The following is a 144,179-nucleotide window of genomic DNA, read 5'->3' as shown; positions in this document are numbered from 1 at the left end:
TCATTACCACACATCACATACAGGACCAGTCAAATGTTTGGACACACCTGCTCATTCCAGGGGTTTTATTTATTTCTTACTATTTTCTACATTGTAGAATAATAGTGAAGACATCAAAACTATGAAATAACACATATGGAATCATGTAGTAACCAAAAAAAGTGTTAAACAAATCAAAATATATTTTATATTTTATATTCTTCAAAGTAGCCACCCTTTGCCTTGATGACAACTTTGCACACTCTTGGCATTCTCTCAACCAGCTTCACTTGGAATGCTTCTCCAACAGTTTTGAAGGAGTTCCCACATATGCTGAACACTTACTTACTACCCATTACTCACCGTCACTCAGAAGAGTACACACACACACTGAAGTGGGTTGTACACCTAGTGTACTCACTGTGGTGTGGACCTAGTGTACTCACTGTGGTGTAGACCTAGTGTACTCACTGTGGTGTAGACCTAGTGTACTCACTGTGGTGTGGATCTAGTGTACTCACTGTGGTGTGGACCTAGTGTACTCACTGTGGTGTAGACCTAGTGTACTCACTGTGGTGTGGACCTAGTGTACTCACTGTGGTGTGGACCTAGTGTACTCACTGTGGTGTGGACCTAGTGTACTCACTGTGGTGTGGACCTAGTGTACTCACTGTGGTGTGGACCTAGTGTACTCACTGTGGTGTGGACCTAGTGTACTCACTGTGGTGTGAACCTAGTGTACTCACTGTGGTGTGGACCTAGTGTACTCACTGTGGTGTGGACCTAGTGTACTCACTGTGGTGTGGACCTAGTGTACTCACTGTGGTGTGGACCTAGTGTACTCACTGTGGTGTGGACCTAGTGTACTCACTGTGGTGTGGACCTAGTGTACTCACTGTGGTGTGGACCTAGTGTACTCACTGTGGTGTGGACCTAGTGTACTCACTGTGGTGTGGACCTAGTGTACTCACTGTGGTGTAGACCTAGTGTACTCACTGTGGTGTAGACCTAGTGTACTCACTGTGGTGTAGACCTAGTGTACTCACTGTGGTGTGGACCTAGTGTACTCACTGTGGTGTGGACCTAGTGTACTCACTGTGGTGTGGACCTAGTGTACTCACTGTGGTGTGGACCTAGTGTACTCACTGTGGTGTGGACCTAGTGTACTCACTGTGGTGTGGACCTAGTGTACTCACTGTGGTGTGGACCTAGTGTACTCACTGTGGTGTGGACCTAGTGTACTCACTGTGGTGTGGACCTAGTGTACTCACTGTGGTGTGGACCTAGTGTACTCACTGTGGTGTGGACCTAGTGTACTCACTGTGGTGTGGACCTAGTGTACTCACTGTGGTGTGGACCTAGTGTACTCACTGTGGTGTGGACCTAGTGTACTCACTGTGGTGTGGACCTAGTGTACTCACTGTGGTGTGGACCTAGTGTACTCACTGTGGTGTAGACCTAGTGTACTCACTGTGGTGTAGACCTAGTGTACTCACTGTGGTGTAGACCTAGTGTACTCACTGTGGTGTAGACCTAGTGTACTCACTGTGGTGTAGACCTAGTGTACTGACTGTGGTGTAGACCTAGTGTACTCACTGTGGTGTGGACCTAGTGTACTCACTGTGGTGTAGACCTAGTGTACTGACTGTGGTGTAGACCTAGTGTACTGACTGTGGTGTAGACCTAGTGTACTCACTGTGGTGTAGACCTAGTGTACTCACTGTGGTGTAGACCTAGTGTACTCACTGTGGTGTAGACCTAGTGTACTCTACTCACCCACTCTCTGAGGCGCTGACGATGTACTGCTTGTCACTGCAGGGGCTGGCTTTAGACAGGCAGGTGATGGAGGCTGTGTGGCCGAACAACATGGCCCTGGGACTGATCTGAAGACAGCACATGAGACAGTACAGTCAGTCAGGTGAACCACTCAACCCAAAAGGCCACCCGCAGGACAGGACAGGACAGGACAGGACAGGACAGTCACCCTGAGGAACACCACTGTATCCCTTACCCATTAAAGTTCCTCTTATACACTACAGTAACAACATTACACAGTCCACTCAGGAAGTTTGCTCGGCCTACATAAGAGGTAGGCAACTAGATTCAGCCACGGGACGATTTTTTGTTGGAACGAATGGTCGGGTGGCGGGAAAAAAATAAATTTGTACACTGCAAATTGACCAAAACTAAGCTCAAAAATAGGTTTGATTTGTTTTGTAATTAGTTGTTGATAGCAGACGCTCTTATCCAGAGCGACTTACAGTTTTAGTGAGTGCATACATTTTTCATACTGGCCCCCCGTGGGAATCGAACCCACAACCCTGGCGTTGCAAGCGCCATGCTCTACCAACTGAGCTACAGGAGGCCCTACATTATACATTTAAAATGTTTAAGTTCATAAAACATGTACCCGTATCATTACTTAAAACATACAGAGTTTAAGTAATAATAACCATGTTTTTAAAACCACCAACCCCGCTGAGATTAGCTGAGATTATACTTTACAGAGTCAAGTATATTTATCCAGGCCTCAGTTGTCCTTCTCTGATCTATTGAGAGATTCAAGGAACTACCATCGTTAATTACATTCATGCACTTCAAAATGAATTCTGTAACTTTGCCCCAGAAGCATTGAACTGCAGGGCACCCCAACATCATATGAAGGAATGTGCCTACCTGATTTAGGGGACACAGTGAACAGTTGGGAGTTGGGGCCAATTTCATCATAAAATGTTTCCTTGTTGTTCAAATACAGTCTGTGAACAAACTTAACATGTATAAATTGACGGTTCAGATCACAGGATGACGAGGTCATATTTTTTTCCATATTCTGTTCCAGTTAAAAAGGGTTGTTCAGATTCAATTAGATCTGTGGATCATACTTTTTTAATGGCTAGCTCAGAATATGAGCTTTCCAAAAGTTGTTTATATATTATAGAGATCAGTCCTTTTGGGAGGCCAGATAATTTATTTATAAATCCCATCATTGGATGGTTCGGTAGTTGGGTTTCCCAAGGGACTCCATGTTCCAGCATATTGTAGCTGACCTAAGTTGTAAATATAGAAATAATGAGTTGATATCAGTAAGGGTATGGATTCTACCTTTGGACCACTTCGGGGGCTGCAAAAGGCTGACCTCCGGATCGCAAGGCGTTACTGTGAAGTATTGGAGTATGGGCACGCCATTTTGATTCCCAGTTACATTTGTTTTTCAATTTTTAAAGGTCATGACGCCCTCCGTCCTTGACTTTTCCTAAATAAGTCTATATAACACACTGTCGGTGTTAGAATCTTAACATCACAAACAGAACTGGAGTTATAACCAGTTTAAGGAGGGCATGTCATTTTTTAAATGGTTTTCCCCCGTTGCCCCTCCTTCTCCCAACAGTAGGGCCTGCTCCCCTCCTTCTCCCAACAGTAGGGCCTGCTCCCCTCCTTCTCCCAACAGTAGGGCCTGCTCCCCTCCTTCTCCCAACAGTAGGGCCTGCTCCCCTCCTTCTCCCAACAGTAGGGCCTGCTCCCCTCCTTCTCCCAACAGTAGGGCCTGCTCCCCTCCTTCTCCCAACAGTAGGGCCTGCTCCCCTCCTTCTCCCAACAGTAGGGCCTGCTCCCCCTCCTTCTCCCAACAGTAGGGCCTGCTCCCCTCCTTCTCCCAACAGTAGGGCCTGCTCCCCTCCTTCTCCCAACAGTAGGGCCTGCTCCCCTCCTTCTCCCAACAGTAGGGCCTGCTCCCCTCCTTCTCCCAACAGTAGGGCCTGCTCCCTCCTTCTCCCAACAGTAGGGCCTGCTCCCCTCCTTCTCCCAACAGTAGGGCCTGCTCCCCTCCTTCTCCCAACAGTAGGGCCTGCTCCCCTCCTTCTCCCAACAGTAGGGCCTGCTCCCCTCCTTCTCCCAACAGTAGGGCCTGCTCCCCTCCTTCTCCCAACAGTAGGGCCTGCTCCCCTCCTTCTCCCAACAGTAGGGCCTGCTCCCTCCTTCTCCCAACAGTAGGGCCTGCTCCCCCTCCTTCTCCCAACAGTAGGGCCTGCTCCCCTCCTTCTCCCCAACAGTAGGGCCTGCTCCCCCCTTCTCCCAACAGTAGGGCCTGCTCCCCTCCTTCTCCCAACAGTAGGGCCTGCTCCCCTCCTTCTCCCAACAGTAGGGCCTGCTCCTCCTTCTCCCAACAGTAGGGCCTGCTCCTCCTTCTCCCAACAGTAGGGCCTGCTCCCTCCTTCTCCCAACAGTAGGGCCTGCTCCCCTCCTTCTCCCAACAGTAGGGCCTGCTCCCCTCCTTCTCCCAACAGTAGGGCCTGCTCCCCTCCTTCTCCCAACAGTAGGGCCTGCTCCCCTCCTTCTCCCAACAGTAGGGCCTGCTCCCCTCCTTCTCCCAACAGTAGGGCCTGCTCCCCTCCTTCTCCCAACAGTAGGGCCTGCTCCCCTCCTTCTCCCAACAGTAGGGCCTGCTCCCCTCCTTCTCCCAACAGTAGGGCCTGCTCCCCTCCTTCTCCCAACAGTAGGGCCTGCTCCCCTCCTTCTCCCAACAGTAGGGCCTGCTCCCCTCCTTCTCCCAACAGTAGGGCCTGCTCCCCTCCTTCTCCCAACAGTAGGGCCTGCTCCTCTCCTTCTCCCAACAGTAGGGCCTGCTCCCCTCCTTCTCCCAACAGTAGGGCCTGCTCCCCTCCTTCTCCCAACAGTAGGGCCTGCTCCCCTCCTTCTCCCAACAGTAGGGCCTGCTCCCCTCCTTCTCCCAACAGTAGGGCCTGCTCCCCTCCTTCTCCCAACAGTAGGGCCTGCTCCCTCCTTCTCCCAACAGTAGGGCCTGCTCCCCTCCTTCTCCCAACAGTAGGGCCTGCTCCCCTCCTTCTCCCAACAGTAGGGCCTGCTCCCCTCCTTCTCCCAACAGTAGGGCCTGCTCCCCTCCTTCTCCCAACAGTAGGGCCTGCTCCGCTCCTTCTCCCAACAGTAGGGCACGCTCCCCTCCTTCTCCCAACAGTAGGGCCTGCTCCCCCTCCTTCTCCCAACAGTAGGGCCTGCTCCCCTCCTTCTCCCAACAGTAAGGCCTGCTCCCCTCCTTCTCCCAACAGTAGGGCCTGCTCCCCTCCTTCTCCCAACAGTAGGGCCTGCTCCTCTCCTTCTCCCAACAGTAGGGCCTGCTCCCCTCCTTCTCCCAACAGTAGGGCCTGCTCCGCTCCTTCTCCCAACAGTAGGGCACGCTCCCCTCCTTCTCCCAACAGTAGGGCATGCTCCCCTCCTTCTCCCAACAGTAGGGCACGCTCCCCTCCTTCTCCCAACAGTTCAAAGTGCAGTGCCCAGCTGATAATCACCCTGATAATTGCCTCGAAACTGAACCTAAACTATACCGAAACTAACTTCACACATATAACAGATTAAATAAATGAAGTATGATGGGGGAGAATGGGTGAGTTGATGAGCGAGAGGCTGCGAACGATGCATAATTATGTAATCACCAGTTGTGAATGAAGAAGGCCATTCTATTGTATTGAGCTATTCTAATAATAATAATAATAATAATAATAATAATCTCAAAATGGTACGTACCCTATATATCAGTCTGCTCTGGCCTACTTGGAGTACACAGTGAGAGTGTGAATAAATTACAATGGCAAGAAGACCAAGAGCGCTGCTACAAGATCTGGATGGAAACCACTCAGACGGTGGGGAAGAAATGAATCATGACATCACTGACGATTATTCTTCTGATTCCGAGCCTCAGCCTGAACCTACACCTCCGAGGCCTGAGCACAAAAAAGCCAGAACGGTGCCCGCGCCACCACCAAATGAAAAACGGTGAGACGGGAGAGAGGAAGGGACGGCCCCCGTTTGGAATAGAACTAGCCGGTGACAATGCTATGGCCGATTATCAGCACAAAATTACCATCACTGAGAGAGAGTAGGCCTTAAAATCTCAAGCAAAAAAAAAAACACATTAGCAAAGCACACACCAGCTTTTTTTGTTACAAGACATGGACATGCTACAGCACATCAGGGACTGCACTGTGGCTGAGGCGCACCGGGAGCAAGGAGACACCGCCTGGGATCAGGGACTGCCCTGTGGCTGAGGCGCACCGGGAGCAAGGAAACACCGCCTGGGATCAGGGACTGCCCTGTGGCTGAGGTGCACCGGGAGCAAGGAGACACCGCCTGGGATCAGGGACTGCACTGTGGCTGAGGCGCACCGGGAGCAAGGAGACACCGCCTGGGATCAGGGACTGCCCTGTGGCTGAGGCGTACCGGGAGCAAGGAGACACCGCCTGGGATCAGGGACTGCCCTGTGGCTGAGGTGCACCGGGAGCAAGGAGACACCGCCTGGGATCAGGGACTGCCCTGTGGCTGAGGCGTACCGGGAGCAAGGAGACACCGCCTGGGATCAGGGACTGCCCTGTGGCTGAGGCGTACCGGGAGCAAGGAGACACCGCCTGGGATCAGGGACTGCCCTGTGGCTGAGGCGCACCGGGAGCAAGGAGACACCGCCTGGGATCAGGGACTGCACTGTGGCTGAGGCGTACCGGGAGCAAGGAGACACCGCCTGGGATCAGGGACAGCCCTGTGGCTGAGGTGTACCGGGAGCAAGGAGACACTGCCTGGGCTCTGTCTGTTGATGAGCTGGAAGCGTTCATTTCAATCCTGTATGTCCGTGGAGCATTCGGTGGAAAGAGCGTGTATATGGAGAGCTTCTGGTCAGACATGTATGGGATACTATTCTTTGGAGAGATCACGTCACGGGATCGCCTCAGAGAGATCATACGTTACCTCAGTTTTTATTACAAAGAAACGAGAACGTGAAGCCTGGAAACCGACAAATTCGCCATGGGTATCCAACTTATAAATAATTGACAATTTTTCCTGCCGTCATATCTAAACTTATATTCATCATAAGGCCATTATTGCTTTTGTGCTGATTATCACTATTTATCCAGCACACTTGGTGCTTATAATGATGTTTAGGCTACCAGTCTATAATCTAAATGCAGTCTATAATCTAAATCTTCACAGTAATTCATCATGGCCTGTAGGCCGTCCTCCCTGGGAGATAATTGCTATAGCAATCAACAGAAGAAGAAAAATAAAGAAATACTATTGTGTAGTAAGAAGCCCCCTGTTGGACTGGCCATCTCTCTTTAGCAGTAGCATTAATAAACTAATTGTAGGGGAATAGCTTCCAATTTCTATTGCCATATTTAGCCCATGTAGGGATTCAATGCGCTGTAGCCCCACAAGGAAGCAGCGCTAGTACGTTTGTCACCTCAACATTGTCCATTAATTGGCGTGGTGTTATCACTGTGTTAATGTCCTCCCGTTCCATAGGAAATATTATAATAACAACAACAAAGTCCAATGCTCAGCAATAAATGTTCCTTGTAGCCACTCGATGGGGTGTCCTAGTCATTGTCTTATGCTGAGGGCAGCATCATAGCCGCCATATGCTCGGCTGCGTGATGTGCACGGATAGCATTCCGGAATGTTGAGCCAGTCACATTGGGATTCCATCTGTCGCCTCATCCCCTTGTGCGTTGGGTTTGATGTGATTCTCGAAGAAGTCTCGAGCCTCCTTGGCAGTGGAAAATGTGTGTTGTGTTCCGAAAGGTCAAGATGAGTTTTGCCGGGTGGATGAAGCCGCATCTCAGGTTTAGCTGGCGCAGCTGGGATCTCAACTCGCTGTAGGTCGCCCTCCGTTTCAGCAGATCCTCTTCTTAGCATAGGTCAGAGCCCCCGATTCCATTGCAAGACGAACAATTCGCTGTTTGACTTAAAAACTGTGGATTCGCACAATTATACAGCGAGACCACAGGAGGCTGCTGAGGGGAGGACGGCCCATTATAATAATGGCTGGAATGGAGTGGATGGAATGGTATCAAACATGGTTTCCGTGTGTTTGATGAGCTCGATACCGTTCCATTTAATCCGTTCCAGCCATTACTATGAGCCCGTCCTCCCCAATTAAAGGTGCTACCAACCTCCTGTGAGCAAGACCCATTCTGAAGAGGACCTGTGCGGTGCACAACGTTAATTAGAGGCATGGGACCCAGCTTCTCCCCGAGCCGACTAGGTGAAAAATCTGTCGATGTGCCCTTGAGCAAGGCACTTAACCCTAATTGCTCCTGTAAGTCGCTCTGGATAAGAGCGTCTGCTAAATGACAAAAAAAAAAAAAAAAATGAATTTGGGTTGCCCGCTTCCATGCCAGTTTCAAGTCCTACGACCCGCACATTGAATTTACGGGAAATATTTTCAAGTGATTCCATTTTCTAATTTTGGGAGATTGATTGCACCTTCTGGTTTAGCTCGCGCTGTTTCCAGGTCATGGAGTTGCACCTCTGTCGCATTGGCTGCCTTCTCCAAACTTTCCACTTTAGTTGAATAGGCATCCACTTCAGAAGTGAGCAACGTGAGTGATTAATTTACCTGTTTTAATTGCATGTCGAGGGCAGAGATAATCTCCTCACAAACAATCTCTCGGATAGCTCTTTCTGCTGTCTGGTGTTGAGAGCCGCCAAGTTCCCACAGGTGAATTGTGGACGGACAGATTATGCTATCTGCTGGAGCGAAATACACCTGCTAGTATTTCTTTTTTCATACAATGAATGTCCCACACCTTAACATGGTGTTGACAACTGACCATTTTGTTAATTCATAGTAATTTTGCAAAAGAAAGCCCCGATAAGGCCACACGTTTGATTTCATCCCTTGATTACATTGAGACTGGATCACATGTTTTTTTATTTGTCTGAATAATTGGGAACAGATTTCCTAAATGAAACCCTGGTGATTTTACAATCTTTTATGACCAAAACTAAAATCCTCCCAAAAACTTTGCGCCCCTCCCCACTCTTGTTGGACGTTTTTTGCCCGCGGGCCGCCTGTTGCCGATCTCTGGCCTCTCGTATGCAGTTTCAAAACATTTTGCTACATTACACCACACTGAAGACAACCCTGATGATGCACAGAGTCCATGTTTGACCAGAATGAGTGCCATGTTTTCCTTCTGGCCAAAACGCAAGTTTGGAGGTCAAAGGTCATGTCAGGCTTACCTCGAGGTCGGAGGTCATGTCCCAGATGCAGATCTGTCCGTCATGGCAGCCGGTGATGATGGTGGTGAGGTCATCCATGACCAGCAGGCTGGAGATGCAGTGAGTGGGCGCCGTACGGCCCCACAGCACTATGGGTAAAACCAGGCTGTTTCCTGACATTTTCTCTGTTGACCTGTAGAGGAGAGAGACGGGAGAGGGGGAGAGAGGAAGAGAGTTAAGGAGCTTACAAATGGAGTTGCACACATGAGACAGTTCATGATACTATATACCATTGGTGATAACATTGGTGGGATGACACTAGACAAGGTGGCATTGAGGGCAAGTGATCATTATTGAAGGGCAGACCATAGACTTTTCATTAGTGGGTGACGTACCATTAGGTTCAGAGTTACTATCGGCACGTCAGAGTAGTTTCAGATCAATTCCCCACTTTCCAGTAACCTCTTCACAAATCTATGGTCAATAGTTGGGGGTCATCAAATAAACATTGAGTGTCACAATAGCCTTTACACAATAGTAATATAGTGACAGGGATCCAAATGGAGTAGGGTTAGTTTCAGGAAGCAACGCAAAACAGGAATTTTCTCCAATGACAAAGACTGAGAGACCATTACCAAGACATAACACAGAAAAGCAGAACCGACTCCCAACTTTAGGTCAGACTGCTATCATGACCGATAACTGAAAACCCATAAATCACATTCAAAATCCAGATACAAAAAGAGAGTTACAATAGTTAAAATAGCCTCTTGAAAACTAATTAATTGGCATCCGTTTGATGTGCGTTATACAAATCGTTCACCTATTGAACACTACTGCTCAGTAGTGACACAGCTCTCACACATTTGTCATATCGAGCTGTCTCCAGCTGTGGACATACCCATGACATTTTATATGGTCCTGAACAAAGGAATAGTCTCCCCTATTTATTGCTAAATTATTTTGTTCCACACATTTTTATTGCAAGATTTCTACTGGTCAACATCCTTCCAAAGAAGCTGACATAAATGTCCAGACAATGTGAAAATAATTCCTAATAGTCTAGCCACAACTTTTAATAGCCATAGAGAGTAGGGGCATATCTGCATTCTTATAGAAAGCTGAAAATACACAGGCTAGGCCTAAGTCAAGTGTCATTCAGTGTCAAAGTTTAAATCAGCAGTACAATACCTTGTGATACACTCATGAGTTGTCTCAGTCAGAGCAAACCTCAGCCTGCGAAACATCACTTTCATCTTCACCAGTTGTATGAGCTTCATTTTGGATAATATTCCCCGTTTCGCAGTGATAATGCTTCTGTAGCGCCACAACTCCTCTGCTCTCAGCCCAAAGGACTAGCACTGGTCAGCGCCACAAACTCCTCTGCTCTCAGCCCAAAGGACTAGCACTGGTCAGCGCCACAAACTCCTCTGCTCTCAGCCCAAAGGACTAGCACTGGTCAGCGACACACACTGCTTCGCTTTCAAAGTCTACCACAAATCTCTCCACAGGCTTTCAGAGTTAAATCAATATGTCACAAGCAGCAGCGTGCCACAACGGTAGAACAGTGAGTCAGTGAAGTGAGGGTGATCCATAGCACCACATAGGGCTCTGGGTCAAAAGTAGTGCACTATGTAGGGAATAGGGTGTGATTCAGGACACAAGGTGCGATTCAGGACATAGCCTATGTGATGTACAGAACAGCTAGTGCCGTCTGTGACATGCTGAAATGTCAGGGCATGGGGTATTTGTAGCCTATGTGTTTATTGTTTTTGTGTTAGCACACTGTTTCATGATCACTTTTTGTTTCTTTCAATGTGGATAGGTTAGATTACACAACAACATGCAGCTGCATCTATAACAGACGAGGAGGACAGAGCATTGGGAGAACTGAGGTGGCAGGCTGCAACAGACAACAACGTCCGGCCTAGGCACAGGATGAGCCCCTCAAGACGCCTAGGACAACCAAGAAGGTGATCATTTTGTGTGCAATGCATTGGTATTAAAAAGGTACCTTACTGTGTCATGTAAGCTTGTATCTCTTTGAAAGAACAGCATGACAAGTCCAGTATCAGGTAGCTTGCTTTGTAGAATGACATTTGATACCATAACCACTCTATTCTTTGGTGATGTGGCCCTATAAAATCAGTTGTTTTCTTTTCTACCTGATTCCATTTCGTTTTTTTCCCGGTTTCCATGTTCCTGTTTTTTTTTTTCAGGGTTTCGCTCTCAAAATCACACCTTTTAATAGAAAACAACTACATTGGATGTCCACAACAATGCTTAAACCGCTTATGGAGACCACTTGATTTTTGGTTGTTGTTAGGCCAACCCTTTAAATCCAGTGTGCAGCACGTATGATGGTAGAGTTTGCTAAACAAATAACCACTGGATTTATGCAAATAATCATGATATCATTCTACAATATAACCAGTCTACTTAGTAGTTAACATTTAATTGATTAAAAGCTTTTCCATATACCAGAATAATTTTCATTAGCATCACCGCTAACTGCTAAACAAACTAGCCAAGGCAGACGGGAAATTATCGTTTTCTCTTCAGAAAGTTGCAGGAAATACGAATCACTGATGCATTCTGTTCTTGTCTTATGATACATTTATTAATTTGACAGAGTTCAATACATGTAGTTGATGTCCTACTAAGTTCAATACCTTTTTGAATATTGTTGAATTCCGTTGTATTGTATGGATTCCATAAAGCGGATTTTTTAGGGTCCTAGAATACCAACCGGCAGCCTGGGAAACAGTGCGGTAGCTAGTTAACGTTAGCTACAAAGGCTGAATGATGACACCATGCCAAGTAGCTTACCCGAAACGTCCACTCACTAGCCTATCTTTCCAAGCACAGAGAACAAGTGAATCCACAATACTGTTTTGAAACACCCTGACAGATGTTAGTGCCTTTAAAAATCAGCAAGACAGGGTACTTCAAGTGTAGGTTAATGTAATGAATGCAGTCAGTCTACCATGAACTGTGTGCAGATGACAGAACAGAAGATCTTGCGCAAAATCATTCAATGAATGACAAACAACCACACCAGCCTGCCTGTTCAGACAGAGGTTTGGGTCCATGAAATAACGAGATCACGGAGTTGTTTATCATGTAACTAGGTTATTACACACCTTGGTTGCAAATCGTTGACAGCTAACAACAGTCGCGTGATAATCTTATTAGCCAGCTAACGATGGGTTGACACAGATGAGCTAGCTAGCACATGAGACTTTGAGAGACACTATCATAGCTAGCTATGATATCTAAGTATGCCAGTGTGTGAGTAACACTTCGTGTAGCAGTATTATTCACTGTATTGCATACCTTAGCGAAACTGTTGGCTTCGCTAGCAGATGATAGCTAGCTAGCTGACAACATTAAAGCACCTGTATGTCGTAACTTCCTGGTTAGCAAGATAGCTAAAATTGACAAACACAGCTAAACGCTTACCTGTGACAGGTTCTACTGGAACATTTACTTTTATTGGGAACAGTATTGATGAAATCCTCGGTCAGTGTAGGTCATCAGTATTGTAATTCGTCTTGTTTTTTACACTCTGGCTCTGCAGATCCTCTCTAGTCAGCTGATTACGCGACAGCTTTTGGCGTTGCCGTCAATCGATATTACTGCAGTAAACACTAACGTCTCGCGCTGGCAGCCATCTTGGTTGTGGCAAGTGGATATTCATAAAGGTAATCAATCCAGTTCTAGGGCTGCAGGTGGAGCACATGTCCCAGTGCTGGGGTTAGTGATGTATAAAACTTTATTTTTTATTTTTTTAAACGGGTATATGTGTGTGTGGGTGGAGTAGCCTTCTCCACCCACCACTGAACAATAATGTCATTGTCATATGAAAAAAACCAAAAAACATGGAGAACAGCAAAACAGTGACCGCAGTACCCCCAAGCCATAAGACACCTGAACAGCTAATCATGGCTACCCGGACTATTTGCACTGCCACCCCACCCCCTTCTTTTACGCTGCTGCTACTCTGTTAATTATTTATGCATAGTCACTTTAACTCTACCCACATGTACATATTACCTCAATTACCTCGACTAACCGGTGCCCCCGCACATTGACTCTGTACCGGTACCCCCTGTATATAGCCTCCCTACTGTTATTTTATTTTACTGCTGCGCTTTAATTATTTGCTTTTATTTTTTACTTAACACTTTATTTTCACTTTTTTAAAACTGCATTGCTGGTTAAGGGCTTGTAAGTAAGCATTTCACTGTAATGTCTACACCTGTTGTATTCGGTGCATGTGGCAAATAACATTTTATTTTATTTTATTTGATAGGCAGAAACCTTTTATTTTCCGTCTACAACTTGAGACCGAAAGCAGCTTCTCTGTATCGGTAGTCTTTATTCAAAGTCATTTTACAAAAGGGTTTTACATAATATGCTAAAAACAAGTTTTAAAAACAGTAGTGTTAAGAGTTTCCCAATGGATCTGTTGCTGTACACCAAATTGACTTTCTAACTATTTTAAAGATTTGTGTAGATATGTTACTTTGTACACAGAGAAACACAAGTATGCAACAGAATAAACAGAGGTTGTGTTTTTACCAGAGCCCTGGTCCAACGTAGAACACTACATAGGGATTAAAGTGTCATGTGGGACACAACAAGAGTATTGTTTCAGTTGACGGGTCATATTGATACGAGGCTGATCAAGGAAATCATGCATTTGGCCAATAACCATGGCTGAGTCTCAATCCAAATGGCTGCATCCTTGCAGACTGAGACGGCCCCTGTCAGAATCACAGAACTAGAATGGAGTTCTATTTTAGAATAGTTCCTTCTATTTCTATGGTCCGAATATGAAATGGTTTGGAATGTCAGAGAAAGAGACAGCATTAATGGAAAATATTGCAAATCACCAATTCCATTCATACTTCATTGATAAATTAGAGAGAGTTATGGCTGACTACTGACATTTGAGAATACTAGATGCTACTTGCATCCGGTTATGATATGAAAAGGGGGAATTTGGCTCAGGTAAAACAGGTCAAATGACAACAAGCAGTCCAGAGGTGCAGCAGGGTTCTATGGGAATCGATGTAAACAACTGGTTCAGCTTTAAAAGCATGTATACAATAAATTCATGTCCATATGAAGTGTGTCAAATGACTTACAGCAGTAAAGACACCATAAAATAAAAATAAAAGCTGTTGAAAACATATATAATCTAGTTAGAATCCAGCACTTATGAGCTTCCTTACAAGCCAACAAAAAAAATTAAGCTGAAATTCTTCTGCATAAAAAAAGAAAAAAACATGATTATGACACCCTTCTGACTGCAAGTATGCATTTAACAACTGATCCAGTAAAGTAAAATATAAACCAGCAATAATATTCACAATATATTAAATTAAGACAGTTTATAAGGCCAACTCCCAAGATCCAGAGGCAGTGCAATCCTTGTAATAGATAGCATTACTTTACACCGCGATAGGCTACATAGCCAAACCGAATACTCCAGGGCCCGTATTCACAAAGTGCTGCTCTAACATACATTTTCCCTTTTTGATCATATGAATAAGATTACATGTACGGGGGGGTGGGGGGGGGGACCTGGTCCTAGATCAGCACTCCCACTCTGAGGCTTCATGAATACAGGCCAAGGTATGTCAGGAGTACCCAGTGATGACGAGCTATGCTGCAACCATCCAGGAGAGGGAAACTAAAATAAGGCTTTTAAAAATCCTGAGATAAACATTGTTTGTTACACAATAAACCGTTATAACATTAACCCCAATAGTAGGGCTTCGGTGAGCTTTTGGATGGAAGATTCTTTGCATAGAGAGTCAGACCATGCCAGGTCGGTGAGATGAGGCCCAGTGATATGTTTCTCAGTTCCAGATGCATAGGGACAGGACAGGCTAGCCTGGTCCCAGATCTGTTTGTGCTGCCAGGCCAACTCTTACGGTCATTGTCACCATAGAGATAAGGTCATTCTACATCTATTCGTTTTATACCTATTGATTCTATATGTAATTCTATGATTGTCATGCGTGACAATGACCATAGGAGTAGGCAAGACCGCACAAACAGATCTGGGACCAGGCTAGTGCCAGGCCGGTGAGCCCCCCCCCCCTCACATGTTCTCAGCCTGAGGGACCTCTCTGACGCTGTCCCTGGGGTCGGGGCGAGCTATGGCAGGCCGTCGTCGGATGCTGCGGCCTGACGCGATGAGGTCGGCGTAACCCCGGGAGTGAGAAAAGGCGTAGGCCGAGCGGCGGGACTGTCTGCCGCGCTGGAAAGGTTCAGGTTTCTTCTCCTCTTCCTGTTCCTGTTCCTCGTACGTCTTCCTGTTCCTCTGGACCTGCGGCGGGAAACAATTATTCATAAAATCGTTCATAAATCGTTCATAAACAAGTTTAAAATATGGACGTGTGGTGGGTTTCATTCAAGAGCACTTCAGACAGGATGTGGTTCGCCAGATTTGGTGCCCCGTTTAAATCGCCGCAAAATCCACTGATCTCTGATACAAAAAAAATCTCTCCAAATATTGCAGTGGCAATGAGCTTTACCACGGCCTTACCACGGCCATGTCATGCCGAAATGTTACAGATATCAACACATTACGAGTAAAGTCCTTTTCGGGTTAGGGTTAGGGTTAGCCAGGCCTTACTTTGTCTCCAACAGATGGCCATATGGTTTTGTAGAGGAACTGGATGAAGATGACGGGTAGCAAGCTGATCCCCACAGTCAGGATGATGGTCAGCCACAGATAGGTCTGTCTGAGTGCGTTAGGGGCTACTCCTGACACACGCGGGAAAAACACAACATACGCTGGGTTATAAATGCTCAGTGATTACTCATCATCGTCACCCTCTGTGACAAGAGCCATATGGCCAGGGTCATGTTCATAAGGTGCAAACTGGAAGAAAACTGACAGAATTAGGGAGGTAATACCTAAACTTGTCCAATAAGAAACATTTGTTCTCCATTGTGAAACGTTTTGCTATAGTCTGTGTGCCCTAATGAACACGACCCAGGGTAGTATTCATTAGGGCATACAACGGAAAACTTTTTTACAAGTTACAAAGCAAAACGAATATGAGCTGCTCTTATTGGACAAGTCCAGGTAGTCTCTCACTGTTTTAGTCCGTTTTCATCCGTTTGATTCCTTATGAACAGGACCCAGATCTGAGGAGGCAGAACTCACCGGTGAAGGTGAAGGTTGAGGGGAAGATGACGTGAATTCCTGCACTGTGGATATCGAACATAATCCCGAAGTATATGGCTATACTGCAGAGGACAGCGAAGCAGTTCACAAAGGTCCAGTACGACGTCTCCAGAGATATCTGGGAGAGAAAGTAGAAGAGACCGAAAATTACATCATCCATTCGAACACTGTAGGAGGAAACAGCACTTGCTGTATAAATGGCCTCATAGCTTTTTTATTTGAGCTCAACATATTTCTGAAAACACACAAGAGTTTGTTTCTTGTAGTGATTATATGTGTATTGTGTCTACATGTAACTTGTGAGCTGTGGAAAGAATCTCCCTTTTTGACGGACAATAAACGTAAATCAATCAATCCATCCACCAATCAATGAATCAGTAAATCTAAGTCGGCTACCTGCAGGTTGACGGTGAAGATGAGAGAGGAGGCCATGACCACAGCGAGGGACTGGTAGTCTGAGGGTGCCTCTCCGTCCTGCCCCATGGTCTGGAGGAACGCCCCGAACGGGATGAAGAAGATCACCAGAGAGGTGAAGATGCCGTGGAACAGACTGATGAAGAAGTTCTTATAGTTGAACAGCGCCCCCTGCTGACCAGGGAGGTATAACTTGGGGAACTTTAGACTCAGCTTGTCGTTCACGTCCTTCAAGGAAACAGGAAATAGAAATTACATATTAGCTCAGGGCTTCCCAAACTTTTACTGCACATGATCCCAAATTGACACAAACGCAGGGGACCCCACTTGGACAAATGATATTCGCTAGTTAAGGCTGTGTGTTCATATTCACTACATTTTATGACCTGCAGGCTGTCCCAAAACATAATAATGACATGAAAGCACATTTTATTAGTGTAAGAGATCCTTTGTTGGCAATAAGTGGTTTTATTCTATACCCATTTGAAGATAAATAAGTTCTGAATTTGTTTGCTAATAAGATCAAATATTTTCTCAAGGGGCCCACGGGGATCCCATACAGTATCCCGACCACAAGTTTGGGAACCACTGTATGATCTTAATATTGATGTGCCATATGATCTCAACGAGACAGTGATAAAACAAATGAGGGGTTTTCATTTAAAATGTTCATAATTCAAAACATAAGCTCCTTTGTGACAACTTTGATTTGCTGTGGAAGCAACCAGCACTTATTTTTTTTTAAAGAGACGGGATTGACCCTAACCACAAGGGTTCCAGGATTATTTCCAGCAACATCGTAAACTGTTTCAGAGACTGACTGTCCAGGTCGGTTAGTGCTCCAGTTCTCCCTGTCATAATTAGCAACAGAGGACATGGAAAGCATGTTATGTCCCGTAGAAGTGCGGCCAATGTAAGTCCCCTCATTTATGTTCCTCTGTCAACCCAATCAAAGTCCTCCCGAGTGGCGCAGTGGTGTAAGGCACTGCATCGCAGTGCTAGCTGTGCCACTAGAGATCCTGGTTCGAATCCAGGCTCTGTCGTAGCCGGCCGCGACCGGGAGACCCATGGGGCGGCGCACAATTGGCCCAGTTTCGTCCAGGGTAGGGGAGGGAATGGCCGGCAGGGATGTAGCTCAGTTGGTAGAGCATGGCATTTGCAACGCCAGGGTTGTGGGTTCGATTCCAGTATAAAACATAAAAATGTATGCACTCACTAACTGTAAGTCGCTCTGGATAAGAGCGTCTGCTAAATGACTAAAATGTAAAACCCAGAAATCCCTTCCGTCAACCCGGCAATCCCTCAGTCAACCCAGCAGCTAGTGGTTAACTCAAGTGCAATTAGTTCTATTGTGAATTCCACATACATGGAGACCACTCGGTATTCAAATCACGTAGAGGGCTTGGGCTGTTGCACGTAAACGTGCGAAGCGTGATGTCAAAGATGGACCTTCTTCATGTCTGGCTGCATTTACATTTACGTCATTTAGCAGACGCTCTTATCCAGAGCGACTTACATGATACGAGCCCTGATATTCTGGTTCTCATAGAGAAGGACATTGACATTGCTGATTACAACATCTTCAGGTGTGATAGGCTGAAAAAGGGGGGAGGAGTATATGTGAAATCGACTGGTCTATGAGTGTCGCTATCCCCAAACAGTTTGAGTGTTTGTTTATAGGTGTGTCCTAATGCCAAAATATGTTATTTGTTTGTAGCAGAGATTTACCGCTCCCCCCTGATGCTGTTGATACTATTTCTGAATATTTAAAACATTTTCTGTCATCGGAATTATTCTAAACAAAAATAAACACAACATGCAACAATTTTAGTAAGTTACAGTTCATATAAGGAAATCAGTCAATTGAAATAAATTCATTAGGCCCTAATCTATGGATTTCACATGACTGGGAATCTGTTGGTCACAGATACCTTAAAAAAAGGTAGGGGCGTGTATAAAAAAAAGAAACCAGTCAGTATCTGGCGTGACCACCATTTGCCTCATGCAGCACGATACTTCTCCTTCGCATAGAGTTGATCAGGCTGTTGATTGTGGCCTGTGGAATGTTGTCCCACTCCTCTTCAATGGCTGTGTTAAGTTGGTGGATATTGGTGGGAACTGGAACACGCTGTCGTACAGGTCGATCCAGAACATCCCAAACATGCTCAACGGGTAACATGTCTGGTGAGTACGCAGGCCATGGAAGAACTGGGACATTTTCATGCTTCCAGGAATTGTGTACAGATCCTTGCGACATGGGGCCATGCATTATCATGCTGAAACATGAGGTGATGGCGGAGGATGAATGGCACGACAATGGGCCTCAGGATCTCGTCATGGTATCTCTGTGCATTCAAATTGCCATCGATAAAATGCAACTGAGTTCGTTGTCCGTAGCTTATGCCTGCCCATACCATAACCCCACCGCCACCATGGGGCACTCCGTTCACAACGTTGACATCAGCAAACCGCTCACCCACACAACACCATACACGTGACGTGGTCTGCAGTTCTGAGGCCGGTTGAACATACTGCCAAATTCTCTAAAACAACGTTTGTAGAGAAAATAATATTAAAATCTCTGGCAACAGCTCTGGTGGACATTCCTGCAGTCAGCATGTGACAAAACGGCACATTTTAGAGTGGCCTTTTATTGTCCCCAGCACAAGGTGCACCTGTGTAAGTATCGTGCTGTTTAATCAGCTTCTTGATATGCCACACCTGTCAGGTGGATGGATTATCTTGGCAAAGGAGAAATGCTCACTAACAGGGAAATAAACACATTTACGCACAACATTTTAGAGAAATAAGCTTTTTGTGCATAAGGAAAATGTCAGGGATATTTTATTTCAGCTCATGAAACATGGGACCAACACCTTGCGTTTATATTTTGGTTCAGTGTGGTTACTTTAGTAGATTCTAACCTGGATTGGCTCACCCCAGCCTCTAATCATTTAAAAAATATTTTGTCTTGACTAACCTGACTCAACTAAAATCGCCAAACCTACACTGATTACTGTTTTTTCCCACTGGCTATAGTATGCACCTATTTTAATGCTCTGGATAAGAGCATCTGCTTGAAAGAAAGACAGCAAAACCCTTATCGATTGAACTAAATAGCCCCCCACAAGTACTTATGGAGTGGTGTCTTTGCTAACGACATCACTGTCCTATTGCATGTATTAAGAGATTCCAAACAGAAAAACCTCGACCCTCGTATAATCATACAATTTACAAACACTCCAGGTGTTTATCTATTTATTTATTAATGATTTGTATTGCTCGGAACTTTCCTCTATTTTTACATTTAAGTCATTTTCTTGTGAATAGCTAGTGAAGAGAGCTGATAAGAAGAGGAATATGAAATCAACAAGATACTTGAGGACCCCACTGAACAACAATGGTCCAGTCAGACAGGGTCTTCATCCCAAATGGCACCCTATACCCCGTAAGGCTCTGGCCAAAAGTAGTGCACTATGTAGGGAATAGGGTGCCATTTGGGATGCATAAAGTGTGATTAATTTACATTTAAGTCATTTAGCAGACGCTCTTATCCAGAGACGACTTACAAAATTGGTGCGTTCAACTTAGGATAGCCAGTGGGACAACCACATCTTGAGCACAGTAAGTACACTTCTTCAAACAAGCAGCTGTGAGCAAAGTCAGTGCAATCAGGGACAACTACATCTCGATCACAATAACTACATTTCTTTAAATCTCTATCAGCTTCATGCCAGAACCTGAATTGGCTCTAGCTAGACCTTTTCTCATCTATTTTATATCCTCTGGCAGATGAACACGCACCCTTTAAAACGCCTTAGAGTTAAAGATTGAACAAATGATGTGAAATCAGGCCTGGACCAAGGCTAGAAAAAAACTGACTGTAGCTGATTGGCAGCTTTTCAGGCAATTGCGAAATAGATGTACTTCCTCAAGAAAGCTAAATAAAGCTAATTTCTAAGTTCCACCTCGGACTCTGCTGGTGAGCTGTCTAATTTTGGAAAACAGTTAATGCACTGAAACGTGGAAATTCCTCTCCTTCCCTGACTAAGCAAGTTGTGTCTAAATGAGATAAAATGCTGATTAACAGAATCTCTGCAGAATGTTTTTATTTGAAAGATAGAGGTTTAATTGACCCTGGTCAGTTAGTCTCCCAGCCTCTAGTTGGCTCGATGGAAGATCAGTCAACTTCTAGTGAATATTTGTTTTCATTTCAACAACTTTCTACTTGTGATCTGCTAGATGCCTTGCGTAAGATTGATGTAAAAAAAAAAATCCACTGGGGCTGATTTCCTTTCTTGCTGCATCTTTATGCTTCCCTGATTGCATAGTCATTAGCTAGGTTTCCATCCAATTGGTGACAGAATTTCCTGCGAATATTCAAAAATCTGCATAAAGAAAATATGCGCATGTTCCCATCAGTGGTGTTTCCACCAAACGGACTTGTTGCGGATTAAAAAAGGGTATTGCCCCCACGGCAGAGCCGGCACTACGCTACGGGGTGGCAAAGCCGGGTATGGACCGCCCCCAGATAGAATTTGTGCCCCCTCCCCACAGTTTTGTTCCCCCATAAACATAACAAAATGGTATATGAATTACCCTGCCCGGTTTTGCCAATGTAGCGCTGCCGGGACTGCCAGTAGCACAGACCGGGACAGAGGCTATATGCCGGGTGTTAACTCTTGATCAGAGGAGGGGTGAGGGATATAATAATGTAATATCTAAAATCCAAAGATGCATTCTGATTGGGCACCGAAGTCATAAGGTACCACCTTCATTACCTTGTTTAGGAAACTCATTGGATCCCAGCGTGGGTTTTTTTCCACTTTTGCAGACAGATACAGCTAATAGTAGGCTAGGTAGTAGCTGCGCACTGAATAACGTTGGGGCATCTACAGCAAATGTGCGAAAATTCATTCTCCACCCTGAAGAACGTATTATTCAGTGAACACAGACTGAACACAGAGCATGTTACGTCAAACGAAAAAAAGCCCAGCTCGTCCAGCTGGCATTTGAGAGGGACCTGACAACTGGCGCCCCCGTATATATATATAGCCAAGTCATCATTACTCATTGTGTATTTATTATTGCTTGTTATTATTTCTCTATTTTCTTTCTCTCTGCATTGTTGGTGATGCTAGAGGTCAAAGTTCAGAGGTCACTGTAAGTAAGCATTTCACTGTTGTTTACGAAGCATGTGACGAATACAAATTAGATTTTGATATATTATGGATATTTTCCAAAAAGGACAACGCAAACATTCTCCATGTAGCTGCTATAATAACTTACCTGATCTAACAATCCAACCAGCAGGACAGGAAGAGAGCTGTACATCACATTGTACAAGGTGATGAACCAATCTTCATAGGCAATCTGGAGTGGGTATGATAAAGTTATAAAATCACACAATCATGTATTCCTCTATCATCAAATACATGTCCACATTTAGGATCAAATCATCTTTACCATAGTATACGGTACAAAAAAAGTAAAAAAAAAAAAATTTGGGGGGGGGGTTTTGAAGTTAATCTAGATAAGTGGTGTGACTACTGCTGGGTTTCTAAAATGGTACCCTAGTTCACGTAGGGCTCCAGTCAAAAGTAGTGCACTATTTAGAGAATGGGGTGCCAGTTTGGGACGCGCCCTACCTCTAGAACATTCCCTCACCTGAGCTGAGAACCCGCTGAAGAAGGAGTACCAGAAGTGGACCAGGGTGAAGGCAAAGTTCTTGAAGAAGAAGAAGCGGAGGAACTTGCACATGCGGATGTAGGACCAGCGGCCGTGCACCAGCAGGAGACGCTCCAGGTAGCGGAACTGAGCCAAGGCATAGTCACTGGACATCACCGCCTGCATGCCCTCCTGACCGGATATACCCACACCGATGTCTGCAGCTGGAGCAAGAGAAGGTGAGGGGGGGGGGGAAGAGAAACAGAAACAGAGAATTAGTCTCCAACAGCTGAAGAGGTGAGGAGCTAGCAAAGTGTTAGTAGATACTACATAACACTGCTATAAAACTACATGGAATCAGAGAGTAATGGCTATCAATAATAGTATTCGTTTCAAGGCTTTGTGGTGAAAACAAACAAAAATTCTGCTATAACAACTGCTAACAAATAATGAATAATTTAAAACAGTAAATCAATATCCTCCCGTACTCTTGATCATGTTGACGTCGTTGGCTCCGTCTCCGATGGACAGCGTCACGGCCTTCTTATATCTCTTCACTAGGCTGACCACGTTGGCCTTCTGCTTGGGCGTGACCCGGCAGCAGATGACCGCCTCGCACTCGCACGCCATGTTCACAAAGTCCACCTGACGAGTCTCCTTCTCCCAGTCGTCGATTGGCTGGGTGGTGTCCTGGGGCGTGGCAGAGGCGGGTCTCCTTCCAAGCCGCTTCAAGCGAAGGCGGCGGCGCTTCTTCTTTTTCTCGTATAAGATCTCGTTCTGTGAAGAGAAAGACAGACGTGCCTATTTAGTCTTTAGAAGAATAATATACTTTATATTGTTCACAAAAGAAAAACTTGACACAACATTTTTTTTTTTTTAAGTATTAGGCTGAGTCAACTGTACGCTTTTTAAGGATCATTTAAAAGTTGAACAGCAACAGTAACTAGCAGTAGTCTCCACTCACCAGCCAGCCTCCAGTAATGATGAGTGCGTTCCTGCCAGACTCGGGGAAGAACGGGTCCGGCACCTTCTTCCTGGTTCGACCCAACGCAGGCAGTTGGTCCCTCCGGTTTGTCTGTCTGATTCGCAGCTTCTCACTATCACACACACACACAAGGCCGTCAAAAACATCAGAACTACATCTTACACTCAACTACAATCTCTATAACCGTTTTTTTATCGTAACGTAACTCTGTAAATACAGCAGTAGCCATTACAGCTACACACCGATGAGTCCCATCAAGCACTGGGACCCATAGACCCAAACTTCTCTAATATCTTAAAACCTACTTGATATCCTCCCCATAATGGATCTGCATGTTGTCGTCAAGCAGCTTACAGGAATAGCCAATGTTCTCAGCCGTTTCTGCAGGGAGGAAATGTTAAAGAAAATGTTAAATGTTTCTTTCCATCCCAGCCATCAATACACACTTAAATCGATCAAGCTGCAAACTCTGTGAAGTAGCAACTCAAGATGTTATCTCAGTCGTTAAATCAACAGTAACACATTGTTAGGGAGGTAGGTAAACATGGTTTTAATCAACAGTAACACATTGTTAGGGAGGTAGGTAAACATGGTTTTAATCAACAGTAACACATTGTTGGGAGGTAAACATGGGCTATGCAGCCCAAGTGGCACCCTATTCCCTATACTGTATACTGTACAGTAGTACACTACTATGGGCCCTGGTTAAAAGCAGTGCCTTATATAGGGAATAAGGACTGAACCCTACTGTAGCCCAGTCATTGGTTAGATCGGAGGCTGGCCGCTCTGGGAACCTTTCTTGACATCCTTTTCTCTCACCTTTCTTATCTCCAGTGAGAACCCAGATCTTGATGTCAGCCTTTGCCAGCTTGGCGATGGTCTCAGGAACCCCGTCCTGTAGCTTGTCCTCGATGGCAGTCGCTCCGATCATCTGCGAAAGGACGTAAACAACGCAAAACCGGGTTACTTTTCCAAGCAGAAAGAAGTGGCTTTAATAAAATCAAGAGTCAGATTTCATTGATAACTTTGGTAACACAGGAGTAGGGGTGTTAACCCCGGTGTCCTGACTATCCATGGTCACTATAAATCCCATGGCTCTTATTGTAAGAGTAGGGGTGTTTAAAACCATGTTTACCTACCTCCCTAACAATGTGTTACTGTTGATTAAAACCATGTTTACCTACCTCCTAACAATGTGTTACTGTTGATTAAAACCATGTTTACCTACCTCCTAACAATGTGTTACTGTTGATTAAAACCATGTTTACCTACCTCCTAACAATGTGTTACTGTTGATTTAAAACCATGTTTACCTACCTCCCTAACAATGTGTTACTGTTGATTTAAAACCATGTTTACCTACCTCCCTAACAATGTGTTACTGTTGATTTAAAACCATGTTTACCTACCTCCTAACAATGTGTTACTGTTGATTAAAACCATGTTTACCTACCTCCCAACAATGTGTTACTGTTGATTAAAACCATGTTTACCTACCTCCCTAACAATGTGTTACTGTTGATTAAAACCATGTTTACCTACCTCCCTAACAATGTGTTACTGTTGATTAAAACCATGTTTACCTACCTCCTAACAATGTGTTACTGTTGATTAAAACCATGTTTACCTACCTCCCTAACAATGTGTTACTGTTGATTTAAAACCATGTTTACCTACCTCCCTAACAATGTGTTACTGTTGATTTAAAACCATGTTTACCTACCTCCCTAACAATGTGTTACTGTTGATTAAAACCATGTTTACCTACCTCCCTAACAATGTGTTACTGTTGATTTAAAACCATGTTTACCTACCTCCTAACAATGTGTTACTGTTGATTAAAACCATGTTTACCTACCTCCCTAACAATGTGTTACTGTTGATTTAAAACCATGTTTACCTACCTCCTAACAATGTGTTACTGTTGATTAAAACCATGTTTACCTACCTCCCTAACAATGTGTTACTGTTGATTTAAAACCATGTTTACCTACCTCCCAACAATGTGTTACTGTTGATTAAAACCATGTTTACCTACCTCCTAACAATGTGTTACTGTTGATTAAAACCATGTTTACCTACCTCCTAACAATGTGTTACTGTTGATTTAAAACCATGTTTACCTACCTCCCAACAATGTGTTACTGTTGATTAAAACCATGTTTACCCACCTCCTAACAATGTGTTACTGTTGATTAAAACCATGTTTACCTACCTCCCAACAATGTGTTACTGTTGATTAAAACCATGTTTACCTACCTCCCAACAATGTGTTACTGTTGATTAAAACCATGTTTACCTACCTCCCTAACAATGTGTTACTGTTGATTAAAACCATGTTTACCTACCTCCTAACAATGTGTTACTGTTGATTAAAACCATGTTTACCTACCTCCCAACAAAAATGTATGCACTCACTAACTGTAAGTGGCTCTGGATAAGAGCGTCTGCTAAATGACTAAAATGTAAATGTTAATCCCGGGGGTCCTGGTTACATTTCCAATCTGGCCCTCATACCATCATGGCCACCTAATCATCCCCAGCTTCCAATTGGCTCATTCATCCCCCACCTCCTCTCCCCTGTAACTACTCCCCATGTCGTTACTGTAAATGAGAACGTGTTCTCAGTTAATTTACCTGGTAAAATACGGATTAAAAAACACTTTCCTTAAAACCTGCAGGTACAATGCATTGTAAGAGCATGTATAACCCACTTATGGCATCTTATTAATATATCTTAATGATCCTGACCAAATGCCAGCCTTCTACATTGAAGAAGTGATTCAATTGACAATTGATTGATTTAAGTATTTTGGCGTGTGTCTTACCATGAGGTTGCTCTCAATCTGTTCATACACTCGATCCAGAGCGGCCTCCCTGTTGCCCATAGCAACACTGGCAGCCTTGTGCTTCTTAGCCCAGGCATCAAACTCCTGCTTACTGATGTCCTTATAGCACAGACACAGGGTCCGGAGAGTCTCGTTGGCGAAGATCTACAACGGAAGAGAAATACTTCAAATGGAGCACCAATGAAAACATGCATATTTTTTTCAGAAACTATTTGAGCTCAAGCTTCATTTTTTTACGTGACCAACCAAAAAGCAAAAAAAGTCCAGAATGCTCAGAGTTCAACCACAACATCAAACTAAGGCCACTGCTACTACACATTAGGTTCAAAGCCATACAGCAGGGGTCTCAAACTATGATGTCAGAATGTGGCCCCTGGGCAAAAGGAGTTTGGGGACACCTGCCATATTAAAAAAGATACCCCAGAACAGATATTGTTGACTCACGTCCAGAGCAGTCTGGGTCACCTCCTTGTGTCTGGAGTTAGGAGAGAGGCGTTCGTAAATGACCGTGTCTGCTCCTTTGCAGTACAAACGGATCCGGCTGTCGGGGAGCCTCACTGTGTGTGAGAGTGAGAGTGAGCGAGAGAGAGACAGAGAGACAAGACAGCGCGTTAGTGAGGTGGTCACAGTGAAAGGGATAGTATTGCAAAATTCCAGAAGCTTTCCCAAAAGTTCCCAAAAAATCCAGGAATAAGCAGGGAGGGAATTCTACAACTAGGAATTCCAATAAACTTGGGAACATTGAGGAAAATATCCAGAGCTTTACAACCCTAGAAAAGGCCCAGGGGTGGCAGTCTTAAAACAGTCACTCACGGATGATGGACATGCGTTTGCGGTCGCTGTTAAAGTCGAGCAGGGCCAACACCTCGTAGGTCATCTCCTGGTCCATCTCGCTGATGGTGATGGTGTCCTGGGTACGGGACAGGAACACAAAACCAAAGTTCCTGGCAGCCGTCACCAGAGCCCCCTCGTCAGGAGAGGCTGCCTGGTACACCAACTCATCTGAAGACAACAGACGCACATCAACTCTGGGGCCAGAGAGCTTATGTTTCACCTTCATTATAGACTATTCATCGGTGTCTGTGGTACGCTAAACTAAGACTACCTGTTTGTGTATGTTCCTATTAAAATAAATATTGGTCTGGTTCCCCAAGACAAAGATAAAGCTCGATCCTGGACAAAGAAGGATTTTCAATGAAAATTCTCCATTGCTTTTTTAGTTCAGGACCAGGCTTTACAGGTGTCCAGGAAACCAGCCCATTATGTATGAACAGTGACCTCTGAACTTTGACCTCTAGCATCACTAGAATGCAGGTTGCCTAGCGCTCACCTTCTTTCTGCTCCACCATGACAGTGTGACACAGAGACAGCAGCTTGAAGAACTCCAGGGCGTCTTTGTCCTTCTTGGACCGGATGCAGGCCACCAGGGAATGATCCAGGTACTCAAACTTGCTGTCTGCATACTTGTTCCAGCTGAAGTCCACCGGCTGTGAAGGACCAAGGGGAAGAAATGACCATCAACGCAATGCTATAGATAGACTTGGAGGGCCCGTTTCCTGGACCCAGATTAAGCCTAGTCCTGGACTAAGAACACTTTCAAAATTGGGGAATCTCCATTGAACATGCTTTTTAGTCTGAGACTACGCTTCATCTGTGTTCGGGAAACTGACCCTGATAGTTCTATTTTAATGTGATCTGAACAGAATAGTAATCCTCACCCTTCCACGATTCAGAGTCACTCCCTCGGCAGTGGAGGGGTCGCCTGTCAAAATGAAAATGATTTGTTATTTGTTATACTTAGTCATGTAACATGTCACGATACAGGCGTCTTCACAACATTTTTTTCATGTCTAACACAATGCAGTGGACCAGAATGTCCATCCAAGTCAGGATGTAAAGTGTAGCATGGTGTACTGCAGTAACCATAATGCTCAGTAGAACCTATCCATTTTTATCTGCGTGAAGATGTTCCTGAAGATAACATATAGATGTTCCTCCCTTCTCCTTATCAATACATGGCGTCAGAAGCGAAAGGACATTTCTCTAACCGAAGGTGCGTCCAGCGATGGTGCACTTCTTGAAGGCCATGATGTTCTGCGTGAGGGTGCCGGTCTTGTCTGAGAAGATGTACTCGATCTGACCCAGTTGTTCGTTGAGGGTGGTGGTGCGGGCCTTGGCTGGGGTGTCTTTCTCCTGGTAGTACATCTGAAGGTCCCAGTTGATGAACTTAGACTGGCCCAAACGAATCACCTCCACACTGGATATTAAGCAGAGGAAATAAAAACACATTCATCATGACAGTCAGGTTAGGAGAAATTCTATGTTCCAGGTTAGTCTCTCCTAACAGACGAAAACATAGCTGGCCAGAGGAGAGATTCTGGGTTGCTGATATTAGCCTCAGGTAAATTGAGGTCTGTGTGTTTAGGATATTTGGAACTTGGATATATGACCATTCTGATCCTTTGACACAACCACCTCTTCTGAGATAGTGGATAGTAGAGGGTACTAGCCTGGGTTAGAGACGACTCACCTGACGTAGAGGGAGATGGGAACCATGGTGTTGAGCACGATGATGTATCCCCAGAAGCTGAGGAAACCTCTGTAAGAAGCAGTCTGGTCCTTGCCGTCATTCAGATACCAGGCTTTGCTGCCTACCTCCTCGTACCAGAAGGAGTTTCCGATGGCCAGGCCAGCACACAACAGGATCAGGATTACAAAGATCTGTTGGAGGGAAGAGGGAAGAGGGATGAGCTTTTGGAGCTCTGTGTCTCTGTTACGTTCCCCAGTTTCTGTGTTGTGGTTTGTGTATTTTCATGTATGCATTTCAGGAAATGGGTTCCTGAAATTCCCCAACAAGCAGCTGATTGATTGGATGAACATTGATTATTGGAGAGCTGACCCCGCGCCCTCGTCAGGACGCAGCGGTCTCCAATTACCAACTCCTTCTGAAGCTATATAAGCCCCAGTTGCTCAGAAGGGGGGGGGGGGGACCAGAATGGCTGAGAGTTATAGCATGTTGGTTGTTGCTAAGACATTTGGTATGTACTGTGTAGTTGTTGCTGTGAGAACCAATTGTAATGTTTTGTGTTAGTTTGTTGCTTAGAGAGTTTCTTTAATGTCCTGAGTTAGTTTTTTTTCTCAGGTTTTGTTGTGAACCAGTTTGTGCTATTTTTGTTTCATTTGTTCCCAAGGGGGGAAGGGGAAGGCACCTAGGGAGTGCTTAGGCAAGAGGCCCGCGGGCATACATTACCCGTAGAAGTTAACCGTCTATGCACACTAGGAAAGACCTGGGCGGACCATCCCCTGTATTTTGGTTAGTGCACCAGGTGGTGCTAGTTAAGTAGTAGTGGGTAGGCAGGTAAGGAAGGAGAGGGGGCTTTGATATTTACTTTCTTTGCTTTGGTTCCGTCCAGCCCCTTTTTTCCCCAAACTTACCGTGCGAAGGAATAAATTCCCTGTTAACGGTTTTCTCTGCCTTTTGTCATCCTTACTCACACCTAGAGTCCCATACCTCTTTCACACCACGGAGAGTTGAGTTGTAGCAGGGTGTTGCGTTCCCTCTTCCTGAGAGGAGTGCGTAACAGTCTCTATGCCCTCATCTCAAGCATTATACAGCGCCTTCAGAAAGTATTCACACCCCATTGACTTATTCCACATTTTTGTTGTGTTACAGCCTGAATTCAAAATGAATTCTATTGAGATTGTGTCACTGGCCTACACACTATACCCCACATAATGTCGTGGAATTATGCTTTTAGAAATGTTTACAAATTAATAAAAAAATGAAAAGCTGAAATGTCTTGAGTCAATAAGTATTCAACCCCTTTGTTATGGCAAGCCTAAACTTAGCTTTACAAGTCACATAATAAGTTGCATGGACTTACTCTGTGTGCAGTAGTGTTTAACATGATCTATGAATGACTACCTCATCTCTGTACCCCACACATACATACAATTATCTGTAAGGTCCCTCAGTCCAGCAGTGAATTTCAAAACACAGATTCAACCACCAAGACCAGGGAGGTTTTCCAAAGCCTTGCAAAGGGCACCTATTGGTAGATGGGTAAAAATAAATATCCCTTTGAGCATGGTGAAGTTATTAATTAGACTTTGGTGGGTGTATCAATTGAACCAGTCACTAAAAAGATACAGGCGTCCTTCCTAACTCAGTTGCCGGAGAGGAAGGAAACCGCTCAGGGATTTCACCATGAGGCCAATGGTGACTTTAAAACAGTTACAGAGTTTAATGGCTGTGATAGGAGAGAACTGAGGATGGATCAACAACATTGTAGTTCCTCCACAATACTAACCTAATTGACAGAGTGAAAAGAAGGAAGCCTGTACAGAATAAAAAATATTCCAGAACATGCATCCTGTTTGCAACAAGGCACTAAAGTAAAACTGCAAAAAATGTGGCTAAGAAATTAACTTTATGTCCTGAATATAAAGTGTTATGTTTGGGGCAAATCCTACACGTCACTGAGTACCAGTCTTCATATTTTCAAGCATTGTGGTGGCTGCATCATGTTATGGGTATGCTTGCAATCGGCAATGACAAGGGAGTTTTTTTTAGAAACGGAATTGAGCTAAGCACAGTTAAAATCCTAGAGGTTAAACCTGGTTCAGTCTGCTTTCCATCAGACACTGGGAGACTAGAGGAAAACCTGGTTCAGTCTGCTTTCCACCAGACACTGGGAGACTAGAGGTTAAACCTGGTTCAGTCTGCTTTCCATCAGACACTGGGAGACTAGAGGAAAACCTGGTTCAGTCTGCTTTCCACCAGACACTGGGAGACTAGAGGAAAACCTGGTTCAGTCTGCTTTCCACCAGACACTGGGAGACTAGAGGAAAACCTGGTTCAGTCTGCTTTCCACCAGACACTGGGAGACTAGAGGAAAACCTGGTTCAGTCTGCTTTCCACCAGACACTGGGAGACTAGAGGAAAACCTGGTTCAGTCTGCTTTCCACCAGACACTGGGAGACTAGAGGAAAACCTGGTTCAGTCTGCTTTCCACCAGACACTGGGAGACTAGAGGAAAACCTGGTTCAGTCTGCTTTCCACCAGACACTGGGAGACTAGAGGAAAACCTGGTTCAGTCCGCTTTCCACCAGACACTGGGAGACTAGAGGAAAACCTGGTTCAGTCCGCTTTCCACCAGACACTGGGAGACTAGAGGAAAACCTGGTTCAGTCCGCTTTCCACCAGACACTGGGAGACTAGAGGAAAACCTGGTTCAGTCTGCTTTCCACCAGACACTGGGAGACTAGAGGAAAACCTGGTTCAGTCTGCTTTCCACCAGACACTGGGAGACTAGAGGAAAACCTGGTTCAGTCCGCTTTCCACCAGACACTGGGAGACTAGAGGAAAACCTGGTTCAGTCCGCTTTCCACCAGACACTGGGAGACTAGAGGAAAACCTGGTTCAGTCTGCTTTCCACCAGACACTGGGAGACTAGAGGAAAACCTGGTTCAGTCTGCTTTCCACTAGACACTGGGAGACAAGATCACCTTTCAGCAGGACAATAACCTAAAACACAAGGCCAAATCTACACTGGAGTTGCTTACCAAGAAGACAGTGAATTTTCCTGAGTGGCCGAGTTACAGTTTGGACTTAAATCTACTTGAAATTTTATGGCAAGACTGAAAAATGGCTGTCTAGCACTGATCAACAACCAACTTGACAGAGCTTGAAGAATTTAAAAAAGAATAAAATGGGTAAATATTGCGCAATCCAGGTGTGTGAAGCTCTTAGAGACTTATCCAGAACGAATCACAGCTGTAATCACTGTCAAAGGTGAATCTAACATGTATTGACTCAGGGGTGTGAATACTAAGTAAAATGAGATATTTCTGTATTTCATTTTCAATACATAAAAAAAAATATATATATATATTCACTGTCATTATGGGCTATTGTGTGTAGACTGGTAATAAATTAAATGAATCCATTTTGAATTCAGGATGTAACAACAACATGTGGAATAAGTCAAGGGGTATGAATGCTTTCTGAAGGCAACTGTAAATGGCAGTTAAGAGACTCCCTTATCTTCATTAAGGCTGAAATATTTGCAAGGGGATGATTGAGTGTACCACTTACACTGTACACCATGTAGTTCATCAGTTCATCGATTTTAGTCCTCTTGAACCTGGTCTTTCCACCATTCCTCATGATTTTAGTGTCAGCGCCTACATCAAAACAGTCAACAAACAGAAGGGCAAGGGTCGCATGAGATTATGTCCAAGGCAGCATATTTACAATATTTGCATGACCATCGTCGTCGGTGTATGTCCATTGGTTCCGAAAAGTGTGTGTGTGTGTGTGTGTGTGTTTACCTGCGAAGATGACCAGTCCGTGACACTCATCAGTGTTTCTGATCCTGCATCCTCTCAGCATCATGTTGTCCAGATCCAGAGGGAACCGGTCCTTCCTCCAGCGCATGGTCCCAGTGAACTTATCCAGACGGTTGTTCGGCTCCTCACACACTATCATGGCTGTATGGAGACCAAGGGAACAGTGACCTCACTATCATGGCTGTATGGAGACCAAGGGAACAGTGACCACACTATCATGGCTGTATGGAGACCAAGGGAACAGTGACCACACTATCATGGCTGTATGGAGACCAAGGGAACAGTGACCTCACTATCATGGCTGTATGGAGACCAAGGGAACAGTGACCTCACTATCATGGCTGTATGGAGACCAAGGGAACAGTGACCTCACTATCATGGCTGTATGGGGACCAAGGGAACAGTGACCTCACTATCATGGCTGTATGGAGACCAAGGGAACAGTGACCTCACTATCATGGCTGTATGGGGAAACAAGGGAACAGTGACCACACTATCATGGCTGTAGGGAACAGTGACCACACTATCATGGCTGTATGGAGACCAAGGGAACAGTGACCTCACTATCATGGCTGTATGGAGACCAAGGGAACAGTGACCTCACTATCATGGCTGTATGGAGACCAAGGGAACAGTGACCACACTATCATGGCTGTATGGGGAAACAAGGGAACAGTGACCACACTATCATGGCTGTATGGAGACCAAGGGAACAGTGACCACACTATCATGGCTGTATGGGGAAACAAGGGAACAGTGACCTCACTATCATGGCTGTATGGGGAAACAAGGGAACAGTGACCACACTATCATGTCTGTATGGAGACCAAGGGAACAGTGACCTCACTATCATGGCTGTATGGAGACCAAGGGAACAGTGACCTCACTATCATGGCTGTATGGAGACCAAGGGAACAGTGACCTCACTATCATGGCTGTATGGAGACCAAGGGAACAGTGACCACACTATCATGGCTGTATGGAGACCAAGGGAACAGTGACCACACTATCATGGCTGTATGGAGACCAAGGGAACAGTGACCACACTATCATGGCTGTATGGAGACCAAGGGAACAGTGACCTCACTATCATGGCTGTAGGGAACAGTGACCACACTATCATGGCTGTATGGAGACCAAGGAAACAGTGACCACACTATCATGACCGTATGGAGACCAAGGGAACAGTGACCTCACTATCATGGCTGTATGGAGACCAAGGGAACAGTGACCACACTATCATGGCTGTATGGAGACCAAGGGAACAGTGACCACACTATCATGGCTGTATGGAGACCAAGGGAACAGTGACCACACTATCATGGCTGTATGGAGACCAAGGGAACAGTGACCACACTATCATGGCTGTATGGAGACCAAGGGAACAGTGACCTCACTATCATGGCTGTAGGGAACAGTGACCACACTATCATGGCTGTATGGAGACCAAGGGAACAGTGACCACACTATCATGACCGTATGGAGACCAAGGGAACAGTGACCTCACTATCATGGCTGTATGGAGACCAAGGGAACAGTGACCACACTATCATGGCTGTATGGAGACCAAGGGAACAGTGACCACACTATCATGACTGTATGGAGACCAAGGGAACAGTGACCTCACTATCATGGCTGTAGGGAACAGTGACCACACTATCATGGCTGTATGGAGACCAAGGGAACAGTGACCACACTATCATGGCTGTATGGAGACCAAGGGAACAGTGACCACACTATCATGGCTGTAGGGAACAGTGACCACACTATCATGGCTGTATGGAGACCAAGGGAACAGTGACCACACTATCATGACTGTATGGACACCAAGGGAACAGTGACCACACTATCATGGCTGTATGGAGACCAAGGGAACAGTGACCACAGTATCGTGGCTGTATGGAGACCAAGGGAACGGTGACCACACTATCATGGCTGTATGGAGACCAAGGGAACAGTGACCTCACTATCATGACTGTATGGAGACCAAGGGAACAGTGACCACACTATCATGGCTGTTTGGAGACCAAGGGAACAGTGACCACACTATCATGGCTGTATGGAGACCAAGGGAACAGTGACCACACTATCATGGCTGTATGGAGACCAAGGGAACAGTGACCACACTATCATGGCTGTATGGAGACCAAGGGAACAGTGACCACACTATCATGGCTGTATGGAGACCAAGGGAACAGTGACCTCACTATCATGGCTGTATGGAGACCAAGGGAACAGTGACCACACTATCATGGCTGTATGGAGACCAAGGGAACAGTGACCACACTATCATGGCTGTATGGAGACCAAGGGAACAGTGACCACACTATCATGGCTGTATGGAGACCAAGGGAACAGTGACCACACTATCATGACTGTATGGAGACCAAGGGAACAGTGACCACACTATCATGACTGTAGGGAACAGTGAGCACACTATCATGGCTGTATGGAGACCAAGGGAACAGTGACCACACTATCATGACTGTATGGAGACCAAGGGAACAGTGACCACACTATCATGACTGTAGGGAACAGTGACCACACTATCATGGCTGTATGGAGACCAAGGGAACAGTGACCTCACTATCATGGCTGTATGGAGACCAAGGGAACAGTGACCACACTATCATGGCTGTATGGAGACCAAGGGAACAGTGACCACACTATCATGGCTGTATGGAGACCAAGGGAACAGTGACCTCACTATCATAGAATTAGAATGAGTTTCAACTTGCCATGATCAGGTGTTCCAAGTCCGTTCTAGCCATTCTATTTCTATGCACACACCATCATAGCTGGGGGGTGGTGAAGGAAACCGTGACCAGGCATAGTCTAGCTAGCTGCACAGCCAGACAGGATATCTTTGACATACAATAACTGCCATCCTGGGTGCCCCATAGTTTACGACTGCAACTACATCTGGAAGACACTACAGAGAAAAGTGGACCCACTCTGTCCCTCTCCCACTCTGCCGCTCTCCCACTCTGCCGCTCTCCCACTCTGCCGCTCTCCCACTCTGCCGCTCTCCCACTCTGCCGCTCTCCCACTCGGTCTCTCTCCCACTCGGTCTCTCTCCCACTCGGTCTCTCTCCCACTCGGTCTCTCTCCCACTCGGTCTCTCTCCCACTCGGTCTCTCTCCCACTCGGTCTCTCTCCCACTCGGTCCCTCTCCCACTCGGTCCCTCTCCCACTCGGTCCCTCTCCCACTCGGTCCCTCTCCCACTCGGTCCCTCTCCCACTCGGTCCCTCTCCCACTCGGTCCCTCTCCCACTCGGTCCCTCTCCCCACTCGGTCCCTCTCCCACTCGGTCCCTCTCCCACTCGGTCCCTCTCCCACTCGGTCCCTCTCCCACTCGGTCTCTCTCCCACTCGGTCTCTCTCCCACTCGGTCTCTCTCCCACTCGGTCTCTCTCCCACTCGGTCTCTCTCCCACTCGGTCTCTCTCCCACTCGGTCTCTCTCCCACTCGGTCTCTCTCCCACTCTGTCGCTCTCAGGATTCCACTCTCACCCGTACACGCCCTCTAAAAATCGACTAAGATAATATTGCGATCCTCTACATGTATTTTCCCTAGTCCCAGTACAGCAGTATGTTACCATCATACTGTGCCAGCTGACGCTCCTCCTGCAGTCTCTCGTCTGTCACTTTCAGACCCATCTTGAACTTCAGGTTGGTTTCCCTGCAAAACAATAACGGACATTCATTTTCCAGTGGACTTTTCCAGTATGCAGGGAACATCTATCTTAGTCCCAGATCTGTTCTCTCCTAGTTGGCATGATAGCACATACAGACTGGCACTCAGGCTAGGGAGCATCTGCTAGCCTTTTGATAGTATCGTTTGATTAACAAGGGTTATCAATGTAATCAACAGGGTTAAAACAGACTGACTACAACAAGTCTCAGCAAACCTTTTTTTTTATTTTATTTTTTTTATCTCACTTCAGCTCTCAATTTTTATGTTTACACAAAGGCACCTTCCGTCAATGTAACTTCTCATGTTATCAAGGGGCAGTTATTGACAAACCCATTATGAAATGACAGATTACAAAAAAAGGTTTTAAGACCTGGTCTACGTCCCAAATGGCACCCTATTCCCTATATAGTGCACTACTTTTGACCAGGGCCCATAGGGCTCTATACAGGGCTCTGTTCAAAAGTAGTGCACTATATAGGGAATAGGGTGCCATTTGGGACAGGCAAGCCAATAAATAGACTTTTATTAGAGAACATCTTACCCGTCGAGCTCGGCAGTTTCAACATAGCAAAGACTGTTGGGGTTTGAACTGGACAACAACAGAATGTCGGCCTGAATAAAAAAAAAAAGCAAATGATCAAATTAAAAATGTTGAACTAAATTACAATGGCTGGTTGGTTTCAATTAATCAAATGAATAATACATTAAGAAATGTTAATGCAGAAACTTCAGAATTGTATGAAAGTAGCTTTTTTTTTTTTTTTTTAAATGGAACAGAGTCGAAGAACAAATATATGACATTACCGGGATGTGATCATTTTTCTTCAAACGAACCACATCACCGACATGGATATTCATCCACTTTGACTCTTGAAACCTGGTTTGGAAAAAGTTTGTCATATTTAAATTATTTACGTCATGTTCAAAACATGAAGTTTGTCTTCTTGATGCATAGCAGACAATACAATATACAATGTAAGACATAAAAAAGGTATAATGTTGCACTATGGAGCTGTGGAGATCCAGACCCACAGATATAGAACACAATCCTGTTATAGTTTCTATGTTTATACCATAGACTTAGACAGACAACTCTTCTTTGCATCTGTCCCCTTATGGTGTCAAAAGGTCGGCAGAGCCATTGAGGCCATCTCCATTTTGAAGTAGTCAATTTTTCTTCTTCTTCTACTACTTCTAAGAGTTGGTAAACAAACTGAAAGGGTGCATACTGCCCCCTGGAGTGTGTTGTTTGAACAGGTATACAGCCAAGGATGGCGATTTATTGCCACCTGCAGTTATGGAATGTTTGCACACAAGTGGCGCAGTGGTCTAAGGCGATTTAGTGGCTGGGCCACTAGAGATCCTGGTTCGAATCCAGGCTCTGTCGTAGCCGGCCGCGACCGGGAGACCCATGGGGCAGCGCACAATTGGCCCAGCGTTGTCTGGGGTAGGGGAGGGAATGGCCGGCAGGGATGTAGCTCAGTTGGTAGAGCATGGCATTTGCAACGCCAGGGTTGTGGGTTCGATTCCCACGGGGGGCCAGTATAAAACTGTTTTTTTATAATGTATGCACTAACTGTAAGTCGCTCTGGATAAGAGCGTCTGCTAAATGACTAAAATGTAAAGTATAATTCATTCACTGATCCCTCCTGATGACCTGGATGGAATTATGTGATTCTTCCTTACCCCATAGGAAGTCACACCTAGTTGACTACTTCAAAATGGTGTAAGCCCTCAATGGCGCTGCCGGGTCATTTCCAAGTACATCTCTATCCATCTCTATGGGTCATTGTCCTCATTACCTGCCATCCAAGAGGACTTCACACTTCCTGTTATTGATCTCCTTGTCCATCCTGTGGCGGGCCTGTTGGAGAGGAAGGGAAAACATCAGCCAGGGTTCAGCGCTAGATTAAAGGACCACAATGATCTCTTCACAACAAATAGAGTGTACTGCATATGATATCAATGAAGAAACAGGCCTTTTTCTTAGATGCAGGTGGTGCGTAAATAATAATAATAATTATTATTATTATTTTTGCTAATATATTATTTTTCAAAAAATAATAACAGGTGGGAAAATAATGATGTTAAACATTTGTAAATTACTTTTCACAATGCAAATTGTTTAATAAACATCCATCTGTAATAATAGGTATTTAATCTGTTACATTCACTGAGAACATTAATTCAAAATAAACCGCTAAGTTATTTTATGTTAAAAGAATTCCGCGACTCTGTGAAAGGTGGTCCTCGAGATCTTTTGATGTTGATTTGGTGGTCCCCGGAAAGGAAAAGGTTGGGAACTAAAGATCTAGGAGGACACCGTGGTTGATTGGTTGGGAACTAAAGATCTAGGAGGACACCGTGGTTGATTGGTTGGGAACTAAAGATCTAGGAGGACACCGTGGTTGATTGGTTGGGAACTAAAGATCTAGAGGACACCATGGTTGATTGGTTGGGAACTAAAGATCTAGAGGACACCATGGTTGATTGGTTGGGAACTAAAGATCTAGAGGACACCGTGGTTGACTGAGAAAAACAGAGACAGGGCGGCGGCCATGTTCAGATTCTCCACTCTTTTCTTAAAGTGATGCTTACACAAATCCATGCTTTTAAATCCCTGACTGGGGAAGGTTTACAAATGCACACTTTGGGAGAAAGGTGGAGAATTGATTTGGCCAGCGAGAAGAGGATGAGTCACGCACCAGATCGTCCACCAGGTCTTTGATGGCTGTGATTCCCAACACCAGGACTAAAGGCACTAATGTGGTGTACCAAGGCAACGTGGTGATCTCAGGAATAATCTGGTGAGAGGGAAATAACAACAAGAGTGCATTATTAATATCAGTGTATGTTACTTTAATCATTCAATCTAACGTCTAATCCAATCTGGTGATCTCAGGAATAATCTGATATACATATTAAAAGGAAATAAAAACATTGTTAGAAATTACGATCACAGAAACTATTACTTCATCATTCAATCAAACATGTTCAGAGGTTTCAAGGCAGCAGTGACCAGATGATGGGGGAAGAAAGGAAAGGGGAACCATTTATATTCTATTGTTACATCTGGACCTGTGGACCAGGCGCCAGGATAAAGTGACTGAGGGGGCAGTTGAAATCGGTGAGGGGGCTACATTTTGTGAGGAGGGGGGGGGTTCTTGCATTGGAATTATATTGAATTCTGCTTATATAAATCACGCTATGCCACAATAAACAGAGTTTGAATGCAGAGACGCCGAGATCATCGAGTGCTTTTGAAATCTGTAGCCTGTCTCTGCTGCGCTGTATCAGCACAATGGACAACGCCCTACAGCTAGGCCGTTTTGGTAATGAATATAGGCTACAAGATACATACATACATACATACATACATACATACATACATACATACATACATACATACATACATACATACATACATACATACATACATACATACATACATACATACATACATACATACATACATACATACATACATACATACATACATACATACATACATACATACATACATACATACATACATACATACATACATACATACATACATACATACATACATACATACATACATACATACATACATACATACATACATACATACATACATACATACATACATACATACATACATACATACATACATACATACATACATACATACATACATACATACATACATACATACATACATACATACATACATACATACATACATACATACATACATACATACATACATACATACATACATACATACATACATACATACATACATACATACATACATACATACATACATACATACATACATACATACATACATACATACATACATACATACATACATACATACATACATACATACATACATACATACATACATACATACAGTGCATTCGGAAAGTATTCAGACCCCTTGACTTTTTCCCACATTTTGTTACGTTACAGCCTTATTCTAATATGGATTAAATAAATAAAAATCATCAATCTACACACAATACCCCATAATGACAAAGCAAAAAACGTGTTGGGGAATTTTATTGACATTTATTAAAACAAAAAAACAGAAACACCTCATTTACATAAGTATTCAGACCCTTTGCTATGAGACTCGAAATTGAGCTCAGGTGCATCCTGTTTCCATTGATCATCCTGACCTCATCGCTTGGTTTTTGCTCTGACATGCACTGTCAGCTGTGGGACCTTATATAGACTGGTGTGTGCCTTTCCAAATCATGTCCAATCAATTGAATTTACTACAGGTGGACTCCAATCAAGTTGTACAAACATCTCAAGGATGAGTGGCGCAGTGATCTAAGGCACTGCATCGCAGTGCTAGCTGTGCCACTAGAGATCCTGGTTCGAATCCAGGCTCTGTCGTAGCCGGCCGCGACCGGGAGACCCATGGGGCGGCGCACAATTGGCCCAGCGTCGTCCAGGGTAGGGGAGAGAATGGCCGGCAGGGATGTAGCTCAGTTGGTAGAGCATGGCGTTTGCAACGCCAGGATTGTGGGTTCGATTCCCACGGGGGGGGGCCAGTATGAAAAAAAAGAAATGTATGCACTCACTAACTTTAAGTCGCCCTGGATAAGAGCGTCTGCTAAATGACGTAAATGTAATGATCAATGGAAACAGGATGCACCTGAGCTCAGTTTCGAGTCTCATAGCAAAAGGGTCTGAATACTTACATAAATAAGGTATTTCTGTTTTTATTTCTAATAAATGTATTGTGTGTAGATTTATGTATTTAATTCATTTTAGAAACAAGCTGTAACGTAACAGAATGAGCAAAAAAAGGGAAGGAGTCCGAATAAATTCCGAATGCGCCGTATTTTGAATTATTTTATTTAGACAGGAGTAGTTACATAATTAAGTTTACTTTAGGGGGAGCCAGCATCCCAACACTGTGCTCCTGCCAACTTTCCTTTCTAATTTGCAAGAGGCTGAAACCAGAGATCTGTATATAATGACAAGATGCTCCACCCTAACAACGCAAGTCGTTGTCCCAAAGGCGGGAACAAAGGCGACAAGCTCAGGTCTGCATATTATTGCCCACAGAAACACATTGGGCTTATTCAGGACAGATTTTGGCGAGAGTGAACCCGCTCGCTTCGCCTCTTCCTCTCTGCTGAAACTAGCGAGCGAAACAGCGCCCCTCTGTCTTTACTATGTGTAGGCCATGTATCTGATGCCGTCTGGCCAGAAATAGTATGACATGCCATACTCCTTTTTTGTCCAGACAGCATCAGATACATGGTCTACACATACAAAGACAGAGGGGCGCTGTTCCGCTCGCTCGGATGAGTCTTTCTGTCGGCGCACGTCTCGGTCAAATAAAATTATAAATATTTAAATATTTGATTTGGATGGTGAAGGAGGTACGGCGGGGTGGGCCCCGCCCGGGTGGGCCCCGCCCCCGCCCATAACGACGGCCCTGCCAATATGTAGCTATAACCAGGGGGCATCATTTGGGTTCTTGCATTGGAATTATATTGAATTCTGATAATATCACGCTATACCATAATAAACATAGAAGTTCAAAAAATGCTTTTCACCAAGAATTGACAGGTTCAATGGCACGAAATTTCGCTGCGCTCTACCAGCACAATGGACAGCCCAACACACTAAAGCAAGATTTTGATAAAAAACCAACCAGCTACATTGTTTCAATCTTTACAGTTTCAAAAGAGTTGCAGCTTCCTTGATGCTCTGTGGAACTTCCCTGAGTAATCGATCATTCCATTCTCCCCGAAATCATATTGTAAGATTCCCCTAAAATGCCAGTTGGATTAGTTGAGCTTTCCTCAGGCGTAGCATGCTTCTTCTGTGCTGACTGAACACGTTTGTCAAAGTGGAAAATGAGTTCTCACATGTAGCTGTCGACGCCCCCAAAAGTCAGTCCATGTTTCAGTGCAGTAAGCACGATCGGCACAGCGGAGAGAGGACCAGAGAATTGTTGCAGGATATCAAGTGGGTTCCATTTCTCCTCATTGGAGCCAGATTTCAGCCTGCAAAAACTGCCGAATGACACTAAACTCAGCTTCCACCCAAAATCTGTTTTGCTTAGATGTTTCCCCCTTTTCACATGTAGAAGAAAGTCATGTCTCTCTGGGTCAAGGCCACACAGGTCATCCACCAGATGTTTGCTGCGTTTGCTGAATCGTTCAGACATTTCACCAATGACAGCATCCAACAGTCTTTTACACTCAGTAGCTTCTCCTCTGTCCTACTGTACTGTCCACCACGTATAGCTGAAGATGTGTACTTACATAACGTTGTTGTTTGCTTGGGGCCAATGCACTGTGCCCAAATGACTTCGAACTCGCACCTGTTTTTTCCCCACTTTTTATGGGAACCCAAAAGGAGTCATGCCTAACCGCCCTAGTGGCTTTCCATAGCCCCACGACACACACACACACACACACACACACACACACACACACACACACACACAGCGGCTCTGTCCATTGTGCTGACACAGAGCAGCGGAGATACAGATTATTTTTGCGCCAACCTGTCACTCAATTTGTACTTTTTTTGCTCTTTTTTTTTTAAATATACGGACATAAAACTAAAACAGTAGGAGTTTAGGTTTGAACTGAGGCCCTTTAAGCCCCTTCATTGAGCCGGGCCCAGGTTTGAACTGAGGCCCTTTAAGCCCCTTCATTGAGCCGGGCCCAGGTTTGAACTGAGGCCCTTTAAGCCCCTTCATTGAGCCGGGCCCAGGTTTGAACTGAGGCCCTTTAAGCCCCTTCATTGAGCCGGGCCCAGGTTTGAACTGAGGCCCTTTAAGCCCCTTCATTGAGCCGGGCCCAGGTTTGAACTGAGGCCCTTTAAGCCCCTTCATTGAGCCGGGCCCAGATTTGAACTGAGGCCCTTTAAGCCCCTTCATTGAGCCGGGCCCAGGTTTCTGCTGTCCAATAGGGCTTCATCACTCACTGCTCAGGCCAGGGTCCTGTATGTTGTATAACAACAAGTCAGTATTTACATCACATTTTAAAAATCTATGTACATTTATTTCAACTGCTCGGGTCACAATAAAACCAGCCACTCTCTCTCTCCTTCCTTCCATAGTGTAGCATAAAAACTGGGATTTCTGACAAAAAGACTCTTTGCTAAAAGTGGAACCAGACGTTCTACCACTGAAGACTGTTGTAATCGGTGAGTAAGCGGCGTTGGACGTAACACAGCGGTCTTTAGCAGACTTACCTGTAAGATGAGCAGGACCAGAAAGTAAAGGTTGGCAGCTCGTTTGAACTGCTCGAACAGATTCAGTGGGATGAATGTCAAGGCGTTGTATTTGTACGTCTTGATTCCATTCCCCTGCAAACAATACAAGAAGGACAGGTACACAAACATGGTTAAACAAGGCAACAGTAAACATGAATGATGCAGCGCCCACCCCTCCCCAACTGGGCCAGTTGAGATATCGCATGTGACTAACACATTTCAGTTATCATGTATGACCACAGATTATACATTATATTGACCAGACAATCTAGTGGCCGCTCTGACAATTAAAAAAAAAAAGTCTTCAAAAATGGAAGGCAGTTAGCCTGGGTACCGGTTTCTTAAGCTAATCCACTCCATGCAATGTGCCAAATGGCATGGCATGACATTTAGCAATGACAAGGAATGGCAAAGAGTGAAACCACACCCTCAGAGTTTCTGTATCTCTCTCTCTCTCTCTCTTCCTCCCTATTTCTCACGACACCCTACGAGTCTCTCTCAGTCAAACTAAATGGAACTTCCAGTGCTGCTGGTAGGCGGAGGGTAATTTGCATAAACAAACTGCAGCCACAGCACTGAGAAAAAGGAGGCAAATTACTCAACAAAACAAATGTGTTCACTCCAGTCCCAAATGGCACCCTATTCCCTATTTAGTGCACTACTTTTGACCAGGGCACATAGGGCTCTATATATGGGGAATAGGGTGCCATCTGGGACTTACCCTGCGTCTAGAACACTGAAGTTATAGGTTAGGAGTGGGACTAAGTGTAAGACTTTCAACTAGACTATTCTATTGGAGTTAACGTGATGCTAAAGTACTGGTCAATGACTTTAAGAGTATTGTCTTTACCCAGGGGTAAGTAAGTGAAAACAGCAGCAAGGCTAAGTACCATTAAGGATAAGAGTGGTCTTAGAAGTGGTGCTTAAAAAGAGACAGTGTGAGATTCTGGCAATTATGTATTTTTTCTACTTACCCAGAGTCAGATGAACTCGTGGATACAATCTACCATGTCTCTGTGTGCGTCAGACTAAACTCTCTGACGATCGACGCTTGGGAACCCAATACTATTTTAAAATGGTGACTAATAGTGATTAAAAGAATATTAAATAATAAATTAAATCGATAGTTACATATCAGGATATTATTTGACGATATCACACAACATTATTTTCGCACTTAGTCGGCTGTACTTGCGCCAAAACTCCAGTATTTTTCCTTCATAGCTTGTTCTACATCTTTTTTTTTCTTCTTTTTAATAGTGAGCCAACATGTTGTTTTCAGCCTTTTATTTCCATGACTAATCAAAACTCATTCTCTCGTGGCCCTCTCGTCCCTCTGCAGCAGACACATGATGAGCAATATGTTTGGAACATCGAATCGCAATATCGAATCACAATACACATAGAATCGTGAGAATCGCAATACATAAATGGTATCGGCACCGAAGTATGGTGATAACATCGTAACGTCCCAGCCCGTTAAAAAGTAGCCTCACTAAAAAGTAAATGAACTGAAAAGAAAAAAAAGAGTTAGTTGGATCACCACAGAAAGAGGACCAACCACAGACTAACCACGAGTCCTGTCCTGGCACAGTCTGCCAGTCACTGATAAATACCTTGTTACTGTATTTTAAGGAGCTGTACTAAAAGAACCTTCACTTTGAACAAGGTCCAGGCAGTACAGGCGTTGGCCAACCTATGACAGACGTATCAGCACAGTGAAGAGGAAGTAAAAAATAAAATAAAATAAAAAAAAGAGAAAAAAAGTGTCCTCACGGTGTGTGATGCACTCTATCCGATACGGCATCAACAATGACGACAACGGAATGGTATAGTGTATGACGAAATCCAAAAGGATGAAAGCTTGACGTTAAAACAACGCCTTGTGTTGAGCCATTGCATATATACACATTTTATTTAGCCTGTCCACACTGTAAAACAACCAAAGCACATGACAGGGCTGGGTTTCTGCCTCAGTCTCTTACCTTTAAAGCGACGTTGCCCTGCCTACCAGCACCTGTCATTACTCCTGCACAACCTGCGGTTGTCAGTAAATATTTAGCAAAAAATAAAAAGCTGAGAGGAAGGTTGTGTTCATTAGGCAATAAGAAACAATTGTTTTCCGTTGGCCTAATGTCTGACACGATCCATGTCTGAACCAGCAGTTACGGGTGGAATAATGATATTTCTATGGGTGGAATAATGATATTTCTATGGGTGGAACAATTATATTTCTATGGGTGGAACTGAGAGAGAGGATACTTACTGAGTACTTGCTCTTCTTGAGACACAAAAGGTATTTTTGTTGAAACTCTGGCAGGTTACAGAAGGCTCTGTCATTTGCTTTGACTTCCCAACCAGACTCTGGAAACAGACGAACAGACAGTCAGTGGGAATATGCTTGAATGGTGAAACTGGTACATTTCCAAATGAATCAAAGAGGTGGCGTCACAAGTATTAAGGGTGTTTTCTCAGATTGTCTAATGGAAGAGGTGTGTGTGTGTGTGTGTGTGTGTGTGTGTGCAGCTCTTCTCTAGTGTCTGCTCCCAGTCTCTCACCGGCGCTCTTGGGCTCTTCAGCCTGTGGCCCCCCTGGGGGCCTCTCTTCGTCTGAGCCGGGGTCCAACTCATCATCCGTCTCGTCGTCACTGTACGGCATGACCTCATCGTCAGGGCCCAGTGACCCCTGGGAGTCTGATCGCTCCCGACTCATGATAACGCGACGTCTGGAGGTCGCTCACTGGGGGGGAGATAATTTCACTTTAACAGTCTTTGCAAAAACAGAAACTCATGTGTTGTGGAATTGTGGTGGTCTCTCAAAAGAGAGAATCTCATGTCATATGGATTTGGTCAACGAAGGAGTAGGACTAACCATCAATGTTATCTAGAAGCATCAGCTGTCAGCCATATAGCCAATAACAGTCATTGTCAGTTAATTTGTGAACTCAAAGTAGCCGGCTATCTCAGAAAATGCAGGCCTCCTGGGCTTTTCACGCACAACAGTGTCTAGGGTTTTACCAAGAATGGTCGAACAAAAAAGAGCGGAGCGCACAACTCGTCGGTCCTTGTCACAGATGGGCTTTTGCAGCAGACGACCACACCGGGTTTCACTCCTATCAGCTAAAAACAAGACGAAGCGGCTCCAGTGGGCACGCCATCACCAACACTGGACAACTGAGTGGAAGAACATGGACCCATCCTGCCTGGTGTCAACGGTACAGGCTGGTGGCATAAATTTGTGGGGAATGTTTTTTTCGTGGCACACGTTAGGTCCCTTGATACCAATTGAGCAACGTTACCATGCTCCGAAAAATGCGGGCTGTTCTGGAGGCTAGGGGCGGTCCAACCCGGTTAGCCTTTCGGCACCAAGGTCTTTTAGTCTCTTGGCTCTAGATGAGGAGGAGGCAGGTAGCTTAGTTGTTAAGAGCGTTGTGCCAGTAACCGAAAGGTCGCTGGTTCTAATCCCCGAACCGACTAGGTGAAAAATCTGTCGATGTGCCCTTGAGCAAGGCACTTAACCCTAATTGCTCCTGTAAGTCGCTCTGGATAAGAGCGTCTGCTAAATGACTAATTATTATTATTATTATTATTATAGGAGTTATTTCGTGTTGCCCGGCCCAGGGCTTAAACCAGCAACCTTCCAGCTGCTGGTCTGCCTCTACAACCTATGTTTCTCAATCCTGGTCCTGGGGACCCAAAGGGGTACACATTATTTTTTTGGGTCCTAACACTACACAGCTGATTCAAATGATCAATGTATCAAGCTTTGATGATTTAAATCAGATGTGCAGTGCTAAGGATCATGAAACACTGCTCTATGGCTCGACTACTACAGAACCAATGAAGGAGTGCGGTGCCATGACTACAAAAGGTTCAAGCCCAGGACGACACAAAAATGGATATGGAACTGAACTGGCAGCTGGAAGGCTCCCATTTACCATCTCCTGCCATTGTGCCCTTGAGCAAGGCACTTAACCCCCCCACAATTGCTCTCCACCCAGGGGTGCGGCACTGCATGGTGTTGGGAGAAGCAGAACACACATTTCAGAACTAACAAATGGACAATAAAGTATCTATTCTCGCCATTTTCTTGTCACAAGGTGACTCGGCACATCTCTACAGCCACACCACTGTTGCCTCTATTGCACAAGTATTCTTTGTATTGTCCTACACTGCCATTACTGTCTGTATGGCTACTATTTCATTGTGCCATGTAAACTATCCTGTATCTTCAGAACAAAATCAACTGAGTTGATTAATTACTATGCCTACTTAAATACTCGACACTGTGAAATACTACTGTCTCTATTATATTGCCTACTTTGAGTATTAATTGAGAAGGACTTGTTTATTTTGAAAGATTGTGATATTCAGCCCGTGGCCAGCCCCTGTGTCTATCACAGTGCCATCCGTTTTGTCACCAAAGCCCCATATACTACCCACCACTGTGACCTGTACGCTCTCGTTGGCTGGCCCTCACTACATATTCGTCGCCAAACCCACTGGCTCCAGGTCATCTATAAATCACTGCTAGGCAAATCCCCGCCTTATCTTAGCTCATTGGTCCCCATAGCAACACCCACCCGTAGTATGCGCTCCAGCAGGTATATCTCACTGGTCATCCCCAAAGCCAACACCTCCTTTGGCCGCCATTCCTTCCAGTTCTCTGCTGCCAATGACTGGAACGAACTGCAAACATCTCTGAAGCTGGAGACTCTTATCTCCCTCACTAACTTTAAGCATCAGTTGTCAGAGCAGCTTACCGATCACTGCACCTGTACACAGCCCATCTGTAATTAGCCCATCCAACTACCTCATCCCCATATTGTTATTTATTTTGCTCATTTGCACCCCAGTATCTCTATTTGCACATCTTTCATTCCAGTGTTAATATTAAATTGTAATTATTTTGCACTATAGCCTATGTATTGCCTTACCTCCATAACTTGCTACATTTGCACACACTGTATATATATTTTCTGTTGTATTTTTTTACTTTGTTTTGTTTACCCCATATGTAACTCTGTGTTGTTGTTTTTATCGCACTGCTTTGCTTTATCTTGGCCAGGTCGCAGTTGGAAATGAGAACTTGTTCTCAACTGGCTTACCTGGTTAAATAAAGGTGAAATAAAAGAATAAAATAATACAAAATATTGTGAGACTAATATATCGTATTCCAACGTTTACTTTGCCAACAAATGAGAGAGCTGAAATGAGAGAGCTGAAATGAGAGAGCTGAAATGAGAGCGCTGAAATGAGAACGCTGAAATAATACCTTTGAATTTGAGAGGGATTAAATGGAACGCTAAACTGAAATCTGGACACTGACAGGCCTATAACATCAAGGATGAAGATAATTATTATCAGAAACATGGATTTTAGTTTGGCAACTGAACATGTTGGCAAGGGGAGAAAATGTAGGCTACAGCGTTTAGAGCTATTGTGTTCCCTCTCTGGTCCCGTCCAGAGGAGCAACACTGACAGAAAAAGCTTTACAGATCATTTAAGATGTTAATTTTTGTACCTATTTATTTATAATGTATTAGCTACCATGTATTAGTCTTCTAGGGCAACAATTTATGACTGAAGAGAAGCTGCAAGCCTAGGCCTCTTTGACTAGACAAATTGACTGCATCAAATTTCTAACATTATAAGCTGATAAATATACAAATTTGGCTTAAACATTTATTTTTTCCTACAATGCTGTTTAAAAAAAAAAAAAGTAATACAAGAAGGCTTCTATGGAGGCTTCAGTGTCCGCTGCACACCTCCCCCCGTATGGCCTGTTGCTTCTCGCCACAATTCAAGCCAAGTAGCCCACTTCCTCTGAAGTGTCTGGCTGGCTAGCTCCGCCTCCATACACCGACTGGGCCACGTGTCACCCTGCTTTTCCGTCTTTATAAGCACACTTCAGTTTACTTTTCTGCCTTTGACATGTTGAGTTCTCTGGGGCAGCTAGCTATCCGGATGTAGAATGGTGCCGCATTCTAAATGAATTTGTAATTGTTTACGTTCCAAAAAAAGGGTCTATAGGTGTGTCTGTGACGGCCAATACAGCACAGCTTGGACCGCTGCTCGTCCAATCAGCATCCAGGACCCAAACAACCAGTTTTATAGTTAGTTCTTAAAAGTCCTGTGAGATTATAGTTTATAATTTAACACTGTATGGGGCAATTATTTGCAGCTCTTGAATTAAAAAATAAATTAAGAATAAACCCAACATTTTACACGAGCCCATTAGAAAAACATTCACAACACAGATCTGCTCAAAAGCCACTAACTTGATGACCAGAATCATCATCAAACTGGTCCGTTTTAACTGGGGTTTTAGACTACGAGGTTAACTCACCTTACGAGATAAATGACCGTCCTGTGTGTCTGATAGGCTTCTACACCAGATAATGACCATCTAGGACCATCCTGTGATTTGAGAGAGAACAAGTTCCTGAATACAAAAAAGACAACCCAGAATGCTCTTGTGGAGAGGAGACATTGAGCAACGTATCCTAGGCCTTGAAACGTGGCTGATGTAGTGTAGGTCAACAACTGTGTTAAGGGGCTGTGTCCACAACACTATGTTATGCTCTAATGCATGACACATCTAAGGTGACATTCAAGTGTTTGAGTTTGTGACTTTGTGTACAGTAGTGTGATAACATTATGAGTGTTGTGATCCAGTTTGTTTACCAAACGCCTGCCTAAGACTTTAAAGTCTATATGTAAACATTTGACAAGCAAATATGTGCAGTGGCGGACTTAACATTAGGCAGGAGAGGCAATCGCCTCAGGCCTCACATCAAAAGGGGCCTCATGAGCTGGGCATAAAAAATAAAAAAATACTAGTAAGCTTTTTTTTTTTTTTATATAATTTCTCATCTTGAATATGGGGTGGTTTCCTGGACACAGATTAAACCTAGTCTTGGATTAAAAAGGCATGCTCAATGGAGATCCTCCACTGAAATAGTTTTTTTTAGTTCAGGACTTAAATCTGTATCAGGGAAACCGTCCTCAAATGTAAAACATGAAGTTTGGATGGCATTACATTTACATTTTAGTCATTTAGCAGACGCTCTTATCCAGAGCGACTTACAGGAGCAATTAGGGTTAAGTGCCTTGCTCAAGGGCACATGGACAGATTTTTCACCTAGTCGGCTCGGGGATTAGAACCAGCGACCTTTTCGTTTACTGGCACAACGCTCTTAACCACTAAGCTACCTGCCGCCTGGTATCCATTCCAGCACGTCCAACAGAGTGCAGTCACTGTCCTCCTCCTCCGCTCTACACATGGGGTGTCTCCAGTCTCATTCAACACCTGATTTACTTAACAAAAACGCACATCTCAATAGATGGTCCAGGTATGTCATGACATCGCACAAGTGGGGGGGGGGCGGAGCTTTCCTCTTTTGTTCTCTATTGCTCCTCAAGCAAGGGGGAAGCCGATGACATCACAAATTCCCATTAGACCAATTCATTAAAAAACGCCCTACTCCTGAAAGCTTGCAGTTGTGTCAAAAAAAAAAAATTACTATTTTGCCAAAAATATATTTTGTTTAGCCTTTAGTGGGTGTACTTTACTGTATTTATATTTGGGATATCACCTTTCAACAGAAAAATCACTGGAGGATGTCTTTAGGTGTTGCGGGGTCTGGCAAACAGGTTTTAGCATCTTGCCAGAGGCACTGCCATAGATGGGTCAGCTGACAACATCACGCTTCAATGGGGCCGAAGTCTGTGTTGTTGTGATTCTGGATGGCTACCAACAATGACAAGAAACTGCCATGTGGAGAATCTTAAGTGACTCGTTTCAGCTAGTTTCATCTTTCTTCTTGATACCATGTCTTGTTTTGAGGTGTTTTGACTGGTTTCATGTCCATTCTATTATGGCTAAACCTTTCTAATGATGTATTTTAGAGACGAGTGGTCATTGTGCAACTGTTTTGATGTTTTCAATAAACATCGGAGAAGAAATATAGTTGACATGTTGTCAACAATCTAAGCCAACCCCGGTCTGTTTCGGCCCATAGTTGCGCATGAGTCGGTTTTGTTGCTTAACAACCAACCTGTCTATAGCAACAACACGGAAGAGGGGGAAGAGGGACAACAGGCATTCAGAACACCTTTCAAAAAGGTGCCACACATACCTGCCTGCCTCACTGCCTGGCTTGTAACCTGAGACCAGGGATTCACAAAGGCTTTCCACCCCATCTCAATATTTATTATAGCCTGACTGTCCTTCTCCCAATGCTCCCCTGAGGTGAATAGGGGTGTGGCGAGGCCGGCGGGAGAAATAGACTGCAGAGTTTTTAGCCACCGACTGAACCCAAAAATCAGCTGTTAACTAGGCTGACCCTAATAAGAAACACACTGCTCTCTACCTACCAACTGACCCCAAATCAGCTGTTAACTAGGCTGACCCTAATAACAAAAACACACTGCTCTCTACCTACCAACTGACCCCAAATCAGCTGTTAACTAGGCTGACCCTAATAAGAAACACACTGCTCCCTACCTACCAACTGACATCAAATCAGCTCATCCACTGCTGGGAGACTCACAGCAGGCTCCCCATCAGGATCAGTGTATTAACTACTGTAACAGTCAATGACTGTCTGGCTCAATGGGGGGGGGGGAATCAGATCATATATTTCTGAAGCATCCAGAAGAGTGACTTGAACTAGCGTGTGCCACTTTGGATATTGTAATGAAATATCCAAAACAAAACGATGCAAATGATAGATGAGCCATGTGAACAGTTTGATGCAAAGTCATATTAGGTCCATCCAGCATATGATCATAACTGCAATACTGTGGATGGCTTTCTGCTATGGAGAAAAACAACAACAACCTGACATCCATCTGACTTGGCAGCAGCTAGTTGGGGATCCCAATAAAATACTACCCGCACTATGACAATAGAAAGTAGCCTGGTATCAGTCTGACACCAGGCTATAAAAGCAGCTATAAAAGGGAAATAGAGGGATAAAGAAAGGATCAGTGAGACAAAAAGTATCTTCAAGCAACAACAACAAAAACTTGAGTTCACAACATTTGCCTTTACAAGTCAGGGATTCAAATCTTGCCTTTTTTGGCACCCTTTCAAGGGACATTTATTTCCATAAGGAACAAATCCTACACGTCACTGCCTGAGGACAAGCGAGGCATCTACAATGCTAGTTGAGGACACTCAATTACATAGTGTAGCATACTTTATATACACCAAATGGCACCATATTCCCTATATAGTGCACTACTTTCGACCAGAGCTCTATACAAATCAATTACATTGACAGTATAGAAGAGTCAGTACACAGACATCAGAAGACAAGAGTGACACGGTGAAAGAAGAGGGAAGGTCATAAGGTCGCAGGTAACACTTAAGAGTTACACCTAAATACACGTCTGTCACCTTGTCTTCATCAGGGTTTCAACCAGTGTGTGTGTGTGTGTGTGTTTTAACCAGGTGTGCTCCTATTCCTGTCAACCATGTAAACCCAACATCCTGCTTGGGAAAGCCACCACCGGGGCGGCATTCACAAAGTCAACCAACCCATGTGGAACACATTCATGGAAGTGCATCGACTCTCAGGCAGCCGATTATATTGTCAGTGTTCCAAAAACGGCCAGTCCATCACATGTAATATCATCCCCGTTTATCAGAGGTAGACTAATCCGTGTTGAACATAGACCAATGAGGTGGAGATGCCTGAAACTGGACCGTGAGTCACGGGGGAACAAGGTGGAGACTGACACATTGCAGACAGACAGATTGTATTTATATATTAAGTGCTGAGAAAAAAATAATAGATTTTAATTTAGGATATCTGTTCCCAAATATTCCCACGCATAATTAGAGAGGCATATGTGATCGTATCCCAATGTAATAATCAAGGTTTTAACTGATTCCGTCAAAAACGATATCTTTTTGGGATTCTTGCGGTCAATTTGCATTGTACAAATTATTTATAACTATGTTCCGGCCCCCCGACCAGCCGCTCAAGGTAAATAAATAAAGATAAAGAAAAATGGTCCCACGGCTGAATGTAATTGGGGACCCTTGGGCTACACAGTGATCACTGTGTCACTCTGTCTTAAGCCTTGTTCACATTGGCAGTTTGATGTGACTCATATCCTATTTTTTTGCATTTCAGATTCAAATCTGTTCTTTTTCCTGCAGTCTGAACAGCCAAAAAGCACATGGAATCTGACATTTCAAGCCACATTTCAAACCACCTTCATAGGTGGTTTGAAAGCAGATTCAAATCTGATTCCTGGCCATGCAGCTTGTCTGAACGGTCAAATCTGATTTAATTACCCTTGAGTAGATATTTGGCATATATTTTTGCTTGCTAGCTACTCTGTTGACAGTTTGACAATAACATGTGGTAGCTAACTAGCTTGGTAATTGTTTACAAATAAATTAGTGAATGTTCTAGGTAAACAGCTACCTAGCTAGCTAGTTGACTGCCGTGGCTAGCCAAAAAGGACTCGTTTTTAAAGTAGGATCATCTTATCCTTTGAGGCATTAAAAGTGTTCTTACACTATGTAGTCCCGTGTAGCTCAGTTGGTAGAGCATGGCGTTTGCAGCGCCAGGGCTGTGGGTTCGTTTCCCACGGGGGACCAGTATGAAAAAAAAAATATGTATGCACTCACTCTGGATAAGAGCGTCTGCTAAATGACGTAAATGTAAATGTAATGATTTTGAACATTCAAATCAACTGGGAAACATCCAGGGGCCCCTCAGGGGTGCGTGCTCAGTCCCCTCCTGTACTCCCTGTTCACCCATGACTGCATGGCCAGGCACGACTCCAACACCATCATTAAGTTTGCCGACGACACAACAGTGATAGGCCTGATCACCGACAACGATGAGACAGCCTATAGGGAGGAGGTCAGAGACCTGGCCGTGTGGTGCCAGGATAACAACCTCTCCCTCAACGTGACCAAGACAAAGGAGATGATTGTGGACTACAGGAAAAAAAAGAGGACTGAGCACGCCCCCATTCTCATCGACGGGGCTGTAGTGGAACAGGTTGAGAGCTTCAAGTTCCTTGGTGTCCACATCACCAACGAACTATCATGGTCCAAACACACCAAGACAGTCATGAAGAGGGAACGACAAAGCCTATTCCCCCTCAGGAGACTGAAAAGATTTGGCATGGGTCCTCAGATCCTCAAATAATTCTACAGCTGCACCATCGAGAGCACCCTGACTGGTTGCATCACCGCCTGGTATGGCAACTGCTTGGCCTCCGACCGCAAGGCACTACAGAGGGTAGTGCGTACGGCCCAGTACATCACTGGGGCCAAGCTTCCTGCCATCCAGGACCTCTATACCAGGCGGAGTCAGAGGAAGGCCCTCAAAATTGTCAAAGACTCCAGCCACCCTAGTCATAGACTGTTCTCTCTGCTACCGCACGGCAAGCGGTACCGGAGTGCCAAGTCTAGGTCCAAAAGACTTCTCAACAGCTTCTACCCCCAAGCCATAAGACTCCTAAACAGCTAATCATGGCTACCCGGACTATTTGCACTGCCCCCCCACCCCATCTTTTTACGCTGCTGCTACTCTGTTAATTATTTATGCATAGTCACTTTAACTCTACCCACATGTACATATTACTTCAACTACCCCAACTAGCCAGTGCCCCTGCACATTGACTCTGCACCGGTACCCCCCTGTATATATAGCCTCCCTACTGTTATTTTATTTTACTTCTGCTCTTTTTTTCCTCAACACTTTTTTGTTTTTATTTTTGCACTGTTGGTTAAGGGCTGTAAGTAAGCATTTCACTAATGTCTGCACCTGTTGTATTCGGCGCATGTGGCCAATAAAATTTGATTTGATTTGTTGTCACCTTAGCTTGCGACATAACTTCTGAGTGACAGGAAGCACAAGCAACACCAACCAGCCTACATCACAGTGGTGTGTCAATGTTGTATTATGTGTTTGGACCCCAGGAAGAGTAGCTTCTGCCTTGGCAGCAGCTAATAGGGATCCCTAATAAAATACAAACCCGTCATAACTATGACAACTAGCGTAGCCATGTCAGCAAATGACTGCTGTCTGGTCACACACACAAATCTGATTGTCACTTGCTGTTTGGACAGTCAGTGTTCTAAAACTGATTAGAAACACATTTGAGCATTAAAGCTGCAATGTGTAACTTTTTGTGCAACCTGACCAAATTCACATAGAAATGTGAGTTATAGAGCTGTCATTCTCATTGAAAGCAGGTCTAAGAAGCGGTAGATCTGTTCTATGTCCACTATTTCTATGCTTCCCATTCTTAAGTTAAGTTTTTGGAGTCTTTAATATTATTGAACAGTTATGTAAAGATATTTCACAGCGGTTTAGATGGTACAATTTTTTTATTTTTTATTTTTTTTATTTCACCTTTATTTAACCAGGTAAGCCAGTTGAGAACAAGTTCTCATTTACAACTGCGACCTGGCCAAGATAAAGCAAAGCAGTGCGATAAAAACAACAACACAGAGTTACATATGGGGTAAAAAAACAAAGTCAAAAAATACAACAGAAAATATATATACAGTGTGTGCAAATGTAGCAAGTTATGGAGGCAAGGCAATAAATAGGCTATAGTGCAAAATAATTACAATTGATTCTCTACATTATCTTTGCTTGTTTCTTCACAAACTAAAATTAGGCATATTATTAGAATTTTAGCAACCAGGAAATGGCGGACCGATTTCTGCATAGTGCACCTTTAACGCCTGCAGTGTGAACAAGGCTTAAGACTGCCTAAACTCAAGCATATTGGTCAAGCCCACTCGGTCCTCCTGTGGAGAGTGTGTTTTGTGCTATCTCAGACAAAACGAGTGAGACTCTTCCCCACCCGAAAGCAATCTAGATTGTGTTGGAAACACTACTTCAGTCTCCAGGAAGAGACTATCAAGACTGCTACTACTTAGTTTCAGTATCCCATTGAGGGAATTATAATGACTTGTTTTCAAACAATCAAAGTGTAAAATAAAGAAAGTTGGAAAAGAAGTAAAAGTTCTACACAACTAAGTAACACAGATAAATATCTGTAAACCTCTGGAATTCTCATACTGGACTGGTATTATCATATTGGACTGTTTGTCCAATTTGTAATAAACATGATTGTTTTAGATTTGATACATAAGATAGGTTTAATTAGGGCTGAATTCAATCCCTATTGTCGTTATACTGCGCTTGAAATGTAAAAAGGTAGACTAATTCCCGATTGAGCCGTCATATGCAGCGTTTAACATGAACGCATTCTCCGCGTACATTGCTTTGAATTTTAACTCACGCTGTAACGATTAAATTAAAACGATAGATTGAGTTAGATTGTCGGATCTTTGCACAAAATCGACATATGACTCGATTCAATTTTAGATTGAGATCATGACAGTAGGGAGGAAAGGACAACGTGTGAACATTACTACGGTCTACTCTGTGTGCAAAATCCTTGAGAAATTAATACATTTTGCGGCAAAATCCTTGAAAAATTAATACATTTTGCGGCAGATAAAACTACTCACCAGTAGGCTATTCCTTGTATGTCTATAATGTCTCCCCGAACGGTCGTCTAGTTTCTGGTTACTGTACCATGTTTGCTCTGTCCTTGCGACAAACCGTGTAGGCTAGTTTCTGTTCACTCCCCTCACCTGCGTAATGGCTACCTACCTACCTACCTTACCTGAAACTTGACAAACTGGTTTGACAGGATGAGTTTTGAAAACAAGTCAAAAAACGCCTGCGGTTTCTTTAAAACAAACGACCATAAAAGCTTTTTTTTATGTCATCTCGCAACACGTTTAGGAGCTGAAATTAAATATATCCTACCCCACTACCCACCCTGTTGACTGATACGCACGTGACCAAAAAGGTAAAGGTGTAATCCCATTCATAATCAAACGTAATGAATCAGTTGCATAAACTGCTTTATATTCATAAATAAAAGCCTACGTAAAGACAACTCAGAATGAAATTAGCTATATTACTGTATAAACAGTTTTATTGTAAAGTTTTCCTATTATATATATATATTTTTTAATGTAAATGTCATGCTCTTATACAGTGGGGGAAAAAAGTATTTAGTCAGCCACCAATTGTGCAAGTTCTCCCACTTAAAAAGATGAGAGAGGCCTGTAATTTTCATCATAGGTACACGTCAACTATTTTTTTCCAGAAAATCACATTGTAGGATTTTTAACGAATTTATTTGCAAATTATGGTGGAAAATAAGTATTTGGTCACCTACAAACAAGCAAGATTTCTGGCTCTCACAGACCTGTAACTTCTTCTTTAAGAGGCTCCTCTGTCCTCCACTCGTTACCTGTATTAATGGCACCTGTTTGAACTTGTTATCAGTATAAAAGACACCTGTCCACAACCTCAAACAGTCACACTCCAAACTCCACTATGGCCAAGACCAAAGAGCTGTCAAAGGACACCAGAAACAAAATTGTAGACCTGCACCAGGCTGGGAAGACTGAATCTGCAATAGGTAAGCAGCTTGGTTTGAAGAAATCAACTGTGGGAGCAATTATTAGGAAATGGAAGACATACAAGACCACTGATAATCTCCCTCGATCTGGGGCTCCACGCAAGATCTCACCCCGTGGGGTCAAAATGATCACAAGAACGGTGAGCAAAAATCCCAGAACCACACGAGGGACCTAGTGAATGACCTGCAGAGAGCTGGGACCAAAGTAACAAAGCCTACCATCAGTAACACACTACGCCGCCAGGGACTCAAATCCTGCAGTGCGAGACGTGTCCCCCTGCTTAAGCCAGTACATGTCCAGGCCCGTCTGAAGTTTGCTAGAGTGCATTTGGATGATCCAGAAGAGTATTGGGAGAATGTCAGATGAAACCAAAATAGAACTTTTTGGTAAAAACTCAACTCGTCGTGTTTGGAGGACAAAGAATGCTGAGTTGCATCCAAAGAACACCATACCTACTGTGAAGCATGGGGGTGGAAACATCATGCTTTGGGGCTGTTTTTCTGCAAAGGGACCAGGACGACTGATCCGTGTAAAGGAAAGAATGAATGGGGCCATGTATCGTGAGATTTTGAGTGAACCTCCTTCCATCAGCAAGGGCATTGAAGATGAAACGTTGCTGGGTCTTTCAGCATGACAATGATCCCAAACACACCGCCCGGGCAATGAAGGAGTGGCTTCGTAAGAAGCATTTCAAGGTCCTGGAGTGGCCTAGCCAGTCTCCAGATCTCAACCCCATAGAAAATCTTTGGAGGGAGTTGAAAGTCCGTGTTGCCCAGCGACAGCCCCAAAACATCACTGCTCTAGAGGAGATCTGCATGGAGGAATGGGCCAAAATACCAGCAAGTGTGTGAAAACCTTGTGAAGACTTACAGAAAACGTTTGACCTGTGTTATTGCCAACAAAGGGTATATAACAAAGTATTGAGAAACTTTTGTTATTGACCAAATACTTATTTTCCACCATAATTTGCAAATAAATTCATTAAAAATCCTACAATGTGATTTTCTGGAGAAAAAAAATTCTCATTTTGTCTGTCATAGTTGACGTGTACCTATGATGAAAATTACAGGCCTCTCTCATCTTTTTAAGTGGGAGAACTTGCACAATTGGTGGCTGACTAAATACTTTTTTTCCCCACTGTAGTTAATTTGCTATTAGGCAAAAGTATCGGTATGTTTTTAAGAATACAGACAATCATCAAATTATCCTCAAAGTATTTATTTTTGCCTATATATAACCTTCTTTCCAACCTTATGTAGTAGTAACTTTACATTTTAGTCATATAGCAAAACTAATAGGGAGACCCATGGGGCGGTGCACAATTGGCCCAGGGTAGGGGAGGGAATGGCCGGCAGGGATGTAGCTCAGTTGGTAGAGCATGGCATTTCCAACGCCAGGGTTGTGGGTTCGATTCCCACGGGGGGCCAGTATGAAAAATAAAATAATGTATGCACTCACTATAACTGTAAGTCGCTCTGGATAAGAGCGTCTGCTAAAATTTTAAAATGTAGCAGACGCTCTCATCCAGAGCGATTTACAGGAGCAATTAGGGTTAAGTGCCTTGCTCAAGGGCACATCGACAGATTTTTCACCTAGTCGGCTCGGAACCAGCGACCTTTCAGGTTACTGGCACAACGCTCTTAACCACTAAGCTACCTGCCGCCCGGTTAGCCGAACAGGGTTTCCCAAACTTGTTTCTTTCGCTAGCGCTACACTGCTGATTTAAATAACCAACTCCTGCGGGCCCCAGGACCGAGTTTTATGGGAAACCATCCATGTAGTTCAACTGTACTGCTAGGGATACTTATACGGATTAAGTTAGGATTTTAGGGCAAGTGGCATTTCCTAATTTTTGCCTGGCGGCTATCTGACATAATTGGCGGATTCAATTATGTTGAGCAGCGGGGCACCGGTCTATGGCCCGCGAGGTGAACGGGCAAAAGCCGTGAGAGTGCCCTTCTCAAATCAAAGATTAATCTGCGCGGCATGGTCATGTTGTCAACAAGGCACCATGGTGCATTGTCCAAAGACATACATCTCTTTTCCATAAAATATGTTTGAATTTTCAAATTGGTTTTCATTGGTAAGGCAGATAAAGTTAAATAAAGGTTAAATATAAATACATAAAAATAAAGCATTTCTATCAAAATCATTCACTTTTGCATGTGAAAACACAGAATCCTACTCATTATGTCTGTAGCCATGAAGTGCTTTGAAAGGCTGGTCATGGCTCACATCAACACCATCATCCCAGAAACCCTAGACCCACTCCAATTTGCATTCCGCCCCAACAGATCCACAGAAGATGCAATCTCTATTGCGCTCCACACTGCCCTTTCCCACCTGGACAAAAGGAACACCTATGTGAGAATGCTATTCATTGACAACAGCTCAGCGTTCAACACCATAGTGCCCTCAAAGCTCATCACTAAGCTAAGGACCCTGGGACTAAACACCTCCCTCTGCAACTGGATCCTGGACTTCCTGACGGGCCGCCCCCAGGTGGTAAGGGTAGGTAACAACACATCCGCCACGCTGATGGGGGCCCCTCAGGGGTGCGTGCTCAGTCCCCTCCTGTACTCCCTGTTCCGTCATGACTGCATGGCCAGGCACGACTCCAACACCATCATTAAGTTTGCCGATGACACAACAGTGGTAGGCCTGATCACCGACAACGACGAGACAGCCTATAGGGAGGAGGTCAGAGACCTGGCCGTGTGGTGCCAGGATAACAACCTCTCCCTCAACGTGATCAAGACAAAGGAGATGATTGTGGACTACAGGAAAAATAATAGGACCGAGCACGCCCCCATTCTCATCGACGGGGCTGTAGTGGAGCAGGTTGAGAGTGATGTATATTCTTTAATAAATTAGAAGATAGAACTGGGTAAATCACGAACATGGAGTTAGAATTGTTTGTTACTAGGCTAGGAATTTTATTGGGGCATTTCACTGTGTGTGTGGGGGAGTAGAGGAAAACTGCCCTTTATAATAAAGTCATTCTTGATCCCACAAGCATTCTGTAAGATTTTATTTGTAATAAAGTATAGTGGTTATTTTCCACAACAAGAGTGCCAACCTGTTCCCCCTAAGGAGACTGAAAATATTTGGCATGGGTCTTCAGATCCTCAAAAGGTTGAGGATGACGTACTGGGCCCTACGCCCTACCAGTGACGTACTGGGCCCTACGCCCTACCCTCTGTAGTGCCTTGCGGTCAGAGGCCGAGCAGTTGCCATACCAGGCAGTGATGCAACCAGTCAGGATGCTCTCGAGGGTGCAGCTGTAGAACCTTTTGAGGATCTGAGGACCCATGCCAAATCTTTTCAGTCTCCTTAGGGGGAATAGGTTTTGTCGTGCCCTCTTCACGACTGTCTTGGTGTGTTTGGACCATGTTAGTGTGTTGGTGATGTGGACACCAAGGAACCTGAAGCGCTCAACCTGCTCCACTACAGCCCTGTCGATGAGAATGGGGGCGTGCTCGGTCCTCTTCTTTTTCCTTAGTTCAGAGGAAGGCCCTAAAAATGGTCAAAAACTCCAGCCACCCTAGTCATAGACTGTTCTCTCTGCTACCGCACGGCAAGCGATACCGGAGCGCCAAGTCTTGGTCCAAGAGGCTTCTAAACAGCTTCTACCCCCAAGCCATAAGACTCCTGAACATCTAATGAAATGGTTACCCAGACTATTTGCATTTCCCCCCCTGTATATAGCCTTGCTATTGTTATTTTTACTGCTGCTCTTTAATTATCTTTTTTTTGTGATTTATTTTTATTTTTGGTATTCTTTCTTAAAACTGCATTGTGGGTTAAGGGCTTGTAAGTAAGCATTTCACTGTAAGGTCTACACCTGTTGTATTCGGTGCATGTGACAAATATAATTTGATTTCATTACTCCACATGCTTAATTACGTCACTTTTGTTTTGAGCCAACTTCGCGGTGAGTTTGAACGGGGCACCTGGTTTACGCTCGGGAGGCAGCCCGGCTCCAAAACGAATGGAATACAGTTTCACCCGGTGCAAAACACGCCTCCCGGGCGCCCGTGCTAGATCAATAGAATCACCTCAATGTAAAATAGTTAGTTGCGTTAACATTTTTTGTTACGCAGGTACGCAGATCTCATTGGCCAAAATGCCCGTCACTCCAATGACGTTGAATATTTTCGACCAATGGTGTGGTCGACCGCACCTGAGTTGGGTATCCGTGCTGAGAAGATGTCGAAAACTGAGGTTTTGTTTAAAACGCCTAGTGAATCTGGTGAAGCTAATAATACAGAAAGTAAGGATTAATGCGTTACCATGGGGAAGAAAAAGGGAAACAAAAGAAGTAAAGCTGTGGTGGAAAATAGGAAACTACTAGACTTGTTTTTAGTCGGAGTGAGGGTTTTATTTTTTTATTTTTTTATTTCACCTTTATTTAACCAGGTAAGCCAGTTGAGAACAGGTTCTCATTTACAACTGCGACCTGGCCAAGATAAAGCAAAGCAGTGCAATAAAAACAACACAGAGTTACATATGGGGTAAAAAACATAAAGTCAAAAATACAACAGAAAATATATATACAGTGTGTGCAAATGTAGCAAGTTATGGAGGTAAGGCAATAAATAGGCTATAGTGCAAAATAATTACAATTAGTATTAACACTGGAATGCTAGATGTGCAAGAGATTATGTGCAAATAGAGATACTGGGGTGCAAAATAGCAAAATAAATAACAATATAGGGATGAGGTAGTTGGGTGGGCTAATTTCAGATGGGCTGTGTACAGGTGCAGTGATCGGTAAGGTGCTCTGACAACTGATGCTTAAAGTTATTGAGGGAGATAAGAGTCTCCAGCTTCAGAGATTTTTGCAATTCGTTCCAGTCATTGGCAGCAGAGAACTGGAAGGAATGGCGGCCAAAGGAGGTGTTGGCTATGGGGATGACCAGTGATATATACCTGCTGGAGCGCAGACTACGGGTGGGTGCTGCTATGGTGACCAATGAGCTAAGATAAGGCGGGGATTTGCCTAGCAGTGATTTATAGATGGCCTGGAGCCAGTGGGTTTGACGACGAACATGTAGTGAGGACCAGCCAACAAGAGCGTACAGGTCACAGTGGTGGGTAGTGTATGGGGCTTTGGAGACAAAACGGATGGCACTGTGATAGACTACATCCAATTTGCTGAGTAGAGTGTTGGAGGCTATTTTGTAAATGACATCGCCGAAGTCAAGGATCGGTAGGATAGTCAGTTTTACGAGGGCATGTTTGGCAGCATGAGTGAAGGAGGCTTTGTTGCGAAATAGGAAGCCGATTCTAGATTTAACTTTGGATTGGAGATTCTTTATGTGAGTCTGGAAGTTGAGTTTACAGTCTAACCAGACACCTAGATATTTGTAGTTGTCCACATACTCTAGGTCAGACCCGTCGAGAGTGGTGATTCTAGTCGGGTGAGCGGGTGCCAGCAGCGTTCGATTGAAAAGCATGCATTTAGTTTTACTAGTGTTTAAGAGCAGTTGGAGGCTACTGAAGGAGTGTTGTATGGCATTGAAGCTCGTTTGGAGGTTTGTTAACACAGTGTCCAATGAAGGGCCAGATGTATACAAAATGGTGTCGTCTGCGTAGAGGTGGATCTGAGAGTCACCAGCAGCAAGAGCGACATCATTGATATACACGGAGAAAAGTGTCGGCCCAAGAATTGAACCCTGTGGCACCCCCATAGAGACTGCCATAGGTCCAGACAACAGGCCCTCCGATTTGACACACTGAACTCTATCTGAGAAGTAGTTGGTGAACCAGGCGAGGCAGTCATTTGAGAAACCAAGGCTATTTAGTCTGCCAATAAGAATGCGGTGGTTGACAGAGTCGAAAGCCTTGGCCAGGTCGATGAAGACGGCTGCACAGTACTGTCTATTATCAATCGCGGTTATAATATCGTTTAGGACCTTGAGCGTGGCTGAAGTGCACCCGTGACCAGCTCGGAAACCGGATTGCATAGCGGAGAAGGTACGGTGGTATTTGAAATGGTCGGTGATCTGTTTGTTAACTTGGCTTTCAAATACTTTCGAAAGGCAGGGCAGGATGGATATAGGTCTGTAGCAGTTTGGATCTAGAGTGTCACCCCCTTTGAAGAGGGGGATGACCGCGGCAGCTTTCCAATCTCTGGGGATCTCAGACGTTATGAAAGAGAGGTTGAACAGACTAGTAATAGGGGTTGCGACAATTTCGGCGGCTAGTTTTAGAAAGAAAGGGTCCAGATTGTCTAGCCCAGCTGATTTGTAGGGGTCCAGATTTTGCAGCGCTTTCAAAACATCAGCTGTCTGAATTTGTGTGAAGGAGAAGCGGGGGGGGGCATGGGCAAGTTGCAGCAGAGGGTGCAGAGTTGGTGGCCGGGGTAGTGGTAGCCAGATGGAAAGCATGGCCAGCTGTAGCAAAATGCTTGTTGAAATTCTCGATTATTTTAGATTTATCGGTGGTGATAGTGTTTCCTAGCCTCAGTGCAGTGGGCAGCTGGGAGGAAGTGCTCTTATTCTCCATGGACTTTACAGTGTCCCAAAACTTTTTGGAGTTAGTGCTACAGGATGCAAATTTCTGTTTGAAAAAGTTAGCCTTTGCTTTCCTGACTGCTTGTGTATATTGGTTCCTAACTTGTGTATATTGGTTCCTAAGCATATCCCAATTTAGGTCACCAAGCAGTACGAACTCTGAGGATAAATGGGGGGCAATCAATTCACATATGGTGTCCAGGGCACAGCTGGGGGCTGAGGGGGGTCTGTAGCAAGCGGCAACAGTGAGAGACTTATTTCTGGAAAGGTGGATTTTTAGAAGTAGAAGCTCAAACTGTTTGGGCACAGACCTGGATAGTATGATAGAGCTCTGCAGGCTATCTCTACAGTAGATTGCAACTCCACCCCCTTTGGCAGTTCTATCTAGACGGAAAATGTTATAGTTGGGGATGGAAATTTCAGAATTTTTGGTGGCCTTCCTGAGCCAGGATTCAGACACTGCTAAAACATCAGGTTTGGCGGAGTGTGCTAACGCAGTGAATAACTCAAACTTAGGAAGTAGACTTCTGATATTTATGTGCAAGAAACCAAGACTTATGCGATTACAGAAGTCAGCAAATGATAGCGCCTGGGGAGTAGGAGTGATACTGGGGGCTGCAGGGCCTGGGTTAGCCTCTACATCACCAGAGGAACTGAGGAGGACTAGAATAAGGATACGGCTAAAGGCTTTAAGAACTGGTCTTCTAGTGCGTTGGGTACATAGAATAAAGGGGGCAGATTTCCGGGTGTTATAGAAAAGATTCAGGGCATTATGTAAAGACAAGGATATGGAAGGATATGAGTAAAGTGGAGGTAAACCTAAGCGTTGGGTAACAATGAAAGAGATAGCATCGCTGGAGGCATCAATTGAGTCGGTCTCCGCGTGTATAGGGGGTGGGACAAAGGAGCTATCTAAGGCAGGTTTAGCTGGGCTGGGGGGTCTACAGTGAAATAGTACAATTAGAAATAACCGAAACAACAATAAGCTAACCATGTTTGGGCTGAGGCTAAACATAAACAGGATATAGTACCGTAAAAAGGAACAGTCCAGCAGACATCAGCTGTATAGCTGAGTTATCATAAGGTCCGGTGAACAGCAATAGGATAGTTCGAGTAAGAGGCCATGGCTAGCGTGTGCTAGCGGGCCGGGGCTAGCAGATGGAATCTTCGTGGTTAACGTCGTAACCACATCAGACGATTTTGTCGGCAGACCAGTCGTGTAGGAACGGCGGGGCTCCGTGTCAACACTAGGTGGTCCCGTCCGGTTGACAGAGAGGTAGATAGCCGGGAGATGGGCCTAGCTCAGGATGATTAGCCAGACCACAGCGTCCATTCCGTTGCAGCTAGCTGGTAGCGATGAATCCGGAGTTAAAGGTCCAGTGATTCAGTGATTCCGGTGGAAAAACCGATATGTTCTGGGTCGACAATGCGCTGTGCAGACTGGCCCTAATATCCATTGATTAATGTCCAGTGACCAAATCAATCCCGCAGAAAAAAATCCAATGCTCTGGGTGAAATACCGCCAGCTGTGGCTAATAGCAAGTAGCCAGTCAGCTGGCTAGCTAGTTTCAACTGGAGACTCCAGATAAAGGTAAGTCAATAATAGAATCCGTTCCACATTGAGTGAGGCGGGTTGCAGGAAAGTATATTTTGTAGAAGGATGAAAAGTCTGATAGGGAAATATGTACGAAAAATACAAAAAAACAGGGTATTTACAGGCTATTTACAGACACACGACAAAAACAGAACTGCACTACTACGCCGTTTTGGATCAATGTTACTTGGGAAATCTGTTTAACGTCTCCAGGAAAATCTGGAATGTGTTGGAGGAAAGTGTGGAGTCGGTGAGAGTCACAAGAAGTGGTCTTATTTATATTGTTTTGTGTGTCTGTGGAGCAGAAGAAGCGTGTTTTTAAGACTCAAAAAGATATCGGAGTGGAATGTTTCCGGTATTGATTTTCGTAGCAGGACGCCTATCAAGGGGGTTATTTCTGGGGTGGCGCAAGAAAGAAAGGCAGTGGATATTACTGAAGACCTCGATGGAGTGGTTGGTCCACGTGGACTGACCTGTATGGTGGATGGAGAAAATAATTTCACTTAATCCATGCTAATGTTCTTTGATGAAGAGTCTCCCTTCTCATGTAAAGTTAGGATTCATGAGATACCCTGTAAGGCCTTTTGAGCACAAGCCCCTTCAGTGTCATACCTGTAAAAGTGTGTGCCGAGGCCCGAGGGGAAGAGTATCGTCTGCCAGATGAAGTGAAATGCTGCGACTGTGGAGGTGAACATGCGCCTGAATTCCTGGAGTGTCCTGTCAGGGTGATTGAGAATGGGGTGGCAAGAGTAAGGAGTGTCTAGCACAGGGGTGTCAAACGTCCGGCCCGCGGGCCGGATCAGGCCCGCAAACGGGTTTAATCCGGCCCGCGAGATGATTAAAAAAATATATATAATAATAAAAAAAATGTGGTTTTGTAAAGTATAAAAATGCGCTGCAATTTTTCAATAAAATAAACTGCTGTTCCAATTGCGTCCACTGGATGGCGCAATAGCAATTGTGTTAAGCAAGCAAACTGTTTATACCGGGGCAGAGCAAGTAGGTCAAGCACGTGCAGCCAATGAGCTACTTTGTTTTGCCCGCGATATTTATTACGGCTTCTACTTTTAACATTATGTGCTTTGGCACCCTCATTGCCCCAATATGTCTCTGTCAAAAAGAGAAAAGTGGACGCAGAGTGCAGAGTGTTCCAAGAAAAATGGTCATCCCTATTTATTCACGGAATTGAATGGGAAAGCTGTATGTTTGGTGTGTTCAGAGCATGTTGCAGTGCTGAAAGAATATAACCTTCGTCGCCACTATGTGAGTCTTCATGCCGACAAATATGACAACTTTCAAGGACAGCGGAGATGAGAGAAGGTGAATGAACTGTTGGCGGGTCTGAAGAAACAGCAGTCTGTGTTTACTCACAGCCGAGACATCAGTGACGCTGCAGTGAAAGCTAGCTACCTCATTGCTAATGAAATCGCAGTGGCTTCAAAACCATTTAGTGAGGGTGAATTTGTAAAAACATGCATGATGAAGGCAGCGGAGATTGTGTGCCCTGAAAAGCGGCAGGCTTTTTGCAAATATCAGCCTGACAAGAAACACAGTTGCAGACAGGATTTCCGATCTTTCAGTGGATTTGGACAGCCAGTTGAAGCAAAAAGTAAAGTCATTTATTGCGTTTTCGGTTGCAATTGATGAAAGCACGGACATTACAGATGTTGCACAACTGGCCATTTTCATCCGCGGAGTTGATGACACATTGACCGTCACCGAGGAGTTCGTGGAGTTGGTGCCGATGACAGATACAACGACAGCAGCTGATATTTTTACCGCACTCGTCGGGCGCGCTGGACAGGGTCGGAGTGGACTGGTCCCGCGCTGTCAGCCTGGCTACAGATGGTGCGCCCTCAATGATCGGGAAAAAAGCAGGCGTTGTGACAAAGTCCAGAGAGAAAGTGCAATCTGCAAATGGAGGACGTGATTTTTGACTTTTCACTGTATTTTGCACCAGGAGGCTTTGTGTTGCAAGTCATTAAAGATGGATAACGTCATGAAGGTGGTCATCCAAACTGTTAATTTCATCCGATCCAGAAGCCTGAATCACCGTCAGTTTGACAGCCTTCTCAGAGAGAAAGACCACATCTATGGCCTGCCATACCACACTGAGGTAAGATGGTTAAGCCGAGGTGCTGTGCTGAGGCGTTTCTTTGATTTATGAGAAGAAATTGAACAGTTCATGGAAGAAAAGGGCAAACCAATGTTAGAATTTCATTCCGCAGAATGGATGCAGGACCTTGCATTTATGGTGGATGTTACAGAGCACCTGAATAACTTGAACAAACAGCGCAAGGGCGCAACAAAGTTGTCACGCAGTATTATGACAGCATACGTTCTTTCAAGTTGAAGCTGTCATTGTGGGAGATGCAACTTGCCGGTGGTGATGCAGCTCACTTCCCCTGTCTGAAAAATGTGTGCGCGACCCAACATGTGGCAGACATGAAGCGGTTCAAAGATAAAATAACGGGACTGTTACGGGAGTTTGAGCAACGCTTTCAGATTTATGTTTATATGTTTTTATGTTGATGTGCTATTGTTTTTAATTGATTTTATTTTATTTGTATATTTAACCTATTCTTGACTCTGTGGTTCTTGCACTTGTTTGGGGAACAGGATTTCATTATTTTTATCTACATTTCTGCCTGAGAAATGACACCCTGATATAGTTCTGTGATCTGTGAAACAGTTCTGTTAATCACTGAGGCATTGTGTGTTCTTTTTCTTTAGAATTTTCAAATAAACTTGACGTGTTTTATGATTAAAAGTGATGTTGTGCTTGTACTATTTTGGACACACTGTCCTCAGGCTCCAGTTTTATGTTGTATGTTGATCATATTAAAACAAAGAAAACAATCTGAAGTTGTTGTTTTTAAGTTATATATACCATGATTTTACCGGTCCGGCCCACTTGGGAATAGATTTTCCTCCATGTGGCCCCTGAGCTAAAATGAGTTTGACACCCCTGGTCTAGACAGTACACAGCCTTGTCCTAGAGTCTAGACAGTACACAGCCTTGTCCTAGAGTCTAGACAGTACACAGCCTTGTCCTAGAGTCTAGACAGTACACAGAGCTGGAGTGTCCTGTCAGGGTGATTGAGAATGTGGCGGCAAGGGTAAGGAGTGTCTAGCATGTCTCCTCTCTGGAGGCGGTGAGAAGAGTGGAAGGAACAATGGTAGTAGACTCACCACGACCAGTGACGGTTTCTCATCAACCGAGGGATAGTGAAATGCTACATGTTAAAAAGGTGGACTTTCTATTATTTATTGCAATGGTAATAAACTGTACAGCACAAGCGGAGAAGAAGTATTAAGAAAATTGGAATAGTTGTGAATGCAGCTGAACGTTTTTTTGGGGGTCTTCGTGATTTCATAGCCGAATGTTCCGCCATCAGAGGCGCCTGTGTATGGGATGTATTTTGGAGTGGACTGTGATTGAATAAGTGGGATGGGGTTTGTCAGTTGACGTGTTTAATTTTGTATGATGTCGTTTTCCCCCCTTTCCTGCAATGGTTTTGTAGTTTCTTATTCAATCCAGCTGGTGGCGGTAATGCACCATTAACATTGGATGCCAACCGCCGTTAAACCCCATCGAAGAAGAAGAAAGACCGCACCTGATCCTTATTTCCCTAATGCATTTCTCCCTGCTGGAGCGGCGCCTAGTTGTGCACTACGTGTCCCATCAATATCGCTCGATTTATACAGCTATATCTTCTAAAACTGCGCATTTTAGGATTTACTGGACTTTTCAGATATAGTTTTGGAAATGGCACATTTTTAAAGAGGGTTAATGAGAGCAGAGACGTAGTTATCTTAACTAGGTGGTTAGTTAGCTAACTAGTGGCAGCTAGCCTAGCCACATGGTGTACATGTCCAGAACTGTCATGCGACGGGGTTGTTGGGTGGATAGGTTGCGATTCTTACGGGCATGGATTACACATTTCCACTAGGTTTTTCCCGGTTTATTTAAACTCTGGGCCTCCCAGTTCACGGTTCAGACATAACGTCGCAGGCTGGGGTTCGTTTGGTCAAGTGTTGGAAGAAAACCTAGCTCTACATGAGGTGAGGTGTGACGTCGATGGCAATTAATTTTCTAGCACAGCTGGCCTCGTGTCATAGCTGGTTGGATAATGCATGGACAATCTTGATTGAAGTGTTATTTTAAACTTGTAAATTCGTTGCTATTTTACTGGAGTTGAAGTTTATCATTTTAGGAAGATGGTTGTCTACCAAAAGCAGTGGAAGTTCGAATCTCAACACATAAGTGAAGGGAGAGTCATGGGTGTCAGTGGAATCAATAGCAATACCCCTTTGACACAAAAAATAGGTGATGTGGCCTGTCAGTGCCTTCTCTAAACCCTATTGTTTGAAAAGGTTGCTAGACAATGAGTACGGTTACATGCACACAATAATACTATTTATTGTGAATAGTCAGAACAATATAATAGTTCGATTTAAATATATAAGTTACACGCTTTGCGAGAACGATTTCCCTAATAATCCTGTTTACATGGACACATCTGAAATCAGGCTAACTGATGGGACTTTGATACATGCAGAAAATCGCCACTCAAAAATAAACGTTATACCACAGCGACCACGTTATTTTTGTGATGGCTATTTGATTGAGTTTGTATTTCTAAGATGCATATTTTTAGTTTTTTCGAACTCACTAAATTCGCGCAGAGAAGGAAGCTCGCGCTGCCAGTGTTACTACACGCGCAGATCTAAATCTTAGTCTACATGGCCTAATACATATTCTAAAGGAAAGCAGGTGTTTTATTTGGCGTATGCTTACTTAGATTATGACCTAACCCCATTAAGATAAGCAGAGTAAGGGGTTTACATGACTAATTCCATACTCGGCCTACTGCCATAATCAGTTAAATATCGAAATGTTAGTGTGCATGTAAACGTACTCCATTATCAAATCAAATCAAATCAAATCAAATCAAATTTTATTGGTCACATGCGCCGAATACAACAAGTGCAGACATTACAGTGAAATGCTTACTTACAGCCCTTAACCAACAGTGCGTTTATTTTAAACAAAAAAGTAAGAATAAAACAACAACAAAAAAAGTGTTGAGAAATACAAAGAGCAGAAGTAAAATAAAGTGACAGTAGGGAGGATATATACAGGGGGGTAACGGTGCAGAGTCAATGTGCGGGGGGCACCGCTAGTTGAGGTAGTTGAGGTAATATGTACATGTGGGTAGAGTTAAAGTGACTATGCATAAATACTTAACAGAGTAGCAGCAGCGTAAAAAGGATGGGGTGGGGGGGCAGTGCAAATAGTCCGGGTAGCCATGATTAGCTGTTCAGAGTCTTATGGCTTGTGGGTAGAAGCTGTTGAGAAGTCTTTTTGGACCTAGACTTGGCACTCCGGCTGCTTGCCGTGCGGTAGCAGAGAGAACAGTCTATGACTAGGGTGGCTGGAGTCTTTGACAATTTTGAGGGCCTTCCTCTGACACCGCCTGGTATAGAGGTCTTGGATGGCAGGGAGCTTTGCCCCAGTGATGTACTGGGCCGATCGCACTACCCTCTGTAGTGCCTTGCGGTCAGAGGCCAAGCAGTTGCCATACCAGGCGGTGATGCAACCAGTCAGGATGCTCTCGATGGTGCAGCTGTAGAATTTTTGAGGATCTGAGGACCCATGCCAAATCTTTTTAGTCTCCTGAGGGGGAATAGGCTTTGTCGTGCCCTCTTCACTACTGTCTTGGTGTGCTTGGACCATGATAGTTCGTTGGTGATGTGGACACCAAGGAACTTGAAGCTCTCAACCTGTTCCACTACAGCCCCTTCGATGAGAATGGGGCGTGCTCAGTCCTCTTTTTTTTCCTGTAGTCCACAATCATCTCCTTTGTCTTGGTCACGTTGAGGGAGAGGTTGTTGTCCTGGCACCACACGGCCAGATCTCTGACCTCCTCCCTATAGGCTGTCTCATCGTTGTCGGTGATCAGGCCTACCACTGTTGTGTCGCTGCAAACTTAATGATGGTGTTGGAGTGCGTGCCTGGCCATGCAGTCATGGGTGAACAGAGAGTACAGGAGGGGACTGAGCACGCACCCCTGAGGCCCCCCGTGTTGAGGATCATTATGATTTAACTCTTGTGCATGTTACTCATCATTTGAATTTCCAGATTTTGCTTGTTTGTTTTTTTCACCCAGTAAATGGTCAACAGCTCTATCAGATCCTTTTGGACTTTTCAGAGCATGTAAGAATTTTTACTTCCTGATTTTTAACAACACACAGGTCTTTGGCTCTCATGTCAAGTTATTTATATTTCAATTACTTGTCCTTTTTATAGATGCAGAACTTCGACCAGTATAATACAAGGATGCTTCTTGCACAACGAGTCATACCCTTGGTGAAAACGTCCACCTTGAACAGGGGCTGAGTGTGTGCCAGAAATGTCCATGAACTTTGACCACATTTTATTTATGTTATTTTCAGAGAGGTGAAATGAATTCCATTGACGTGGCAGATGGAGCACTTCATGGGAACACCATTAACGTGGCAGATGGAGCACTTCATGGGAACACCATTAACGTGGCAGATGGAGCACTTCATGGGAACACTGAAGTACACAAAGTAGGTGAGGAACAGTAGTAGGCAAGGCTTTCCACACCATCCATCCTGCATAGTTTCAGAGATATAGGCTGTGAACATCGCATTCACCCAGAAACTATACTGAACAAAAATATAAACGCAACATGCAACAATTTCATAGATTTTACTGAGTTACAGTTTATGAGGAAATCAGTCAATATAAATAAATTCATTAGGCCCTAATCTATGGATTTCACATGACTGGGAATAAAGATGTGCATCTGTTGGTCACAGATACCTTAAAAATAGAAATAAAATTTAAATGGGCCTCAGGATCTCGTCATGGTATCTCGGTGCATTCAAATTGCCATCGATAAAATGCAATTGGGTTTGTTGTCTGTAGCTTATGCCTGCCCATAACATAACCCCACCGCCACCATGGGGCACTGTGTTCACAACGTTGACATCAGCAAACTGCTCACCCATTATTTTATTTATTTTATTTCACCTTTATTTAACCAGGTAAGCCAGTTGAGAACAAGTTCTCATTTACAACTGCGACCTGGCCAAGATAAAGCAAAGCAGTGCGATTTAAAAACAACAACACAGTTACATATGGGGTAAACAAAACGTACAGTCAATAACACAATAGAAAATCTATATACAGTGTGTGCAAATGTAGTAAGTTATGGAGGTAAGGCAATAAATAGGCCATAGTGCAAAATAATTACAATTAGTATTAACACTGGAGTGATAGATGTGCAGAATATGATGTGCAAATAGAGATACTGGGGTGCAAATGAGCAAAATAAATAACAATATGGGGATGAGGTAGTTGGGTGGGCTAATTACAGATGGGCTGTGTACAGGTGCAGTGATCGGTAAGCTGCTCTGACAACTGATGCTTAAAGTTAGTGAGGGAGATAAGAGTCTCCAGCTTCAGAGATGTTTGCAGTTCGTTCCAGTCATTAGCAGCAGAGAACTGGAAGGAATGGCGGCCAAAGGAGGTGTTGGCTTTGGGGATGACCAGTGAGATATACCTGCTGGAGCGCAGACTACGGGTGGGTGTTGCTATGGTGACCAATGAGCTAAGATAAGGCGGGGATTTGCCTAGCAGTGATTTATAGATGACCTGGAGCCAGTGGGTTTGGCGACGAATATGTAGTGAGGACCAGCCAACAAGAGCGTACAGGTCACAGTGGTGGGTATTATATGGGGCTTTGGTGACAAAACGGATGGCACTGTGATAGACTACATCCAATTTGCTGAGTAGAGTGTTGGAAGCTATTTTGTAAATGACATCGCCAAAGTCAAGGATCGGTAGGATAGTCAGTTTTACGAGGGCATGTTTAGCAGCATGAGTGAAGGAGGCTTTGTTGCGAAATAGGAAGCCGATTCTAGATTTAACTTTGGATTGCAGATGCTTAATGTGAGTCTGAAAGGAGAGTTTACGGTCTAACAAGACACCTAGGTATTTGTAGTTGTCCACATATTCTAAGTCAGACTCGCCGAGAGTAGTGATTCTAGTCGGGTGGGCGGGTGCAAGCAGTGTTCGATTGAAGAGCCTGCATTTAGTTTTACTAGTGTTTAAGAGCAGTTGGAGTGTTGTATGGCATTGAAGCTCGTTTGGAGGTTTGTTAACACAGTGTCCAATGAAGGGCCAGATGTATACAAAATGGTGTCGTCTGCATAGAGGTGGATCTGAGTCACCAGCAGCAAGAGTGACATCATTGATATACACAGAGAATAGAGTCGGCCCGAGAATTGAACCCTGTGGCACCCCCATAGAGACTGCCAGAGGTGGGGGGGGCATGGGCAAGTTGCAGAGGAGGGTGCAGAGCTGGTGGCCGGGGTAGGGGTAGCCAGGTGGAACGCATGGCCAGCCGTAGCAAAATGCTTATTGAAATTCTCGATTATCGTAGATTTATCGGTGGTGACAGTGTTTCCTAGCCTCAGTGCAGTGGGTAGCTGGGAGGAGGTGCTCTTATTCTCCATGGACTTTACAGTGTCCCAAAACTTTTTAAAGTTAGTGCTACAGGATGCAAATTTCTGTTTGAAAAAGCTAGCCTTTGCTTGTGTATATTGGTTCCTGACTTCCCTGAAAAGTTGCATATCGCGGGGGCTGTTCGATGCTAATGCAGTACGCCACAGGATGTTTTTGTGCTGGTCAAGGGCAGTCAAGTCTGGGGTGAACCAGGGGCTATATCTATTCTTAGTTCTGAATTTCTTGAATGGGGCATGTTTATTTAAGCTGGAGAGGAAAGCACTTTTGAAGAACATCCAGGCATCCTCTACTGACGGAATGATGTCAATATCCATACAGAATACCCGGGCCAGGTAAATTAGAAAGGCCTGCTCGCTGAAGTGTTCTAGGGAGCGTTTGACAGTGATGAGGGGTGGTCGTTTGACTGCGGACCCATTACGGACGCAGGCAATGAGGCAGTGATCGCAGAGATCCTGGTTGAAGACAGCGGAGGTGTATTTAGAGGGTAAATTAGTCAGGATGATATCTATTAGGGTGGCTTTCCTAAGCCAAAATTCAGACACTGCTAGAACATCAGGGTTGGCAGAGTGTGCTAACGCAGTGAATAACTCAAACTTAGGAAGTAGACTTCTGACGTTAACATGCAAGAAACCAAGGCTTTTACGGTTACAGAAGTCAACAAATGATAGCGCCTGGGGAGTAGGAGTGATACTGGGGGCTACAGGGCCTGGGTTAACCTCTACATCAACAGAGGAGGAATAAAATAAGGATACGGCTAAAGGCTTTAAGAACTGGTCTTCTAGTGCGTTGGGTACGGAGAAGAGGGGCAGATTTCCGGGCGTTGTAGAATTGATTCAGGGCATTATGTACAGACAAGGATATGAGTACAGTGGAGGTAAACCTAAGCATTGGGTAACTATGAAAGCGAGAGCATCACTGGAGGTACCGATTGAGCCAGTCTCCGCTTGAATGGGGGGTGGGGACAAAGGAGCTCTCTGAGGGTGGTTGAGCTGAACTTGGGGCTCTACAGTGAAATTGTATAATAAGAACTAACCTAAACAGCAAATGGCTAGGCATATTGACATGGGAGAGGGGCATAACGCAATCACAGGTGTTATTCGAGAGGGCTAAGACAACAACTGGTAATGGCGACGAAAGTTTGGGCTGAGGCTAAACAGATAAACAGGATGGGGTACCGTATAAAGGAACAGTCCAGCAGGCATCAGCTGTGTAGCTGAGTGATCATAAGGTCCAGTGAACAGCACTAAGTAAGTCCGGGAGCAGATCGTAGGCTGCTAAAGCGCAGGAGGCACGGCTGTTGATTGCGCGTGCTAGCGGGCCGGGGCTAGCAGATGGATCTTCGTGGTCGTCGCAACGGGAAGCCTGTTGAAACCACATCAGACGATTACGTCGGCAGACCAGTCTTGATGGATTTGTGGGGCTCCTTTTCAACACTAGGAGGTCCCGTCCGGTTGACAGAGAGGTAGATAGCCGGGAGATGGGCCTGGCACATGAAGCCATACACGTGGTCTGCGGTTGTGAGGCCGGTTGGATGTACTGCCAAATTCTCTAAAGTGATGTTGGAGGTGGCCTATGGTAGAAATGAACATTACATTATCTGGCAACCGCTCTGGTGGACATTCCTGCAGTCAGCATGCCAATTGCATGCTCCCTCAACTTGAGACATTTGTGTTGTCACAAAACTGCACGTTTTAGAGTGGCTTTGTATTGTCCCCAGCACAAGGTGCACCTCTGTAATGATCATGCTGTTTATTCAGCTTCTTGATATGCCACACTTGTCAGGTGGATGGATTATCTTGACAAAGGAGAAATGCTGACTAAAAGGGATGTAAAAACAAATGTGTGCACAAAATCTGAGAAATAAGCTTTTTGTGCGTATGGAACATTTCTGGGATATTTTATTTAATCTCATGGAACATGGGATCAATACTTTACATGTTGCGTTTTTATATTTGTATTCAGTGTATTTGACCCTGCGCTCCAATACCCTTTTTCATCCAGATCTTACCATGGCATTTCATGAGGAGATGGTTGTGACAGAGTAGGAACCAAAGTGTTGGTCAGTGTATCCCATGGGACTAATTAGATTGAAATGGGTACATTCAAAGATTTTATAATATTCATCGCCTTTTCCTGTCTGATTCAAGAACAAGCTGTTGCACAAGGGATGCTGATACACTCTGCCTCTGGTACCGGCCTGATTTTAGAGCAAAGGTTTGCTAGCAAGCGATTAGCATTAGGGGTTAACACCATTTTTTCCCCCAGCACATTTGCAGCTTGCTGAGACCAACTAACTAGCGTTTAGCAGAGAGCAAGTTGCACAAACTATTAGTATAATCTAGATAACATGAAGCGGCCAAAAGAGGAGATACTGAGCAAGAACTCGAAAAAGTAAAAAAAAACAGGTGTTGCATACAGTGGTGTTTCACAATATCGCAGCCTCTTGCGATATGGATATTGCACATGTCAATATTGCAATATCGATTTAAAATTAGATTTAATTGTGCAGCCTTACTAGTGGGTTCTATTCCCTGGACCACGCATGTGTAAAATTGTAAGTCGCTTTGGATAAAAGTGTCTGCTAAATGCCTATTATTTATCTAAAAGGTTCTTTATCCGGGCCCATAGGTTTGAGTTGACTCCAATGGGACATCAGCCAAGAGGTAAAAACACCTGTTATCAGATCAATGGCTTCCCTCCAGACCTGCTAGTTTATCTCCTCCATGAGGAGCTGACCTATCGGCGGGAGCAGGGGCATTTCTCTTACCATGCCACAGGGGGGCGCCATAGGGTACATTTTCTTTACCCTCACCAGAACCTATCTCTCAGCAAAGCTGTCTGGTGTACCCTGGGAAAGTTGGCCTAGACTACTTTAGTATCCTTCAATCTAATCTATCTTGAATATATGTCATTTAAAGAATGGCGCTGGAATGGATAGCAGCCGTTTTACAGGCTCCTGACCAATTCTGTTATTAGGTGTTTTTTTGCGTTATCGTAATTATATATTTTTTTCCCTACATAATGTTTCCGCCATCGTTTCCAATGACTGAAAATAGCTTCTGGACATCAGAACAGCGTTCACTAACCTCTATTTGGATGAAGATTTCTACTTACAATGAGTGTTTTGAGGCGAAGGACGTACTGCTCACCCCGGACCCTAATCCCAGAGACTCTTAAGCGAAAGAGAAGGCCGACGTGTGGTCACCCTGACGACAATACACTGGGGAGTACATAAACTACCTCTACCCTTCATTCTATTGGCGAACGAACTGGACGAGCTCCGTCCCCTGCACATCGACTTGGTACTGGTGTCCCGTGTATATAGCCAGGTTATCATAGACTATGTACTGGTACCCCGTGTATATAGCCAAGTTATCATAGACTCTGTACTGGTACCCCGTGTATATAGCCAAGTTATCATAGACTCTGTACTGGTACCCTGTGTATATAGCCAAGTTATCATAGACTCTGTACTGGTACCCCGTGTATATAGCCAAGTTATCATAGACTCTGTACTGGTACCCCGTGTATATAGCCAAGTTATCATAGACTCTGTACTGGTACCCCGTGTATATAGCCAAGTTATCATAGACTCGGTAGTGGTACCCCGTGTATATAGCCAAGTTATCATAGACTCTGTACTGGTACCCCGTGTATATAGCCAAGTTATTGTTTCTCATTGTGGATTTAGTATTACTTTTTTGTTGTTACTTTTCTATTATTTCTCAATTTTCTGTGTCTTGTTGGGAAGGGCCCGTAAGTAAGCATTTCACTGTTGGTCTACACACTTTGTTTACGAAGCATGTGACAAATACAATTAGTTGTCTTGAAATTGACAGGTTGCCCCTTTTCCCCTACATTGAGGTCTGACGGCAGACTGCACAACCAGTTTAACAATTAAACTTGAACTGGCTTTTTTTTAGTCGATGTTGATGGCTTGTGACATTATGTTCTTAGATTATTGCTGCGTTCCATCAACTTTTATTCAGAAACTGCCATTTATTTCGTAGCTCCTTAATGCAGTACCTCAGACTTCCACAGGGTAGTGCTGGAGTTCCAAGAAGTGAACCCTCCATGTTTTGATGCGAGCAACAAGCCTCTTATTCCAGCTCAATGGTACAATCAGACAGATCACCATTGGCCTTCAGGAGGATGAATGTAAGCACAATAACATCATCCATGCCTGCATTGCATTTATAAAGTTGTATCCTAATTGTGACATTATGGGTTGGGATCAGTTAAAATTCAGTTTTACGTCAATACGTGGTATTAAATGTATTTGGTGTTTTAGTCTACTTCCTGTATTGAACTGGTCATAATGTGTTCTGTATTAATTTCCTTTGAGTCTAAGGGTGTTTTCACAGTCCTCTTTTTAAAGTTAACTCTGGGGTAAAAAAAAAAGCTAAACTGTTCTCTTTGTGTTCACACTGCCCTTTGAATGAGGACTCAACTCTTTTGCCAGTTCACTTCACCTATTTTTTGGAATGAGTCCTCTTTGCATTCACATTGCTATGTTTAGAAAGGAACCAATATATTTTCCCAACATGCACTCTGGGGTTTTTACAAAGTGTAGGACAAGCCATTCAATCAGAATGTGTTATTGGACAGCTAGATACACCTACTTACATTTTGGAAGCTAATAGATTGCATTTAGTTAGATTATGAGACATAATAATTGTAATAAGAAGATACTGTTAACGTGTACATTTAGTTTGGTAGCAGAATAAATGGCAATCGAATACCTGCAGAATAAATAATGCTGTAGTTGAAAATTGTCCACCCAAGGTAGGCTACTGCCCCTTTTAAGAGCGAGAAAAGATTTTGTACCCTATGTTGTGATTCTCACCAAATATGTCTTCTCAAGCTATTCAAACCCCACAATCAATAAATAGCTTATGAAGCTTTCGTAGCCTATAGATCACATATTGCAAACAAATAATCGGAACTGAAAACTACACACATTGTGGAATTTCTGTGCGTCCTTGACAATCGCTAATCAATTACCAAAAACGGCACACTCCCCCCCGCAAACCTGCACATCTCATCACTTTTGTGGCACCGATGTGAGGGTTTATGGCAGTGGAAACAGTGTTGCAGTTGTCTAGTGTGTGGCGTAGGAATAATGACAAGCGAACCTGGGGAGCTTTGTGTTCACAATGTCCTAAAGAAAGAAACCCGACCGCGGAATTCAAGCGAACCGAACTCGGACCACCTCTCGAGGTTGGTCTCCGTTCGCTTCGGGGGCTCTTTTGAGGGCGTCCGAGTTCCTTTTGGAGTGTTCACACTACACAAAAAAAGCGAACCGCACTGAGTTCACAAATATTAGCTGAAAGGGACCAAGTGTGAAAACAGCCTAAGTTTATCCAGTTGTCTTGCCGTTTTGAATGTTTTATCCAGTGTCTTGTTGTTGAATGGACTAGCAGCCTGCAGCGTAGTCTCTTACATAATGTTGCTCTGGTTTGGCTGTTTAGTTCTCTTAGCCAATGTGGGGATGTGCTCTGACCATCAGTGTGGTGTCTGGAGGGTCCGTGAGAGGACCCGTTCTCAGACTCTGGAGGTCATTCAGAACAAGCTGTCTGCTACCTGTCTCAGAGGTCATTCAGAACAAGCTGTCTGCTACCTGTCTCAGAGGTCATTCAGAACAAGCTGTCTGCTACCTGTCTCAGAGGTCATTCAGAACAAGCTGTCTGCTACCTGTCTCAGAGGTCATTCAGAACAAGCTGTCTGCTACCTGTCTCAGAGGTCATTCAGAACAAGCTGTCTGCTACCTGTCTCAGAGGTCATTCAGAACAAGCTGTCTGCTACCTGTCTCAGAGGTCATTCAGAACAAGCTGTCTGCTACCTGTCTCAGTGCCATGTGGGTTGGAGCACTGCTATTCCTGCAACACTTGAGTGCGTGTGTCACTTCTATTCCTGAGGCACTTGAGTCTGTGTGTTGTCAGAAACAATAGCCCTAGTCCGGTCAGCATGTGTAAACTTGTTTGTGTCCTGTATGAACACAATCTCGGGCCAACCAAGCATTTAAACACACAACAGAGCCCTGACAGTAAGGTCACCTACTCTCTGACCTGTCATGCTGCTATAGGCCTTTAGGTCATTCTGTTAGCATCTATAGCCCTTTAGGTCATTCTGTTAGCATCTATAGCCCTTTAGGTCATTCTGTTAGCATCTATAGCCCTTTAGGTCATTCTGTTAGCTGCTATAGGCCTTTAGGTCATTCTGTTAGCTGCTATAGGCCTTTAGGTCATTCTGTTTGCTGCTATAGGCCTTTAGGTCATTCTGTTTGCTGCTATAGGCCTTTAGGTCATTCTGTTTGCTGCTATAGGCCTTTAGGTCATTCTGTTTGCTGCTATAGGCCTTTAGGTCATCCTATTAGCATCTATAGCCCTTTAGGTCATTCTGTTAGCATCTATAGCCCTTTAGGTCATTCTGTTAGCATCTATAGCCCTTTAGGTCATTATGTTAGCATCTATAGCCCTTTAGGTCATCCTGTTAGCATCTATAGCCCTTTAGGTCATCCTGTTAGCATCTATAGCCCTTTAGGTAATCCTGTTAGCATCTATAGCCCTTTAGGTCATTCTGTTAGCATCTATAGCCCTTTAGGTCATTCTGTTTGCTGCTATAGGCCTTTAGGTCATTCTGTTAGCTGCTATAGGCCTTTAGGTCATTCTGTTAGCATCTATAGCCCTTTAGGTCATTCTGTTAGCATCTATAGCCCTTTAGGTCATTCTGTTTGCAGCTATAGGTCATTGTGTTAGCTGTCACAGTGAAAAGCTTTGCATTCTCCTATGCTGTTTAGCGCTAGGCTCTGAATGTGTTGGCAATTTAAAAGTGCTCTCTGGCCCCGACAAGCAAGAGAATGAGGAGATGGATGCTCTAGAAAGCTAGTCTGTCTGTAGCTATGATTCTGTCACACATATTGTCCTAATGATGATACGTTTTCTCTGCATATGTAACTCTGATTTAGGAATAGTTTTGCAATCCCCACAAAGATTAAGTAGTGTTTCTCCTCCAAGTCAGGGTTGGGGGTCAATTCAGGAAGTACACTGAAATTCCAATCCCCAATTCTCTTCAAGGCTTTTCAATGAGGGAAAAATCAGAATTGGAATCTGAATTTCAGTGTACTTCCTGAATTGACCCCAACCCGGCTAGACTCTCTAATGTAAACCAGTGTGTAAACGGGTTTTTTTTTTTTTAGTCCCCATGTCCAGGGAGCCTTTCTGGTGGCTAGTGAGAGTGGAGCTGCCCATCTATGGGCAGTGGGGTAAGGGTAAGGGGCTAAGATACCTGTCACTAAACGTATGGCCCTGCTCCAATTATTTACCCTTCTGTTGTCCACTACCCCTCTCCCTAAGTGTGCACTTACACTCCCCGTCATGGATTTAAAACCTTGGATTGTTGCAAACATTTAAATTAACAGGAGTGCGTTCTCACCATTTTGTTAAATCCATGAAAGGGAGTGTGTAAGTCAAGGGGTCCACTTCAGGAGAATTGGGATGAAGCTCATTTTAAAGCCATGGTAGTGTTCACACTTTGGGAGTGGGGGTAGAGAGTTGGGACACATCTCTCAGCAAGTAGTAGGTGTTTCCCATATTCCCATCTCACACAATGTCTCTTGTCAAGTCGCTCTGGATAAGAGCGTCTGCTAAATGACGTAAATGTCATGTTTTAGTTTGCAGAAGTTCCGTCAGGAGGACAGATGGTGTGACCCCCAGGTTGATGGTGTATGCTGACCGGACAGGTGTGGCGCTCACTAATATCAGGGTAATGTAATAAGACAGTAAAGACACTCCATTGGTACTTCTTGATTGTTGTTTTTGTAACTGTGTTGCTGCGCTGATCGACAAACTCAATTCCTAACTGGGATTTCTGGGATTGATAGTGTAACGTTTTAACCTAGCCGTATCAGATCAACTCTTACGTGTTTACAATTGGAAAAAGAACAACATGGCTGTTATTCAAAAATGTATATATTAGTTTTAAGAAATATGGAGTGACTATTTGTAGATGTTTAACATTGTAAATGTGTAAAATCTGTTGTGCATGTTTCTGTCTTTACAGACCAAAGACTTGTAGCCACACACAGTTTCACATCGGCCAAATCTCTGACTGTTAAGAGTGGAGAGAGTCATGTGACCTGAGAGACGTCCACACCTTCCACCACACGGGTACAGTACTTTGTAATTACGTTCTAATGGGCCAATCATATGGTTCACTGCTGATTTTTGTCCTACAGGTGGTGTAGTTTGGAGATGTCCATGAACTAGGCTCCGTCCCCAAACTGCACTCTATTCCCTATATAGTGCACTACTTTTGACCAGAACCCTATGGGGTCAACAGTTCAAAACGCTGTCGAACTCCTCTTGATAGCGTGTCTGCCAGTCCCTCGTTAAACTCATAGTAATGGAATGTATCCGTCTGTCTTCGTGTCAAAGTGTTTTACATGGAGTAGCCAGAAAAAAATAGAAAGAGTAGCCAGCCAGGGACTTCGGGGAGGGTCTTTCTCTTTTTTTTGATGTTTCATGGGATGTTATTGTACACTTGTCTCAAAGGATGTTATGTTAAATATGTTGAACTGGCCTTGAGCAAGACACTTAACCCTAATTTGCTCCAGGGGCGCCGTACTACTATGGCTGACCCTGTAAAACAACACATTACACTGGACCTATCATACTACTATGGCTGACCCTGTAAAACAACACATTACACTGGACCTATCATACTACTATGGCTGACCCTGTAAAACAACACATTACACTGGACCTATCATACTACTATGGCTGACCCTGTAAAACAACACATTACACTGCACCTATCATACTACTATGGCTGACCCTGTAAAACAACACATTTCACTGCACCTATCATACTACTATGGCTGACCCTGTAAAACAACACATTACACTGGACCTATCATACTACTATGGCTGACCCTGTAAAACAACACATAACACTGCACCTATCATACTACTATGGCTGACCCTGTAAAACAACACATTACACTGGACCTATCATACTACTATGGCTGACCCTGTAAAACAACACATTACACTGGACCTATCATACTACTATGACTGACCCTGTAAAACAACACATTTCACTGGACCTATCATACTACTATGGCTGACCCTGTAAAACAACACATTACACTGGACCTATCATACTACTATGGCTGACCCTGTAAAACAACACATAACACTGGACCTATCATACTACTATGGCTGACCCTGTAAAACAACACATTACACTGGACCTATCATACTACTATGGCTGACCCTGTAAAACAACACATTACACTGCACCTATCATACTACTATGGCTGACCCTGTAAAACAACACATTTCACTGCACCTATCATACTACTATGGCTGACCCTGTAAAACAACACATTACACTGGACCTATCATACTACTATGGCTGACCCTGTAAAACAACACATTACACTGGACCTATCATACTACTATGGCTGACCCTGTAAAACAACACATTTCACTGCACCTATCCAGTGTATGTGACATGTTGTTTTGTGAGATGTAACTGGCCATGGCTAAATCAACCATCAGTGAAATGTGTTTACATGTCTGGAGGAATTACTTAAGTTTTAGTTCTCATTTAAAATCCCATATTAGTTAGCTGTTCCTAAATTAGGTCTTCACTTTAATTTAAATATTCATTTTCTATTTTTTTCTCCAATTCTTAGACTCCTAAAGAATTTTATTTCTTACCCAGACTGCACTACAAATGTCCCAATTGGGGAAAATGAAGATAATGATTTTGCTGGTGGCTGCTTTACGCTTATTGAGGAAAGTATTTTTTTACTTGCTGTGACTGTGGCCACCTTAGTTCAAAGCTCGGTCTAAGTCGCTCTGTATAAGTGTCTGTTAAATGACCAAAATATAAATGCAAAATTCTGATTTGATTTAAAGGTGGAGACAAACAGAAGAAGGCTCACCGTTGTATCGACCTATCAGGCAGCTTCACCTCTCCTGTCAGCTACCAATCAGACCTGGACAGCGCCTCCCTCTCCGGTTGGTCGTCGGCAGCCAGTCAGAACGCGTGACCACAAGCTGCTACGTCACCAAGTGGAATGTGTTGTCTGACCCGGGGACACCGAGGGCTACTACACCACAGAAACAGAACAGTAACTTACAGCCTACCTCAGTAGTTCACAGCCCATTACACCACTGGGGAATTGTGGTAGTTGTCCGTCCCAGCCCACCAAAACATCATAGGGAACTGAGGAGTTCACAGCCCACTACCCCCCCCATACACAGTACAGGAGTTCCCAGTCCCTTTTTACACCCCAGTAGTTCACAGCTAACTACACCTAACAATCAGCCCAGTAGTTACCTCTCCCAGCCCACTACACCTCACAAGCGGTGCACTACTTCTGAACCCTACACCGTTAGTTTATCGCCCTGGACAACAGTAGGTTCTGACTCTACCTCAGCGGCCATTTTGAGAAGACATTTACATTTTTCCATTTTAGTCATTTAGCAGACGCTCTTATCCAGAGCGACTTACAGGCGCAATTAGGGTTAAGTGCCTTGCTCAAGGGCACATCGACAGATTTTTCACCTAGTCGGCTCGGGGATTAGAACCAGCGACCTTTTCGTTTACTGGCACAACGCTCTTAACCACTAAGCTACCTGCCGCCCAGAAGAAGCCCAAGCCTCAGGATTATTTGTTCTCTTTTTTTGGATCCCAGGAGCCTGTGGAGGCCTCGGAGGAGGGTTTAATGAGAGCAGCTATATAGGACTCATCTGGCCTCCTCTCAGCTGTCTTCCATCTCTACCTCACAGAGGAACCCCAGAGTGGGACTATCCTCCCTAACCTCCTCACAACCTAAACGGAAGAAGTCTGGCATGGGTCTCTGATCTCAGTATTGGTGGATGCAGCCTCACCTCAACCTGTTCCTTTTCAAACCACATGATGATGATGATGATGATGAATGAAACTATGGCAAGTTATCTTTAACTTTTGGTTTGGTTGAGTGATTTCATGTGTTATGTGCCAGGACTGTGAATTGGCTATTGAGAGATTTCTGGGATATTCTAGAAATCAAGAGAGCATCACTAAGTGAATATTTTTTTTGTTGGAAAAAAAATGGCTTTTTCCTATTGCATATCTTGTGTTCAATAATATTGTATTCTCTAGTCCAGCACCTTTTTTAATCTCTGACTGAAGCAGAATGGTTTTGGTTTGGTTGAGCAACTGATTTCATGTGCCAGGACTGAAGTGTGAATTGACTACTGACTTTGGTTATAAGAGATTTCTGGGAAATTCTAAAGCATCACTCAATGTTTTTGTCAAGAAATTGTGTTGCCTCAGGGCTTCCTTTTTGCAAGTCATTGTGTTCATATAGCCCTAGGCCAATACAGGTCTAACCTGACTAAAGCATACATGTAATTTCAAAGAAAGACCAAAGAGAGTGATTTCAAAATAGTATTTTTTTTTTAAATGTTTTGTCATCCCACACTGGCAGAAAAATAAGTTAATATCTACAAAAGGTACTATTCACAAAGCTTTTGCTTTTTTTGTACATTTTACAAATTTACATTTTTATGGCCTTTAAAACAAAAAGTATATACTGGTGCAAACAATCAGACATTGGCTTTTACAGTTGAACGTTGTAGGGGGATAATCTAACCAGCCTAGCCACCAGTATACATACCTCTCCTCAGCCACTCAACGATAACACTCGTTATACAAAAACTGGGCAAAGTATGTTTTCCGGGTTAACTAACCCATCCCCCCCAAGACAACAACCGTCCTTTTTGAACAACAGTATGTACACCCTATTCTCTTATATAGTGCACAACTTTTGGGAATAGTGTGCCATGTGGTTGGAATGTGAGACAAATCCAGCCACGTCGTAGAAGTGTATCCCAAATGGCACACTATTCCCTTTTTATAAAGCACTACTTTTGACCAGGGAACATAGGGCTCTGGTCAAAAGTAGTACACTATATAGGGTGCCATTTTGGGACATATTTATAAAGTGGCTGGAATGTGAGACAAATCCAAACACGCACCACCATAAAAAATAAAAAATAAAACGCTACATCTACAAAAAAAAATATTCAGCTGCCTGTCTTCAGGATTGTGCAAGCCTTCTCACATTTCTGTATGTTTGTTTTTAGCTTAAAAGAAGATATGCTGTATATTGATATGTTTGCTGTAATGAGCCACACTGTGGTAGCCCTATAGAAGTCCCAACAAATGTAATTACGGTATATAGAGAAGCTGTTTTCTGGGTTGAATTCACTAGGAACAAAATAGACTGTCACAGGGAGGGACTACCTGAACGTGCCCAATGACCGCTTGTTTTCTGTTGCAAAACTTTTAGCTACGTTTTTAGCATAAATTGAACTTGAACCTGCAGTATTAAAAGGTGATTGAAACCTAGGCACTGTGGCTCCCGCAGAGGGCTTTGGTCTAGGAGGTATGGTGGTATTTGTTGCGGTATCTTTGGCAGAGGAAGTTCAGAGGGAAGTAAGGGCCGTCCGCGTCAGAGCCCAGCGAACTGCTCAGGCTCTCCTCCCCTGAACTCATGTCTTCACACGAGTCCTCACTGGAAGAACAAGAGGAAGAAAAACGTTTGTTAAAAATTCAATGTTCATTTAGTTATCGTTCATCCTGTTTGGTTGACTACAAGACCCATCCCAAGTCATCTTTGTTTTGTGGAGGTTTAACTGGTTGTGCAATGTTGTGGTTGAGCAGTTATGGAAACTAGTGTTGGTAGGTAGGACGTGACAGAAGTCACTTACCCACGTACTTCATGTCACGTCAGTGTCGGTGAGTGACACAAGAGAGCCAGAAAGACGAGGATGGGCCTTTTCTGATAGGCTAGGGTAACTGACGCAACAGGCAGGGCTATGACGTGGCTGATGGTATGAAACCCCCCCCACTACCATACAAGCCACGGGTTGCATTAAAGGGAAATAATATATCTTCTGAAACCAGGCAGGAGGAGTGGTCATACTCTGAACACAACACTGGAGTGGGATGGGTGGGGCTTAAATTATAGAGTGTGTGGCTGGAGATTTCCCTACTTCTGTTATTCTGGGGATTTTCCAGAGTTTCCCCCCCCTTGTCATATTGCAGACTTGTTTGACTGCCGCCTTACAGAATGCACATGTTCTAGTTCCTAGAATGTTTTGTTAGGCATGTTTCTCTTCCTGTTTTACCTTTCGCTCTCGTCCCAGCAGTCCTCAGGAATGGTTGGCAGTTCAGGGACGCTGCAGTGGCTGGTGTGAAGGTTCTGAGCTGTCCTCCTCGACACGATCCAGACCAGCTTCTTATTGTTGGGTCTGCTACATTCAGGGGAAGAGTAGTCGGACATACACTTGGCCACTAGTCCCCTCCAGTGTAGCAGCTCAACGTCAGCGATCTGTAAAAGACCAGGGCATCATTACATTGGACACCAGGTTACATTAATTGGTCAGCGGAAACCTTTTGGGATGGATTCCAGGCGTTGTAAAATGATAGCGGTCGGGAACTTGAGAGGCCAGGGAATGTGAAAGGGCCCTTTTAATTTTTATTTCCTTCCATAACCGTGTCAGTTGTCATACGAAGCCTATGGTTGCAGGGCATACAATATGCAGAGCTGGTTCCAGGGCAAAATAGGTTTCTTTTTGTGTGTGAATTTGACAGGAAACTTCTCGGGTTACTGTGTTTTAAAACAAATTAAAATCATTGCTTTGCAATAAAGCTTCAAGGAATTTTCTAACAAACAGTGTATGTGTTTTTACCTTGAGATGTCTCTGAACATGATGGGCTATTTCCAACATGTCAACACACTGCGTGGCTTCAATCTCCTGGGTGAGAAGGGACAGGGCCAAGACTGACGGCTGGAAGAGAACAGGAAGAAAAAAAAAATGCATCAAATTAGACTGCAGCTGCCCAGAGGTCTCCTGTAATATGTACCTGGGCTTATGGACTCTCTGGGGTAAATCATTACTTTAGCTTTGGAGAACGCGATCCGACAGAGACAGGCTTTGAGCTGGGCCTCCAGTGTGTCGAGGTTCAGGGCCTCCTTCCTGTAAAGGCAAAGGGGAAAATACTTATGAGAACCAGTTGGGTGTGAAAGCAAGGTGACACGGGCTACCTGTTTACATAACTGAAGGTGTTATGGTGGGGATAATGTCCAGTGAGGCTCTGCCAATAGTTAACCACTGATGTTCTACTTTCAGTTAGGACTAATAAATCATGTCAACAGTTGCTGAAGTTCATGTCTAGCTGTCCCAAGTTCATTATGTCACCATTGCCATCTTGCAAATGGGGTTGATTGCTCGGCGACTTGTCATATCTTTCATAATGGGTCCTTACCTGTCTGCGGTGTGTGAGCGTGCGATTCCGTGGTATAGGTGCAAAAAGGTTAAGGCTGTGATGGTTTTGAGTTGGAAGTTGAGTTTCTCTGAAATGATCTTCTCCATGCGAGTGAGGTCTGAGACTGTAAACTTGCACTGGCTGATACGAATAAGTTCATTGGTGGAAGACACGTTGCACTCCTCTTCGACTGCTTTGGCTGCGATGTGGAGGCAGCTAATGCTGATGCAGGCTAGATGTTTGGGTTGGACCTGAAGAGGAGCGACAGCTTGGAATTAGTGGAAATTGGGATAGGATCATTACTCACACCAACTCCTTTTTATCTGTAAACTCAGCAAAAAAAAAAAGAAACGTCCTCTCACTGTTAACAGCGTTTATTTTCAGCAAACTTAACGTGTAAATATTTGTATGAACATAAGATTCAACAACTGAGACAAACTGAACACGTTCCACAGACTAACAGAAATTGAATAATGTGTCCCTGAACAAAGAGGGGGGGGTCAAAATCAAAAGTAAGTCAGTATCTGGTGTGGCCACCAGCTGCATTAAGTACTGCAGTGCATCTCCTCCTCATGGACTGCACCAGATTTGCCAGTTCTTGCTGTGAGATGTTACCCCTCTCTTCCACCAAGGCACCTGCAAGTTCCCTGACATTTCTGGGGGGAATGGCCCTAGCCCTCACCCTCCGATCCAACAGGTCCCAGACGTGCTAAATGGGATTGAGATCCGGGCTCTTCGCTGGCCATGGCAGAACACTGACATTCCTGTCTTGCAGGAAATCATGCACAGAACGAGCAGTATGGCTGGTGGCATTGTCATGCAGGATGAGCCTGCTGGAAGGGTACCACATGAGGGAGGAGGATGTCTTCCCTGTAACGCACAGCGTTGAGATTGCCTGCAATGACAACAAGCTCAGTCCGATGATGCTGTGACACACCGCCCCAGACCATGTCGGACCCTCCACCTCCAAATCGATCCTGCTCCAGAGTACAGGCCTCGGTGTAACGCTCATTCCTTCGACGATAAATGCGAATCCGACCATCACCCCTGGTGAGACAAAACCGCGACTCGTTAGTGAAGAGCACTTTTTGCCAGTCCTGTCTGGTCCAGCGACGGTGGGTTTGTGCCCATAGGTGATGTTGTTGCTGGTGATGTCTGGTGAGGACCTGCCTTACAACAGGCCTACAAGCCCTCAGTCCAGCCTCTCTCTGCCTATTGCGGACAGTCTGAGCACTGATGGAGGGATTGTGCGTTCCTGTTGTAACTTGGGCAGTTGTTGTTGCCATCCTGTACCTGTCCCGCAGGTGTGATGTTCGGATGTACCGATCCTGTGCAGGTGTTGTTACACGTGGTCTGCCACTGCGAGGACGATCAGCTGTCCATCCTGTCTCCCTATAGCGCTGTCTTAGGCATCTCACAGTACGGACATAGCAATTTATGCCTCCTTGCAGCATGTTTAAGGCACGTTCACGCAGCTCATCTTTCTTTTGGTGTTTTTCCAGAGTCAGTAGAAAGGCCTCTTTAGTGTCCTAAGTTTTCATAACTGTGACCTTAATTACCTACCGTCTGTAAGCTGTTAGTGTCATGACCGTTCCACAGGTGCATGTTCATTAATTGTTTATGGTTCAGTGAACAAGCATGGGAAACAGTGTTTTAAACCCTTTACAATTAAGATCTGTGAAGTTATTTGGATTTTTACCAATTATCTTTGAAAGACAGGGTCCTGAAAAAGGGACGTTTCTTTCTTTGCTGAGTTTAGTTCATGTCTAAGCACATTTTGTATTTTTTGTCATTAAAAAAAATGCTAAAACGCATGTCAACCTAATGTTGCAAATTAGCTGTAGAGGATGTTGAAATTACAAAAATGTGCTCCTGATTTGGGTCTTCATCTTACCTTCATCATGGCCAGGAATCTATCCAGCAGGTTGACTGCCAGAACGAATGTCTGTGTACTGTACCCAAAGAAACTGGTCAGGCTCCAGAGGTCCTCCACTTTGGTGTCCCTACATTTAGCGGAGATTCCCCTGCTGTCATTCTGTAATTAATAAGACATCGAGATATAAAATAGAATTATTTTACAGTGTGTAATTGGCGTTTTTTTTTTTTATGGACCAATGTTTTACCATAATATTATTTAGGGGATTCATCAAGAAATTTTTTTGAATATCTATCATGTGTACAATATTGTTTTATCTACTGTACTGCATACTACCTCTCCAGTCGATTCGATCAAACTGAGTCCTGTTTCCTTCGGAAGATAATTCCTCTCCTGTTCAAAATTGGCGATCAGCTCCCTCATAAGTTTCACAGTTTCCATGTCTAGACTGGACTCGGTTACAGCAATCTTAATGAAGTCTTTCTCTGTAAAACAAGACCGAGTGTGATGTTAGTAAACGTTTGTCCGCCCTGCATTTGTTCAACCAGGCAATAGGGTCAAGGTTTGCCCAACCCTGGCTTCAGCTGGGATTCGGTGTCAGATTTCTTAGGTTAACGCCTACTTAATCAGAACACATAAACTAATCCTAATTGGGATTTTCAGTGCAAAATCGTAAATATGACCACATATATCGTGAGATACTCGCACACAGTCAAACAGACACTAGATCAAAAACATTCCCTTGACTCCATTAGCTATGCTTCAAATCGTCGACGGGCTGGGGAGGGGGGGTTGAATTCTTGTTCTTGCCTAGGAAGCAGTGCATTCGCTGGCAGTCATAATTTTTTTCATAGAGCTCGACGTTAACTCCACATCAAATTTGTCAGATAAAAACGGTTTGCAGCTACTGGTCGGTTGTGTAAAATACTTGTTTTCGTGTAAAATCTCGGTTGCGCGAGCCAACGACAACGTTAAACAGAGACTATAAATAAAGCCAAAGGACAAGATACTGTAGCTAGCTAACAAATAACCAGATGAAATAAGATTTCCAATTTAATCGACCACAATGAAAGGCAAGACCAAACCGATTAGTATAGTTTTAAAAGCATATCATAAGCTTGATATTTAAAAAAATAAATAAAGTAACGTTAATCCTTCAGCACTGGAATGGCTAAAATAAGGTTTTACAACACCGGCAATATTCACAATTACCTAATCTATTCAATGTCCTTGCATCTGCAATGTTAAAACTGTTTTATAATTACCTGTAATGTTAGTTACATCGAGATTTTCTACGGGCCCAACCTCTTCTGTTTGTTGTTCCTCTTCTCTACTGTAGCTATCTTTTCTTTTTGTTGTTGAGAATTTCCACACCCAGAAACTGACGTCAATGTCACGGTAGCCAATCACGTACGGTATCCACCTTGGCTTGATTTATCGAGTAAGGTCTGCCTCCTTTGTAGTTTACTATAAAGTACTGATTTATAAATATTAAACCAAAAAAGAGTTGGTAGTCCTGGACAAATAAATGCTGTAATATTTAACGTTGTTAAACGTTACTTATGGTTTTAAAAATAGTTTAGTATGCTGTGTTCATATTCTAGACCAGCTCGATACTGACACTTCCACGGGCCAATCATCTTTCTCCTTTTTTGTCCGTTCAAATCGTCCGCCCAAAATTCTTCATTTCTATTGGATGCCTGGACAAACCCTTTTACTGACGAGTGGTTTGAAATAATTAGCCCTAATTGTACATAGACCATAAAAAAAATTAACTACCAGATTATATTCGATTTTTTTCTGGTCCAACTGTCAACAGAATATTTTGGCATTGGTTCAGTGCTGACTAGAGGAATTTATGAGAGAACTGTTATACATTTACATTTACATTTACATTTTACATTTTAGTCATTTAGCAGACGCTCTTATCCAGAGCGACTTACAGGAGCAATTAGGGTTAAGTGCCTTGCTCAAGGGCACATTAACGTCATTTAGCAGACGCTCTTAGCCAGAGCGACTCACAAATTGGTGCGTTCACCCTATAGCCAGTGGGATAACCACTTTACAATTTGGGGGGGGGGTTAGAAGGATTACTTTATCCTATCCCAGGTATTCCTTAAAGAGGTGGGGTTTCAAATGTCTCCGGAAGGTGGTGAGTGACTCCGCTGTCCTGGCGTCGTGAGGGAGCTTGTTCCACCATTGGGGTGCCAGAGCAGCGAACAGTTTTGACTGGGCTGAGCGGGAACTATGCTTCCGCAGAGGAAGGGGAGCCAGCAGGCCAGAGGTGGATGAACGCAATGCCCTCGTTTGGGTGTAGGGACTGATCAGAGCCTGAAGGTACAGAGGTGCCGTTCCCCTCACTGCTCCATAGGCAAGCACCATGGTCTTGTAGCGGATGCGAGCTTCAACTGGAAGCCAGTGGAGTGTGCGGAGGAGGGGGGTGACGTGAGAGAACTTGGGAAGGTTGAACACCAGACGGGCTGCGGCATTCTGGATGAGTTGTAGGGGTTTAATGGCACAGGCAGGGAGGCCAGCCAACAGCGAGTTGCAGTAGTCCAGACGGGAGATGACAACTGCCTGGATTAGGACCTGTGCCGCTTCCTGTGTAAGGCAGGGTCGTACTCTCCGAATGTTGTAGAGCATGAACCTGCAGGAGTGGGTCACCGCCTTGATGTTGGCGGAGAACGACAGGGTGTTGTCCAGGGTCACGCCTAGGCTCTTCGCACTCTGGGAGGAGGACACAACGGAGTTGTCAACCGTGATGGCGAGATCATGGAACGGGCAGTCCTTCCCCGGGAGGAAGAGCAGCTCCGTCTTGCCAGGGTTCAGCTTGAGGTGGTGATCCGTCATCCATACTGATATGTCTGCCAGACATGCAGAGATGCGATTCGCCACCTGGTTATCAGAAGGGGGAAAGGAGAAGATTAGTTGTGTATCGTCAGCGTAGCAATGATAGGAAAGGCCATGTGAGGATATGACAGAGCCAAGTGACTTGGTGTATAGGGAGAAAAGGAGAGGGCCTAGAACTGAGCCCTGGGGGACACCAGTGGTGAGAGCACGTGGTGCGGAGACAGCTTCTCGCCACGCCACTTGGTAGGAGCGACCGGTCAGGTAGGACGCAATCCAGGAGTGAGCCGCGCCGGAGATGCCCAGCTCGGAGAGGGTGGAGAGGAGGATCTGATGGTTCACAGTATCAAAGGCAGCAGACAGGTCTAGAAGGACAAGAGCAGAGGAGAGAGAGTTAGCTTTAGCAGTGCGGAGAGTCTCCGTGACACAGAGAAGAGCAGTCTCAGTTGAATGACCAGTCCTGAAACCTGATTGGTTTGGATCAAGAAGGTCATTCTGAGAGAGATAGCAAGAGAGTTGGCTAAAGACGGCACGCTCAATAGTTTTGGAAAGAAAAGAAAGAAGGGATACTGGTCTGTAGTTGTTGACATCAGTGGGGTCGAGTGTTGGTTTTTTGAGAAGGGGAGCAACTCTCGCTCTCTTGAAGACGGAAGGGACATGGCCAGCGGTCAAGGATGAGTTGATCAGCGAGGTGAGGTAGGGGAGAAGGTCACCGGAGATGGTCTGGAGAAGGGAGGAGGGGATGGGGTCAAGCGGGCAGGTTGTTGGGCGGCCTGCAGTCACAAGTCGCAGGATTTTATCTGGAGAGAGAGGGGAGAAAGAAGTCAAAGCATAGGGTAGGGCAGTGTGAGCAGGACCAGCAGTCCTGCTCACATTTCCAAGACAATTGGAAATGATGTATTACTGTTCCTGCACATCACACAATAACCTAAGCACTTGAGGTGGTTTTATGAAGCAAATTCAATCATTCAAAGAAAAGAAAATAGGTATACATGCATTTAGGGGTAGAGCATTGGCAGTAAATTATATTCCAGGTAGAGCACGGCGCTTGTAACGCCAAGGTAGTGGGTTCGATCCCCGGGACCACCCATACACAAAAAAATGTATGCACGCATGACTGTAAGTCGCTTTGGATAAAAGCGTCTGCTAAATGGCATATTATATTATTATTATTATTATTATTATATTATTATATATATGATATATTATATATTATATATATTATATATGATTATTGTCAAGAAGAAGGCACAAGTACAGCATGTCTGTTTTGATTTGTATATTAGACTGTGTATTTCTGCCCTATGCACAGTATTGTTTATTTATACAAATATTGTGGCTGGCAAAGGGTCAACTAAACATCTAAAACCTATTGTAGTAGGATTCATTCCCAATAGAAAAATATACCTACCACACATCGAATACAATGGAAAACAAATGTAATGCCATAACTGAAATCCATCATGTCTTTATAATTAACCATAATACATCAATAAAATATAACATGTATCCCAAATATTGATACAATATTCATTTTCAGCACTAGCTGTATGAGGGTGGGCGGGTTAAGATCTGTTCCTTGCTTTGCTTTTAGGAACTGGGCACCATTTTTAAAGGAGTGATTTCTGGGGTAGCGTTAAGTGTAGAGGTGACGCCGTCTGGTGCGATGCAGACCCGGTGGTGAAACAGAGGAGTCACTGACGGGCCTTTTTCAGTCAGTCTTTTCCCAACAAAGTAATGTTAGGATATATCATTTTATGCTGTTAGAGCTTTTGTGCCAGGTCCACTGTGGTGTTTCAGGTGCAACATTTTATGGTCATGTTGCAGCAGTGTGTAGGAGGGAGATTCCAAGATGTGGGAAAGTGTGCAGGAGGGCATGGTACAGAGGATTGTGTAGTTTCGGTGGATAAAGTTGTGTGTGTCAACTGTTGGGTTGCTCATGTTGCTGGGGATTGGAAGTGTCCGGTGCGAGACACGCAGGTTGAGGTGGATAGAGTCAGAGTAGTGCAGAAGGTGTCGCATGCTGAGGCAGTGAAGGGTGAGAGGATCCTGAGAGGATCGCTGTGAGTAGTAGATCTGTGCCGTCACAGAGGGATAGGCCAACGAGTGATATATGCTTCAGTAAGGTTGGCTTCTTAGCGTTCATAGCAATGGTTATCAACTGTACCGCAGAAATTGAACATAATTCACAGAAAATAGATGTTGTGGTGGCAGCTGCAGAGAAGTATTTGGGTATACGAGATTTTACTTCAGAAGAGTTACAGGGTGTGTTGAGTGGTGGTGACCCGTCCTCCCAGGCCATTGGCATAGCAGGTTTTTAATGAGTGTAGGGGTAGTTGGAAGGGTGTTTATTTATTTTTGTATTAGTTTAGTTTTAGTTTTTACCCTTTTCTCATTTTGTATCACAAAATAATGGATTTATATTATAATCCAGCTGGGGGCGGTAATGCAACATTGGATGCCAACTGCGGGAAAAATAAAAAGTAGAAGAAGAGAAGTGGGCGGAGGAGCGATTTCTCTCACAAGAGTCCACAGCCCTCCTCGGATGTGTAGACCTAAGTCTATTCCGTTCAAAACATTTTTTATATACATTTCATTTGGAAGACCCCCATTTCCCCCAAAAATAAAACGCAACATGGAATCGAAGATGGAGTAACTTAAGACCCTATTTACCTCTGTTTAATGGACTGGATGATTTCCAAGTCAAACTGTGATTCCCACAGCTTTGCAGGGGAGGTAAGCTAATCATAGCTAGCTAACTAGCATAAAGTAGTTCGCTAGCTATTTTGCATATATCTTTCTAGCCATAACGTCATGTATTCATTAAAACTATATATTGGATAATGGACGTAGTCTATTAAGGAAACGTTTCCTTATTAGCTAGCTAACGTTTACGATCGGATAGTGTTTGTTTCTGTTCTCGTTAGTTCGGTAGGTAGCTAACTAGCTAACACGTCAGCCACTGTAACTGGCTAACAAACGTTAGCATAACTAGCTAGTGTTATCTAGTTTGTCGCACACCGTAATATTAGCCTGAATCAGATGGTCATACGTCTTACTATGTCCGAGTGTGAACGATGGCTAGATATGTCCATGTTCTATTTAACTAGTAAGCTAACAAACGCTTCTGGCTTGTTAATTAGCTAAACTACGAGACAATGCCTCATCACTGTTGTCACTAAAGACCAGCGTTTCACTGGTTGGGACAATGAATGAAGTGTATTTGGTGGGGAGCAGTGTCAGTCACCCAGGTTACCATGACTGTAAGTCGCTTTGGATAAAATCGTCTGCTAAATGGCATATTATTATTACCAGACAGTCACTTCCTTACGCAGGGCTCTACGCGAACCTTTTTACACAAGGAGCATGTACGCGCCTTAGTTGAAAAATGTAGGCGAACACGAATTTTATGAGCACAATGAAAAAAATATTTGAGGTAACAATGTTTTCTTTTGTATTAACGGTGCAAGCATGACGGTCATGAATCTGCGCTCAGCGTATTCTCCATGGCACTCAGGGGCTGCTGTACAGTTAAGTAATCATTGCATCAATGGTCATCTGGGATTTATTTAAATTTTTTTTAAATTATATTTTTAGGCGCATTGGTGCTCCCAACAAAAAATTCATTTCGCACAGCAAAATATTTAGGCAGATATGCGATTAAAATGGTGTAGGTACAATTACCAATGTTTTGTGAGCAACAATGATGGAATCTACGGTTAGACTTCAAAATAAAAAATCCCCCATTGAAACTGATGCAGACGGATAAAAACAGTGTAATCATACCACAATTGGACTAGATTACGCTAAACAAGGTTGTAATGTTAAATGAACAAAATACAATAATTGGTTAATTTGACACAAAAGTAAAGATCTGTTGAAATCCCACTGTAGATGTATAGACTTCAGGGTTTCATCAGGGGCATACTTATATTACAATGTATATGTATACCTATGGATCTTGGCCCATCATTTAAATGGGGTATCAGCCTACACGGTGACACTCACAGAACACAACTGTGAAGAGTTTTCACAAATATTAGCATCGTAGTGCTTATTGCGGGACTCTGAAAACACTGAAATTACCAACATTAAGCTCACCAGTCAACCTACTGTATGTGTATTGCAGGCTGAGTCCAATTAGTCGACTAGACGATTGTTTGGTCGAGCAAGATTGATTTTTGTCGAGCAGTGGAAAATGTATATAATCCATTGCGGAGGCCGCGGGGACGGCTCGGTCCAAGAAGAAGGGGTGTGTGGCTAAGATGCATAGTTCACGCCTCTCTCCTGCCAATCTGTGCACATTCATTGTTTCATAACTTAATTGTTTGCGTTTGATTGTTAGTGTATCAATTCCCCAATACATATATCACCAGTAGTACATTTACTGTTTAATTCCTATAATTTCGAATATACAATGTCTGTTTGGTTACGGTAATGTCTGTTAATCCATTAAATATATTATTATTTCAGTATTTTACCGTCATTGTCTGAGTGGACACATTGTTTGCAGAGTGCACAACCTATGCTACACTTGTGATTAACACATTTTGGTTTATTTCATTCCATTGACGAGTTTTGTCAGTTTAGTCATCGTCGTTAGTCCACGTCTCCTGAGTGGCGCAGTGGTCTAAGGCACTGCATTGCAGTGCTAGCTGTGCCACTAGAGATCCTGGGTCGAATCCAGGCTCTGTCGTAGCCGACCACGACCGGGAGACCCATGGGCGGCGCACAATTGACCCAGCGTCGTCCAGGGTAGGGGAGGGAATGGCAGGCAGGGATGTAGCTCGGTTGGTAGAGCATGGCGTTTGCAACGCCAGGGTTGTGGGTTCGATTCCCACGGGGGGCCAGTATAAAAAAATAATGTATGCACTAACTGTAAGTCGCTCTGGAGAAGAGCGTCTGCTAAATGACTAAAATGTAAATGTCTTTTGTTTGGAGCTCTACTGTCAATGTAGAGTAATAACAATATGCCATTTAGCAGACGCTTTTATCCAAAGCGACTTACAGTCATGCGTGCATAATTTTTTTTGTGTATGGGTGGTCCCGGGGATCGAACCCACTACCTTGGCGTTACAAGCGCCATGCTCTACCAGCTGAGCTACAGAGTAAAGTAAGTAAGTAAGTAAAGACGCGCACCTGATTTTGTGCCAGACCCAAGTTAATAGTTGATACAATGTTTCAAGGACTTTGGCTTAGCATGACCTGTCTGCAATGTGATTTATATGATATTTATTTTTATCCAAATATTTTCTACCTGCATGCTGCTATGTTTTTGTTTGTTGGCTTTATAGGCTATTTGTACATAGTTGGCAATGGAAGTTACTTTTTAGATTTGTATAATATTCATTTTTAGATTTGGATAGAATTTTGATTAACCACATGACAATGATTTTAAGATACGAAGACGTTATTATAAATGAAATTAAACTGTTCTACGAAAATGTGCATATGAAAACAATAACAGGCACTCAGATCGGTAGAAATGGTAAGAGTACATTTGCATTCCACATGAGAAAGGTTGCCGACTCCTCGTGTAGCAACTTTTTTCTATTTTTTTTTTCTTTTGTCATTTAGCAGACGCTCTTATCCAGAGCAACTTACATGAGCAATTAGGGTTAAGTGCCTTGCTCAAGGGCACATCGACAGATTTTTCACCTAGTCGGCTTGGGGATTAGAACCAGCGACCTTTCGGTTACTGGCACAACGCTCTTACCCACTAAGCCACCTGCCTCCCTGGAGGAACTTCGGGGGAGTAACGGCAGAATCTGCGAAAGCCAGTAGGAGCGGGAGGAGGATGGTCTGGATCCCTCTTGAGTCATTTGTCTTATTTCATCAAACTGTGCGCTTAGAGCATCAGACAAGCGCAATACATATATAGTTTATTTTATTAAAACACACACACTAAAGTCAAAAGTTTGGACATACCTACTCATCGAGGGTTTTCCTTTATTTTTTTATTTTTTTTCTACATTGTAGAATAATAGTGAAGACATCAAAACTATGAAATAACACATATGGAATCATGTAGTAACCAAAAAAGTGTTAAACAAATCAAAATACACTGCTCAAAAAAATAAAGGGAACACTTAAACAACACAATGTAACTCCAAGTCAATCACACTTCTGTGAAATCAAACTGTCCACTTAGGAAGCAACACTGATTGACAATACATTTCACATGATGTTGTGCAAATGAGATAGACAACAGGTGGAAATTATAGGCAATTAGCAAGACACCCCCCAATAAAGGACTGGTTTTGCAGGTGGTGACCACAGACCACTTCTCAGTTCCTATGCTTCCTGGCTGATGTTTTGGTCACTTTTGAATGCTGGCGGTGCTTTCACTCTAGTGGTAGCATGAGACGGAGTCTACAACCCACACAAGTGGCTCAGGTAGTGCAGCTCATCCAGGATGGTACATCAATGCGAGCTGTGGCAAGAAGGTTTGCTGTGTCTGTCAGCGTAGTGTCCAGAGCATGGAGGCGCTACCAGGAGACAGGCCAGTACATCAGGAGACGTGGAGGAGGCCGTAGGAGGGCAACAACCCAGCAGCAGGACCGCTACCTCCCTCCGCCTTTGTGCAAGGAGGAGCAGGAGGAGCACTGCCAGAGCCATGCAAAATGACCTCCAGCAGGCCACAAATGTGCATGTGTCTGCTCAAACGGTCAGAAACAGACTCCATGAGGGTGGTATGAGGGCCCGACGTCCACAGGTGGGGGTTGTGCTTACAGCCCAACACCGTGCAGGACGTTTGGCATTTGCCAGAGAACACCAAGATTGGCAAATTCGCCACTGGCGCCCTGTGCTCTTCACAGATGAAAGCAGGTTCACACTGAGCACGTGACAGACGTGACAGAGTCTGGAGACGCCGTGGAGAACGTTCTGCTGCCTGCAACATCCTCCAGCATGACCGGTTTGGCGGTGGGTCAGTCATGGTGTGGGGTGGCATTTCTTTGGGGGGCCGCACAGCCCTCCATGTGCTCGCCAGAGGTAGCCTGACTGCCATTAGGTACCGAGATGAGATCCTCAGACCCCTTGTGAGACCATATGCTGGTGCGGTTGGCCCTGGGTTCCTCCTAATGCAAGACAATGCTAGACCTCATGTGGCTGGAGTGTGTCAGCAGTTCCTGCAAGAGGAAGGCATTGATGCCATGGACTGGCCCGCCCGTTCCCCAGACCTGAATCCAATTGAGCACATCTGGGACATCATGTCTCGCTCCATCCACCAACGCCACGTTGCACCACAGACTGTCCAGGAGTTGGCGGATGCTTTAGTCCAGGTCTGGGAGGAGATCCCTCAGGAGACCATCCGCCACCTCATCAGGAGCATGCCCAGGCGTTGTAGGGAGGTCATACAGGCACGTGGAGGCCACACACACTACTGAGCCTAATTTTGACTTGTTTTAAGGACATTACATCAAAGTTGGATCAGCCTGTAGTGTGGTTTTCCACTTTAATTTTGAGGGTGACTCCAAACCCAGACCTCCATGGGTTGATCAATTTGATTTCCATTGATAATTTGTGTGTGATTTTGTTGTCAGCACATTCAACTATGTAAAGAAAAAAGTATTTAATAAGATTATTTCATTCATTCAGATCTAGGATGTGTTGTTTTAGTGTTCCCTTAATTTTTTTGAGCAGTGTATATTTTGTATTTGAGATTCTTCAAATAGCCACCCTTTTGCCTTGATGACAGCTTTGCACACTCTTGGCATTCTCTCAACCATCTTCACCTGGAATGCTTTCCCAACAGTCTTGAAGGAGTTCCCACATATGCTTAGCACTTGTTGGCTGCTTTTCCTTCACTCTGCCTTCCGACTTATCCCAAACCAGCTCAATTGGGTTGAGGTCGGGGGATTGTGGAGGCCAGGTCATCTGATGCAGCACTTCATCACTCTCTTTCTTGGGAAAATAGCCCTTACACAGCCTGGAGGTGTGTTGGGTGTAGGGACGGCAGGTAGCTTAGTGGTTAAGAGCGTTGTACCAGTAACCGAAAGTTCGCTGGTTCTAATCCCCGAGCCGACTAGGTGAAAAATCTGTCTATGTGCCCTTGAGCAAGGCACTTAACCCTAATTGCTCCTGTAAGTCGCTCTGGATAAGAGCGTCTGCTAAATTACCAATTTATTTTTTAATTTATTGTCCTGTTGAAAAACAAATGAAAGGCCCACTAAGCCCAAACCAGATGGGATGCCGTATCGCTGCAGAATGCTGTGGTAGCCATGCTGGTTAAGTGTGCCTTGAATTCTAAATAAATCAGCAAAGCACCCCCACACCATAACACCACCTCCTCCATGCTTTACGGTGGGAACTACACATACGTAGATCATCCGTTCACCCACACCACGTCTCACAAAGACACGGCGGTTGGAACCAAAAATCTCCAATTTGGACTCCAGACCAAAGGACACATTTCCACCGGTCTAATGTCCATTGCTCGTGTTTCTTGGCACAAGCAGGTCTCTTCTAATTATTGGTGTCCTTTAGTAGTGGTTTCTTTGCAGCAATTCGACCATGAAGGCCTAATTCACACAGTTGAAATGTTCCGTATTGACTGACCTTCATGTCTTAAAGTAACAATGGACTGTCATTTCTCTTTGCTTATTTGAGCTGTTCTTGCCATAATATGGACTTGGTCTTTTACCAAATAGGGCTATTTTCTGTATTTCCCACCTACCTTGTCACAACACAACTGATTGGCTCAAACGCATTAAGAAGGAAAGAAATTCCACAAATTAACTTTTAAAAGAAGGCACACCTGTTAATTGAAGTGCATTCCAGGTGACTACCCCATGAAGCTGGTTGAGAGAATGCCAAGTGTGTGCAAAGCTGTCATCAAGGCAAAGGGTGGCTATTTGAAGAATCTCAAATATAAAATATATTTTGATTTGTTCAACACTTTTTTTGGTTACTACATGATTCCATATGTGTTATTTCATAGTTTTGATGTCTTCACTATTATTCTACAATGTAAAAAATAAAGAAAAACCCTTGAATGAGTAGGTGTGTCCAAACGACTGGTAGTGTATACATTTGTGAACTGGTCATAGTTGTGTTCTGTGAGTGTCCCTGGGTAGGCTGATACCTAATTTCATGGTCCGAAGATCCATAGTTAAGGCTGTATATTGCAATATGAATGCCCGATACGCACAATTGACTGAATTGTGAAGTGATTTCCCACAGTCCTGCAATAAGAGTTACGACTAATATTTGTGTAAACTCTTGTGGAATTGTAATCAGTGGGTATCACTGAGTAGGCTGGTACCACATATCATGGACCCAAGATTGATAGGCAAGGCTGTATATCGCAATATGAATATCCAATACACATGGGTTGAATGGTGAGCTCAATGTTGCTCATTTCAGTGCTTTCAGAGTCCCTCAATAAGAGCTACGACGCTAATATTTGTGGAAACTCTTCACAGTTGTGTTCTGTGGGTGTCACTGAGTAGGCTGATAGTCCATTTAATGGACCCAAGATCCATAGGTATACATATACATTTACATTTTAGTCATTTAGCAGACGCTCTTATCCAGAGCGACTTACAGTTAGTGAATGCATACATTTTATTTTTCATAAATAATTAAATGACAGTCAATTTCCAAAGGATGAACCTGTAACCCCAAGTCCTAATATGAAACAATAATATGGTCATTCAGCAGATCTGTTTATCCAAAGTGTATTTTAGTTGGCACAGTCCTGTCGTGTTGCACTAGCTACCATAATTCTGTTGACAGTTGTAATGTCATTGGCCTGTATGGTCCATATCATGTTGATGACCTTCAAGGCCATAGACAGAACATTGTAGGGGAGAGTGGGGTAAGTTGAGCCAAAGGTGTATGTTGAGCCTCCCTTTTTCTTTTTCTAGGAAAACATACACATAATTCAGAATTTGACCAGATATTTAGGAACAGTCTGTGAAGGAAGAAACCACAAGTCAAATTAATGTATTTTGTTAGAGGTTTGATGATGCTTGTATCTAAACCAAAGTAGATCATTCAAAGATTGTTCTGTACATCAGTTGGTGTCTCTATAAGCTTCAATATGAGGTCCTAAACCTAGCATGAAAGCGCATCCTTGTAGCTGTGTGGGCTAATATAGTCAACATTTAGCCTTTGGGTAAGTTGAGCCAATGGCCATTGGGTAAGTTGAGCCAATGGTTGAGCCAATGGCAAGATGAGCAAATTGAAGTGTATTCTTCCCAGGCATAATGCAAGGCATTATTGCTGGGATATGACGTAACAGCAGGACCTGGCCTATGTTAAATGTGTAAAAATAAGTACAAAGTGTTTGTTAGGTGTTAAGCCTGTGTTAAAATATGCTTAAAATGATTAAAAGACAAAAAGCAATTGTGATTGTGTTGAATTATTTTTGGGGAAATAAAGAAAGATACGGTTTTAAAAAGGTAGTGGTAATATTTCATTCAGTACAGACATTTGTAGGTGGCTTAACTTACCCTGTCCCGTGCCTCAGTTTACCCCATGGGGTAAGTTGTGCCAAGAGACCACTTTTTTGGGACAAGCTATGTTTTACAAAACTGTAATGTTTCCATGAATTCTGATTTATTTCCAGGGATACACAACATCCTGAAATATATGTAGCAGTGGCGGTCAGTGCTGTTTAAGATGAGGGAGGATGTTTTTTTAAAAATGATTTCCCACAGTCCTGCAATAAGAGTTACGACTAATGTTTGTGTAAACTCTTGTGGAATTGTAATCAGTGGGTGTCACAGAGTAGGCTGGTACCACATGTCATGGACCCAAGATTGATAGGCAAGGCTGTATATCGCAATATGAATATCCAATACACATGGGTTGAATGGTGAGCTTAATGTTGCTCATTTCAGTGCTTTCAGAGTCCCGCAATAAGAGCTACGACGCTAATATTTGTGGAAACTCTTCACAGTTGTGTTCTGTGAGTGTCACCGAGTAGGCTGATAGTCCATTTAATGGACCCAAGATCCATAGGTATACATATACATTGTAATATAAGTATGCAACCCTGAAGTCTATACATCTACAGTGCGATTTCAACAGATCTTTACTTTTGTGTCAAATTAACTAATTATTGTAAACTTTTGTTGAATTTATATAACAACATTGCAGCGTAGTCTAGCATTATCTAGTCCAATTGTGGCACGATTCCACTATTTTTATCCATTTGCATCAATTTCAATTGGGTGATTTTTATTGTGAAGGCGAACTGCCGATTCCACCATTTTGTTGCTCACACTGTTGTTCACTAGATGTCATACAATTAATTCATAAACATATTGTAAAACATATGCGAGCTAGCTATGATTTTTTTTTTTGCCGCTACTCAATGCATATTTTTAAAAGCCCTTTTCCCCTCTTAACTGGAGGGTAGTCCTGTCCAGATTTAAAATAGTCAATAATGAATTGAAGACAACTCCCAGACCCAACTCTGTTAAACCACTGATTGATTGATATCACGTTCTCTTCTGTGTGTTTGCTGTGCCATTTACAGGTAGCTGTATCCAGTGGGGAGGGCGGCGTATCCAAGGGTGAATATGAAGTTTGCCGAACCCTTGGAAAGCCAGAGGCTGTCTTTTCTTCTGGAAAAGGCCGCCTCTAGGGAATCCCTGATGTGGAAGGCGTACGTGGCCAAAAAGAGATCTCCCGGCAGTCAGGTGAGTCCCACAACACATCAAATACTGCTGTCAATATGAATGCAAAAGCAGCAAATCATTAACATTTACTTTATTGGTCAATTGCACACAAGGTCCAACTGAAATTTGACTTCCACTTTTAACCCAAACCCTACGAAAGACACACATACATACGTACAGTTTTGGGGGCTGTTGTTGTGAGGGTTAAGCGTCTTGCTCAAGGGCCCAACGGCATGCAATGGCATCTAGGATTTGATACCAGCAACCCTCCGGTTGCCAGCTCACTTCCTGCCAGATTTCTTTGCTGGCTCGCCTCTAACCGCTAGGCTAACTGCTGCCCATGTTAGACTTGGTGAAATTGTTAGGTTATTTCCATGGTACAGATATCTATAGAGAATGCTTTTGCTTTCATTTGTGAGTACAAAGGGGCATTGACTAAAGTACCTGCTGTGGCTGAGGTTCATGCTTTCACTGTTCCCCTAGTTATTAGTCCAATGAACAGACCCGGTCTGTTTCTAAAACCTCCTCATCTTAGATAAGCTTTTACTGCCAGTGCCACCAGAGCCTGATACTGAGCCTTCTCCAACATATAGGACTCTGACCTTCACCATCTGGCCACTACAACCTGTCCCAAAACAGAGTGCCGTATCAGACCCAACCTGTCCCAAAACAGAGTGCTGTATCAGACCCAACCTGTCCCAAAACAGAGTGCTGTATCAGACCCAACATGTCCCAAAACAGAGTGCCGTAACAGACCCAAGCTGTCCCAAAACAGAGTGCTGTATCAGACCCAACATGTCCCAAAACAGAGTGCCGTAACAGACCCAAGCTGTCCCAAAACAGAGTGCCGTAACAGACCCAACATGTCCCAAAACAGAGTGCCGTAACAGACCCAACATGTCCCAAAACAGAGTGCCGTAACAGACCCAACCTGTCCCAAAACAGAGTGCCGTAACAGACCCAACCTGTCCCAAAACAGAGTGCCGTAACAGACCCAACATGTCCCAACAGAGTGCAGTACACCAGTCAGTCAAGCCAATTCAAGCAGTTCAAGACAACAACAGGGGGTCCTGGTAGATTGGTTGTTTTGCTCGCTGACTACAAATTTCACTATGATGCAAGAGGCACTTTAACAAGGCGACATAATGGTGAGAAATGGCCCGGTGGCTTTAGGGCAAGGCTAGAGTTCAGGTCACTTTAAAGCAAAGCTTGGCTGCGTCCCAATTGGCATCCTATTCCCTAGTGCACTTGGGCTTGTGGTCAAAAGTAGTGCACTATATAGGGAGTAGGGTGCAGTTTTGGACACAGCCCATGTCTGTTGAGGCTAAAGACTTCCAGTGGGAGCAGTGCTGGTTAGACCAGTGTCTGGTCTAACCAGGTCACTAACCAGTGTTTTTCGTGAACACAAAAAATGTATTGAGGCAAGCCGAAGTTTAGTAGGTGAAATCTACGCCTCTTAGTCTGTGATTGGTCAACAGTAGGGATTCTTCAATGAAGTGTTTGTTGTCGTTCAACGAGAGACGACTCGTTTTCATGCACATTCTTTCACTTGAGAAATACTGCACCAAACATCTTAGTTACAGTTCATATGAGGAAATCGGTCAATTAAAATACATTCATTAGGACCTAATCTATGGATTTCACATAACTGGGAATACAGATGTGCATCTGTTGGTCTAAAGATAACAAAACAAATAAACCTCACAATGAGCCTCCAGGATCTCGTCACGGTATCTCTGTGCATTCAAATTGCCATCGATAAAATGGAATTGTATTCGTTGTCCGTAGCTTATGCCTGCCCATACCATAACCCCACCGCCATCATGGAGCACTCTGTTCACAACGTTGACATCAGCAAACCGCTCACCCACACTACGCCATACATGTGCTCTGCGGTTGTGAGCCCGGTTGGATGTACTGCCAAATTCTCTAAAACGACGTTGGAGGCGGCTTCTGGTAGAAAAATTAACATTCAATTCTCTGGCAACAACTCTGGTGGACATTCCTGCAGTCAACATGCCAATTACACGCTCCCTCCAAACTTGAGAAATCTGTGGCATTGTGTTGCGTGACAAAATTGCACATTTTAGAGTGGCCTTTTATTGTCCCCAGCACAAGGTGAACCTGTGTAATGATCATGCGGTTTAATCAGCTTCTTGATATGCCACACCTGTCAGGTGGATGGATTATCTTGACAAAGGTGAAAGGCTCACGAACAGGAATGTAAACAAATTTGTGCACAACATTTGAGAGAAATAAGGTTTTTGTGCGTATGGAACATTTCTGGTATCTTTTATTTCAGCTCATGAAACATGGGACCAACACTTTACATGTTGCGTTTATATTTTTGTTCTGTGTAGAAGTATAATTGTGTGACTAAGACCTCTGATTTTGTCAGTGAGGCCCTTTATCTAGTTCCCCAGAGTCAGATGAACTCGTGGACACCATTGTTATGTCTCTGCCAGTGGTTTGAAGGAAGTTGCTAACTAGCGCAATTGCTAATTAGCGTTACCGCAATGACTGGAAGTCTATGACGTCCCATAGACGTCCAGTCATTGTGCTAATGCTAGTTAGCATTGGCTCGCGAAACTACCTCCTAACTTCCTTCATACAGGACACAGAGACATAAAAATGGGATCCACAAGTTCATCAGACTCTGGGGAAGTAGATAAAGGGGCAACATCCAGAAGTATCCCTTTAAGGGATTATGCGAGGCACAGACGGTCACTTCTAGCAGAGTTCTCTTATGAGCAAACGGAACCTAGAATGCAGACGCCTTAAGTAGGTCAGTTGTGTCATGGTCTTAACATTCTCATTGACTTTGTCGTCAAGGGACAACATACCTTTTTAATGGAAATGTTAGCCGTGTTTGTTTCTTTCATTGACATTCTTGTGCTTTCTCAAATATATATATTGTTCCTGTAGTTTAATCAAGTCTATGATTTTGACTTTGGTTGAGACTTTTGTAAGTTATTTAAGTGAGTGGTTTTAATACATTGTGCATTGATATTATAGCCTAATTGGAACTTTTGAGTTCCCTTTCTCTGAATGTGAAAGCACTGTTTACTGACGCTCATGCTATGTCTCCTCAGCAACTGACCTGTGAGGTGTCCTGTGATTTTAACTGACCCCTGTGCGTCTTGTTGTTCCCAGGAAACAGACATCTCCCCTGCCCAGCGTGATGAGGCAGTGTACTGGCTCATTAACCTCCAAAATGACACCAAGCTCTATCCAGAGACCCTCTCCCTAGCCATCAGTATTTTGGACAGGTTTTTAGGCACTATAAAGGTAAGGCACCAACATCGTTTTTAATGTTATATAGCTATAGATGAAGTACTAAAACCTCTTTCTTTTTGATAAGTAACAATGGACAATAAAAATGTATTAGCCATTAGGGCTGGGAATCGTCAGGGAACTCACAATACGATATATTATCATGATACGTAGGTGCCGATACGATGTACAGTACCAGTCAAAAGTTTGGACACACCTACTCATTCAAGGGTTTTTCTTTATTTTTACTATTTTCTACATTGTAGAATAATAGTGAAGACATCAAAACTATGAAATAACACACATGGAATCATGTAGTAACCAAAAAAGTGTTAAACAAATCAAAATATTATTTTAGATTCTTCAAAGTAGCCACCCTTTGCCTTGATGACAGCTTTGCACACTCTTGGCATTCTCTCAACCAGCTTCACCTGGAATTGCTTTTTCCAACAGTCTTGAAGGAGTTCCCACATGCTGAGCACTTGTTGGCTGCTTTTCCTTCACTCTGCCGTCCGACTCATCCCAAACCATCTCAATTGGGTTGAGGTCGGGGGATTGTGGAGACCAGGTCATCTGATGCGGCACTCCATCACTCTCCTTCTTGGTAAAATAGCCCTTACACAGCCTGGAGGTGTGTTGGGTCAATGTCCTGTTAAAAAACAAATAATATCCCACTAAGCCCAATCCAGATGGGATGCCGTATCGCTGCAGAATGCTGTGGTAGCCATGCTGGTTAAGTGTAATAAATAAATAAATCACAGACTGTGTCACAAGCAAAGCACCCCCACACCATAACACCTCCTGCTCCATGCTTTACGGTGGGAACTACACATGTGGAGATCAATTAGTATTTGGTAGCATTGCCTTTAAATTGTTTAACTTGGGTCAAACGTTTCGGGTAGCCTTCCACAATAAGTTGGGTGAATTTTGGCCCGTTCCTCCTGACAGAGCCGGTGTAACTGAGTCAGGTTTGTAGGCCTTGCTCGCACACGATTTTTCAGTTCTGCCCACAAATTGATGGCCACTCCAATACCTTGACTTTGTTGTCCTTAAGCCATTTTGCCACAACTTTGGAAGTATGCTTGGGGTCATTGTCCATTTGGAAGACCCATTTGCGACCAAGCTTTAACTTCCTGACTGATGTCTTGAGATGTTGCTTCAATACATCCATATCATTATCCTTCCTCATGATGCCATCTATATTGTGAAGTGCACCAGTCCCTCCTGCAGCAAAGCACCCCCATAGCATGATGCTGCCACCCCCGTGCTTCACGTTGGGATGGTGTTCTTCGGCTTGCAAGCGTCCCCCTTTTTCCTCCAAACATAACGATGGTCATTATGGCCAAACAGTTCTATTTTTGTTTCATCAGACCAGAGGACATTTCTACAAAAAGCACGATCTTTGTCCCCATGTGCAGTTGCAAACCGTAGTCTGCCAATTTTAATGGCGGTTTTGGAGCAGTGGCTTTTTCCTTGCTGAGCGGCCTTTCAGGTTATGTCGATATAGGACTTGTTTTACTGTGGATATAGATAATCTTGTACCTGTTTCCTCCAGCATCTTCACAATGTCCTTTGCTGTTGTTCTGGGATTGATTTGCACTTTTCGCACCAAAGTACGTTCATCTCTAGGAGACAGAACACGTCTCCTTCCTGAGCGGTATGACGGCTACGTGGTCCCATGGTGTTTATACTTGCGTACTATTGTTTGTACAGATGAACGTGGTACCTTCAGGCGTTTGGAAATTGCTCCCAAGGATGAACCAGACTTGTGGAGGTCTACAATTTTTTTTTCTGAGGTCTTGGCTGATTTCTTTTGATTTTCCCATGATGTCAAGCAAAGAGGCACTGAGTTTGAAGGTAGGCCTTGAAATACATCCACAGGTACACCTCCAATTGACTCAAATGATGTCAAATTAGCCTATCAGAAGCTTCTAAAGCCATGACATCATTTTCTGGAATTTTCCAAGCTGTTTAAAGGCACAGTCAACTTAGTGTATGTAAACTTCTGACCCACTGGAATTGTGATACAGTGAATTATAAGTGAAATAATCTGTCTGTAAACAATTGTTGGAAAAATTTACTTGTGTCATGCACAAAGTAGATGTCCTAACCGACTTGCCAAAACTATAGTTTGTTAACAAGAAATTTCTGTCGTGGTTGAAAAACTAGTTTTTTAATGACTCCAACCTAAGTGGATGTAAACTTCCAACTTCAACTGTACATCATTCTCACACACACAGACACAGACAGACGTCAGCTCCAACAGATCCAGCTCAGAGAGGCCCTGCTCATGACCTCCATCAGCAGATGCCCTGCTCATGACCTCCATCAGCAGATGCCCTGCTCATGACCTCCATCAGCAGATGCCCTGCTCATGACCTCCATCAGCAGAGGCCCTGCTCATGACCTCCATCAGCAGATGCCCTGCTCATGACCTCCATCAGCAGATGCCCTGCTCATGACCTCCATCATCAGCAGATTCTAATTTAGAATGGAACGTTTGTTTATGCAACAAATGTTAGTGCGTCTCATCGATTTCGTTCTCTAATCAAACCGACTCTTTTCAAACTAAAACGTATAGATCCTGTATCGTATCGGAGCCCATGTATCTAGATACGTATCGAATCATCTTGAAAGGGAACGATGCACATCCCTAGACATCACTGAGACACTTTTTACACTACTGAGCCCAACCAAGCTGAGCCAAGCTAAGCTACTGGTCTGGCCTGGTTAATAGTGTGAATCAGACTTCAGTCCTGACCCAGTCTCTCCGTCCTCTCTCTCTTCAGTCTGACCCAGTCTCTCTCTCCTCTCTCTCTCTCTCTCTCTCTCTCTCTCTCTCTCTCTCTCTCTCTCTCTGTCTCTGTCTCTCTCTCTCTCTCTCTCTCGGTCTACTCAGTCTCTCTCTCCTCTCTCTTCGGTCTGACCCAGTCTCTCCTCTCTCTTCGGTCTGACCCAGTCTCTCCTCTCCTCTCTCTTCAGTCCTGACCCAGTCTCTCTCTCCTCTCTCTTCGGTCTGACCCAGTCTCTCCTCTCCTCTCCTCTCTCTCTTCAGTCTGACCCAGTCTCTCCTCTCCTCTCCTCTCTCTCTTCAGTCTGACCCAGTCTCTCCTCTCCTCTCCTCTCTCTCTTCAGTCTGACCCAGTCTCTCCTCTCCTCTCCTCTCTCTCTTCGGTCTGACCCAGTCTCTCTCTCCTCTCTCTCTTCAGTCTGACCCAGTCTCTCCTCTCCTCTCTCTCTTCAGTCTGACCCAGTCTCTCTCTCCTCTCTCCTCTTCGGGTCTGACCCAGTCTCTCTCTCCTCTCCTCTTCAGTCTGACCCAGTCTCTCTCTCTCTCTCTCTTCAGTCTGACCCAGTCTCTCTCTCCTCTTCGGTCTGACCCAGTCTCTCTCTCCTCTCCTCTTCAGTCTGACCCAGTCTCTCTCTCCTCTCCTCTTCAGTCTGACCCAGTCTCTCTCTCCTCTCTCTCTTCAGTCTGACCCAGTCTCTCTCTCCTCTCTCTCTTCAGTCTGACCCAGTCTCTTTCTCCTCTCTCTCTTCAGTCTGACCCAGTCTCTCTCTCCTCTCCTCTTCGGTCTGACCCAGTCTCTCTCTCCTCTCTCTCTTCAGTCTGACCCAGTCTCTCTCCTCTCTCTCTTCAGTCTGACCCAGTCTCTCTCTCTCCTCTCCTCTTCAGTCTGACCCAGTCTCTCTCTCCTCTCCTCTTCAGTCTGACCCAGTCTCTCTCTCCTCTCTCTCTTCAGTCTGACCCAGTCTCTCCTCTCTCTCTTCAGTCTGACCCAGTCTCTCCTCTCTCTCTTCAGTCTGACCCAATCTCTCCTCTCCTCTCCTCTCTCTCTTCAGTCTGACCCAGTCTCTCCTCTCCTCTCCTCTCTCTCTTCAGTCTGACCCAGTCTCTCCTCTCCTCTCCTCTCTCTCTTCAGTCTGACCCAGTCTCTCCTCTCCCTCTCCTCTCTCTCTTCGGTCTGACCCAGTCTCTCTCTCCTCTCTCTCTTCAGTCTGACCCAGTCTCTCCTCTCCTCTCTCTCTTCAGTCTGACCCAGTCTCTCTCTCCTCTCTCCTCTTCGGTCTGACCCAGTCTCTCTCTCCTCTCCTCTTCAGTCTGACCCAGTCTCTCTCTCCTCTCTCTCTTCAGTCTGACCCAGTCTCTCTCTCCTCTCTCTTCGGTCTGACCCAGTCTCTCTCTCCTCTCTCTTCAGTCTGACCCAGTCTCTCTCTCCTCTCTCTTCAGTCTGACCCAGTCTCTCTCTCCCTCTCTCTTCAGTCTGACCCAGTCTCTCTCTCCTCTCTCTCTTCAGTCTGACCCAGTCTCTTTCTCCTCTCTCTCTTCAGTCTGACCCAGTCTCTCTCTCCTCTCCTCTTCAGTCTGACCCAGTCTCTCTCTCCTCTCTCTCTTCAGTCTGACCCAGTCTCTCTCTCTCCTCTCTCTCTTCAGTCTGACCCAGTCTCTCTCTCTCCTCTCCTCTTCAGTCTGACCCAGTCTCTCTCTCCTCTCTCTCTTCGGTCTGACCCAGTCTCTCTCCTCTCTCTCTTCGGTCTGACCCAGTCTCTCTCTCCTCTCTCTCTTCGGTCTGACCCAGTCTCTCTCTCCTCTCTCTCTTCAGTCTGACCCAGTCTCTCTCTCCTCTCTCTCTTCGGTCTGACCCAGTCTCTCTCTCCTCTCTCTCTTCAGTCTGACCCAGTCTCTCTCTCTCTCCTCTCTCTCTCTCCTCCTCTTGTGGTCCTCTGTAGCTCAGCTGCACGGCGCTTGTAATGCCAGGGTGTGGGTTCTATCCCCACCACCCATACACATACAAATGTATGCACACATGACTGTAAGTCGCTCTGGATAACGCTGCTTGGCTATTATTTATTTATTATTTCAGTCTGACCCAGTCTCTCTCCTCTCTCTCTTCAGTCTGACCCAGTCTCTCTCTCCTCTCTCCTCTTCGGTCTGACCCAGTCTCTCTCTCCTCTCTCTCTTCGGTCTGACCCAGTCTCTCCTCTCCTCTCTCTCTTCAGTCTGACCCAGTCTCTCTCTCCTCTCTCCTCTTCGGTCTGACCCAGTCTCTCTCTCCTCTCCTCTTCAGTCTGACCCAGTCTCTCTCTCCTCTCCTCTTCAGTCTGACCCAGTCTCTCTCTCCTCTCTCTCTTCAGTCTGACCCAGTCTCTCTCTCCTCTCTCTCTTCAGTCTGACCCAGTCTCTCTCTCTCCTCAGTCTGACCCAGTCTCTCTCTCTCTCTCTCTCTCTTCAGTCTGACCCAGTCTCTCTCTCTTCTCTCTTCAGTCTGACCCAGTCTCTCTCTCCTCTCTCTCTTCAGTCTGACCCAGTCTCTCTCTCCTCTCTCTCTTCAGTCTGACCCAGTCTCTCTCTCCTCTCTCTCTTCGGTCTGACCCAGTCTCTCTCTCCTCTCTCTCTCTTCAGTCTGACCCAGTCTCTCTCTCTCCTCTCTCTCTTCAGTCTGACCCAGTCTCTCTCTCTCCTCTCTCTCTTCAGTCTGACCCAGTCTCTCTCTCTCCTCTCTCTCTTCAGTCTGACCCAGTCTCTCTCTCTCCTCTCTCTCTTCAGTCTGACCCAGTCTCTCTCTCTCCTCTCTCTCTCTTCAGTCTGACCCAGTCTCTCTCTCTCCTCTCTCTCTTCAGTCTGACCCAGTCTCTCTCTCTCCTCTCTCTCTTCAGTCTGACCCAGTCTCTCTCTCCTCTCTCTCTTCGGTCTGACCCAGTCTCTCTCTCCTCTCTCTCTTCAGTCCTGACCCAGTCTCTCTCTCCTCTCTCCTCTCCTCTCCTCAGGCCCGTCCAAAGTACCTCCGTTGCATCGCCATTGCCTGTTACTTCCTGGCTGCCAAAACCAGCGAGGAGGACGAGGTGATTACATACCTCCTTAATTAATACATAACCATTACATACTATACCATCAGTCCTTCCTTAGTGAATACATAACCATTACATACTATACCATCTGTCCTTCCTTAGTTAATACATAACCATTACATACCATATAGTCCTTCCTTAGTGAATACATAACCATTACATACTACACCATCAGTCCTTCATTCAGATTCAGAACGCTTTATTCGTCATTTTCATTTGCAGCTGTATTAAAACTGTTTATGAATGGCCAAAGAAAATAGTTTTCCAAATGCTTTCTAATGCTGAAATGTTTGGCTACGTGCTTTTAGGATTAGTACCAATAGTAGGTCAGACAATTAAGTTGAATAAGATGATTAGAGTTCTTGGTGCCAAGTGGGCAGGATTGGTGGGCAGAGTGGGCAGGATTGGTGGGCAGAGTGGGCAGGATTGGTGGGCAGAGTGGGCAGGATTGGTGGGCAGAGTGGGCAGGATTGGTGGGCAGAGTGGGCAGGATTGGTGGGCAGAGTGGGCAGGATTGGTGGGCAGAGTGGGCAGGATTGGTGGGCAGAGTGGGCAGGATTGGTGGGCAGAGTGGGCAGGATTGGTGGGCAGAGTGGGCAGGATTGGTGGGCTGCCTTTCTGCTTGTTTGCTATTGTTGTTTTGAACCCAACTAACCCAAAGTCCTGTGTGTGCAGCGTGTGCCGTTGTTGCGTGACTTGGCCAGCAGCAGCAGCTGTGGCTGCTCTCCATCAGAGATACTGAGAATGGAGAGGATCATTCTGGATAAACTCAACTGGGACCTGCACGCTGCAACACCGCTGGAATTTCTACACATTGTGAGCATTGTGTTCCGTCACCACATTCATACTCCGGCCCTGGTGTCATAGCCAGAACCACCACTAGAGGCTTGAAGTAAACAAACTAGCCGCTAGTCCGGTCCATGAATAAATCAAATCAAATGTTATTTGTCACATGCTTCGTAAAGAAAAGGTGTAGACTAACAGTGAAATGCTTAGTTACGGGACCTTCCCAACAACGCAGAGAGAAAAATGGAGATAATAAAATGAGGAATAAAATCCACAATGAGTAACGATAACTTGGCTATATACACAGGGTACCAGTACAGAGTCTATGATAACTTGGCTATATACACAGGGTACCAGTACAGAGTCTATGATAACTTAGCTATATACACAGGGTACCAGTACCGAGTCTATGATAACCTGGCTATATAAACAGGGTACCAGTACAGAGTCTATGATAACCTGGCTATATAAACAGGGTACCAGTACAGAGTCGATGATAACTTGGCTATATACACAGGGTACCAGTACCGAGTCGATGATAACTTGACTATATACACAGGGTACCTATTTTGTGAAGTGCACCAGTCCCTCCTGCAGCAAAGCACCCCCACAGCATGATGCTGCCACACCCGTGCTTGACGGTTTGGATGGTGTTCTTCGGCTTGCAAGCACCCCCCTTTTTCCTCCAAACATAATGATGGTCATTATGGCCAAACAGTTCTATTTTTGTTTCATCAGACCAGAGGACATTTCTACAAAAAGTACAATCTTCAGATGAATGTGGTACCTTCAGGCATTTGGAAATTGCTCTCAAGGATGAACCAGACTTGTGGAGGTCTACCATTTATTTTCTGAGGTCTTGGCTGATTTCTTTTGATTTTCCCATGATGTCAAGCAAAGAGGCACTGAGTTTGAAGGTAGGCCTTGAAATACATCCACAGGTACACCTCCAATTGACTCAAATGATGTCAATTAGCCTATCAGAAGCTTCTAAAGCCATGACATCATTTTCTAGAATTTTCCAAGCTGTTTAAAGGCACAGTCAACTTAGTGTATGTAAACTTCTGACCCACTGGAATTGTGATACAGTGAATTATAAGTGAAATAATCTGTCTGTTAACAATTGTTGGAAAAATTACTTGTGTCATGCACAAAGTAGATGTCCTAACCGACTTGCCAAAACTATAGTTTGTTAACAAGACATTTGTACAGTGGTTGAAAAACGAGTTTTTTTAATGACTCCAACCTAAGTGTATGTAAACTTCTGACTTCAACTGTAGGTAGGGATAAAGTGACTAGACAACAGGATAGATAATAGACAGTAGCAGCAGTATACTGTAGGTAGGGGTAAAGTGACTAGGCAACAGGATAGATAATAGACAGTAGCAGCAGTATACTGTAGGTAGGGGTAAAGTGACTAGACAACAGGATAGATAATAGACAGTAGCAGCAGTATACTGTAGGTAGGGGGTAAAGTGACTAGACAACAGGATAGATAATAGACAGTAGCAGCAGTATACTGTAGGTAGGGGTAAAGTGACTAGACAACAGGATAGATAATAGACAGTAGCAGCAGTATACTGTAGGTAGGGGTAAAGTGACTAGACAACAGGATAGATAATAGACAGTAGCAGCAGTATACTGTAGGTAGGGGTAAAGTGACTAGACAACAGGATAGATAATAGACAGTAGCAGCAGTATACTGTAGGTAGGGGTAAAGTGACTAGACAACAGGATAGATAATAGACAGTAGCAGCAGTATACTGTAGGTAGGGGTAAAGTGACTAGACAACAGGATAGATAATAGACAGTAGCAGCAGTATACTGTAGGTAGGGGTAAAGTGACTAGACAACAGGATAGATAATAGACAGTAGCAGCAGTATACTGTATGTAGGGGTAAAGTGACTAGACAACAGGATAGATAATAGACAGTAGCAGCAGTATACTGTAGGTAGGGAGTAAAGTGACTAGGCAACAGGATAGATAATAGACAGTAGCAGCAGTATACTGTAGGTAGGGGTAAAGTGACTAGGCAACAGGATAGATAATAGACAGTAGCAGCAGTATACTGTAGGTAGGGGTAAAGTGACTAGACAACAGGATAGATAATAGACAGTAGCAGCATATACTGTAGGTAGGGGTAAAGGGACTAGACAACCGGATAGATAATAGACAGTAGCAGCAGTATACTGTAGGTAGGGGTAAAGTGACTAGGCAACAGGATAGATAATAGACAGTAGCAGCAGTATACTGTAGGTAGGGGTAAAGTGACTAGACAACAGGATAGATAATAGACAGTAGCAGCAGTATACTGTAGGTAGGGGTAAAGTGACTAGACAACAGGATAGATAATAGACAGTAGCAGCAGTATACTGTAGGTAGGGGGTAAAGTGACTAGACAACAGGATAGATAATAGACAGTAGCAGCAGTATACTGTAGGTAGGGGTAAAGTGACTAGACAACAGGATAGATAATAGACAGTAGCAGCAGTATACTGTAGGTAGGGGTAAAGTGACTAGACAACAGGATAGATATAGACAGTAGCAGCAGTATACTGTAGGTAGGGGTAAAGTGAATAGACAACAGGATAGATAACAGACAGTAGCAGCAGTATACTGTAGGTAGGGGTAAAGTGACTAGGCAACAGGATAGATAATAGACAGTAGCAGCAGTATACTGTAGGTAGGGGTAAAGTGACTAGACAACAGGATAGATAATAGACAGTAGCAGCAGTATACTGTAGGTAGGGGTAAAGTGACTAGACAACAGGATAGATAATAGACAGTAGCAGCAGTATACTGTAGGTAGGGGTAAAGGGACTAGACAACAGGATAGATAATAGACAGTAGCAGCAGTATACTGTAGGTAGGGGTAAAGTGACTAGACAACAGGATAGATAATAGACAGTAGCAGCAGTATACTGTAGGTAGGGGTAAAGTGACTAGACAACAGGATAGATAATAGACAGTAGCAGCAGTATACTGTAGGTAGGGGTAAAGGGACTAGACAACCGGATAGATAATAGACAGTAGCAGCAGTATACTGTAGGTAGGGGTAAAGTGACTAGGCAACAGGATAGATAATAGACAGTAGCAGCAGTATACTGTAGGTAGGGGTAAAGTGACTAGACAACAGGATAGATAATAGACAGTAGCAGCAGTATACTGTAGGTAGGGGTAAAGTGACTAGACAACAGGATAGATAATAGACAGTAGCAGCAGTATACTGTAGGTAGGGGTAAAGTGACTAGACAACAGGATAGATAATAGACAGTAGCAGCAGTATACTGTAGGTAGGGGTAAAGTGACTAGACAACAGGATAGATAACAGACAGTAGCAGCAGTATACTGTAGGTAGGAGTAAAGTGACTAGGCAACAGGATAGATAATAGACAGTAGCAGCAGTATACTGTAGGTAGGGGGTAAAGTGACTAGACAACAGGATAGATAATAGACAGTAGCAGCAGTATACTGTAGGTAGGGGTAAAGGGACTAGACAACAGGATAGATAATAGACAGTAGCAGCAGTATACTGTAGGTAGGGGTAAAGGGACTAGACAACAGGATAGATAATAGACAGTAGCAGCAGTATACTGTAGGTAGGGGTAAAGTGACTAGACAACAGGATAGATAACAGACAGTAGCAGCAGTATACTGTAGGTAGGGGTAAAGTGTCTTATGGCTTGGGGGTAGAAGCTGTTCAGGGACCTGTTCCTTCCCTTAATGTTTTACTACACTGCTCAAAAAAATAAAGGGAACACTTAAACAACACAATGTAACTCCAAGTCAATCACACTTCTGTGAAATCAAACTGTCCACTTAGGAAGCAACACTGATTGACAATAAATGTCACATGCTGTTGTGCACAATGGAATAGACAACAGGTGGAAATTATAGGCAATTAGCAAGACACCCCCAATAAAGAAGTGGTTCTGCAGGTGGTGACCACTGACCACTTCTCAGCTCCTATGCTTCCTGGCTGATGTTTTGGTCACTTTTGAATGCTGGCGGTGCTTTCACTCTAGTGGTAGCATGAGACGGAGTCTACAACCCACACAAGTGGCTCAGGTAGTGCAGCTCATCCAGGATGGCACATCAATGCGAGCTGTGGCAAGAAGGTTTGCTGTGTCTGTCAGCGTAGTGTCCAGAGCTTGGAGGCGCTACCAGGAGACAGGCCAGTACATCAGGAGACGTGGAGGAGGCCGTAGGAGGGCAACAACCCAGCAGCAGGACCGCTACCTCCGCCTTTGTGCAAGGAGGAGCAGGCGGAGCACTGCCAGAGCCCTGCAAAATGACCTCCAGCAGGCCACAAATGTGCATTTGTCTGCTCAAATGGTCAGAAACAGACTCCATGAGGGTGGTATGAGGGCCCGACGTCCACAGGTGGGGGTTGTGCTTACAGCCCAACACCGTGCAGTACGTTTGGCATTTGCCAGAGAACACCAAGATTGGCAAATTCGCCACTGGCGCCCTGTGCTCTTCACAGATGAAAGCAGGTTCACACTGAGCACGTGACAGTCTGGAGACGCTGTGGAGAACGTTCTGCTGCCAGCAACATCCTCCAGCATGACCGGTTTGGCGGTGGGTCAGTCATGGTGTGGGGTGGCATTTCTTTGGGGGTGGCATTTCTTTGGGGGGCAGCACAGCCCTCCATGTGCTCGCCAGAGGTAGCCTGACTGCCATTAGGTACCGAGATGAGATCCTCAGACCCCTTGTGAGACCATATGCTGGTGCGGTTGGCCCTGGGTTCCTCCTAATGCAAGACAATGCTAGACCTCATGTGGCTGGAGTGTGTCAGCAGTTCCTGCAAGAGGAAGGCATTGATGCTATGGACTGGCCCACCCGTTCCCCAGACCTGAATCCAATTGAGCACATCTGGGACATCATGTCTCGCTCCATCCACCAACGCCACGTTGCACCACAGACTGTCCAGGAGTTGGCGGATGCTTTAGTCCAGGTCTGGGAGGAGATCCCTCAGGAGACCATCCGCCACCTCATCAGGAGCATGCCCAGGCTTTGTAGGGAGGTCATACAGGCACGTGGAGGCCATACACACTACTGAGCCTAATTTTGACTTGTTTTAAGGACATTACATCAAAGTTGGATCAGCCTGTAGTGTGATTTTCCACTTTAATTTTGAGTGTGACTCCAAATCCAGACCTCCATGGGTTGATACATTTGATTTCCATTGATAATTTGTGTGTGATTTTGTTGTCAGCACATTCAACTATGTAAAGAAAAAAGTATTTAATAAGATTATTTCATTCATTCAGATCTAGGATGTGTTGTTTAAGTGATCCCTTAATTTTTTTGAGAAGTGTATGTTAAAACAATATAATATGATGTACTACTAGGGCTGAGGCGGTCATGAAATTGTCAGCCGCTTATTTATATATATATTATTTTTTTGTTTTGTTTTTCTGAATATTTAAAACATACAATATACTGGCAGTGAAGCCGCTCAACAACTACATCACATTAGTCATCTAACAGACTCCCATCCAGAGCGACACACAGCAGAAACCCTGCTCAAGGGCACGTCGACAGATCTCCCACTAGGTCAAAAACGGGGACCCGAACCAGTGATCCATCAACCACCGGCCCAACCCCCCGGCCACCAGCCCTCCAAGATCCCCTTCCCCACAGTTCCCCAGGAGCTGCCCCTCAACCATCCAAGACCCCCCAAGCCCCTGTCCCCAATGAACAAAAGAGAAAGACAAAGGAAAACAGAAAACAACAATGCAAAAAAACAGAAGACATCAAACATCATAACAGGAAGGATGTTTGATTGCATGTAGGGCACTATTTACGTGTGTGTGTGTGTGTATGTGCACGTGTGTGCATTTTGAATGAGAGTGTGTGTATATGCATGTGCAGAAACCCCTGCACGGCATCAGCCTCAGGCAAACAGGCATTAGCTGTAACAACACTGCCCCTCAGTGTCATTAAAACATACTTTTTTGTTATGTTTTATTTTTCCTTTATTTTTATATTTTTTTTATTTGACCGTCATTCTGTCCCCACGCCCAGTAACTCCACTCCCACTTGTCTCCAGTTCCACATCCCAACCCTCAGATTCCCTCAGCCAATCCCACCTACAGTCGAAGTCGGAAGTTTACATACACCTTAGCCAAATACATTTAAACTCATTTTTTCACAATTCCTGACATTTAATCCTAGTAAAAATTCCCTGTTTTAGGTCAGTTAGGATCACCACTGTATTTTAAGGATGTGAAATGTCAGAATAATAGTAGAGAGAGTGATTTTCAGCTTTTATTTCTTTCATCACATTCCCAGTGGGTCAGAAGTTTACATACACTCAATTAGTATTTGGTAGCATTGCCTTTAAATTGTTAAACTTGGGTCAAACGTTGCGGGTAGCCTTCCACAAGCTTCCCACAATAAGTTGGGTGAATTTTGGCCCATTCCTGGGGCGGCAGGTAGCTTAGTGGGTAAGAGCGTTGTGCCAGTAACCGAAAGGTTGCTGGTTCTAATCCCCGAGCCGACTAGGTGAAAAATCTGTCGATGTGCCCTTAAGCAAAGCACTTAACCCTAATTGCTCCTGTAAGTCGCTCTGGATAAGTGCGTCTGCTAAATGAATAAAATGTAAATGTAATTCCTCCTGACAGAGCTGGTGTAACTGAGTCAGGTTTGTCGGCCTCCTTGCTCGCACACACTTTTTCAGTTCTGCCCACAAATGTTCTATAGGATTGAGGTCAGGGCTTTGTGATGGCCACTCCAATACCTTGACTTTGTTGTCCTTAAGCCATTTTGCCACAACTTTGGAAGTATGCTTGGGGTCATTGTCCATTTGGAAGACCCATTTGCGACCAAGCTTGAACTTCCTGACTGATGTCTTGAAATGTTGCTTCAATATAGCCACATCATTTTCCTTCCTCATGATGCCATCTATTTTGTGAAGTGCACCAGTCCCTCCTGCAGCAAAGCACCCCCACAGCATGATGCTGCCACCCCCGTGCTTCATGGTTGGGATGGTGTTCCTTGGCTTGCAAGCGTCCCCCTTTTTCCTCCAAACATAACAATGGTCATTAAGGCCAAACAGTTTTATTTTTGTTTCATCAGACCAAAGGACATTTCTCAAAAAAGTACGATCTTTGTCCCCATGTGCAGTTGCAAACTGTAGTCTGGCTTTTTTATGGCGGTTTTGGAGCAGTGGCTTCTTCCTTGCTGAGCAGCCTTTCAGGTTGTGTCGATATAGGATTAGTTTTACTGTGGATATAGATACTTTTGTACCCATTTCCTCCAGCATCTTCACAATTGTCCTTTGCTGTTGTTCTGCGATTGATTTGCACTTTTCGCACCAAAGTACGTTCATCTCTAGGAGACAGAATGCGTCTCCTTCCTGAGCGGTATGACGGCTGCGTGGTCCCATGGTGTTTATACTTGCTTACTATTGTTTGTACAGATGAACGTGGTACCTTCAGGCGTTTGGAAATTGCTCCCAAGGATGAACCAGACTTGTGGAGTGCTACAATTCTTTTTCTGAGGTCTTGGCTGATTTCTTTTGATTTTCCCATGATGTCAAGCAAAGAGGCACTGAGTTTGAAGGTAGGCCTTGAAATACATCCACAGGTACACCTCCAATTGACTCAAATGATGTCAATTAGCCTATCAGAAGCTTCTAAAGTCATGACATCATTTTCTGGAATTTTCCAAGCTGTTTAAAGGCACAGTCAAGTTAGTGTACCGTGGGGGAAAAAAGTAATTAGTCAGCCACCAATTGTGCAAGTTCTCCCACTTAAAAAGATGAGAGTGGCCTGTAATTTTCATCATAGGTACACGTCAACTATGACAGACAAATTGAGAGAAAAAAATCCAGAAAATCACAGTGTAGGATTTTTAATTAATTTATTTGCAAATTATGGTGGGAAATAAGTATTTGGTCACCTACAAACAAGCAAGATTTCTGGCTCTCACAGACCTGTAACTTCTTCTTTAAGAGGCTCCTCTGTACTCCACTCGTTACCTGTATTAATTGTGGTCCTCTGTAGCTCAGCTGGTAGAGCACGGTGCTTGTAACGCCAAGGTAGTGGGTTCGATCCCCGGGACCACCCATACACAAAAAAAAAAAAATGTTTGCACGCATGACTGTAAGTCGCTTTGGATAAAAGCGTCTGCTAAATGGCATATTATTATTATTATTATTATTATTATTATTATTATTATTATTAATGGCACCTGTTTTAACTTGTTATCAGTATAAAAGACACCTGTCCACAACCTCAAACAGTCACACTCCAAACTCCACTATGGCCAAGACCAAAGAGCTGTCAAAGGACACCAGAAACAAAATTGTAAACCTGCACCAGGCTGGGAAGACTGAATCTGCAATAGGTAAGCAGCTTGGTTTGAAGAAATCAACAGTGGGAGCAATTATTAGGAAATGGAAGACATACAAGACCACTGATAATCTCCCTCGATCTGGGGCTCCACGCAAGATCTCACCCCGTGGGGTCAAAATGATCACAAGAACGGTGAGCAAAAATCCCAGAACCACACGGGGGGACCTAGTGAATGACCTGCAGAGAGCTGGGACCAAAGTAACAAAGCCTACCATCAGTAACACACTACGCCGCCAGGGACTCAAATCCTGCAGTGCCAGACGTGTCCCCCTGCTTAAGCCAGTACATGTCCAGGCCCGTCTGAAGTTTGCTAGAGTGCATTTGGATGATCCAGAAGAGGATTGGGAGAATGTCATATGGTCAGATGAAACCAAAATATAACTTTTTGGTAAAAACTCAACTCGTCGTGTTTGGAGGACAAAGAATGCTGAGTTGCATCCAAAGAACACCATACCTACTGTGAAGCATGGGGGTGGAAACATCATGCTTTGGGGGCTGTTTTTCTGCAAAGGGACCAGGACGACTGAGCCGTGTAAAGGAAAGAATGAATGGGGCCATGTATCGTGAGATTTTGAGTGAAAACCTCCTTCCATCAGCAAGGGCATTGAAGATGAAACGTGGCTGGATCTTTCAGCATGACAATGATCCCAAACACACCGCCCGGGCAACGAAGGAGTGGCTTCGTAAGAAGCATTTCAAGGTCCTGGAGTGGCCTAGCCAGTCTCCAGATCTCAACCCCATAGAAAATCTTTGGAGGGAGATGAAAGTCCGTGTTGCCCAGCGACAGCCCCAAAACATCACTGCTCTAGAGGAGATCTGCATGGAGGAATGGGCCAAAATACCAGCAACAGTGTGTGAAAACCTTGTGAAGACTTACAGAAAACGTTTGACCTGTGTCATTGCCAACAAAGGGTATATAACAAAGTATTGAGAAACTTTTGTTATTGACCAAATACTTATTTTCCACCATAATTTGCAAATAAATTCATTAAAAATCCTACAATGTGATTTTCTGGATTTTTATTTCTCATTTTGTCTGTCATAGTTGACGTGTACCTATGATGAAAATTACAGGCCTCTCATCTTTTTAAGTGGGAGAACATGCACAATTGGTGGCTGACTAAATACTTTTTTCCCCCAATGTATGTAAACTTCTGACCCACTGGAATTGTGATACAGTGAATTATAAGTGAAATAATCTGTCTGTTAACAATTGTTGGAACAATTACTTGTGTCATGCACAAAGTAGATGTCCTAACCGACTTGCCAAAACTATAGTTTGTTAACAAGACATTTGTGGAGTGGTTGAAAAATGAGTTTTAATGACTCCAACCTAAGTGTATGTAAACTTCTGACTTTATCTGTATCTCTGCTGGCCACCCTCTTCGGATTTCTACACACCATATACCTTTGAACTATGCTGTGATGTTTAACATACAATTTCAATCCATCTAATCGAATAAAATCCACAGCTTGCGAGTTGAAGATAAATACTTTTTCTAAGAGTATTAGTATATTAGTATTATTTCTAGGGTCAGTTTTAGATCGATGTTATGCATTTTCTTGCCATTCCTGAACCTGAGACCAGAAACGGGCTACCTATTGATTATGTATCCTCACAACAAAATCTGCAGAGCTTTGATGATTGTATGCTCCAAATATTCAACATTTTGTTGAATTCTATATAATAATTTTAGCTGAAAAGCACAAAGTCTCATACCATGGAATTGGTACATCAAAAATTTTGCAATCTGTATGGCACAGCTGTCAACATCCTGGTCCTCAAATGAAACTGCTATATTTTCCTATTTATATTCCTCCGCCAGATTTGGTCCTTTATATTGGGCAGACAGACCTGTTCCCTACCTCCTCCCTTGATCCTTTATATTGGGCAGACAGACCAGTTCCCTGCCTCCTCCCTTGATCCTTTATATTGGGCAGACAGACCAGTTCCCTGCCTCCTCCCTTGATCCTTTATATTGGGCAGACAGACCAGTTCCCTGCCTCCTCCCTTGATCCTTTATATTGGGCTGACAGACCAGTTCCCTACCTCCTCCCTTGATCCTTTATATTGGGCAGACAGACCAGTTCCCTACCTCCTCCCTTGATCCTTTATATTGGGCAGACAGACCAGTTCCCTACTTCCTCCCTTGATCCTTTATATTGGGCAGACAGACCAGTTCCCTACCTCCTCCCTTGATCCTTTATATTGGGCAGACAGACCAGTTCCCTACCTCCTCCCGCTGCCACCAGCCTCCTCCATTTTTGGGGGTAATGCTGTCATCAATTGGTTGTAATCTTGGATTGAGAAGACCTTCCCATACAATTATGATAACTCCATGAAAGACACAACTCTACCATTCCAATATACAATATAATTTAAAAACAAAAATGCCCTTTTCAAATAGCGAATGGAGGTTGCACGTTTTCCCGCCTGTCCGTTTTGAAGGCTACTTCGGTTTTATAGCGGAGCATGTGCTTAATATGAGCAGCTGAGAAATAAATATAGGAACACTTATTTCCCTCTATACATCAACCACTGTTTGAGGAGCACGCTCTCGCTACCCGACAGGTGATATTCCGCCCAAACTCTGTGTGCCATGGGCTCCCCAACCTTGTTCCTCCAGCTACCCAGTGGTTAATTTGGGGAAACCAAGTGAAATCTGTTTGGGAACATTTGATAGTAACATGTTTTCGCAACAAAACATATTTCACTAAACTGTTGACAGCCCGTCTCTCTGCGCGCTGGAGAAAGGAATAAAGGAGAGAGGGGAGGAGATGGAATCGCACGGTGGTGAGAGATTCTGTATAGCTGAATAGATGTGTCACGCAATGAATGATGAAGATATAAACAATTCCCTATTACTAGGCTATTCCAAATCGCCCTGCACAATCAATGAATCAACTGCATCAACTAGGGCTATAAGTAGCATAAGGTAACCAGTCCATCCAGTCCACACTCATAGGCATTGCTCTAATTGGTTTAATTGTGGAGTATAGGCTAGACTAAATATGTACCAAAGACATCTTTAAATCATTTTTGTTTTTATGTTTTCCTTCCATGCATAATATGTGGTAGGCTATGTATTGTATAACGGCACAATCGTTATTTTAATTCTGGTATTTTTTCGGGCTTGGGCTCGTAAGCCTATGAAAATGCATAAGCTCTATGTGTATGCGTAGGGCTGTTTTTTAATGAATCATCACCTTAGAAAGCGCTGTCCATTTCGTTGTGTTAGGCTTTGAAACAACAACCGTGTTTTCCACTCAGTTTCAACTTGTTGAATTGATTATCACAGTGACGTGAGTTTTAAAAGTACGATAGGCCTACTGTTTTGATAAGTGTTTTGATGTGATTTTCGATATCATTTGCATTGATTTCAGAGTGGTTAGAGGGACAATAGAGCCCAGAGTACCAGGCCATTAGGACCTGATGGTTAGAGGGACAATAGAGCCCTGATCCCCATTGGATTTAGAGGGACAATAGAGCCCTGAGTACCAGGCCATTAGGACCTGATGGTTAGAGGGACAATAGAGCCCTGAGTACCAGGCCATTAGGACCTGATGGTTACAGGGACAATAGAGCCCTGAGTACCAGGCCATTAGGTTTACAAAGAGCCCTGGTACCAGGCCATTAGGACCTGATGGTTAGAGGGACAATAGAGCCCTGAGTACCAGGCCATTAGGACCAGATGATTGTTAGCAAGCTGGGTACTGCCAACGCATGTCCAGAGTGCATAAAAGGAAGTTCCCATGACTCAACGGTCACGTGGAATTTGACTGCGGTCACGACTTGTGACTGTCGGGTGTGGCGGTAATACGGTTTTGTGAAAAAAGCTTTGACCACTAACTGGCTGTTTGGCTAATGACCATTATCTGCTGTTCTACCTCAGTTCACTGAGTGATCGGAGGTCGTGAACCCATAACCTTGGTGTTGATAGCACCACTCTCTGACACACTGCTGTTTCCCTTCAGTTCAATGCCATGGTGCTGTCCTGCAAGCCCCGGTTCGTGGTGGGTCTGGTGGGGTGTAACCCGTCGCAGCACCTGTCAGTGTTGACCCAGCAGCTGCACTACTGCCTGGCCAACAGCACCCTGCTACAGCCCCTCTCCCGGGGATCCATGCTGGCACTGGCCCTCATCACCCTGGAGCTGGAGAATATCTGCCCTGACTGGCTGGCTCTCACCATCCTCCTGCTCAGGAAAGCACAGGTACTAAACTTTCACTATCCTCCTGCTCAGGAAACGGGTACTAAACTCTCACCATCCTCCTGCTCAGGAAAGCACAGGTACTAAACTTTCACTATCCTCCTGCTCAGGAAACGGGTACTAAACTCTCACTATCCTCCTGCTCAGGAAACGGGTACTAAACTCTCACTATCCTCCTGCTCAGGAAACGGGTACTAAACTCTCACTATCCTCCTGCTCAGGAAATGGGTACTAAACTCTCACTATCCTCCTGCTCAGGAAACGGGTACTAAACTCTCACTATCCTCCTGCTCAGGAAATGGGTACTAAACTATCACTATCCTCCTGCTCAGGAAACAGGTACTAAACTCTCACTATCCTCCTGCTCAGGAAACGGGTACTAAACTCTCACTATCCTCCTGCTCAGGAAACAGGTACTAAACTCTCACTATCCTCCTGCTCAGGAAAGCACAGGTACTAAACTTTCACTATCCTCCTGCTCAGGAAACAGGTACTAAACGTTCACTATCCTCCTGCTCAGGAAACAGGTACTAAACGTTCACTGTCCTCCTGCTCAGGAAAGCACCGGTAGGCCTGCAGTACAGTATGTTGGCATGTTTAGATAGGGGCCAGTGAGGCAGTGAGGGGTTCTACCTACAGTCCAATCTGACCCACTGCCTATCTAGGTGATTCCACACCAGGGGAGTGCAAAATTAGTTTTGGTATCTCAGATTGTTCTGGAAATTCTCACATAGGAACTTAATTGGGAGGAAGGATGTTTATCAAAAGAGGACCATCGCGCTCTCCCAGAAGTTTGACTGGTGTGTAAAACCCATGAAATCGGATATAAGGGTATGATGGGTCCGCACTCGCAAAGCTTCCTTCATCTTTCACTTGTTTTCTTCTTTTCACGGCATCAGGGATCGCGTGCAGACGTTTCAGCCTATCAGTGTGTAGGTACAAATCTTTTTCATTCAGAACAGCATTCGGAGGGAACACAGGTGAGCGACCGATGGGCAGCAGCTGCTTCTCATCAGGGCTGTATGCACGCATGACCGTAAGGAATCAGCCCAGAACTACACGGGAGGATCTTGTGAATGATCTCAAGGCAGCTGGGACCATAGTCACCAAGAAAACAATTGGTAACACACTACGCCGTGAAGGACTGAAATCCTGCAGCGCCCGCAAGGTCCCCCTGCTCAAGAAAGCACATATACAGGGCCGTCTGAAGTTTGCCAATGAACATCTGAAGGATTCAGAGGAGAACTGGGTGAAAGTGTTGTGGTCAGATGAGACCAAAATGGAGCTCTTTGGCATCAACTCAACTCGCCGTGTTTGGAGGAGGAGGAATGCTGCCTATGACCCCAAGAACACCATCCCCACCGTCAAACATGGAGGTGGAAACATTATGCTTTGGGGGTGTTTTTCTGCTAAGGGGACAGGACAACATCACCGCATCAAAGGGACGATGGACGGGGCCATGATCCGTCAAATTTTGGGTGAGAACCTCCTTCCCTCAGCCAGGGCATTGAAAATGGGTCGTGGATGGGTATTCCAGCATGACAATGACCCAAAACACACGGCCAAGGCAACAAAGGAGTGGCTCAAGAAGAAGCACATTAAGGTCCTGGAGTGGCCTAGCCAGTCTCCAGACCCTAATCCCATAGAAAATATGTGGAGGGAGCTGAAGGTTCGAGTTGCCAAACGTCAGGCTCGAAACCTTAATGACTTGGAGAAGATCTGCAAAGAGGAGTGGGACAAAATCCCTCCTGAGATGTGTGCAAACCTGGTGGCCAACTACAAGAAACGTCTGACCTCTGTGATTGCCAACAAGGGTTTTGCCACCAAGTACTAAGTCATGTTTGGCAGAGGGGTCAAATACTTATTTCCCTCATTAAAATGCAAATACATTTATACAATTTTTGACATGTGTTTTTCTGGATTTTTTTGTTGTTATTCTGTCTCTCACTGTTCAAATAAACCTACCATTTAAAATTATAGACTGATCATGTCTTTGTCAGTGGGCAAACGTACAAAATCAGCAGGGGATCAAATACTTTTTTCCCTCACTGTATGTGCCAGGCGCACCGGTTTGAGTGTGTCAAGAACTGCAATGCTTCTGGGTTTTCACGCTGAATAATTACCCTTGTCTATCAAGAATGGTCCACCACCCAAAGGATATCTAGCCAACTTGACACAACTGTGGGAAGCATTGGAGTCAACATGGGCCAGCATCCCTGTGGAGCGCTTTCGACGCCTGGTAGAGTCCATGCCCCGACGAATTGAAGCTGTTCTGAGGGCAAAAGGGGGTGCAAGTCAATATTAGGACAGTGTTCCTAATGTTTTGTCCACTCAGTAGGTCTTAAAGGGCCAGAAATGGCCACTTTATCATGATTTTCTCAAAAATTGTTTGTGATACGAATGTAAAAAGAATGTCAAACGTCCTTCCTCCCAATGAAGTTCCTATGTGAGAATTGCCAGAACATTCTGAGATGCCAAAAATATTTTCTGCTGTCGTGGAATAACCCCAATCTCTCTTTCTCTTACCACCTGTTCAATAGAATCAGAACAAAAAGTTTAGGGATGTTTTACATGATGTTGTAGTCCCTCCCACGTATTGAATCACGCTTTAAAAATAAATAAAATGTCAGTGGTATTTTCAGGATGCCTCTGGGAACCATTGCTGTCCATTGGATGCATAATACAGTCCGCCTGTATGTTGACTCTAACCACGTTTCCATCCACAGTTTTTATGAGTAAAGTCATACTGTATTTATTTATTTTTTTAAATCACTACAGCTGTGATGGAAACAGGAAGTTTCGGTACAATTTCATAAATGCCGACAGATAATTTGTTCGTTCGACATGGTGGGATCTTTTTGTGTCGGTAAAATTAATTATGTGAAAAATGGCGGTGGAAACGCCTTTATGTGCAAATGTTGATAACCATCATATCAAAGTAATGTTGGAGTCACGTGATGATATGGTGTGTGGTCCTCTCACTACGAGTCGGGAAACCATGCAGTTTATTAGGCTACAGATGAAATAACTTCTGATGAACTTCACAGGGTGGTGAAAGTGCACGGTGATGAGTTTCATTCTCCTTTCCCAATACATGTTGAGGGTCTTATTCTGGTGACATGATGATCGATGCTTGGCTGCCGTTTTGACAAATAGAAATATTCACGCACTTATCCATAATAATGATTGTGAATGCGTATATTTTCTTGTGGATTTTAGAATATTTGCATGAAAATCTGTCGCCAATTGGATGGAAACCTAGCTAATAACATTATGATCAAGACTCTTGTTTATCTCCCCCTCCTAGATCGACAGTTCTCAGCTGATCCGCTGTCGAGAGCTGGTGTCACGTCACCTGTCCACACAGGAAGCTTCCCTGCCTCCCAACACTGTGTACATCTACCAGCCCCTGGATCCGGACCCGGACCCCTGCAACCGGAGAAGAGAGTTCAACACCAGGCTCCCCTCCCCATCCACGGCCCCCAGGGACAGGAGCCTCTCCTGGGTCTCCTCTACCGCTACCAGCCTGCTCCGGGTCCACGGGCCACCCAAGCCAAGCCACCACTCCCACCAAGTCCACCTGCGCTGCAAGCACTCAGCCAAGCGCAAGGTGAGAGCTTGGCTGCTTCATCAACCGGAGTAAAGTATTTTAACACCTACCTAGCTACTGTGCATTCGGAAAGTATTCAGACCCCTTGACCTTTTCCACATTTTGTTACGTTACAGACTTATTCTAAAATTGATTAAACTGGGGGTTTTTCCTCATCAATCTACACACAATACCCTATAATGACAAAGCAAAAACAGTTTTTTAGACATTTTTGCAAATGTAAAAATAGAAAACTGATCACATTTACATAAGTATTCAGACCCTTTACTCAGTACTTTGTTGAAGCACCTTTGGCAGCGATTACAGCCTAGAGTCTTCTTGGGTATGACGCTACAAGCTTGGCACACCTGTATTTGGGGAGTTTCTCCCATTCTTCTCTGCAGATCCTCTCAAGCTCTGTCAGGTTGGATGGGGAGCTTCGCTGCACAGCTATTTTCAGGTCTCTCAAGAGATGTTTGATCGGGTTCAAGTCCGGGCTCTGGCTGGTCCACTCAAGGACATTAAGAGACTTGTCCCGAAGCCACTCCTGCGTTGTCTTGGCTGTGTGATTAGGGTCGTTGTTCTGTTGGAAGGTGAACCTTAGCCCCAGTCTGAGGTCCTGAGTGCTCTGGAGAAGGTTTTCATCAAGGATCTCTCTGTACTTTGCTCCATTCATCTTTCCCTTGATCCTGACTAGTCTCCCAGTCCCTGCTGCTGAAAAACATCCCTACAGCATGATGCTGCCACCACCATGCTTCACCGTAGGGATGGTGCCAGGTTTCCTCCAGACGTGACGCTTGGCATTCAGGCCAAGGAGTTCAATCTTGGTTTCATCAGACCAGAGAATCTTGTTTCTCATGGTCTGAGAGTCCTTAAGGTGCTTTCATGTGCCTTTTTTCTGAGGAGTGGCTTCTGTCTGGCCACCCAACCATAAAGGCTTGATTGGTGGAGTGCTGCAGAGATGGTTGTCCTTCAGGAAGGTTCTCCCATCTCCACAGAGGAAGTCTAGAGCTCTGTCAGAGTGACCATCGGGTTCTTGGTCACCTCCCTGACCAAGGCCCTTCTCCCCCGATTGCTCAGTTTGGCCGGGCGGCCAGCTCTAGGAAGTGTCTTGGTGGTTCCACTTCTTCCATTTAAGAATGATGGAGGCCACTGTGTTCTTGGGGACCTTCAATGCTTCCCCAGCTCTGTGCCTCGGCACAATCCTGTCTCAGAGCTCTACAGACAATTCCTTCGACCTCATGGCTTAGTTTTTGCTCTGACATGCACTGTCAACTGTGGGACCTTATATAGACAGATGTGTGTGCCTTTCCAAATCATGTCCAATCAATTGAATTTACCACAGGTGGACTCCAATCAAGTTATAGAAACATCTCAAGGATTATCAATGGAAACAGGATGCACCTGAGCTCAGTTTCGAGTCTCATAGCAAAGGGTCTGAATACTTATGTAAATAAGGTATTTGTTTATTTTTGATAAATTTGCTGAAGTTTTTAAAAACCTGTTTTTGCTTTGTCATTATGGGGTATTGTGTGTAGATTGATGAGGAATGTTTTATTCAATCCATTTTAGAATAAGGCTGTAACGTAACAAAATGTGGAAAAAGTCTAGGGGTCTGAATTCTTTCTGAATGCACTGTATACTATTGCCTTGATTATGAAAGCATTTTGTTTTTATGGTATTATGTTTTTGTAGTAGAGCTTTTGAGATGACAATGAAAAACTATATACAAATTTAAATGTATTATTATAAACGATATAATGTATTATATCATTATGTAATTATAAATATTATTATTAAGGTGGAGGAGATGGAGGTCGACGAATTCTACGAGGGGATCAAACGCCTCTACAACGAAGAGAGCGGGGGCGCTCCAGAAAGGACGGCGGTAACGGGGGAGGGGCCTCTAGGGGAGAGTAGTGTCCAGTTGGTCACCTCCCCCTGCCCCCCTCTCCAACCCGTCAGTGTCACATAGAGAAGAGAAAGAAACCAAGGCCTTCTCTTTTATCTGAGGTGGAAGGAAAATAAGTCTCAGTATTAAATCCGTCATGGCAATAATCCACCATCCCCAGGTCTCGATTGAGCCCACAAAAAAAGATGCTGCTATTTCATAACTATTTGTTGAGCACAAATATAAAAAGGATAAAAAAAAAAGATATGATATAAATAAAAAAATAAAAATCTTGTCCTTAAAAAGGTCAAATGACTTCTTCTCCCAGTGAGTCTTTCTGTGATGATATTTCTCTAATGTAAGGTCGTGTGTCATCTTATTTCTGTTGTTGACCCTAACTAATCTTTCCGTTTCAATCAGTATATTCATTTTCTTTATCTTTTTTCCTAAACAAATCATTATCAGCATGTTGTCTTTAACCCATAACAAAACATGTCACTTTAGAGTTTGATTGACTGTAAAGTGTGTGTATAACTATGTTAACCTGAAGTACTGAATGTTTTTTTTTTTTTTTTTAAGATTTTATTTAGTTAATAATCTAAATATCCCCTCCACAACCTTCCTGTCTTTGTCCAATCACAGTGTGGTGTAGTAGTTTAACCAAAGACTGGACATTACAAGCATTAGTGAATCAGTTTACTCAATGAAGCAATATGTTTTTAAGATAAACAGCTTTGTTAAAAGGGGTTGAGTCCCAAATATCACCCTATTCCCTACATAGTGCACTACTTTTGACCAGAGCCCTATGGGGAATAGGGTGACATTTCGGATGCCTGATGCAACCAAGAAGAGGGGATGAAGATGTAGCTACCATAATACACCTTATCTTTTGCTGTTCAGAAACGACATGCTGTTTTTTTTTGTTTTTTTGCCAAAAGGCTCTCTTGCTCTGGGGTGCTGGTAACTGCCTATGTACTGCTGACAACTTGTGGCACCAATAAAAAATAAATATAAATAAAAAGTGAAATCTGTCTTTATCATGTTACTGTGTATCCAAAGTGGCTTCATTGTGTCATTCCGCATATTGCTGGACATACAACGTGCGTTAACTTCATTGACTACATTTAGCCTTTGGCAACAGCCGGAGCGTTTTAAAATGGTGGGAGGCAACGCGGATTCTAGACAGACTAAGTTAATGTGCTCCATTGGTAGATCATGGCGCTTGCAACGCCAGGATAGCCTAAAGTTTGAGATAAGATTCCTGCAATGAAAGGATTTAGGCCTGACTGCAAAGAGCATGCGACCAGCCAACAAAGGGCCTAGGCTATTATTTTAACCTTACCGTTGTCCTAGGGTCAAAATGACCCGCCACTGTGTTGAACCAACTTTATTTAATTTTTATATTTTTTGGATCATTTGTGAGAAGGAGGCAGTGATATCACTGCCGCCTCCTTCTCACAAATGATCCAAAAAATATAAAAATTAAATAAAGTTGGTTCAACACAGTGGCGGGTCATTTTGACCCTAGGAGGGTTAAACGTTTTCCACGTTTCTAAATGGAAACGTAGCATTATGGGTAGGTAGGATATTTATGTGACCGCATTTCTTGCGCAATTCTTCCGGTGTGGTGATACTGATGGTTTGTCGGAACTGGTGTTTTGTTTACACAGCAGGTTAGAACAATTAACGTGGACGGTTAAGAGGACTAATGTGGCAGGTTAGGAGACGTGAGGTTAAAGTTAGGCGTAGCTAAAAACGCTTCAGTTGTTAACAACTCTTATCCCCGACGCGACAACTAGATGGCGCTGTAATCGTACAAACCATCATCAGTACAACACCTGCACGTTGCATAGTGCTCAGGGGTTTATTAGGCCGATTTTTTGCAAAACGTTTCTTAAACGGAAGCAAACGAAACGGGGAAGGACATACCTGAATTTGTCCAATATAAACTGGTTCTTAAACTGTAAACGGTTTCTGTAATGAATTACCATTTAAGAACCAAACTAAGCACACCAGGGGTGTATTTATTACGGAAACTGTTTACCGTTGAAGAACCAAAGGAAGCAAATTAAACGGAGAGGGGGCCTACCTGAATTACTCAAAAAAATACTATTGTTTTCCGTTTGGAGTAGGCTTAACGGTTTCTGTTGCAAAACGTAAACGTTTACAGTCTAAGAACCAAACGGAAGCAAACCGAGAATTTCTTTTGGACAAATTCAGGTAGGTCCCGCCCCGTTTCGTTCCGTTTGCTTCCGTTTAAGAAACGTTTTGCAACAGAATCGGCGTAATGAATACGCCCCAGGTATGCAGGTGGAGATAATTGTTGTTGGCGCAGAAAAAAAACATCTGACACTCCATCGGACTTGGCGCAAACAGACGGAATGGCCACCGAATTTACTCAGGATTCGGTGCTGTACTTTCTCCAGTGCAGCGGTGGGAGAGTGAAGAACTCCGAATTGTTGGCGCACTTCAGAGCGTTTATAAAGGACCACGAGAACCAGACACACAACCGGGAACTGTTTAAAAAGTTTGTTAACTCCGTGGCTGCGGTGAAACTGGAGGAGGGAGTTTCACACGTTGTATTGAGGAAGACATTTCTGGGGCATGTTGCTGGAGGAGACATCCCCGCCGGACAACAACCTGCGCCACAAGCGAGACCGAGAGAGAGAGACCGCTCGCCGAGAGATCCGGTAAACAGAAACCAGGAGAGAGGTCAGAAGGGATTGATCGAGACGCACTTGCACGTCACACAGAAATTCCGCGTTCCACCTGGCAACACAATCCAACTCACAGAAAATATATTGGCCTCGGGTGAAATTGTAAACAACAATGTGGAAAGTACAATCAACTTCGAAAAGCCTATCCAAAGCTTCTCGGCATATGTGCCAGACCATGTGCCACCTTCGGCATCCAACAACAGAGAAGCACCATTCCTCCCATCTTACAATGCAGCAATGTCAAAGGGGTCAGAAGATGGGAGTGGTCAGAGCTTAGAAGCAGAATGGGATAAAGAACCCGTGATTCTCACTCTTTCAGTCCCAGAACTGAATCACACAGGCGGTTACACACTTGGCAAGCGGTCAATAGAACCAAAGAGGAAGAGGTCCTATCCGCCCCCTGAGTTCCTATACACAGAGGTGAAACCTCCGGCACCTCAGCCTCACCTAGCACAGGTGCAACAGAATACAGCACAGACACAGAGGAAGACATATACAGCATGGCCACTGCTCACCACTCTAGACCATGCCAGCTCCTCTCCTTGTATAGCTGATGGTCACAGTCCTCCTGCTGCTTCTCCAAGCGTTCCCCTTCCCCCTGACCCCCAGGTGACGAGGAGCAACGGCAACCTGGACGGCAGCCTCCACATCCCACAGCAGCCCAGAACAAAACAAGATGGACTTGCAGCAGCTCCACTGCACATTACACCTGCCCCTCAGCTGATGCGGAGCGATGGCGGCCTCCGCCGTAGGATCCCACAGCAGCCCAGACCAGTCCCTGACCCAGTCCCTATCCCTGACGTTCACACCCAGTATCCAGAGGAGAGTGGAGCTGCTGTCCCCCAGTCCAGGGTCAAGCCCCAGCCTCCCCAATGCAGCCTACCCCTGGACTCAGCCCACCAGTACCACACTCCCACCGCAGCTAACGGTGGGTCTTCTGGTTACCCAGAGCATTACCACCACCAGGCCAGCTCCGGCCTCTCCTCCCGTCACAGCAGCCTCCTCCTTTCCCCGTCACTGGACTCCGGGGATGAGTGGCCCAAGGGTTCCCTTAGAGATGAGTTGGTCAGCTATGAAGCCCTCAACTACCAGGTTCTGTCGGGTGAGCAGCAGGGGGTCAGACTGCTCTCCCAGATACCCGGCGCTGAGAAGCGAGCCCCCTGCCCTCACTATATTTCCACCGGTTACCTTGACAATGACGAGACGGACAGAGCATCGTCATGGCGACATTCCACAGGTTATCTCCATGACGATGACGGGTCAGAGTCCAACGAATCCATCTCTCTTCCTGGTTCGGCCCCCGAGCCCTTTATCCGACCCACTGTCCAGCGAATCGGCAGCCGGCCCCGCGGCCGCATGTGTCGCAGTCTCGGAGCCGACCTGGACCAACTGTTTCCGGAGGACGGCGTCTCGGCACGGCACAACCGCCTCCACCTCCTCTCCTCCAACCTCAGCATCAGCCACTCCTTCTCCACCCCCACCTCACGCACACCCAGCTACAGAGACCTGAGGGGGGAGACGCGATCCGGGGCCTCCAGTAACAAGAGCCTAAACAGCGGCCATGACAGCTCCTACTTCCACCGGCACAACCTTGTCCCCCTGGAGCCTAAGGAGCATGACTGGCTGGTGAAGGGCGCCGCTGGAACCTGGGCCGACATTTACACCCTGTTCAGAGATGAACCCAGCCTCCTCACCAAGAGAGACTTCATCACTGGTTACACCATCCTGCACTGGATCGCTAAACATGGAGACCACCGGGTCCTCAACACACTCTGGTACGGAGTCAACAAAGCCGGGTTTAAACTGGACGTGGATGCGACGACCACCTGTGGCTACACGCCTCTTCACCTGGCCGCCATCCATGGGAACAACAAGATGATCCGGCTTCTGGTTCATAAGTTCAGGGCCAACGTGGCCCTCAGGGACACTAGTGGTAAGAAGGCCTGGCAGTATCTGGGCCAGACTGGCCCCAGGGACCTCCTAGAGATGCTGGGGGCCCCTCACTGCTGGACCTCCACCGGGGGTAGCTCCACACCCCAGTCCTCAGGAGAGAGACCCCCAGGGCCAGCGACGTCCTCGGGCTCAGCCGCGGTGAAGAGGTCCACGTCTATAGCAGCGTTCCTGAATAAGACTCTAATGAAGTTCCCAGGACGGGAAGGTTCGCAGTCACCCGACTCCTTTCTGTGAGAATAGTGTGGCGTTTAGGGTGTCTGTCCCGCTCTGACCATCCTTATAATAGCTCAAGCCTCTTACTAACTAGGTTGTGTGGGGGGCTTGACAACTTTGATTTGCCACTTAAACTCGGATTTGCTTTCTTTGTTAATTCCAAATGTTAATCCATTCATTTTTTAAAGCGAATACCAAATAATTAATTAAGAGGGTAGGGATTGAGCTGTCTAAATTAACTAATTATGAATGGATATGACAGACATGGAGTTAACTAACTGTATCACTTGTGAAAACAAAAGCAATAGAATCCGTTGTGAGTTCGGCGTTATAAAGAGATTGGATTATATTATGATATTTCAGTATAGTTGCTTTGCAATTATATGTATTGTGGTGAGAAGCTTTTGTTTGTTTGCTACTGAGGAAATGGCTTCCATTCTAGTGTTTGTTTTTGAATTACCAGAGAAGAACCTTTTCAAAATGCCTTCTCTCCAACGAAAGTGTATTGCCAGTTAAGTGCTTCAGCAGTTTCAGGTTTCAAGTGGTTACCTGACATTGGAATGTGGTGGTGAGTAATGTTGTTTTGTTTGTTCAAAGGCCTGTCAGAGTAGCAATGTAAATTATATCATCTGAGCTGACTGGACTAAAGGAAAGGAATCCCTCCCTTGCACCAGGTTGAATATTTGGATAAGAGCGTCTGCTAAATGACTTAAATGTAAATGAATATAATGCACATTGTTCACTAGTTTAAGTCCCCAAAGGTTGTGTGGTTTTATAAGGTTCATTCACCATTTTGCTTTATTATTTTGACTTGTTAATATCGACACCCAAAAAGTTGACTCACATAAACTGTTCTCTCTCCATGTGCACTCATGTTTCCAGATGCATCATGCCCTGAAGTACTAAAACAACCCAAACTGGTATTCATTTGTCACTCTAAAGCCATTTCCTTAAAGACCCAGTGCAGTCAAAATTCTGTTTTTCCTTTGTTTTGTATACTATTGTACAACAGCTGACGACACTAACACTGTAAAATTTATTTTTTATTTTTTATCAGTGTTATTTCCTGATAGTTGCTGGTTGAAAATGCAATACTCCCAGGATCTTCTAATCAGCAGGTCTGCATGGGGCGGGAGTTTCGGCTTTCCATGGTGACATCACCATGTTTTAAATTGGTTAATAGACCAATAACAAGAGTTCCAAACATCTCTGCCAATAACAGCTAGTTTTCAGTTTCCCCCTCCCCACTCAGTCCACTCCCAGACAGTCCTAGCAAAAATACATGCTTGAAAAAGTTTTTTTTAGCTAAAAAGTACTTTTTTCCCCTTTTTAATGGAAATCTATTACAAATCTGTTATTTGTCACATGCTTCGTAAACAGATGTAGACTAACAGTGAAATGCTTACTTACGGATCCTTTTCCAACAATGCAGTTAAAGATGCATTTAAATAAGAAAAAAAAAACAAGTAAAATACAGTAAGGTACTTAATTTTTTACCAATACATTATAACACTACATGCCATTTACGGCGCTGGAGGTATGCAATGGACCAGGGGTGTTCAGTCAGTCATTCCATACCCAGCAGGAGAGGCTTCAGATCGGGGGACACTCTCCCCTCCGTACTGGTGCTCTGGATGTCTGCCATGGCGTGGTGCTATCACGGTGGAGAGGTGTCGTCTATGAAAGGCTGTGGGAGCTGCAGGGCCAAGCTAGGGCGGGCCACTGTGTGGGACTTGATGAGGCATGTCGAGGAAAAAAAAAAACGTGTCCTTTCTGTTGCTGTCACGCTGCTTCCAGGACGACGCCTTCCTCGTGCCCCCAAACGGCACCCTATTCCCTATATAGTGCACTACTTTTGACCAGAACCCAGTGGGCAAAAGTAGTGCACTATATAGGGAATAGGGTGCCGTTTGAGCTGCACACCTTACTGGGAGAATGGGTCGGTGAGGGCACATTGGGACTGGCCTCCTTTTAAACTTTTATCTAACTTAAACTTTAAAGTTGACTTATAGAACTTAAACGAAATAGTTTGCCAGGGCACATTAGCACTATCCAAGTATCTGTAATACTCTCAAGGTGAGTCAACTTTAATACAGTATGTTTTGTTTTCCTCTGCATGTGTACATGGAATCATCTACATGTTGGGTCTTGTCACTGGAAGGGTGCGTATGGAAGGGTGCCATGTTTTGCAGTTCATTCAAGCTTGCATTTAGTCGGTTGTATAACCTGGAATGTCAAGTTTTGGTTATTCGGTTGTATAACCTGGTGAATGTCAGTTATGTAATATTGTCTTATGTCTGACTACAGCTTTCTCTTTTTTAATGAATAAAAACATATAATTGTATATTAACTGCTATAGTTGTGAGCATTTCTGACAAACAAGCATGTCTTTGAACCGTTTCCTCTCAACCTGGCCGTGTAATGAGAGAATTAGCAGTGGAAGGGTGAGAATGTTACGAGAGGGCTGGTAACTCTCTGACACTGTCGAGCTATAGTGTAACAACACCCACTGGGTTAGTGTGCTCGCCTGAGGCCAAATAGTTCACTGGGACAGTCATTAGACCAGTAGACAACTTAAACGATGGTACAAGCGCCATGTTTCAGTGTGACTTGAATGTCCAAGACACATTTCCCCAGTCTGTTTGGCCATGTTGTCATGCCAACTCCTTGTCACTCTGTAATGTTTGGGTTGACAAGGAGCAATGGAGTTGGCAAGAGCAGAAACAGATCTGGGACCAGGCTAAAATTTCCCTTCAGTGACAATAAAGTTGATCTAATCTCATCAATAACATTCTAAGATCCAATATGGCTGATGAGTCGAGACGTTGTAGAATAGATCATCAAAGTACAATTGTCGCAAAGACACAAAGGCTCTTTTTAAAAATAGATTTATTTTGTAAACGAGGATCTGATTTCTAATCGGCCTCCCTCTCCTACGTGTCATAAAGCAAGATTAATACATGGAATTTGATTACAGCAACTGTCAAATCTGATAATTCAGTTATGCCACCTGAAGATGCTATGGAGAAAAATATGGATGGCACCGTTATTGGTGAAAATATTCACGAATACGTGCGTGATCCAGTATATTTGACTGAAATTAGGATAATCTGAAAATGCTTAAAAGGTGCTCTCAAAAGGACACAACAATATCAATTGGCATAGTATATTTTTGGGAGGTGAAACAAGCAAGTCACACAGGAGTCAGACGACGTTTAAACAGTAGGCACGTCACACATGAACTGACAGTACCAACCTACAATATTTCAACCTTCTCTATTTTGTACCCAGATATCCTAAGAAGTGCAACCATGGCCCACGAGATAGCTCCACCCACAGTAGGCGTGTACTTACTGGGCAACAATATTCCTACCTACCTCCTAGAAGCCTTGTCATCATGAAGCACACCGCCTTGTATCAGAGGAAAACCATGTGACCAGGAGGTCAGTTAGAAAGCCCACTGTAAACTTGCCTCATTCCATCATCATTTTTTCAGGTTATAAAACACTATCGGTCAAAAGTTTTAGAACACCTACTCATTCAAGGGTATTTCTTTATTTGTACTATTTTCTACATTGTAGAATAATAGTGAAGACATCAAAACTATGAAATAACACATATGGAATCATGTAGTAACCAAAAAGTGTTAAACAAATAAACAAATATTTTATATTTGAGATTCTTCAAATAGCCACCCTTTGCCTAAAACATTTGACCGGCAGTGTATATAAAATGTATTTTTTTTAAATCTACATATTAAAAAGCACACACCATATGCACAGCCACTTACATAATACATACACATTTTTTTAATAATATAAATAATTATTGCAGTTGCTGTCAATGTCATGGTAGCTTTTTGTTGTTGTTGTGAGCTATCATTTTTGAGTCTGAAATATAAGTATTTGAAGCAAAATTTGCCTTCGATTGTGGCTATAGATTCATGTGTGTCAGAGCGTGCTATTATGTTGCTAAAGAAAACAGGCCTATTTCAGTGCTTGTTCCTTCTAACCGTAGGGATAGAATGAGAATCAGAAGTCATTCTAGTTCTGACCATTCTGTGTAATCAGTAGTTAATCTGCCAAATCAAAGTGCTCAGCTGTAGTGATAGACACATGTAAAGGCAGTAGTATGGTAATGAGTTTAACTGAAATATATATATATATATATAAATATATATATGGTGAATAAAATGTCTTGACAGGCAGTTTATACACCCACTACCATTACTCTCAAAACGTCAATATGTTCGTACGAATTACACTAGGCACTTCAACTGTGTATTGAATCAACCAAAAGAGTGGCCAGTCAGAAAAAGAGAGAAGTGTGGTTAAATAGATAGAAGCACAAGAACGTATCGATCGAAGGTCACCTCTTATAGTCCGTCTGTCTCCAGCAAGGGTGACAGACAGGTGTCATCCTTCACATTAAAAGTCCCTTTCCCTACAGTTCATCTCTACATGGGGAAAGGTGCTGTCTCGGTCTCTTCTTCATAGTCTCATCCACCAGACCCTTTGTGTCCGACAGCGGCCGTATTATGTGCCCTGGTAGCGAACTGGAGCATTGTTATTGTTGGGGTTACAGTGATGTTACAGTGGTGGAGCGGACACCATGGTTAGGACCAAGGTCAGGGCTGGCACCCCTGGGGCCTAAGCCTGGGTTAGTGGAGCAAAACTGGGCCTGCTGGTGCCCAGGAGGCCCCTGATGGTCTGACTCCCCGGGAGAGATACTCTCCATCAGCCTGTTGAGCTGCTCATCCCCTTGCTTGATGAGCTCGTCCAGGTGTCTCTGTCGGATCAGCAGGGCTGGCCTCATACAGACGTAGTGCTGGTAGTCTCTAAGCTGCGGCCCGGTCAGGTACCCACCCAGGATATCCAGAACCACACGCTCCCGCCGGTCCAGATTCTCCTTCAGCTCCCTGGCATCCTCATGCTGACTACACAGCTGGCTGCGCTTCTGCTGTAAGGACTCCTGAGTTAACAGAGATATATAGATTATTAAAGACATCCTGGTGCTTCTGCTGTAGACTCCTGAGTTAACAGAGATATATAGATTATTAAAGACATCCTGGTGCTTCTGCTGTAGACTCCTGAGTTAACAGAGATATATAGATTATTAAAGACATCCTGGCGCTTCTGCTGTAGACTCCTGAGTTAACAGAGATATATAGATTATTAAAGACATCCTGGCGCTTCTGCTGTAGACTCCTGAGTTAACAGAGATATATAGATTATTAAAGACATCCTGGTGCTTCTGCTGTAGACTCCTGAGTTAACAGAGATATATAGATTATTAAAGACATCCTGGTTCTTCTGCTGTAGACTCCTGAGTTAACAGAGATATATAGATTATTAAAGACATCCTGGTTCTTCTGCTGTAAGGACTCCTGAGTTAACAGAGATATATAGATTATTAAAGACATCCTGGTTCTTCTGCTGTAAGGACTCCTGAGTTAACAGAGATATATAGATTATTAAAGACATCCTGGTTCTTCTGCTGTAGACTCCTGAGTTAACAGAGATATATAGATTATTAAAGACATCCTGGTTCTTCTGCTGTAAGGACTCCTGCGTTAACAGAGATATATAGATTATTAAAGACATCCTGGTGCTTCTGCTGTAGACTCCTGAGTTAACAGAGATATATAGATTATTAAAGACATCCTGGTGCTTCTGCTGTAGACTCCTGAGTTAACAGAGATATATAGATTATTAAAGACATCCTGGTTATTCTGCTGTAAGGACTCCTGCGTTAACAGAGATATATAGATTATTAAAGACATCCTGGTGCTTCTGCTGTAGACTCCTGAGTTAACAGAGATATATAGATTATTAAAGACATCCTGGTGCTTCTGCTGTAGACTCCTGAGTTAACAGAGATGTATAGATTATTAAAGACATCCTGGTGCTTCTGCTGTAAGGACTCCTGAGTTAACAGAGATATATAGATTATTAAAGACATCCTGGTTCTTCTGCTGAAAGGACTCCTGAGTTAACAGAGATATATAGATTATTTAAAGACATCCTGGTGCTTCTGCTGAAAGGACTCCTGCGTTAACAGAGATATATAGATTATTAAAAGACATCC

General features: G+C 44.3%; 6 protein-coding genes and 1 long non-coding RNA gene across 9 annotated transcripts in view; 3 read left to right on the top strand and 4 right to left on the bottom strand.

Annotated features, from left to right (window-relative positions):
• Positions 1-12,588, bottom strand: part of LOC121581917 (WD repeat-containing protein 7-like) — a 380,643-nt gene extending 368,055 nt beyond the window's left edge. The window contains 3 exon segments of the mRNA XM_041897319.2: positions 1,756-1,862; positions 9,007-9,178; positions 12,448-12,588. Of these exon segments, the coding sequence (XP_041753253.2) occupies positions 1,756-1,862; positions 9,007-9,165 (266 nt within the window). The 5' untranslated portion in view covers positions 9,166-9,178; positions 12,448-12,588.
• A 758-nt stretch (positions 12,589-13,346) lies between these two features.
• LOC121581915 (phospholipid-transporting ATPase IC-like) lies at positions 13,347-57,157 on the bottom strand. Its single transcript, XM_041897318.2, has 28 exons — positions 56,923-57,157; positions 45,957-46,137; positions 45,665-45,762; positions 43,378-43,491; positions 38,862-38,960; positions 37,959-38,020; positions 36,961-37,033; positions 36,698-36,768; positions 36,059-36,141; positions 32,444-32,602; positions 32,208-32,296; positions 28,641-28,831; positions 28,159-28,367; positions 27,829-27,872; positions 27,441-27,597; positions 26,924-27,112; positions 26,555-26,667; positions 26,090-26,254; positions 24,081-24,192; positions 23,567-23,642; positions 23,241-23,373; positions 22,765-23,053; positions 22,277-22,500; positions 21,899-21,982; positions 16,592-16,837; positions 16,175-16,313; positions 15,638-15,768; positions 13,347-15,328 (listed from the first exon to the last, which is right to left on the bottom strand). Exons 2-28 carry the CDS (start codon positions 46,108-46,110, stop codon positions 15,101-15,103), a joined length of 3,732 nt encoding a protein of 1,243 aa, XP_041753252.2. The 5' UTR covers positions 46,111-46,137; positions 56,923-57,157; the 3' UTR covers positions 13,347-15,100.
• Positions 57,158-69,659: 12,502 nt separating this feature from the next.
• On the top strand, positions 69,660-85,094 carry LOC123492636. Its single transcript, XR_006661817.1, has 5 exons — positions 69,660-70,068; positions 72,463-72,604; positions 82,236-82,327; positions 82,625-82,731; positions 84,490-85,094. It is a non-coding gene; the product is annotated as an uncharacterized LOC123492636 (long non-coding RNA).
• A 1,221-nt stretch (positions 85,095-86,315) lies between these two features.
• On the bottom strand, positions 86,316-92,204 carry LOC121583096 (cyclin-G2; the record flags this gene model as incomplete). Its single annotated transcript, XM_041899309.2, has 8 exons — positions 86,316-87,137; positions 87,754-87,956; positions 88,318-88,416; positions 88,527-88,605; positions 88,895-89,145; positions 90,789-90,929; positions 91,107-91,255; positions 92,036-92,204. Coding segments are annotated over 8 exons (1,227 nt in total), but the record flags the coding sequence as incomplete, so codon positions are not given.
• Positions 92,205-96,123: 3,919 nt separating this feature from the next.
• On the top strand, positions 96,124-134,236 carry LOC121581914 (cyclin-I). 3 transcript variants are annotated; one of them, XM_041897315.2, is made up of 9 exons: positions 96,124-96,353; positions 97,088-97,147; positions 105,106-105,268; positions 108,401-108,535; positions 114,290-114,364; positions 115,046-115,186; positions 127,496-127,732; positions 131,037-131,339; positions 133,120-134,236. In XM_041897315.2, exons 3-9 carry the CDS (start codon positions 105,149-105,151, stop codon positions 133,291-133,293), a joined length of 1,185 nt encoding a protein of 394 aa, XP_041753249.2. In that variant the 5' UTR covers positions 96,124-96,353; positions 97,088-97,147; positions 105,106-105,148; the 3' UTR covers positions 133,294-134,236. The 3 variants fall into 3 exon arrangements, with proteins under 3 accessions (XP_041753249.2, XP_041753248.2, XP_041753250.2); XM_041897314.2 differs by lacking the exon at positions 97,088-97,147; XM_041897316.2 differs by lacking the exon at positions 97,088-97,147 and having other exon boundaries at positions 131,037-131,368.
• A 1,257-nt stretch (positions 134,237-135,493) lies between these two features.
• On the top strand, positions 135,494-139,292 carry LOC121581913 (ankyrin repeat domain-containing protein SOWAHB-like). The gene has a single exon (XM_041897313.2). It carries the CDS (start codon positions 135,591-135,593, stop codon positions 138,111-138,113), a length of 2,523 nt encoding a protein of 840 aa, XP_041753247.2. The 5' UTR covers positions 135,494-135,590; the 3' UTR covers positions 138,114-139,292.
• A 2,805-nt stretch (positions 139,293-142,097) lies between these two features.
• Positions 142,098-144,179, bottom strand: part of LOC121581912 (protein Shroom3) — a 165,130-nt gene continuing 163,048 nt past the window's right edge. The window contains exon 16 of the mRNA XM_041897311.2: positions 142,098-143,063. Coding sequence (XP_041753245.2) covers positions 142,671-143,063 — 393 coding nt within the window. The 3' untranslated portion in view covers positions 142,098-142,670. The remainder of the gene's footprint in view (positions 143,064-144,179) is intronic.

The sequence above is a fragment of the Coregonus clupeaformis genome, chromosome 15 (assembly GCF_020615455.1).
Source record: "Coregonus clupeaformis isolate EN_2021a chromosome 15, ASM2061545v1, whole genome shotgun sequence".
NCBI lineage: Eukaryota > Metazoa > Chordata > Actinopteri > Salmoniformes > Salmonidae > Coregonus > Coregonus clupeaformis.
The sequence above is the reverse complement of the archived record's forward strand: the minus strand, read 5'-3'. Positions and strand labels throughout refer to the sequence as shown.

Excerpts from the sequence above, each read along its gene's own strand:
- LOC121581915 (XM_041897318.2), bottom strand. The coding sequence starts at position 46,110 with ATGAGTCGGGAGCGATCAGACTCCCAGGGGTCACTGGGCCCTGACGAT. Across the intron at positions 36,769-36,960 it reads AGAAAAATGATCACATCCCG|GCCGACATTCTGTTGTTGTC; the intron begins GTAATGTCATAT and ends TTTTTTATTCAG. Across the intron at positions 15,769-16,174 it reads CTCAACCTTCACCTTCACCG|GAGTAGCCCCTAACGCACTC; the intron begins GTGAGTTCTGCC and ends CGCGTGTGTCAG.
- LOC121581914 (XM_041897314.2), top strand. The coding sequence starts at position 105,149 with ATGAAGTTTGCCGAACCCTTGGAAAGCCAGAGGCTGTCTTTTCTTCTG. Across the intron at positions 105,269-108,400 it reads AGAGATCTCCCGGCAGTCAG|GAAACAGACATCTCCCCTGC; the intron begins GTGAGTCCCACA and ends TGTTGTTCCCAG. Across the intron at positions 115,187-127,495 it reads CGCTGGAATTTCTACACATT|TTCAATGCCATGGTGCTGTC; the intron begins GTGAGCATTGTG and ends GTTTCCCTTCAG.
- LOC121581913 (XM_041897313.2), top strand. The coding sequence starts at position 135,591 with ATGGCCACCGAATTTACTCAGGATTCGGTGCTGTACTTTCTCCAGTGC.